Source organism: Lagopus leucura, unplaced genomic scaffold (assembly GCF_019238085.1).
Source record: "Lagopus leucura isolate 7727_CA_CO unplaced genomic scaffold, USGS_WTPT01 Super-Scaffold_100002, whole genome shotgun sequence".
Lineage (NCBI taxonomy): Eukaryota > Metazoa > Chordata > Aves > Galliformes > Phasianidae > Lagopus > Lagopus leucura.
Genome location: NW_024962263.1, coordinates 1,569,397 through 1,713,575, shown reverse-complemented (window position 1 = coordinate 1,713,575; position 144,179 = coordinate 1,569,397). Strand labels below are relative to the sequence as shown.

The following is a 144,179-nucleotide window of genomic DNA, read 5'->3' as shown; positions in this document are numbered from 1 at the left end:
ACAGCGCAGCTTATCTGCTGGTATGGCAAATGCTGAATGGTGTGAGTCACTCGGTCCCGGACTGCAAAAACACACATTAGAGGGAAACCTTTATTCACTCTCTTGGATTTGTGTAGCTTTCCTTTATTCCATCCTGAATAGGAACACAGCCAGGGCTGACTAGTGTTTCCGTGCAGAGTCTCCTTAAGTCATGGTCTAGACTCAGTAGTTTTGGAACGGAATGTAAAATATTTTTTACTATCCATCCCAAAGAAGGCACCACAAAAAGGAACTGGAAGTTTTAATTCCAGTTGAAATTTTGGTATTTCAAAAGGACTAAAATTCTCCCAGAGCAGATGTCTTGCATAGTTCTGTACATCCTCAGAATCTTTTCAGAGCATATATATTCAATGGAAATAACCCATTACAAGCCATGGAAGCTCTCTCTTGGTTTACACACCTCTCATGACCAGTCTAAAACACTTCTTGCAACTAACGAATGCTTCCCCCCTTCCATTCTAACCAGTGTGTGCTTTTCATTCCCTTCTTGCAGTAGAAGCATCACTTGAAGGACGATTAATGCTCAACAGCTTTCTCTCAGCCCTGCTGTGGGCTCGTGCAGCTTTTTTACTTGTGACCTGTTGCACTCCATGCACTCCAGCAGACCTCTGTCTGCTGCAAAAACAGGAAAATAACATCTCTATTGTACTGAAAAAGTCTGGTTTTTTAATAATTATTATTTGCTTGGAGAGGAGAATACGTTAAGTGCTGCCTTGAAATCAGAAAGGTGTAGAGCAAAAGACTGCACATGCCAGATGTGGTCCAGAAGTAGCTCCACTATTATTATTGGTTGTCCTCTCAGTAACCTCTCCCTCCTGTGCACAGAGTGCACACAGCACCTGCCTCTCTGAGAACAGCAGGTAATTCAGCCTCCATGGTAGGGGACAGCCACTGTGAGGGGACTTCCCGTCCTAGGAGTCAGTGGCATCTGGAGTGCAAGTCTCCTTAAAATAAGTGTAACACACTGTGTATTAGACAGAAGAGAAGAAAAAAGCTTTTTCCCACATCAGATGTTTTCCAACTGACCGCAGGAGCAAATGCAAGCAACAGGTCCCAGTGAGATTATGAAGTGCTACCAAATTGTTCCAATGAAGTGTTTTCCAGATGGGCTGAATGAGACTTTCATTACCATGGGCTGATTATGCAAAGTTCAGCAGGTTGGTAAGGTTCTGATGCTGCAAATACAAAAGTTATTGGCAGTTTTGCTGTTGATATGCAGGAAAACAGAATAGGTCCAATTTTTTTTCAAACCACATTTTGCTTTTAATCTGCTCAGCAACATTACTGGGGTCTGGAAGTAGTGCATCACCTGAGTAATTCTCTGAGTCCAGTTAACAGGGATGGAATACCTCCAATTCACATTTAGGAAGAAAAAAGCAGAAGTTCAGAATAGGAACGACAAGGGGAGGGCTAGTGATTGCTACTGCATTGGCAGTGTTGTAAGAAGAGGCAGGCAAAGGAGAATGAGCACATGTGTAAATGTGGGTGCCTGTATCATACAACGGCTGATAGCAGGAGTGATGGCAGATACATGTGGATCTGGAGCAAGGCACTGCAAAATGAGAAAAGAGGAAGGGCTATAAAGGTGTTTGTCAGCATAACATCACACGTGTGAACACCAGTGAGGTACAGAGCCCTGGTCTCAGCAGTGCTGGAAAGGATGTTTGCTCTGGCTCTCACTGAAGTGCCACTGCTCCTCAAAAAGGCAGCCAACTCAAAGGAAATACGTGCACCGAGTACGTGTCTGGATTGCTATTGTTTGAAAATGAGATGTGCAGAAAAGGACCATGGCTTTAGTAACGTCACTAGGCATATGTGGTTTAACCCTCCTCTGTGAACAGTTGCAGTTGGACCGTTCATACACAGTTTCAGTCTGTTCTCTCCAAAACCATCCTCTCATCTCTTGCATTCTGCTAGCCTTTCCTGCAGACTGCTCTCCACTCTTGTCTTCTGCTGCTTTAATTTCCCAAATCCTGCATCAAGCCAGTGGCTTCCACTATGAGAGCTACTGGGAGGGATCAACACAGCTCTCACCTCTCATCACTGATGCCCTCCTTGCTGGCAGGTGCGGCTATAGACATTGCTAAGGCTGTGGGACCACCAAATATTTACCAGACCAGTTCACAGGCTGCAAAACAAATGCTACTCAGGTGATTCAAGTGTTTTAACATCCTGCTAGAGGAAACCCTGTACTCTGCCACTGTACTGTGACACTTTCTGTGACAGCCTGAAATCACTTTTATTTATGAGTGTGACATAGATTATTTGACAGAGAAATAAACAGTCCGGTAACTGTGGCCAGCAGGGCGAGGGATTTGATTGACCCTCTCTACTCTGCCCTCGTGAGGTCTTATCTGGAGTACTGCATCCAGGGCTGGGTTGCACAACGTAGGAAAAACGCTGAGCTTTTGGAGAGGGTCTGGAGGAGGGCCATGAAGATGATCAGAGGGCTGGAGTACCTCCCCTGTGAAGGCAGGCTTAGGGAGCTCAGCTTGTTCAGTCTGGAGAAGAGAAAGCTACAGGGAAACCTCATTACAGCCTTCCAGTATTTCAAGGAAGATTACAAGCATGAGGGAAATCAAATTTTACATGTGTAGATAGAGATAGAACAAGGTTTTAAAACAAAGGAGGGAAGATTTAGACCAGATGTCAGAGGGAAGTTTTTCACTGAGGGGGTGGTGAGGTACTGGAACTTGCTGCCCAGACTGGTTGTGGATGCCACGTCCCATGTTGGAGGCCAGGTTGGATGGGGCCCTGGACAACCTGATCAAGTGCTTGATCTAGAGGTTGGCAACCCTGTATGTGGTAAGGGGTTGGAACCTGATAACCCTCGGGGTCCCTTCCAACTCAAGCCATTCTATGACTCTGATTCTACAGTATTGCTCTACTATTTGTCCCTTCTCAACAGTTAGGCCTTTTGGGTAGTGCAGTAAGTAGTAACCAGCATGGTAGGGTCATTCAGACTGTGTCTCTCTGAAGCTGCTTTTAGAGAGAACTGAGCAAAAGGATCAGCCCTACTCACAGGATTGAGGCTGTGATCTATCCATGCCCAGGATGTTCAAGACCAGCATATGAGCTGGATGGCTGGCATAATATCCTGCAAGCAAAAAAATCATAGGTTCCATAAAATATCAGTAAATTGAGATGATGCTGGTTCTGACGATCCCTGCTAGGGAAAGGCCGTTATCTCCTTCTGTGTCTTCTCACCATCTTCCAGAAGATATTTTTCAAAAATTTTGGAAATCACTAATATTCTGTCAGTACCAAGAAATGATCTCAATGGCTAGCAAAGGTTAGAAATTCAGTATGGGATGTTGAAGGAGCTGGAATGAGGGACAGTCTGATGGTGTCCATGGTTTACATCTGCAGGAAGTCTATCCAGGGCCATTGGGACAGCTAGACTTCATAGCAGGGAAGGATTTACAGTACACATCTGTAGACCAAGAATGGGAATAGGAAAGGAAAAGACACAAATTTATGTAGGATCACTCAGTGAGAACACATGGTGTCCATGGTTAGTCAAGTGAAAACTAAGAACGTAAAACCATCAACTTTCTTATCCCAAATCAGCATTTCACATCGAGGTACTTCAAGTGGCTGTTTGGCCACAGCACAGGCATGAGGTGCATACCTCAGTTTGTGCCTTTAGTCTTATATCTCAGAGATTTTAGTAAACACAGTATCTTCTAGGTATTCTACAGAAAATACATTTTTTTTTCTTCTGTTGCAAATGAACTGCACTTCCTACTGTCTCTTCTACCATCCCAGTTAAAATACGAAGCAAGTCACAGACACTTCCTGGAAATTTTAGTTCTTATTTTTCTCTGAGTTGTGCTGTATCCTTCACTGGCTACTTCAGTGTCGTTTCCACTGTACCATGGTGGTGGTGAAACATCTCGGATAAAATGCTACAAAAATAATTCCTTTTGAATCTATTTGATTTTACTTCATGGCTGCTGCTCTCCAATTCTTCTAAAATGATGGGGAGAAAAGAAAACTTGAGTAACCATTGAGGGCTGTAAACTTCTTTCTTGGACAGAGTTCCTGTTCTTCATGTTCAGAGGAGCTTTGTTTAATCATGAGATACAGGCTCAAGCCCGCAAAGTAATGAGTCCCTATTGCAAATATGGACTCAGCTGTGTAGTTAGGGCAAAGCTCACATTGGCCTGAGATGAATTCTACATATAGAAAAGCACTACACACCAATGCACTGTATTCACATCCAGTTTGGTCTCCATAAATGTTCAGCAGGCATCAGTGAATGTCCATGGGTGCCATTTTTTCCTGCATGGAAGAATTTCATGACACACCTTTGTTTCACCTGCACTTCCATGTCAGGTGACCATTTTGTCAAACTGCCCCTCTGCTTCCACGCTGACATTTAATGGAATATTAGTGGGAAGGTTCAGTCTCTGCTGCCATATCACCACCGCCCTTCTCTGATATCATGAGCCAATGTAGTAAAATAAGAGACATTACTTCTGGAACAGCCCTCATAATATAGCCTTTTTTCCTCCCATTTAATTGAGATTGTCACAGAGGTATTAGTTCTTTTTATCTACCAATCTCCTCAGTAGACATCCAATTCCTAAACTTTTTTTCAGCTGAAATGCTTTAAACTACTCTAGATAGACCTCAAATACTTTACTGATCCTAAAAAAAAAAGTATCTAAAAGATTTTTTTGGTTATAAGAGCTAAAATTAGATAAAGCAGCACAATATAGAAACAGTTGCTAAGTAAAAAAGAATGGGTGGTGCCCTGTTTGGCTTCCATGCAGCAAGTGATGTGTGGTTTATTATTAGCAAAGTACAAGAGGAGATCATCCCAAGTAGTCTCTGGCTAAGGGCTTCGTCATGAGTTTTACTTGGTGCTGCTCCCATGCTTTGGAGGAGTGTGCAGCCCAAAGCTCTGGAGGCATTTTTCTTGCACCACGATGAGGTGACAGAAATGCCCCAGGAATGTGGAGCAGAGAGCTTCTTCCTGCCACAGCTCCGCTCTGATTGTTTTTCTCTCAAAAAACCAGTAACCAGCATTTCATGTTAGCAGGACTGCAACAAGGAACGTGGAAGTGGGCTTCCTGTGCTGTATTATTATTTCTTTCTGTGCACTGTATAGAAGAATGCAATCCATTCGCACATTAGATAAATAAATTAAAATTAAGCTAACAATCATGGTAAACTTTCTACTCATTTTATGGGATGTGGATCAAGTATGTGAGGCACAAGGATCTGGAGCTAGCAGAAACATGACCAGGCATTTTTTTTGTGTGTTCCTGTACATGCACGTAGATTTGAGGCAGCAGAGAAGCTTTTTAGTGGTAGCAGATTCAGCTCAGTCTTTACTAACCAATGAAATACAGGATTCCCATGGCAATGAGTGCCACTGAAAGCTCCAAGACAAGGCTAAACTGCATTGCTTCCTGTTTTCGCTATGAGCTTTAACCTGCTACCAAAAAAACCCAAAACATTTGGGTATATCCTTAGGTGACGGACACAGAGGAGTGGACAACTGGCAGTTTATACCAAATAAGATGGTACATTTCCAGTAAAATGATTGATCTTGTTTTCTGCTCACTGGAAAGCAAACTTCCAAATTTCAGGTAGCATCACAGAAGAATGCACTGAACCTCAAAGCTGTCAATAGCAGCTTATTTGTCTAGAGAAGTCTTGCTCTGGCTCATCCTTCAATCTTCTGCTCTGATTGGGATTTTTTTAAATTTATTTTAACAATTTCACTCATCAGCTTTATTCTGAATCCCTGATCCAGCCAGATATTTTGCAGGCCATGAGTCAGAAGTCCTGAAAAATTCTATTCTCCCTTAAAGTATTAGAGTACAGGATTGATAATGAGCATATTTAGTAATTTCTTGGGAATCGGTAAATCAGTTAAAGAAGTCTTGGCATGATTCAGCAATCATGCAGAACATTTAAGCATCTACTTGAATTACGTGGACTTCAACGATACATGTCTATACTTATGAACCTAGACATTTAGATAAGTTTACCCTTCTTTTCATAGCAGGCAGGAGTGGCACAGCCTTTTAGCAGTTCAAGATGGAAACAGCTACATGGTTATCCCCCATACGGGCAGATGTGGACATGGGAGAGATTAAACCGTAAGTGACACAGCGCTAGCGTCTCGAGAGACCTCACCTTTATTGCACTGTGCTCCAGGAGCAGGAATGTGAAGCATCCGAAGTCTTCAAGTCACCTCTTCATCACCCAAACACTCCATTTATCAGAAGGCTTCATGTGTCTCCTAAGACCTGGATATAAGCAGAATTTTATTGTCAAAGCCATTTAAAGTTGGAGAGAAGACATTTCGCACTTTTTTAATAAATAGATGTACTCTTTACCTGAATAAAAGTGAAAACTATTTTCCCTAGATACTTCTGAAGCTTCCAGAAATAGTCCTAATGCTTGGCCAAGGTTACTGTTGCTTAGCTTCCCCAGGAGAGAAACAGTGCATGATACTGCTGTGTGAAATACGCTCACTGCCAGTTAAACTGGTGAGAAATCACATTTTGGCGGTTTTGTAATAAAACAAAATATTTTGTGGCCTAGCCTCTAATTCTTCCCTTATTTCTAAGAAACAAGAGGCTGTTTCTATCGCTTCAAAAATAGGGAAGCATTTCTGTGCAAATGGCGCTGCAGTCTCAAATGGAGAGATTTCCCTATTTCCCATAGTTAAGCAGGGATTTGATCTGTAAATTGAGTTCCTTGTTCAGATTGCAGTGAAGCTTTTTGCTCTTTGAAAGACATGCCGTCTTCTTGATCAGCTGAGATGTGCAGGAAGGCAGTGTTCGTGTCAGTTGCTGCAGAAGCACACTGTGTCAGAGCCCTTCCTGCAGGCTGTGGAGTGCTGCTGGCTGCCAGCAGTGACAAGGAGAGGTCACACAGAACCCAATCTTTTTCATTTCTTCATTTTACTACTGTTCTTTTCATACTTGAACAGATAGATCTTTGAAGTTGCTTCCACACTTCTGAATAATCCCACAGTGTACTCACATACATTAAAATCTGTTAGATGGATCATTTATTTTTGACATACCAGTAACTGAGAATACAAGAGCTGCTCTGACAATAACTAAGGACCAAGGGGGACTAGCAGTAACACCTACTTATTATTTTCCGTAATGGAAAGACAAGCAGTCCTTAGTGATGAGTATTATAACGTGGAAAAAGATGAAATAGATCAGTATAGTAAAGGAGAAGGAGAGCTGTGGGCACTAGTGTCGCTACCACCCATTTCTCTGGAGTGATGGAACTTTTAATAGTAGGTAATCATTGGTTAAATTACCTGTGTGGGGCTTCATTATGAAATGTCATACTTACCCACTCCTAAAATACAACTTTATGAATACATGCTTGTGTATGAATACATAACTTTATTAAACAGGAATCTGTTAAGCAATTAACAGAGTGTTTTGAAATATGTATTTCACATAACACTACTATGAGTTTCTGTGAATGTGTAAGCAGCACATCAATTTATCAATTGTAGCACCCTCATTAAGTTTCAGAGCTCTGCAAAGAACAGCAGCGATTCCTTTATATAGAGAATTTGTGATTATTTTCTCGCAGACATGGTCACATAGGTACAGGGCAGAACAAGATCTGAGTACTTCCTGAGTCTTCTCAATATACAGTCTCAGATGATGAAAACTATCCCCTTCTAAAGATCCAAACATCTTATAGGATGACCTCACATTTCAATTCTGCTCCATTACAAATAGTATTTTGTCACAGCTGCATCCTGGTAACTAGGTGCCACTGCATGCTTTGGTGTGCAACTGCCACTGAGCTGCACTTGTCACCGAAGAAAAGCTAGTTTTAGGGAGTAGAAATCTCCATTATTTCTGTTCATTTCTACCCTGTACAGTAACTTGAGAATTGTTTTTAACTCTACTGCTACTTCATATTCATGGCTTTCTTTCAGTAATACGCATGAATGCATTTTCTATTAACACTGTGGATGGTAAAATCCAGTAATGTAGCTGGGGTCACTTACACAATTCACTTACTTCCAGCATACAGATGCTGGAGTGTTCAGCCATTTCTTGTGCCCAAGAGAAAGCTTGGCATTATTACTGGACTTTACGTTAACTAGCTTTAGTTCTTTGTTTCCATAGTCTAAGCTTGGAACAAGCACTCAGTGCTTGTCTCCTGTGTCCCCTTGATTTGATACAGACATTCTTCACGGAAGCACAGTAATTAGATTTGCTCTTCAGTACTTTGTAAGGTAAAACAAAGGTTTCACTTAGGCAGATATGTCAAGCCTGCAATTACAGTGAGCCCACAGATCAAATGCTGACTGCACTTGTTCTGATCTCCTTTGGCTATTGCAAGCTTTATAGAGCTCAGAGAAATGAGGCACACCTATACTAAATTCTGCAATTAGTTGATAAAAGAGAAAGCCAATCCATCCCTCAGATCACCTTTCACCAAAATCTCAAGAAAAAAGCCATATGGCCTTAGCAGCACACCTGGCAGCTCTGTGCACTGGCCTGCTAAGCCTAGGCGGCTCTTGCCATGTGTGCACTGTGGCAGCTTCTGCTGCCCGTTGAGCTCCCACCCAGACGCCTCTGCTGACGGCTTCCTAGCAGTGCTTTGAGGAGAAATCCCACATCCACAGTTGTAAAGCTGAGCGCTCTGAGTCCCAGAGGCAGCCAGCACAGCTTGTAGACTGCTGGCATCACATGCTGCCAGCCTAAACTCCCATTAATTTGTGACTGTTGCATTATGGGCTCGATACAGGATCTAAATGATCTCAAGAGCAAAGCATATTGCAGGAGCCTAATCTTGAGGTGACAAGACAGTAAAGAAGCATAGCAAGTTCTGTTTTGCAGGATAGACACACATGATTGTTTGTGTTCCAGTAGCATATTGCTACTAATGGTCCAGCCGCTTAGAACAGGCATTCAGAAAAGGTTCACACTTAACAAACTTGTGTGTTTCTCACAGCAGTAGATGAACTGTGTGTCAAAATGTGCATCTTTTTTTACACAAAGCTTTTTTGGAAAATAATATTCCACTAATGTTGGCTTTTCTCCTCTGTTCACCAAAGGCCACTGACTTTTACAAAATAAGTAGGGGCCTAAATTGTAGAAAGCAATTTGTTGTGTTGCATCAAAATGAATTAAAATCTTGCTCCTACAACGCTGATAGAGGGATGGAAAAATACTTAACTCTGGGACTAATTAATAAACCAAGGGACTTGAATGCATAGGGTATAACTGAGCTGCAGATTAATTTGGCCCACCTTATACAAATGAAGTATGCATACTTTACGTAATGAAGAATATTCAACTCCCTTATAATACAGTGCTGCAGGACTCCTATACATTCAGCACGTAGTTGCACCAGTTCCCAGTTGCTCACATTTGAGCCTTTTGCAGAGATCATGGCAGAGGTCTGGTGCATCAATTTATCATTGAATTTTGTCCATGGTTTTATTTTCCACTACAGTAATAAACTTCATGGCCAGAATCTGCTGTCCTTTCTAACGATGAGCAGTATCTTGCCTTGTTGCTTTCAGCAGAGCACTACATACAGATATCACCTCAAGACTGCACTGATGATAGAGTCTAGTCCTTTAAACAAAAACTGCAGTTAACCATAACACAAACGTTGTTAAAAATATCTGCAAAATGCCAAATCATTGCCAATCTCTTTGCCTTGTCAGAAGAAAGACAGCAGCATAGTAACATGCTTGTTTGCTCTAGAGGCCTGCCTGCAATGCCACCACATCCTATGTAGGTTGAAAGAGCAGGAGAGGCAGGAACAGAGGCAAAAAAGGCAAGAGGTAGTTTTCACAAAAGCAAGAGATGATGCTAAGAGCGAAGAACAGTACTGCAAGCCATGCTCTGCAGTGTAGTTGTTGCAAGCACCTACATAAGATCCTCTGATGACGTGTGTACTCATAAACTATGGGTCAAGGCACACTGTGAGGTTCCTTGTGGCACATTTTGGCCTGGGCCAAATAACATTCTCCCAAACAATTCATAGACATGTTTTGGATATAAACAAAGTCTAGGAACCGTTCCCAATAACCGATTTGAAAGTGTCCAGCCTGTTTTGTCTGAAGTCTCTCAGCACCTGTAAGGATACAAGCTAAGCTGTGCCAGTCATACTGGAGTACGAAATGGACAGTGGACAAGTTTATTATTATTTTCTCTAAGAAATTATTGCATGTTATTCAGTTAGCATAGATGTAGAATAGAAAGTGTAAAAGTAGCCTCAAACCTCCTTCTGCCTCATTTCATTCATTATGTGATGTAAGGATAATAAGGTCGCCTACCTAACAATGATGATACAAAAATTTTTACTCCAAACCAGAGAGAGGTAAGGGGAGGACACACACAGTAGGTAGGTACAACATGAAGTACAAATTATTTCTTTTCATTTAACTCTGGCATTGCTTAGAACAGCAGATTTCCATACCTAATGTCCCACTCTGTTCCCTGGTTTACGTTACGCAGCTGGAAGACAGCGACTACGGCACACTTCATTGACACAGACCAGGTGCACCAAAACAATTTATTAGATATATTCTGAGCAAGCTGTTACATGTGAGCTATGCATTCTAAGGAAACATGTATTCTATGCAAACAATGTATTAGAATATGACTAATCAGTATTCCATACAGGGGAAAATAAATTAGGGTATGTAAGGGTATACGACCTTTGTTGTCAACACAGCCATTGCATGATGGGGTATTCAGGGAAGGGGAAGCTTACAAGCTGGAGTGTCTCAGTCTGGCTGAGGGGAGTTCCAAAAGCTGTCCTGATTTACACTGCTTTTACACATGGTTTGCCATGATAAGCAAGGGTGGGAGAAAGGGGGTAGGGACGTCAAAAAGTTACAAGGTATGTAAACTAAGATACAAGAAGAGGCATGGAAAAAAACATGACTTTGCAGAAAAGCAGATAAACATCATTAGTTCCTTAAGGCCTTGTTTTCAGATCCCAAAAATGCAAAGAATTGTTTCTATGCTAATCATCACACACTTGCATGGGCTCTGAGCCTTTGCCAAAAGCTACACTTTCTCTTTTCCTTGACAACTTCCAGCCATAGCTCAAATCTTTGATGTGAGAACTAGGCTGCATATTGTTAGGAATAGATAAGGGTAGGGGAGTGACAGAGACATAGCTACGTCCTTATCTGGCCTGCATGGCTAGGAGCAGCTCTTGTTACCGACAAGAGGGCAGCTACCAGACCTACACTCCATCTCTTTCTCTGGTCACACATGACCTCTCTCCTTCAGCAGGCTATGCTTGGGCAGTGCTCAACTAGCAACCAATAAATTTTGGTTTTTGATATTGGTTGTAGCAATTAGACAGATCAATACAATGGAAAAGGCGTTAGAACAAAAGTGTGATGACAAAAGAATGGGCACAATAGAAAGGTGCTAATGAAAGAAGGAAAAAAAAAGGATACTGCTCAGCTGTATCAGAAGATTCTAAGTTTACAGGGAAAACCTTCACCAAGAAGTAATCTTCAGGAAGAAACCCTGCCCCAGTGGCAGTCAGCCCTTAAATGAAGTCTAAGAGAGGTGCAGTCAGGCTCCACCTCTTTGGGTTGCACAGGTGAGTTGCCTTCACCTGTGCTCCCAGGGCTGACCATGTCCTTTCCCCAGGTGCTCAATCAGTAGTCCAGGCCAAGACTCAACAGTTCCCATACATATGTGAAGGGGAAAAGCTTTAGTTAAAGTTATTAGGCCCTCTCAATGAGAGGCAATCCATTTAGGAATTAGCATTTTCATTCTGCTTTACAACTCCTACAGAACTGGCTGTCCTAAAGTAAGGATTGGATGTAGTGGATCTGCTTCATAAAGGGTCTACTTAAGATGTAGGCCATTGGTAGAGAGAGTGACATTTACATATTCCAATACAGAGAAGACCTGCCCATGGAAAGGTTTAGCTAAATAGAATAACAAGTTGGCTATCAGTAGTCCCTGGAGTCTGTATTCTCTAGGACCTTATGAAGTCACGTTGGCAGGATGTGAAAGGTACATTGTTGTTCCCACATGTCTCATGCAAAACTTCAGGAAATTGCATTTATGTTTTTCACACCAACACTCACAAATGAGATTCGCTTTTTCAGTGTAAGGACACTCAGAAATATATGTAAAAGGGCTGCTATCCTCATATACTCTGAAATTTCACATTATGAAGCAGAGTCATGAACAGTGAAACTAGGATATTGGAAAAACACCAGGAACAAGAGGAAGAGAGGAGAGTAACTTGTCTGCTGAAGATGAGAGAAATAGAAGAGGAGTGAGGCAACAGCTCAGGCACTCCACAGGGACTGTACAGAAGATCCTATGAGAAAAGACCTGACATGGACCTTTGCTAGAGAAGACTAGGACCTCTCCAGGAAAAGGAAGGCAGGAACTCTAATATGTGAACACGTTTTGTGTGGAAGTGGTGGGGGAGCTAAACAAGAGACAACAACATTCCAGAATAGGCATCTGAATTTCCTAGTGTCATTGGAGTGCTTGGATGTGCTGCAGGCTTAACAGTGTCTGGGATCTTTTCCTCTTTACAACATCTTGTATCTACCTTTACTTGGGCTGGAAGGAAGAGCAAGTTGAACATTTCCCTTTCCCAACCCCCACACTTAAAACAGATAGTGCAAAGAAAAGTCACTTGGGTGGATGAGGTTATGCAGAATAGAAGAGGTATGCAGCCCATTTTGTTCCCTTCGTATGGGAATTATTGCTTTCATTAACTCAGTAATTATTGCTTATCTAATCACCTAATGCTGATGCTATCTTACCTATGTTTTAATCTAACCTCTCCAGGCATTTTGATGGTCCAGCAGGTGAGTCATGTGTACTTCATCACTGGAAAATACTATCTGGAAATTATTAATGATATGATATTGTTCAGCTGTGGTGTTCTTTTGTGCTGAAGCAGATACGAAGCCCTCATGTTGTCAATATTGACACTCAGATGAGGAGCAGTAAACATGGGAAGCAAGAGGAGAGGCGAACTTAAACTGCACCACCTCAGTTGGCAGTGCACGTGCGCCACAGGAAAAGAGTTGTCTTTGCCACGTGAAGGCAAGTTACTTTATGGTTAGCATACACCCAATGGAAACCACTGTCCCAGCTCAAGGATGGCTTACCAACAGACGCTTATGTCTGGAACAGTCTTCTGAAACTGAGGTAGGGACAGCTGGCAAGGAGCACAGGTGCATGGAGATGTCTGCACACTAGAGACTGGACATAACGTCCTAACAATAAATGAATATTCAACTTCAACATAAGTTGAATAAATGCAACACAAAGTAGGAGAAATCTGAGATGAGATGATGATTGTTCCATTTACACTTCAAAGATCTATGAGCTGTAGAAATGCTCTAGGAGATTGATTTGCCATGCACATGAAGTAACGTGCATCTCCCATTGCTGCCACATTATGAGTACTCAGCTCAGTCTGTTGCTTATGCCCAGTCTCCTTGGCCAGAGCATGGCAGCTGGGACAGTCATGCTCAGAAATGCTGTTTTGTGATGGTTTATTATTTTTAGGAATGCTAATTTTAACAATATAGATAAAAACCTTACTGATTCAAAGGCGGGGTTTCCAGTGTCAGGCAGGTACCTGGGGAAAAGAAAAAAACTGACAAAACTGATTTATAACCGTCATTCACTGATGGGAAAGCTATGAAACAAAGTGGTAGTACTGGGTGTTCAGCCAACTGCTAACTACAGCCATGCTAAAGAGAGGGTGAACCACAAGAGTCAGGCCCATGGAAAGTGGCAATAGAGTATGGCCTGAGGGAAAATCAAGAAAACAAAATGCTACGACATGGGTGTCCAACCTTTTGGCTTGCCTGGGCCACTGTGAGTAGAGTCGTCTTGGGCTGCATATACAGAAGATGCTTTGAAAGTAATACCTCCTACTTATTTCCATGGAAACTACAACAAAGAGCACAATAGCACTATTTGACAGAGAAAAAGGCTCACCTACAGAACATTATTTTTCAACACAGTCACCACCATTAGCTGTGCATTTTCTCCAGCCATGAACAGGAGCCTGCACGTGGTGCTCATAAACATCCGCACCAGTGGTGATGATCTACTGTCACCACTGCTGAAACTCACCACCCACTGCCTCACTGTGCTCACGTCCTATTCTCACATTCCTTTATCAAAAGGGAAAGCATGGCTGTGTATGCTTCGCTGTTCAGAGCCCTGTGTTTAGCCAAAGTATCAAAATGCATACAGTTATTTGCTGTCACTTGAGTTAGCACTGTGCTCCTCTGCCCCACATAGCACTGTGTCTTGGGATCAGCTGTCCCATTAGGAGTCTGTGCTTTTTCTCCCGTGTTGCAAAGACACTGCGTAATCATCACGTAACACTCCATGCTCTGAGCCTTGGTGCTTCTTACTCATAACAGAAACAAAAGGGACCAATCAGGGCTAATTATCTCTGCAAGGAAATAAAAGATTCAGGAGCAAAGGCCTCCGAATGCATAGCTAAACATAATTTAAAACAAAAATTTAAAGGAAAAAAACAACCTAGTTCACTAAGCAGAACGATCACGTATTTATTCTATACTTCCAGGTAGACAAACTCTTTCCAGAGGATGCTTAAAACAACAGCTCTACACCTCTAGTTACAAATGCTCCATAGGGAAGGAGAAAGGAATCTGTCTGCTTGTATATGTATGTGTTAAAAACACAGTTAAATATCATTGGAAGTCATCTGGGTGGCTTCAGACTGTGCCTTCTCAGGGTACCAGGGCTGGATTGCCTTTCAACTGAGCAGATCTTAATCACCGCAGCAAGACATAGGTCAACAGGCAGTGCCACACATTTGCCCAGTATTATTTTCAGTTTTTCATGCTGAAGTGGTCATGAACTGCGTTGGCTAGCAACAATCAGAGTGGCAGCTAGTTAGCATAGCTTTCTGAGCTGTGCCACATTGCTGATTCACAGCCAGAGGTGCTGCACGCTGCCATCCAGCCACACTGTTGTGGTCTGCAAAGGCAGCTCAGCACACAGTGCATTACGGCAATCACGACTTCACAGCACTACTAGATTTGAATGCATGTGATATAAATCTGGAATTGAGGCATATCTTCCAAAATGCTTAAGTTGAAAAAAGTACTATCTGACTATATGTGAAATTTCTTACCGTATTTAGTCGGTAGATAGATCAAATGAGATGAAAAATGCTGTCTCAAATGCTGGAAATCTCCTTGAGTCAAACCACTTATGAGAGGAATGAAGCCATCATATAGATGACATTAGACTTTCTTGTCTTTAATCCATTTCCCAGATTTGTCTGGTTGAATTCAGCTGCTTGATCTTCCAGAAAGGTAAAGAGAGAAATGGCTGCACTCCAGCCTGGCTAACTGATGCAATCCAGTTATCAACATCTCAGAGTGGCATCACAAGGCACCTAAAACATCTGCTGTTCACTTAGTCAAAAATTGTCTGTCAGAGTTATCCCAATGATTAGCTCTTCTGTGCTACACCTTGGTCTGAAAACAAAGCCCACAAAAATGATGACAAAATGTCTAGTTCAGTTACTTTTCAAATTATATACCTTCTGGCACTTTATTGCAAATGAAAGAAATAGTACCTGCAAACCTGGCTATGATTTCTATAGTAAAAAAAAAAAAAAGGCATACTTTAAATAACCTGATACTGTGTCCTCTCTGAAGGAAGCAAGGTTTGATAGATTTTAAATTTCCAAAATATTCTCTGAACATTGCAGAGACTTTGTAAAAGTTCCTAACTGTGATCTTTAATGTGCATGTCTGCACTGTTGGGACATTTGTCTACCATGACTAACATTTCAGTAATTACGGTGGCCTTACTGCAATGTTGTGAATACATCTCCTTGAAAAAGAAAGTGTCCCTATCTTGGACAACCTTGGGGTTGGAACTAGGTGAGCTTAAAGGTCCGTTCCAACCCAAACCATTCTATGAATCGTAGAATCATCTGTGATATGCACAGATGATCTCCTTGTCTGATTAATGCAATTTCTGACCTATCTCATCTGCCTATAATAATACTTCTTTCAGAATGCACCTTCTCAAACCACTTTCAGCACTTCCATAGACTAACTCAAGACAGTCATTTCAGATACTCTTCTTAAAACTTAAACTGTCATCGTGATGATAAGAGTTGTCTATGAGTGATGAGCTCGTTAGAGCTTTCTTTCTTTAACTGAAAAAGAAACAACCCTTAATAAAATGGTGTTTAAAAAACACCAGGGACTTTCCTCGTGTGAATATTGTTGCTTCTCTCACAAAGTTGTTTCAGCAACCACATAGAAAACTATTAAAAGATAAAAAGGAAACAGCACATTTAAAGCAAGCTGAAAATAAGCGTGATTAATCTGAACTTCTCTTTTTTTTTTTCATTCAAAAGTTTATCTTTCCCATATTGTTCAGGAAAATGTGCCTGTGTGCAAAAACATACGATGCATAATTGTTTCTCAAAATGGAGTACATCTGTAAATACTTCCCTGGGAGAAGACAATGACAAATCTGTCCCGTTACTCATCAGGACAGAGTTCACGCTGATTGTTGGTGCATCACAGTTCTGTTGGCTGAAGCTGTGTTTCCAGAGTACCAGGTAGCTGACTGTTTTTGTACTTAACATAGTACAGAATATTTACAGCACATGGATGAGTAAAGTCTGAGTGTGCATTTTGTTCTGCTAGAATTTATGCTAAACAAAAAAGGTAGGGGGATGGAAGAAGAGAAGGGAAACCATGAACTTTTAATATTTAAAAGCACTATTTTAAAATCAAAATTAGGTTAATGAAAATAACCAGGGAAGCATAACATTTAAAATGAACTGAAGAGTGCAGATGAATTTTTTTTTCAAAGATTATGGAAAGTCAACTCAGTTGCAGTATGTATGTGAACATTCCTTTTTGGGATAATTTTGTTCTAATAGCTTTTATTATAGCTCAGTCTCTCTCATTTTCCCCAGTATTCAGTATGTAGAACAGAGTTTGGGTAGAGTGAGGGAGCTGGCAGAGGAGGACGGACCCAAAAAGTATTAAGTTGAACTCAAGCAAAAGTTGTTGATACCAGCTCTGGTCCACCTAAAGATAGCTCTTGCATTCAAACTCTTTCTCTCAAATCTTTAATTGGTGGCATAACTCGTGGGTGATATCAGTACCAGGGGGTTGCTTTCTTTCCATATTTGCTGTTGGAAATGTTCCATTTCATATAAATTATTAACTGCCAGTGAACCAGAAATGAAAGTAGAGGGAAGAGAACAAGGAGAGAGGAGATGCCCTAACTCTCCAGACACTAGTTAGGAAATATAGTCGAGGTCAGAGTTCAAATACCTTCTCAAATAAGTACTTAATTATTAAGTAGAACACACCTCACAAGAGAGGATAAAAGATTTATCCCATATTAGCAAGTAGCCTACTCATCCAGGCAGCCACCTAGACTACAAGACCTATTCAACACCCTACTGCAATCAAACATTTGAAACTGTGTGGTTGAGATGGTTCGCACTCAGCTGACTGCAAGTCCCAAATCCAGGAGGCTGAGTCAGGCTGTGAGGGCTCCAAGTCAGGACTAAATTAGAATTACCTAGGTTAGCAGACACCCGTGGCAAGTTTTCCTTTCAGCCTATTTTAAGGTGAGCCTTGCTGTTTTACAAGATCCTTAACAACCGAGTAAGAAGTTACTTGGTCAAATATTTTATGCAGTACTGGAAACCTGCTTTTAAAAACACGTTCCTCGTGAAACACATGCAACATCAATATGCAACTGACATCTATTAATGCAGTTCTGGGCATTCCCCTGGCATGAGGATGTTACTGTCATCTTGCTACTAAGGATGTATTTATCATTCTGGCTGACCACAAGCAATGAGTGAAAGACACCATTTGGGTACCTACATGAGAAATCTTTGTCTGGAAAAACAGCTGGATTTGTATATATATATATATTTATATATACACACACACAAACAAGTATATATACCTTTTTACATTTATTACAGAATAAACACCTGCTGAAGCACTTCTAAGACACTGTACTTAACATATGCTTACAGATTAGAGCCTGTGAATATTTATTAGGAAAGTCTGTTCACTTGCTAATCTCTGTTTTTTCCAAATGCTGTTAAAATATTTATTTTATAATGTAAAAGTGGGGGATGTAATGAACTTCAGTTGAATTCTAGTACTGAAACAAATGATAGCTACAAAAACCTCTTATCTTTTTCCTCAGTATGTTTGAAATTTAAGGTTAATGTAAAGAATCAGATTGCTATTGGAAGGAGACAAGATATACATGTTTCAGTTGATCTACACTTGCACATAAGAAGAAAGATGAGCCAATGATAGGGAAGGGAATGAAGCTATTACTGGATTGTCAACGGAAAGGAAGTGCTGGAGATGAGGCTTTGGAATCAGGAGACTGACAAACATAAGTTCTGGCCAGAAAATTTGGAAAAGGAATTTCCCACAGAAAAACTGTCATCTTTAATCAGAGGAATGGTGACTCCAAATCTGAGATCTATAAATGTGACTGCAGTATCTCATTAAAGGTCAGAATCACCACCTGCCTGAGCAAGTGTCCCTGTCAGACCACTCCTCCCATTTACTGGATGGCTGTCATGCAATGAGCAAAGCACAGTGGGGGCTGAAGCCTGGATGGGAAACTTGCTCGTGGAAGAGAACTGGGAAGCTCAACTTTCCGTTGAAAACAGGCTTGAAAAATATCAACCAACAATCAGATCTAAAAATTATATTTGGTTTCATGAAGCACTCCTCTCTTCCAAATAATGTCTGAAATGTTAGTGATATCGTTAGTAGGAGCTGAATCAGTGACACTTCTTAACTTTGTACAAAGCAGCAATCTTCATAATGACTCCTTAAGGTTAGTCAGTGAAACCAACGTTCTCTCTGATGATCTTTCTTTCTGCCTGGCAGTGAGAGAGAGAGCACAACCTGAGCGTGTCTTTTCAAATTCTTGGGACATTGTGTGCTAAACCCTCAGCATCACTAATTTCTTTAGAGCAATTTTGAAAAAAATGGCAAAGAAAATACAAACCTGCTTTTGTTTCATTAACTGAAGCACTTGTATGTATGTCCACTAGATGCTTAATATTGCCAACTTGCCATTGGATCATTTATCCTGATACTTGTTTTTCATTGGTTTGAAGCTTTGCAAGTCTCAGTAAGAAAAACTATTATCACAGAAGTAAGCCTCACCATTGAATTAGCACATGCATCATGGTATGTTTTGCAAAAATGTGGCTAATGTGGGGGTGGCAGGAAGGGGAAGCAAGGCTGATATTTGCTTCCTTAATTTCTAACACTGCTGCTCAGAAAAGCTATCTTGCTCTTAAGTTTACCCAGTGTTAATCTCCTAATAAGTTGGTTTCCTTCCTTTCACCCCACTGATTCATTGGTTCAATCTTTCTTCAGATTTGTGCTCAGAAAAAAAGAATGTTTTCTCATCTGCAATAGGAATTCCTATGTTGCTTCTCTGCCCTCTACTATCAGAGGCCTTTGGGTTAATACTTGATAAAACAGAAGAGGTAGGTATTTGTCTCTTGCCTTTAGAGAAATTCTTTGCCTCTTTGCCAGGGAAAACATCTGATTCTATGGCAACGATTTTTCTTTTAATTGGAATGCAAAGATCTTATCTTTTTATTACTCCTTTATTGTTGATAACCACTGCACTCACTCGCTCTCCACAAATGTCCAGCTTATATATACAACCGGGGAAGCAGTTCATTTTTCCTCCTTTTTAGCTTTAATCATTTGCCTAACAACTGAATTGTGTCGTAGTGGTTCATATATCCCTTCCCATGCTGCAGTCTCTTTCTCAAATGCCTGCTCTGTGTCCGTCTCTAATTTCCAGGCGCAGATCACTCTGGTGACTGCCTCTTTCTCTAATAACTGCCTGAGGTGTGGGAGACCACTTTATGGGAATTCAGTCACAGCCCCATGCAAAAATAACAGCAAACGAGAAATTTGCAGTTAAAGGGAAACATTGCATGCAAGTCATACACCCACTGCTCTCTGAATTTAGTTTCTTTGTGGCTTTGCATCACCATACATTCTGTAATGTCAGATTATTGCGTGGGGAAGCAATGGCTGTATGGATAGAGCTGAGGCACAGAAAAACTGGGTTTTATTCTTGGCCCTGCCTGGCTTCCACAGATACACAGCTCAGCCCTCCTGATTCTCCAGATTGGTGCTGCAGCGGATGGGAGCTCCAGGACAGAGGCCTCCAGAGCCCTGGTGCTAAACCATCATCTTCCCTGGATGCTGAAGAGAGGCACCAGGGTCTTCTTGTAACCAAGATGGCCACAGAAGGCTCAACCCTGCCTCTTTCTGTGTGTGATAGCCTCCCCCCTTCTTACATCCATTTTCTGTCCCTTCTGACATGTGTGAGCATGTGCCTGTGCACAAGCAATGCCACCTGATCTGTTGCTCTTTGATGATTGTCTCTTTTTGAGAACCCTCTGCACTGCTGTAGGTCTTCAGTCAGTATCTAATGTCTCCATTTGCTCAAGGTTTTCTGCCCTCCACCTTTCTCTTTCTTCCTCCCTTCCATTTTCCTTTTCCCTTCGCTCATTTTCAGTTCCACTTCCCCTCACCTCCTCAGCCCCTAGTTGCCACTGCCAAAGGAAAGCACTGGGAGAAATGCACTGTGAAATGCATCCATGTGGATGAAAAGGCAAAATCATGCCTGCTGTAGCACCCTCCCTTTCCAAGAGGGACAGCTCAGCTTCAGCTCAAGTCATTAAAGCATTAGAGCAGGCATGTCCAACCCTTCTCAGCTGAAAAGAGGACGAGGGAAGGGTACACTGCAGTGCTAACTCAACATACAACAGATAATTTCATGTATTTTGATATATCAGCTAAACAGTCATGTGAAAAACAAAAAACATACAGCTGTGCTTTCCCTTTTGATAAAGGAATTTGAGAATATGTTTCAAGACTGCTGAAAAAATTATCTTTTTTTTTTTTTTTGTATATTTGCTACTCCATTTTCAGTTGACATAAATACACTACCTGCAAATTTTCAAATGATGTGTATGCAGTTGAAGTCAGATATTCAACTCAAAATCGATAACTCTGACCACGTCTCTTTACCAGACTTGTATAAGCTCTGTCTTACCAGAGAAAAATATATTTTGCTTCAGAATCATGCCTTATTCATGTTGTCACTTTTTGGCAGCATGCACAACTGTGATCAACAGCTTTCAAGGATGAAGTACAGGAAGAGTAAAGTTTCACCAAAAATCTCTGACACACACCTTGAGAACTCACTGAGAATGGCAACCACTTCTATCAAACTAGCCTGATGCATTGGTTTCACAAAATCAAAGTCAGATATCCCTCTAGTTGCAGTGTTTGCCTTCTCTCTCACTGCCTGCACCCTTCTGACCTGGGGTTCCAGTGCTGTCATCTGTCCCGTGCTGCTGGTAGCCGTGCTGCAGCCCCAAACCTGCACCACCAATCTGCACTCTGTTTCATTGAAAACTGTGCAGAGGAAGAATAACCGCTTGCATTATGTGCTTGCAGGACACGAAGCCTGGTGGGATCTCCATCCTAATGGTGATTTACAAGGAGGCTGCCCCATCCTCTCCTGCCCTCCACTCCTCCATTCAGCACCCCACAAATCTTCACCATCCCGCAGTAGTGGATTTGTGCTGTGGGTCACACATTGCAGGAAGCAATGCTCCCTGTATCCTTTTTCATTCGCTGCCTGCAGCCAGCCCTGCTGTTTGCTACTGGAAATATAAAACATCACCATTTCCATGTGCCACAAATTTTTCACAAAATTTAGATCTTTCCAGGCTGCGTGACATTTGGGGTCTATCTGGTTGTGAGACTGCAGTGTCTCTGTTTTGAGAAACGGCAGCTTGAAACATATGAGAGTATTAACTGTCCCACCAAAGATTTCTCTCAGTTACCACTATGCCATTAGAAGAGATAGAGAGTAAGGAATGTCATGTGGGAAAAAAAAAGAAAGAAAAAGAAAGAAGAAAAAAAAAACTTTTTTTGCTTAACTACACTACCTTTATTATGTATTTTATATGCAGCCCAAGACAATTCCTCTTCACTTAATGTGGTCCAGTAGAGCCGAAAGGTTGGACACCCATGAGGTAAAGGGCAAGACTGACAGTGTTAAAAGCACATCTCTCAGATATAGGTAAACCTGCTAGGTATTACTAGATATGGAGAATGAATTTTTCCTCCATTAAGACTTCCAGTGCACACTCCCACTATGACAGGCTGGTAGCAGAAACAGCAAGATTGTATCAGTCATCCAAGAAGCTGTTTGAAACATAAAGCTGCCCATTATAGGGAAGGGGAAAAATCAGAAGTGCTACCCTGCTGCATTTATGTGGAGCTATTATTGCACCTCAAACAGCACTGCTGAACTGTGTGCTTTGTTTATCCCTCAGTGGGCTACTGGGACCACTTAACACATGTACAGAAGCTTTAAAAAAGCAGCAGCACTGACAGATAGCTGCCATCTGAAGAGTCCTTTAACATCAAAACAAAATCTCAAACTATATTCCTCCAACAACAGTCTGAGCAAATATGATAGCATTGCCCACACCACTGGTAGTCCCTTCTGGAGATATTGCTCAACAGAATCCCGAGCTGAAAATGCCTTCACCTGCCTGCCTTCAAACTGAGATCCAAACACACCTCATCTCTCAGCCACCAGGATGGTGGACCAAGGACAAAAACACAGGGCGGACAGTCTTTAGTTGGATACTCAGCATTCAAAGCTTTGCCCTAAAGATGATGGATTTAAAAATTAACTGTGTCTTCATGTTTTTTAAGCCAGTGAGCTCATATTCTCAACACTTCTGTTAAGCTATGAAATATTTTTGGTGACATACATCTCATAAAATCTGAGAAATTATGGTAGATGTCAGTGTGGCATTCAAACTCTTGGAGCTCATCTGCATAATCTTTTTGTACAGATTTATCTGTGCAGTTGGTGCGATTCACTATTTATTTATCACTAAAAAACTGAGTATGTGGGTGTGCTTTGGCAGTAGTTCAAAGCAGAATACTTTGCTTAAAACCTTCGTTGCCCTTGGCATTCATACAGTCCCAGTGATATTTTACGGCACTGCATCCTGACACAAGTGTCACAGGGAATGTTATGCCATCAACATTTTGCTGTTGCCACACCAGCAAACAGCACCTGCGCTGGCAGGTGGGTTTAATTACCAGCCCAGCAGCAAGGCTGTGCCCCAGAGTTCCTTCCAGCCCTGCTGTCACAAACCAGGTGTGGCTGAAGCAGATGGGCCTGGGCCACCGCTGCCTCCCAGTGCCCATGCCACAACTCGGGGCACCAACTCCCATTAAATGCTGTTTGTTTTTTTCAGCAGTGTTTTCAAATCAATCGAAGGCCCTGGTTTGCCTTGCAAAAGGAAAATGGAGGTGTATCGCTAGGGTCAGAGGAGGAGGGCTGGATAGATCTGGCAACCGCTTGCAGCTTTGGGACTGCACCGGCAGTGAGTGTGCACTAGCACGGCAGGCCAAAGAGACCATTTTGGAACACTAGCTCCCTGAATTCAGAGGCCATTTGGAATACATCATCTTTTCAATATGAATTTTATACTGAAAAGTAAGTGTATGTATATCTCTCCCTCTATATATATATATACACATATATACGTCAGCATAGAAACAAAGCTGCGGTGCATTTCTGAAACGTGTTTGTGGCAACACCTTAGCTCAGCAGTAGCATTGCTTTCTTATTGGCTTTGTTTTCATAATTCAGTTCTATTTCAAAGGAAGCTACTGCTTCTTTGTTTTCAAAATGGAAAATAGCACTACTGTTTTTAATTTTCAGCCTAACTGTGCTGTCACACGCACAAGGCATGCACGTACACGCCGTCAGCAGATGCTAAAAATCAAAATCTTGCACTGCCATCCTGTGGAGAAAGTCGGGAGAGAATGAGTTTGTCCCGCTGGCGGATGGCAGGTTGTTCTCTGAGAAATCTGGAGGCTGTGTGGCACAGCTGGCAGCAGCTCAGAATACCAGTTCTGCAGTGACGGCACTCAGCACCTCACTCTCTAGAAGAGGCAGGGGGAAATGCTGGCAAGATGGCATACTTCGCCTGTTGTATGCGTTGCTCACAAGCAGCGCCTCATGGGCCTTGCCACCTTTGCTGTAATTACAGCCTTCCTGAGCTAAGAGAGATTGCTGTGAGCAGCTTCTGGATACTGCAGCCCTCTAAGGGCTTCTTCTGCTTGCTGCTAAGCCAGGCAGAGTTTGGTGGTGTCCCAGCGTTCAGCTCTTTTGCGTGCAGTGTCTCCTTGAGACCTTTCAGAAGACATGCTGTCCAACCCTGAGAATATCGGTTCTTTGGCCAAAGAAAGAGAAAATCGTATAGGTGAATAATACCACCCGTGGCATGGCAGGCCAGGCAAGGTAAGTGACCTGGAGCTGAGCCCTTGGGAACCACTGGGAACTGACAGTCAGCTGAAAGGTAGTCTGGGGACTGCTCCTGAGGCTGGTCTGGGCCTACTAATAGTATGGTGAAGTTCACTTGTAAATAGGTCATAAATTCCTGCTCGCTGGCTAAATGGATTTTTTTCCAGTGAATCACCACCAGGCTTAAAAAGACAAAAAAAAGGACAAGCCAAAAGGGCATGAAGTCAGCCAACGAGGGAAACACTTCATGCAAATAGCGTGCAAAATATGCAGCTGAAAACTAAAATGTTTACCAGAAAGTCTCAATTGTAATTGAACTCTATGTGAGGATGGTTCTGGCATGTGCATTCACGTTTCAGGCTTGTTTTTCTAATAAGTCGTGATTTTGATACTATAAGAAATGCAGATTTAGTATACTGAACATCATCTTCGCTCTGCAGCAGACAGATATCCTATTCATTTGCATCTCTAAGACAGGTCTTTTTGTCAGACTGAAATGCATATAGTACACACATCTGTCCAAAAACTAAGTGACGGAATAGCCCAGGATACTGTGGCTTCTTCATTCTCAGGAGACTTTCTTCAGGACATTTCTCATTAAGAGAACAGAATATAAAAATCTTTTCCCTGTAAGATATTTATGAAATAATGAAAAAGGAAATCTCAGCACCACGTAGGTTTTCAGACAAAGTAAATCTGGAAGAAGGACTTAATCCTCATTTTGTGCAGGAACCCAAGTTGTTTCTGGATTTCTTTTTAATGTGCACGGAACTCCACTTTCACCAGCTCAGATACCTACACCTAGTATTACTGCCCTAATGTATGGTTTGTATGATCAACTTACAAAGCTACCACACTAACACAGTATGTGGCATGTCCTCTTTGATGGCTGCACCATCTTCCCCCTTCTCTTTTGGATGTGCTTCATCTCTGCTTTGAAAAGAAATGGTGTTTTCCTCACCTCATTCTCACCTGCTTGAGGCTGTTCTGTCACCGGGCACATCCTTTCTCAGCAGGATCCAAACCGAATGATTTTTGGTATCACTTCTATCAGCAGCTCTGATCTTGATCACTTTTGATTGGTTCATCTCTTTTGCAGTGCTATGATTTTTCTTTTCGATTAAAGATCACTGCACACAGCTTCTTCCTCTTTGCCCTTCGTTTTCACTTTTCCTGAACTTTGCTTGATCCACCATGAGCACAAACATATTAACTTTGCTCCTCTTTTGAACTGATTTTGATTTTACCTGTTAAATTTTACCTATTCCTTGTGATGAAACAGTATACTTCTAATTTCCCAGCTCAGTAGATCCTTCCCTGTTGCTGTAAGCAGGGTTACTTTCCCCTCCCTCTCACCCTCTGTAATAACCAAGAGACATTATTCTTAGTATGTCCAACTCTCTTAAGGAGCACCGCATCACTTGGCTCGAAGGCACCTACAGATGAGACGATGCAATAGCGACCCTAACAACAGCCCTGCCGTGCCACCTCGCGGGGACGGAGCTCAGCGCTGACCCTATCGGTCGCACTGCTGCCACCTGCCTGTCTACAAGGGTGTCCGACACAGGTTTTTCGTTCGGCTGAAGACGCGTGACAGTGGTTTGAAAGGGAACAGAAGGGTAAAAAGCCACATAAACATTTCACAGCATCACAAAATCACAGAATCACAAAATGGCCCAGCTTGGAAGGGACCTCAAGGATCATGAATCTCCAACCCCTGCCACAGGCAGGGCCACCAACCTCCACGTTCAATACCAGCCCAGGCTGCCCACGGCCCCATCCAACTGGCCCTGAACACCTCCAGGGATGGACAGGGCATCCATAACCTGTCTGGGTAGCCCATTCCAGCACCTCACCACTCTCATAGCAAAGAACTTCCCCCTGACATCCAACCTCAATCTTCTCTCCCTCAGCTTAAAGCCATTTCCCCTTGTCCTGCTGTAAGCTACCCTTTGAAAGAGTTGACTTCCCTGTGAAGAAGGGCAGAGCTTCTTTTCTTCATGGCAGATCTTTTCAATTGCTCACTGTTTAACATCTCTGAACATTGTGGAGGTGGGGGGCCTAAAACATTCACACCTATAGATTACTGGGCAGCAAAGTGCTTTTTCCAATAGCCCGTTGGGTCCTGGGAGCCTACAGGCACAGGCTGGACACAGTTGTTCTGAGGCTGTGTAGTCACACAGAGCTTCAGCTTTCTGACAAATTGTCTGGCCTTTCTGGTTGAAGAGCTTGAATTAACTTCTGTTGCAATGGCACAGGAATCCCTGCTATTAACTACTGTTCATTTTTCTCCCAAATGAATCAATGAGAAAATGCCTAGGCTTATTTTCCTTCTGCAAAGGAGGGAAGGGATGTGCAACTGTACGTATCCCCAGTCAGGACAGGGAGAAGTGCTGGTTCACACTTCGAAGTCATATATTTCAAAAATCTGTGAGCTTCAAGATGACTGACTTGCCAATGAACCATGGGAGCAGGCCCAACAAAGTAAATAGTGATTTACTTTAAGAGTATAGACAACTACCTGAAGAGATTTCAAGAATATAACCCAAAGGATGCATCTATGCTGGGGCTTCATGAGTAGCCACACTCATGTAGGTGCAGATGTGTCAATCTCTTTATATGGATGAGCTGTTTTGATCCTGTTTGTCCTGTTTGTACACTGACACATAAAAATACCCATGCAAAAATATATACACTTCTGAAAACGTAAATCTGAACATCCATCAGTGCAAAACTAACTCCTCTTGTAGAGGAGGAGCAGTGAGGGAAAAGTAACTTTCACAGACTATTTCTTTTTTATATCCTTTTCTTTCAGTTTGCCCAAGAAAAACAAAAATTGAGAAGCTAAATTAGTCTCTGCTATATTTCCATTGAAGAGCATAGAGCTTTGCCAAAGATATTTGCCAGGAATATCAGAGAGTGAAGATTGCATTTTCCAATGCAAAGAACCAGGTGATGTAAAAGTTGGTGAAAGTACACATTTAAGCTGCCTGCTAATTGATTGTTGTGATGCTAAGAATTTGAATTGTCTCCTTTTGAAGGCAATTAACAATATTTGTAATTGTTTGCTGAGAGTGAGATCAAGCACCAGATGTGTATTTTATTGTATTCTCTGTGTTAAATTCATTCCCTTAGTTGCATCTGCAAAAGCCAGCAGAAAACCTGGCAGAAGGTCCTTGGCTGAGCATTCAAGAATCTAGAAACAGGAAAGGATTGCCACAATGGAAACTACCCAAACCTCTACTAGACGGGGTGCTTACACATAGCAAAAAATGCTCTGGCTTGTGATGCTTAGTCTTACAGGCTTCTGAGGAGGTTAAAGCTTCACTTCCTACTGGAAAACCTCAAAAATAAGATAAGGTTATTTCACTTTTCCAACTGACTGGCTATCACAATGGCTGCAATGAGGTATCTGAGCGTGTACAACACAGAAGAGCTGCAAAAGCTTTTAAATGTCTCCAAATTTTTTGGAAATATCTAAAGGTAATACCATCTCACAGACTTCTCGCACCTAGAAACAACATGTACATTACTATAAAACCCCTGCTATAGGGACCGGCTGATCTGTAACAACTTCTGTGCAGCTCCTGAGTAGTCCAAATGCAGCTCTCACTATAAGATTACATCATGTAATTGGCAATGGGGTTGTCTAGCACCAGGGCAGCTTGCTGCTGCAAATCCCCAGCTGGAGGGGATTAGTGAGAGTGAGTGACTTTGCTCAGACAACCTGCATCACAGCTGCACACCCAACCTTTGGACAGGAGGGAGGTTGCTGTATCCCCAGTGAGCTGCTGCCACATCCTGCCACCAACCATCCCACAGCTTTCGTGGCAGCACTGAGATATATGCTGCCTGTTCTGTGGCTCTTTTCCACTTGCAGACTTCAGCAAGCTGCTTGAAGACTTCAGGACTTTGTCTACCTTACATTCCATAGCCCCCTAGAATTACTGTGGAACAGATACTAACATTGTTTAAATATGCTGAGACAGGCTTACAGCATTAAAATCATCAGTCTGAGTACGAAAATACTCAGCCAAGTCATCTTTAAGAAGCATTCTGAATATTCATTAAAGCCGCAACACTCACGGTGGGGTAACATATTTTAAGAGATCTTTACCTAAGCATATTTCTAACTTAAGTAAACGAACTGCAGCATTTCTCCTCTACCTTCCTAGAAGTTAGGCACATATTTTCAAAATTCTTCATCTACCACTTCTAAGAAACGCTTCCCCACAGAACTATATTTAGCACCCTGGTGCTTTCACTCAAGCAGTTATATGAAGTTGATATCCATAGCATTTACTTTACTTAACATTACTGGTTAAATTCTGATGACCTTTTTGAAGAGAAGGCTGGGAAAAACATCTGCTTCTTGATGGAAGCCATCTGGTATTACCAGACATGAAGTCAAGCATTTTAACATAGCGTATTCCTTAGCATTATACTTACTTAAGAGAACTGCAAGTTCTTCCCTTAATGTTCTCATTACCCATCATCCCAGATTTTAACTTGCACCTATCTAGGATTGATGAGTGTGCTTATTCTGTAAAGTTTTGTCTCCATGCACTGAAAGTAAGCAGGAACAATAATTATTATGTAGACTTCATTTGTTATTCTCCCAGCTGAGATTTCTTCCTGCACAATTACAGGTGCAAAGAAAATAACAAAATAGTTTCCATGAAACGAGAGACTGCAAAAGCTTTCTGAGACTGACACTAACGTATAAGGTGCAGGACACACACACACTTTGTTCAAAGGTGAGAGTTAGCAGTATCAGAGCTGGCAAGATGAGGTAAGTTCTTCTTACTTCGCTCCTTGCCTATAATGCCACCACTGTAGCCCTGTGTAGCCATGCATTGTAAGACTTAGAAGTCTCTAAATTCTTACCTGCATCAAGCCTGTCAGTGAAGGATCAAATATTTTCTATCCTTGTCCATCCAAGGAGGATGGATTGGATAAATATTATGTCAAAAATATAATAAAGCTGTGTGTGGTAGGCCAGCTTTCAAAAAATGACATGTATTCAGAAAGCTGCATGATCTTAAATATGTATTAGGTGTGGGAGATTAGCCAGCAAAAGGAAAGCAAAGTAATCAAAGGACTGAAATATTTGCAGAACAAACAAAGCCATATCATTTTTATGCTTTGGTTCTGTTCCACTGCTAAGATTCTCATATCCACATACAGTAAGAGGTCATTCAGTACCAGTAAACATAGTTTGTTTAACAGAGGTCATTGTGAAATACAGGGCAAGATTGTGCTCAGGGAGTCTGGAGATAATTTACAGTACTTTCTGGTTTCCTTACACAGGTTATTTCTTATGGCAGGAAAAAAGCATTGCATGAATATGAATCTAGTCCCTACTGCTTCGTATTATGCTATGAGGGTCCTGTCAGTAGTTACCCATTCACTGGTAATTTGCTCAGGGGCCAATACTGTGGCAAATACTACTGATCTTGGTGATGATTCAGCAGTTTTGCAGATGATAGAATGCTGGGAGGAGCAGGTGGGAGGCCAGACAGTTGAATACTGCGTGGCAGTCCATGGGATTTTGACAAACTGAAAAAATCAGCAGGCAGGAACTTCATTACATTCAAGATAAGGAAGTTCAAGAAAAGGAAATGCCAAGTCCTGACCCAAGGCCGGAACTGGGACAGGCAGCTCTTTAAAGCTCTTTAAAGCAGTTCTGCAGTAAAGGCACTGGTGACCTGGTAGACACCAAGCTGACCGTGCACCAGCAAATGTGCTTTTGCAGCAAAAGAGGCAACAGCATCTTGGGCTGCATTAGGAAGACCACGGCCAACAGATTAAGGGAGGTAAACATCCTCTTATGCCCCATCAGACACAGTGTGCTGGTACAAGAGTATGTCTGCTGACATAGACATGCTGGAGCACCTGCTGCAAAGGCCATAAACAGTATTTGTTAAAAGGTTTGGAGCATCTGTCACATCAGAAGAGGTTAAGAGAGCTGAGACTGCTCAACGTGCAGAAGATTCCAGAGGGATCATCAAGGTTGTGTTTATGGGTGAAGAGAGAGATTGGTCCAGGTGTGGAGCCCTCAGTACAAGAAAGACATTGAGATTTTGGAAAGGGTCCAGAGGAGGGCGACTAAGATGATCAGGGGGCTGGAGCACCTCCCCTATGAGGACAGGCTGAGGGAGTTGGGCTTGTTCAGCCTGGAGAAGAGAAGGCTGCGGGGTGACCTCATTGCAGCCTATCAATACCTGAAGGGAACCTACACCCAGGAGGGGAGTAAACTCTTCAAAAGGGCTGACAACAGCAGGACTAGGGGAAATGGATCCAAGTTGAAGGAGGGAAGATTTAGGTTGGATGTTAGGGGGAAGTTCTTTACTAGGAGAGTGGTTAGGCCCTGGAACGGGCTGCCCAGGGAGGTTGTGGATGCCCCGTCCTTGGACGTGTTCAAGGCCAGGTTGGACGGGGTCCTGGGCAACCTGATCTGAATGTGGATGTTTGGTGGCCCTGCTAGACAGGGGGGTTGGAACTACATGATCCTTGAGGTCCCTTCCAACCCGGGTGATTCTGTGATTCTGAGATTCTGTGATTGGTAGACAAAGGCAGATTCATGTCAGTGGTGCCCTCTGCCAAGACAACAGGCAATGAACACAGACAGATGTACAGCTTTTTTCACTGCGAGGGTGATTGAACATTGGAAAAAGTATCCCAGAGTGGCTGTGGAGTCTCCATCCTCGGAGATTCTCAAAATCCATCTGGACGTGCCCCTGAGCAACCTGCCAGTCTTCCTGCTTTGAGCTAGAGGAGCAGGATTAATGATCTCCAAAGACCATTTCCCACCTCAACTACTGTTTCAGTCTTCTCCTCACCATCATGATTAACACACTTGGCATTATAGGGATTTTCTAGACCAAGAGATCTACAAAGGTTTTAGCAAAAGGGAAGTTCCTCATCAATTCTCCTGCTCTTCGGGGATCTCTCCTTTTCTTTGCACTCCTTAATGGGAGTGCTGCCGTCAGGCTGTCCTTGGCCTGCTCACCCTGGAGCAGAACATTAATAATCCACCCCAAAAGGAAGAAGCTTGGATTCGAGCTAAAGGCCTTGGCCAGACAAGAAGTGAGAGGAAATGCTGCAAGCCAGAACTTGCTGGTGGAGCTACTGGGTGAGCTACATCAAGTCTACTGGCCTCACTGCCATCCACTGGTGATGTAAAATTCAGTTTTTATGTATGACATGTACACATATATGATGTGGATATGTTTCTTCAGTGCTGATAATTTTTGTTTTATATTAGGAAGTAACAACATTGATTATAGAGGGACGCTACCAGTCATCCTATAGTAAGAATTGCCTAGTGTTGTAAAGGAAGGAACAGTAAGGCAGAAGGAAAACAGCTCACCTCTAATGACGCAACTTTACAGCATGCACGTCAACATTAAAAATTATCTCATCTCATTTATAAAGACCTTCCAACCTCTGTAACAAATGAGTGGAGGACGATACAGTCAGCAGCCTCTTCCATCACATCACATGCGTTCAAGGAACATTTAGGTATTGAGTTGAGGGACGTGGTTTAGTGAGAACTATTGGTGATAGGCGGTCAGTTGGACTGAATGATTTTGTAGGTCGTTTCCAACCTTGGTGATTCTCTGATTCTGTTACCTCAAAGCATCCCAAAAAGCTATTCCTGTCAGCTCTCCTGCACGAGAGAAGTGTAGAAAACACGTTATCCCACAGTGTGTCGTTATGCGTGCGGGTGAGGAGCTGATAAAAGACGCACGGGAACTTTAATTCAAGAACTTCCGTCTATCTGGTCACTACTGACAGCATTATCCTCACAGCGCCGCCGTCTTGTCAGGTTCACAGCAGCGTCCCACCCGAAAGCAAAACCGCAACCCCCAGCCCGCCCCGCTCGCGCAGCCCGCCCCTCAGCGGCGGCGGTGGCGCGGATAGGCAGCCAGACCGCGAGAGGGCGCTCGCCGACCCGGAAACGTCTTTGAAGCGGGGACGGGGCGTGGCGCGGGCTCTCCCCGCCCCCTCCTCTTCCCCCGTTCTCGCTCCCGCGGAGCCGCGCGGCTGTGCCTTTAAGCCCGGCCGGGCGCGCGGTGTGTCGCGCCTGCGCAGTGGGGTCAGCACCGGCGGCGGCGGCTGTTGTGGCGCCCCGTGCCCCGCAGCGGCAGGCCGCGGCCCACTGCCAGGCCGGCGGCGGCGCGGGTGTCGCCATAGCGACCCGCCCCGGCGGGATGGAGGGACCGGCCGAGAGGGGCGGCGGGAGCGCGGCGGAGGGCTCCGCGGGGCCGATCGCGGAGATCCGGGCGCCGGGCCCGCGGCCGCTGCGGTTGCTGGAGTGGAAGGTGTCGGTGGGGGCTGCGGTGCAGATCGGGTCGGTGCTGGCGCTCTGCGCCCCGCTGCCGCCCGCCCCGCGTCCCGCCGCGGCCTCGCAGGGCTCCGGCGCCGGCCCCCGGCCCCAGCGCTCCGGCACCGAGCGCAAGCTGAAGGCGGAACGGCCCGGCGTCGTGCGGGAGCTGTGCGCGCGGCCCGGACAGGTCATCGCGCCCGGGTGAGTGCGCGGCGCCTCGGAGCGGGGCGGTGCCGGCGGGAGCCGCGGGCTGCAGGTGTTTGTCGGGAGCTGTGCCGCCTGGTCCGCGGCGTAAAGCGGGGCTTCTTCCGCCCGGTGCTGGCGGGCTCTCGGAGTCCTGTGTCGAGGCACCTGTGGGAGCTCGGGACGCGCCACGTTGTTTCGAACCCGGTGTTCCAAACGGAGCCGTTCTGTGCCGACTCCGCGCGCGAGAGCCGCATGTCTTCGCTGCGGGGTGCCGTGAAAGCGGCTCTAAGCTTCAAACCTACCCAGAAATAGCGAATAAACTCTTGACACCACCGGGACAAGTTACTGCTTGATGAGAAAGATGTGACTAGCAAAGTGCTGCAGCAAACTGTTGGAGTTGCTGGGCACGGTGCAGATACCATCAGGAGCCTAAATGCTGTTAACCTTATGTGTGTCTCAGTGTGTAAAGCTTCACAAGTATCAACCAAATGCTGTAATTCAAACTTTAAGAAGGGCAGGGGGTTAAACGAGAGAGGCTTTCTAGTTTAACTATGGCTCTGTCTTTGTAAGATTGCGTATTGGTCAACTTTCAATTTCCTAAATGCCAACAGCTAGATACGGCCTCTCAGGTTTCTAGGTTGAACTGGGCTTAAGTTGAACTAAGAGCTTGCTACCCTAAACTTCAAGCAGTTTCTTTTTTCTTGACAGGAAACCATCGAAACCCTCTACTTCCTCTGTTTTAGGACAACAAGTTATTTTCTTTTATTGCAGCTCTCTTGGTTGCTGGGTGGGTGCAGCTGGGCCTAAACTTTCTTGACTGAAGAATCACCAGCACGTAGGCAACATCTGTGTAAAGAGATGCTCTCAAAGATTCGGGAAAAAACAATAATTTTATTGGTGATAGAAGATAATGCAGAGGACATGAAGCTGTATTTTTCCTGCTACAGAAAGCATTATTCTTTCTGAGATAAGATTGTGTCGTTCTGTTATGCTACATCAGCATTCAGCTGCTACATCTGGTGTAAGGTGAACAATCTCCTGGTGTCTGATTCAGAGCAACCTGCCACAAATGCTAGGAATAAAATAGAATAAAAACGTGTGTAAAAATAGCACACTAAAATTTTAAAATAGTGTATGTGAGATGAAATTCGTCTTGATAGCACTGTGTGGACTGAGAGGTGAAGTTTTGTGTTGTTTTGTATTTTTAACTAAGAAGTTGAGGGGAAAAAATGAAACCCAATGTGAATTAAAAATATACTGGCTGTGGTATAGCAGCGTTTCAGGTTCAGCTTTATGTGGTAAGAACTTTGGACTTGAATGCACCAATTATTAGGCAGTTCTTGTGTTGATTTGTTTAATTTTGATTCACTTGATTATAATAAGCAAGCGCTTGCTTTGAAACAGAAAATGAATACTGTTTTTTATTACTGTTGTCCCTAGCTTCTGAAAATACTTGTCTTAAACTGACAACAGTTAGTTGTTAGTACTGACCTTTGCTGAACTGTTCTGGAGTTCTGAATTTTCAGCATGGTTTCTTACACACTGTAATGTTTTTGGGTAAATGTAGAAGAAAAATTCAAATGAAGAGGTAGAAAAAGCATGACGTGAAGGGAGTGGGGCTGGTCAGCATTTGCAGACATAACTGCATGTGTTCGGTAACGTATAAGATATGTTAGCAAGCATTTTATCTCTTGCCTGTAGCTTCCCATTTTGTGGAATGGAAGTAAAAACATTTCACCATCTATCAGCAATATTTGCACATGAAAGTAGTTGGCTATATGTAGTAGTTGCACGTAATAGTAGTTGACTAAAATATAGTAATAGCTGCTGTAGGTAACGTGGTAACAGCTGAAACTTTTTCATTGTCTCCAGAGGGTTCACTTGTCTCTTTTCCCGTTCCCAATCCAAGCTATCCAGGATCCTAGGTGCCATTTGCTGCTTTGAGAAAAGTGGGCTTGGTCAGTTTAACCCCTAATTCTTTGTAAACTGAAGATATGTGCAAATATTTGCCAGTCACATAAACACTGTAGGCATACTAGTTCTAGTTCAAATCTTTTTACTTAGAACATGAGAATGTAAATTACTTAAATATTTTTGGGGGATAAATAATGTGACTTGCTGTAAGTTTCTACATTGTCATTTTGGCTAACTTTATTACAATAATGTTTTCTGTTAAGATGTGTTTCTAATGCCTGCTCGTGGTTGGCTGTATTTTTTGTTTTAATCACATATGGGCTCAGATAAAAATCTTCCAGGGTATGAAAATAACATGCCACGTGCAGCACTCAGTTTTCTTGTAGCTTCATTTCCTACTTCTTGGCATAGGCCGTGGCTTTAGCAATCCTCCCCTTCATTCTGTATGGCCTTCCCTGAAGGCCTTGGTGTGTATTGCACTGGCAGAAGCTGCTGAAATGACTCACCTGGATGCTACAGGAGGAAGCTGCTTCTTGATTCTTCAGCAGTACCCATCCCTTGCTCCAGCCTGCTGGATTGGTGTGCAGAGGGCTGCAGGGAGGGGGTGGCTGGGGTGAAGATTGCAGCCTGGGGCAAGCAGGAGGTGGATGTTGCTTGTGCTGGCATACGTGGGCAATCAAATACCGAGCCAGGGCTGACTGAGTATGACCTGCTAGGACTGTAAATAGCAGGGATGACAGCAAGCAGGTGATGGAAGGTCTTTGATGTTAACAAAGCAAAATTTTCATGGGTGGCAGAGGCAACAAGTAAAATTTCATGAACTGCCGCGCTGCTCTGTGTATAATTAATGCTAGTTAGTCATCAGAGTTAATTGTTTCGAAGCTGTGACTGGTGTGTTAGGATTCTGGACTGGGACAATATTTTGTTTTATGTGAATATTTACATGAAGTGTTTCTAGGATTAAGTTGTCCTCTTTGGGGTTCTAATGATGGGATCAACTGCTGAAATTCTCTTGCATTGTTCACGCAGAATCTTCCAAAAGATTTATTCTCTGTACGTTTAGATTAAATACCTTTCTGTCTTAAATAGCTGTAGTAGCTAAAACTTGAATTCTTTTACAGAGCATAAAATAGCTGAGAGTTGTAATCAAAGTCTTAATGTGTCTGGATTCCAGTCAGAGCTTATTTTCTAAGAGATGGGTGTGTGTTCTCTAACACTGTAGATTGTGTTGTTGGTTGGTTTTTATCTGCAATATCACCGTTTGTTTATCTATTGTCACAAAGCCTCAGGGTTCATTTACCACCCAAGATGAGGCAGATGTTTAAGCTGGACCTCAGTACCTTTCATCTTGGAGTCTTGGAGAGGAATGAAGCACTGATCAGTTACAGGTTCTGAAGTGGTGACTGTTGTAGTAAAATACTGAAAAAACAACTTGCTGTTTCACTTAAACACAGATGTTTTCACAGTGTCCTGTCGAATATTTAATGAGCTTCTTAGAGTCTGCAGAAGTTGCCAAATACTGAGGAATGTTAAATAATACCTAGAAATCCCTATTTACTGTATCTCTTACCTACTTCCTTTTTATATTTGGATGCATTCTGTTTTTATAAGTGATGGTATCCATCTTTCCAGCCTGTTTCCTGTGCTTGTTTTTTCCCCTTCATATTCTGAGTGCTGATGCTAAGAAAGCTGCTTTTAGTGTATCTGTCGGATGAATTTGATATTGAAAAGGGTTCAAGCTCCAACTGATTTTCATTCCTTCATTGCTTTCTTCTTCTCTTCCTAGTTCTCTGGCACCTAAAAGCACCTGTTACAGGTAGCCGTGTGGAAGGGTTGAGTACCCTGTGAGAGGATTGAGTTCTCTATTCTTTATGTGACCATTTGTTTTCCCCGAACTTCCAGGATTTTTGTTATCGGGGGAATGAATCAGCCTGCTTAGCAGGGTTTGGTTGGAATCAGACGTCAAGTTCAGAAGTCACTGATAGAGAGGCGAGGCAGTGTAGTGTGGCTGTAGAAGCCTTGTGTGTGTCTTTCTCTTCAGTGAGGCTTCCCTGCATCTGGGTTTCGTGATTGCTTCCAACTTACAGGAGAGCTGGCTGGAAGGAATATGCCTCCAGCTTTCACCTATCTGGGTGCTGGAAGCCGTGTAGCTGAAGCTGGCCTGATCTCCTGCTTTTCATCCTTCCCACCCAACCTTCTGCTAAATAATCCGGACTGACCAATACCTTCATCTGGCCTGGTTGCCTCAATAGGAAGGCGGTGTGGGAAAGGGAGCACATAATTTCAGCAGTAGCTGGCATTTTGTTCAGATCAAAGTGGTTGTAGGTGTTGTAGGGTTTAAATTATAAGGTGAAATCAAGAAATAACAGTAATGAGGTTGCATATCTCCCTTACTACATATTGTGTAATTGTCTTTAGTGATGAATTGCTTTTATGCTTACAGAATTTCTCCCAAACTGGTGTATTTCCCATTGTCAGAGCTTTTGCTGTAAGCTGGTTATCTTACTTGAGCTCAAGGATTTTGTCAGCACATGTGGAATCCCGTGGGCCAGCAGTGAGATAGCTCATGGGGCTGTTTTGTGCTGTCATTGTGGATACGTTCCAGCACAATGGGAAGAGACTTTTACTTTAGTCATCTGATGGTGCTGAAAGAACAGATTTAGGGTGTCTGGGCTGATGCTGGTTGATTTGTACAAGATGTCATTCACTGGAGTTGCCTACATCCAGAAGGAATTTTTCCACTTCATACGATACAGCATAAAACTCTGCAGTATGCTGTGTAGGTTACTTCTAGTGGATGGAGGGAACATAGCTTAAATGTGATCTCTGAATGGAGAAAGTGGCCAGAAGTTGGAAGATAACGTAACAGTCTTTATTAACAAACGCAGAGTTGGAGGGATTGTAAGAAATCTGCTGTGTTGGTGCGATATCATAGAGTCACAGAATGGCCTGAGTTGAAAAGAACCACTATGATCATCTAGTTTCAACCCCCTGCTATGTGCAGGGTCACCAACCACCTGACCAGGCTGCCCAGTGTGCCTTTACCTAGAGGAGTGGAGAGCTTGAGAAGGAATGTGCCTCAAAAGAATCTGAAGGGATCAGAGATGGGTAAGCCAGAGATGGGTAAGCCAGAGATGGGTAAGCCTGCTGCTGCTTGGCTTTGCAGCAGTTCATCTGTGACTTGATGTTGCTGGGTAACTGACGTGAAAGTGTGTCAGTCTGTGGTTCAAGAAAAATGTACTTCTCATCCATGGTATTTTTCATGAGTTATTCAAGGACTCTGCCTGCTTCCTGGCAGATATTTTTGAGAGTTTTGGTTTGGTTTTTTTTTTTTTTAATTTCATGGTTAAATATCTAAGGAATTAATCCTTCATGGCGATCCTTCACCTTCAAGGTGATTAGGGCTTTGAAAAATTGGTGCTATGAAACTAGAGTCCCGTATAACAGAAGCTGTGGTTGGTTGTTACAGTAAGTTGGGCTTTAGGGCCCTTTGAGGTGGTTCTAAGTGCTGCAGCCGCACACCACAAAGTGGTGCTCTGGTGTAAGTTAAAAACATCACTTTTGCAAAAATTGTGGGTAAATTAACCTGCAGAAGCAGGCTTCAAGTTGAATGAGATTTTGCTTGTTTGCCAATCTTGTCAAATGACAGCTAAAATACTGTGCACAACCATGTGGTGGAGATTGGTTGGATGATTCAATTGTGCTGGGTGTTAATAATCACGAACCTAGCATGTTTTCGTTTTTACCTATTGACAATTACTTGATGATAATCTCTTGAGCATGCTGCAAAACTGGTAGGGGCAGAGGCTTTTAGTTTGTAGGAACCTTATTTTGCTGTAGTAGTGCAACTTTGCATCTTGTGCTGTTCATTGTTAAGTCATACGGTGTCAAATTGAGGTCAGCAGCTTTAAGTGACAACTGTGGCAACTTGGGGGTTGTTTATGACTGTTGTGGTATTTCTTTATCCCAAACTGATCTGAGGAATGCACAATTTTTTGGGCTCTTCATTTATGTAAGTGACATGCAAGCAGGAGGCAGTAGCTTTATGGCATATGAGCAGTCAGTTTTTCCATTTGTACATCTGACAAATCACACTGTAAGTACTGTGGTATTGCTTGGTTCCTTTGAAAAGACTTAAGACAATTAAAAGGACTATCAAGACAGAGCCATGACTTGATTTCCCTGGCATGGAGGTGTTCAGCTAGCGCTGAACAAAAAGGCAAGGTAAATGCTAATGGCAGTGACCTCTCTACTGTAAGGAGGCTGTTCTGTGGGGTGAGTTGCTGATGCTGCCTCCATCCTCCATGGCTACTAGCCATTTTCTATAAATGCTCGCAACACTGTCATCTTTTCCCCTCAGTGGCCTTGCTGCCTTTGTTTTTCGTTGCTGGAAATGTGTGATTATGCTGGAAAGGCTGATACAAAAAAAAAAAACAAAAAAAACTTTAGGAGGGTGTTTTTTGTTTGTAGTCGCCTTGCTTCAGTGAACTGTTGCAACTGAGACGTGGCAAATTGGATCACAGATGAGACAACCTTCTATTCTGACTTTCCCGTTGAAATTAACCTACCTAGAAGTATAGCCATGGTTGCATTCATTACGGACTTGGCATGTTTTTGAGTTAACACTAATGACCAGGCCTTAGGATTAGTACTGGCATTGACTTCCTCTGTTAATGAGAGCAAAATGCTGATATCAAATTTCATGAAAGCTTTCCTTCCACCACGCTTTTTCAATCAGCAGCGTGAGAAAACAGGTACTTTTAAAAGGCTTATTTTAGAAATAGACAAGATGGATAAGTTTGGGAGTGCTGTGAGAGCAGTGATGGCCTCAGGGCTGTCCTTTGCATCCTGATGCCATTAGTAAATGTTTGTCCCTGACCATGATTATTGCAACACAAATAACATGTTGTTGCTGTTGCACATTCAGTGTCTGTTTCTGATTTACAGACACACCTGGGAAGAATGTGAATAAGATCCTAGAGTGAGTTTCCTTATTTCACAGAATCACTTCAGTCATTGTATAGATGTGTCTATATATATGTGTGTGTGTGTCTATATATGCAATAGTGTGCACAGTCCATATTGGTGCCTTGTTGCAATCCTTCAGTTATCTGGGTGCTATTGGAGTGACCTAGCCCCTCTCACCCTATCACACATAAAGCATGTGCCATTCCCAGCCCAGTTGCTCTCCCCAGTGCCTGGTTTGCTAACTGTCAGCTCTGCAGATCTGGAAAAAGGCTTTTTGGAAGGGGACTGTATTTTTCTCTGACAGTTTTCCTTCGAGTATTATTGCTTAATGAGCTCGTGGATTCTGCTTATCACCAAGTGGTTCCTGAAGAAGTTCTCTGAGGAAAAAGTAAGGTGCTGTTAATACTGCCAGCAATAGAATGTATTTGAATGTAGAGGGGATTAATTTCTCCTGCAGAAGTGGAGTAGGGAGCAGCTCTTTTCTTTTAGCAGGTTTCTGACATGAGCTGGACGATAAAAGAAGCAGAAACCCAAAGCTCTTTGGTGTGTGCAGCCATTTAAGACAGATATGCAGACTTCTGTTCAGAGTGCTTATGTCTGATAGTCGACTTGGATCTTGGCTCTTATATTTTGAGAATCAGCAGCTAAACAGTAAAGGGAATGTTTCCGGATCTGAGATTCACAAAAGCCACTTTGAGTTCCACAGTATGCTTGTAGCAAATCTACTTTTTAATGTACATTTACAATACGTGCTAAAACGTAAGTGGGTGAAGTGTTTCAATGTGCTTGAGTAGAGCTCAGGCCTTCTTTCAGCAGTTAGTATATGTTGTTGGTTTGCGTTTGTTTTCCTCTGGGAGAAGTCTGCTTCAGATCCTGGCAGCTGTGCTTGGAAGTTTGCTCAGCTCGGTTGTACAGTGCTAACAAGTTCGCTGGTGCTCCAGAGTTCTTTCTCTGTCCTTTGGCTTAGATTGCGGTCAGGTGCTTTTGAACTCTAGTGAGCATCAGAAAATTAGATGTTCTGGTCGTGTTTACATGTGCACGAACAAAACTGGTTATTAGTGGTGTCGTTGAGTATGTGACAAGTTAGGGAGGTGATGCTTAGGAAAAAGTATCTATGAGTAATTTAGAAGTCCTAATTTTTTTTTTTTTTTAATAAGAATCCCTCCTCTGAGATCATAAGTTTAACGTGAACAGAAACTTTTGCATGTCCTAATTTATATCGCACCTTAGCTCAGGATTATACCAGCCCCTTGATGATGTTACGTCAGATGCAAGGTAGAGAATGCCTGAAGATGCTTCTGCTTTTCAAGGTTGCATGAAGTGACCACCAGGCTATTGAAAACAATTAAATGGGCACTCAGTTACAATATAGTTGGTCATTGTAAACTTTCATGCACGTTTCTGAGTCTTTAGTTGATTTTGAAGGGTTTTCTTGGAGTGTTCCAGTGTCTGTGTAACCTCAGGTTCGTGCACTGAATACAGTGTAGATAAAGTTGAGCAGTTCTGGCTTGCTCCTTAGTGTGAGCCAGGAGCCTGAGTAAGGCAGATGAAGAAGGAACTTCAGAGATGAACCAAGGTAAAGGAGAGCGAGGCAAACCTGTTTGTAAAAGTGAGGAGAAGGGAGGGTGAGTTAAATGATGGAGCGTGTATTTGGGGAGATGAGAGGAGAGCTGAGTAAGCAATAAAGAAAAGTTGCCTATAGTGAAGGATCACTCTTTTGTCTTCTTGTGAAGACCCACTGACTGCTTGTGTTCTATGAAATATATACACTATTTGAAAAACAGAGGTCCTAAATGGTTGCAGAGGAAGACAAGATATAATTGCCAAGCAGATGATGGGCCCCCGTGTGGAAGGATCTGATCTGCCCTTTTGTAAATGAAAACACTAGCAGCAGGATGGCATATGAAAGCTTTTATTTAAGTACACCTGATCTGAATCTAGTTTCCACAGATGGGGGGAAAAAACCCAGCATGTGCAACAACTGCAGTTTTGTTAGCAGTTGTCAGTCCTGGTCACTAGGAGACTTGCAGCACAGTGGAAGCAAGCCATTGCATGTGTTGTTGGAAAGGAGAATTGTTGGAACTTTCAAATGCACAGTACTTAAATTTATGAGCGAGAGATGTGAACAAAGATAAAGGTTTCTTTCATGGTGCTGCTGTCTTGCTGCAATGCACATTTGAAACCGAAGAGAAGACACTTTCACTCAGAAGTTGGTTATAGAACTGGCTTTTTTTTTCCTTGTTCTGTGTTTTTGAAAACTTAGAGGGATGCAACAGCAGTGGTCATGCAGTTGGAGAAGCTTTGTGGTATCTGAACTAAATGTGACTGTTATGCTTAATCCTTAGGACTTCTTTTAAACTCTGTTGAAGGAAATGGGAGGAGTGTCTTGTAGTGACTGTTCAAGTACTTGAGAGAGTAACAGAAGCACAGCAAAACACTTCTGTGAAAAGACTGAAATAATTCATGTTCTTCCATGGCATAAGAAAATCACAAACCAGGATGAAATCAGTATAGAAACATTTATGTATTTGATTTTCAGTAGTACATAAATGGGCAGTTATATCTAGCTGAGTATAACCTGTTTCTGTACAAAGAAGGCTTCTGTCCCTTTTTTCCTGCGCTGAGGCCAAAAGCACGTATCTGGCTTTCAGTTTTCAATCAGTAATCTAGGTATCTGAAATTAACATGCAATAAATTGGATGCTTGTATCTCTTTTCCAGGGGTGTCTTGGTGAGACTGGAAGGATGTAGCCATCCGGTGGTTATGAAAGGTTTGTGTGCAGAATGTGGCCAGGACTTGACTCAGTAAGTATTACAGCTCGCTTTCTTTTGAGCTTATCCTTGCTTGTGATTAGGAATTCACATTCCTTCTGTCATTTGCTTTGCTTCTATGTTCTGATCCTTAGTAGTTGTGAACCATATCTGTAAGTACACCTGTGAAGTTGGAGTAGTAACTAGTAGGGAGAGAGGACAGTATTCACACTGCCCAGCATAGTCAGGGCAACGTAATTTTCAAATTTCAGCATAAAGCACTCTTTTTAAAAAGGAAAAAAAAAAGTTTGGACTATCTAGTGAAATTCTTGCTTTAAATTGAGTGACCTGAGCATGTTGTTTCACAGTCACATCATTAGTAGTGTCATTATATTAAGAAGTGTATTTCTGAAGTGAGAAATTGGTATTCATAGGCAAAAACTGGTGTTTCTCATGGATAAAGTCAGTGTTCAAAGAAACTGGCAAGGGCTGTGCCATTGTTGCAGGCTGCTGTAATGCACTGTTTACACAAGGCACTTGTTTTGTTAACCTGAAGCAGATTTTCAAATACGTGACCTATTTCTACGTTGCTGTGGTCACAGATGCATTGTTTGGAACTATATTGACTTGTAACTATTACAGAGATTCATAACTTGGAATGCAAGCCAATAAGAGGCCACGTGGTACTTGAGGTACAGCTGTGGTGCACATCTACAACTCTGTCAACTGCGTATTTTCTCTCTTTTGGTGAAGATGAATGTAGGGAAGCTTACTATCTTAGGGAGAAAACGTCAAGAGTGTAAATGTGAAGGTGTAAATTGTCCTTGTTGTGTGTCCTTTGCTTTTTGTATGTCTGTAACAGGGGAGCTGAGAGGCAGAAGTTGTGTTGACCATGACATAAACATGAGAATTTCATCTGTGCAGGTGTAAATAACTGTGGGAAAGGATCGGTGTAATTCATGTCACCTTTCTTCATTTGCAGTGTGTCTGAATGACAGCTAGCTTATCTTTAGTGCTTTTAACTTAAGGCTTTAGAATTGTTTTCAATTTTTTATGAAATACTCTGCTGTGGAACTAAGGGAATTTAAGCCTTAGGCCAAAAAAGCAAATACGAAATTTGATTTTCTTCTCCTTTGTTCTCTCATTGCTTGTACAGTTGGTACAGAGAATGTTTCTTATGCAAATTACTAATTCAGCATCTGTTTTCAAAAATGAACTGAATGGTAGACCGGATTTTATAAATGAACATTGAGTGCTCATTCCCTTCGGAAGGAAATACTGGGGTTTCTTTTTAATTCATTGTCATCATTAGGGATTATTTTTGAGCAGTATACCATAAACCAGAATAAACACACTGAATATTGGAAGTCTTAGAGATTATGTAGCCCAGATAGTGGTAGGATGTAACTTTAAATGAAAACTTGATGGTTGATGTTTTATAGACAAGTACTTGGCACAAAGCAAACCTAACATGAAGTTTGGAAAATAGCAAATAAGACTTTTCCTGCCCTGAAGGAATGCTTGAATTAAGGCTGAAATATAGTAATGTCTAAATGTTGCTATTATTTCATGAAAATCTGTACAAATTTGGGTTTTTTGGTGTATTCAGTTTTCTCAATATAGTCTGCATCAGAGAGCATCTTTATTTTACACAGAATTTCTTACACCTTTGGAATGAGGCATTAGATCAGTTTAGATTAGTCAGGCACTGGAATGGCTGCCCAGGGAGGTGGTGGAGTCGCCATCCCTGGCAGTGTTCAAGAGGCGTCTGGCTGAGGAGCTACGAGAGATGGTTTAGTAGCTTGTGGCACTGATAGGAATGGGAGGGTGGTTGGACTGGATGATCTTGCAGGTCGTTTCCAACCTTGTGATTCTGTGATTCTGTAATCTGAGCCTACATCACAAGGCAGTTTAAAAGCATTGTTGCTTTTTTTTGCTTGAAGAGAAACCAGTACAGACAGTTCACCAGCAGCCTGCTAGGTGTTAACCAGCAGTGCATCCTTTCCATTACACAATTTCTTTGCTTGTTTGAGTGGACCAAATGATATCTCTCTCTTCCCTGGATTCAGGTAGTGCTTCCAAATGCTGCAGTACTGTAGAAACATGTCTGTATGTGACTGTTTCTTTGTCACTGCTTAAAGGCCCCAGCACAGGTGAAGGATACTCTTTTTTTCTTGGGAACTTGTGTAAATTACTTGGTGCTGCGTTCTCATGAAATGAAAACTGGAGTTTAACTTTAAAATGAAGTTTAACTTTGGCTGTAGATACAAAACTTTGTCCTTGATTGGAGAGAGGTACATAAAAGAATCAAAAGATGTGTGTGTCACGCAGCACTGAGTTTGTACAGTGATTTTTCTAATGTTGATGAGTCAGAAATAAGTCTTAAAAAATGGTTGTTCACAACAAATTTGTTTGCTGCAAGCTAGGAATGCTGAAACAGTGTGGAGTTGGTTGGTGTGTTTTAAGGAACTTCATACTTGTACATGCTTGTGTGTAGATGTACTCATCACACATATCCTCTTACATACATGATTTTGAGTGCATGTGTATAGTATGTGCATACATAAATAGAGGCACCAACTCGGTGGTCTGTGGCTCTTCTTTTGAAGCAGCAGTCAGGTATAAGTTGCTCTGCTACACACAGAGTAACTTTGTATATGGTTTGCATGGATTGATTTCATAGTCCAGCTTGCAGGAGTAGGTAATTGTGTGCTAAGCGTTTGCAAAAAGGGAAAGTAAGTTCTAAGGGTGAATGGTTTGGTAGCTAACAACTTATAACTCATCACATTGATCAATGTGTAGACGCTTTCTTCACCTTGGTGTCTTTATATATGGCTGTACAGAACAACTAATTACATTGAATTCTTCTGCAAGGTTTACATGGAGAGCTTCTTTGATACATTTATACATTTTGTTCAGTAACTTGCATTAACAATAACCTGAAATTAGGGATGAGGCAAAACTGCTCTTAATCATTCAGTGTTCTGAACGTGACTGCTTCAGTACTGCAGGCTTTACTGCTCAACTTTTAATTCACTTCACTTTTGCTCTCTTCTGATGCCTCTTTTCTCTTTATGGTTAGGATTCGAAGCAAGAATGGAAAACAGAATGTACCATTATCCACAGCAACTGTGTCTATGGTTCATAGTGTCCCAGAACTGAAAGTGAGCTCTGAGGTAAGTATAATTCTTCTTTCCATGTTCATAACCTTCATTTTAGGTTAACAGCTGAAAAGTTGAATTATAGCTTATTAATTATATAATTATTTTCTTCAACATTCTTACATAAAGTGTAAGGGGACGTTTGATGATGAACATCAGTAGCCTAGAGGTTTTTGTGTTTATGCTTATGCAGATTGATTGTATCAGCTTTTATAGTATTTCTTTTGGGCCTGTGTGCTGAGAATAGATGCTTGTGTGATAGTACATAGGAAATACGTTACTTAAGTGTTTGTGTTTGTGTGTCAGAAAACTGACAGCTTGTCAAAAGTTCAGTTGTTACTGTTGTGTGTTTGAAGTTTGCAGTGTCTGTGAAACCTAGCTTCACCATGGTCAGTCAGGAGCCCCGAAATTGGGCCTAAGAGATGTAGTCAAGACACGTTCTTTACATCTTACCTCCATCTTAAATTTACTTCCTTACCTTTTCAGAGGTTCCACTTAGATGAATTATCAAAATGTTCTTGTTCAACATTTAGATTATTTAGAGAAAAAGGCATGATTATTTTAAAAATAAATATCCTATTAATCTTTCCTAGCAAATTCATGATTTACTTTTATTTCTTTACTTTGTTGATGCTTGCTCTCTTTGTTTTTTGTTTTTTTTTTGCAACTCCTCAAAACATGCCAGTGAGAAGAAGTGTGGAGTAGAAAGCAGCTAGAAACCATCCTCATTGCAGAGGAATGTTTCAAAGGGCAGTTTGTGTTTGACCCCTGCTTCTTCAGTATATTCTACTTTACTTCTAGGTTACTGTCTGGTGGTACTGCAGCTTACCATTACAAGTGGCTAACGTGAGCGCAATGCTTTGAATGGTTACAAATACACAGAAAAGAAGCAGACTTCAGCTCAAATTACAGGAACGAGAAGGTTTTGCATAGGGTTCATGATAGAGCTGCATAGAGCTAAATAATGCAAACGTGTCTGATGATTTGTTCTTTAATTGATACGAAATTGCTGAACATAGTAGTCAGATTTTCAGAACTACTGATGAACTTCTTATTTGTGTACCTCAGAACTCAGTTCTGGTCTTCAAATGATTAGGTGGATGTTTGTTATGTATGTACATGAACGTTGTTCTGAGTTCATTGATTACAAGTTGCTCCTGTCACATAGATCAGCATAGACATTAGGGATATATATTTCTTTTCTGTAGGAAAAGTTGCTGACATGGCTGCCATCTGGACAGTGTTACTATGTGTTAATGCCTTTGCAGCTAGTTTATAGCAGCATTTCTTCTCAGGTTCACAATATAAGGAGGCCAGTAACCCTAGTTCATTTATTGTAAACTAAGCTTACTCTATGAATGCTTTGTTACAGCAAGCTGAACAGCTGGGAAGAGAAGATCAACAACGACTACACAGAAATCGGAAACTAGTGCTTATGGTAGATTTGGATCAGACACTGATCCATACTACAGAACAGCACTGCCAGCAGATGTCTAATAAGGTATGTGTTTGGTGTTAACTTCCAAACCAGAGTCATGATAGAAATATTTCTAAAAATATTAAATGATGGCTCTTCTAAAACAAAATAAAAAATAACAAGAGCAATAATAATAAAAATACTGTGTGGTTAAATAGATAAAACTAACTGAAGAATAATAAAAAAGGTGAGGAACATGTTCTGTGAAATACTCCTTTTTCTCCCATCTCTATTTAAAGTGATAGCTTTTCCTCATTTGTGTTTCTTTTCATTTTTACGTTCCAGTTACTTTGAGCAAAAAAATGTTCAGGTAGTTATTTTTAATGTGAGCCTTTCTTCCTCTACAGCTCACAGACTGAATACGTGGTTAGGACAGGTTTGGGTTTTTTTTCCTCCGCATAATCTTTGTGGTAAAAACTTGTTTTAGCCTACTTGTATGAATTAAAATAGTGGAAGTGATGGGAGAGGGTACTTTTTGAATGCTGGCACTACTGTTTGGCAGTTTGATAACATAAAACGTGCTTTTTCTTCCAGGGCATATTTCATTTTCAGTTAGGTCGAGGTGAGCCTATGCTGCACACTCGTTTGCGTCCTCACTGTAAGGAATTCCTGGAAAAAATTGCCAAGCTGTATGAGCTGCATGTTTTCACATTTGGCAGCAGACTTTATGCACATACAATTGCAGGTGAGTAGTGTATTATGTTTAGCAATGGCTCAGTAATCTGACTTCATACTCACGTGACTTATTTTCTTTTGGTGATTGTTTTCAACTATTTGTTCTTTAGTTTCGCACAAAATAACTCATGTATGCTCCTGTAAGCAGAATTCTCATCTTAGAATTTAGGTGCTGCGTGTGTATGGCCTGTAATTTTAGCAGCAGTCCCTTTTTTCTCATATCTGATGCGTGGTGGTGATACTGTTTTTTGGTTTTTTGTTTTTTTTTTTTGCTTCCCTGAAAAGTTAAGGGATCAGATTGTGGCATGGCAACTATTGCCTTCCTATTTAATTAAGAAATCACACAGATGAGCTCTAACAGTGATCTCCAACATCTAAAAGATCTAGATAAATAGGTAGACAGATAGCTCTAGATGGAACTGCTGCTTTAGATCTTTATCTATGAAAATCCACAGTGTGGATCTCCTGTGGAGGAAATTTACTGTTTGCCTTCACCTGAGGAAGTTTGTCTGCTATATAAACTAAAAGCAATTCTGTGTTCTGTGTTGTGTACTGATATCTACTTTCTAGAGAGAAAAGCACAGATCTGACAGTATTTTAATGCATTATTCTCAAAAACTTGTAAATGTTTTCTCCTTGTAACTGTAAAATCAGCATTGAAATTCTAAAGCTTTTAGCAGTAGTAGGCTGTGGTGTGGGTCATTGTGTGAAATGTGTATTGTTCCTACATGCTTAAAAGTTAACCCACCTGATTCCATCACAAGTTAAGGTAATGAATGGTAGGGGTGTGATCATTTTAAACTATTTTTTTTAATTGGGGAAAAAAAAAGCTTTTACTCCATTCCTGAGCATTCCTTGACAGAACAGCATTCAGCGTTTTTTACCTCAGACTTCCTTCTATTAATAGCCTGTAAGTGTAATACAATGTCATTAAGGATGTTTAGGCTGTGTCTCCACGTGTCAAACTGTGTTTGCTGCTCTTCCATGTTACCTAGCTTACCCCATTCACCCTCGTTGCCTTTCACTTTTTTGTCACGTTGCTGTGATTGCCTTGATAAATGGTATCAATGAAAAGCAAGTATTTCTTATCAAGAAAGGAAGATTTCAAAGCAGAACTATTCTAGTTATCTGTCATAGTTCTCATAAGGAATTGTATAAACTGAGGGCTGTATGTGTGTTTAATATGCCATAGGAAATACTTATAATGACAAGATATTTCTGTTATTGAAAAGTGACAGCTATTTGTCATCCCCTCAAAATAAATTCCAGGAGAGACGTGTCCAAATGTCCACACTATTCAATATTGACAGCACTGTTTGAAGTTCTTCCTAAGGCTTTGTCAGTCTCACTATTGGAGTCCATGCTCTGTACTGCTGACGTGCAGTGCTTTTTTTGTTATTTTACCCCGCTCTCTTCCTTAGAGTGTGGCTATTTCCTTTAGCAAAACAGAACTTCTTGTATACTGAGTACTTACATACTGCATCTGGATACCTGACATAAGGGAAGTGGGTGGCCTACCTTCTTGAGTTGGATTTTGTGCCAAAACTTTTCCTTGGCCTAAGCTCTGAAGATGAATACCAAATAGTCAGAAGTCACACAGCAAATACCCTTCTGAGCAAGGGAGAAGGAGGAGCTGTAGAGGTAGCTAATAATGGTGATTGCTCTTATCTGAACGTGGTTCTGTTTTTGCTTATTTTCATCTCTGAGTAAAATTTGGATCACCCTGCAATCCCCATGCTGTCACAGACTGATGCTTACAGTGTGGCAAACATCTCTGTGGTTGTCATACTTGAGCTGTTCCATCTGTTCTATAGAGAAGTTAGCCACAAAATGAGCAAATTCATGTATTGCTGCTTTCAGACATTTCCAGGCTTCTGTATGTTACCTGCGTTTGTCTAATCTCATCGAATCATTCAAAACAGGGGAGGATTTTTGCAGTGATGATGGTAGTTTCTGCTGAAACACGTTGGTTTGGAGAGTAGAAGAATGTTGGTCGACCTTAAGCCCGTGCTGCCCTCCGATGCGCAAGGTGCTGTGGCGATGTGTTATTGCATACACACACCACCTGGGGGCAGTATCGGTTAAGGCATTTCTCACAGGAAGCAATAGATGGGGTGCGTGTTTGTTTTTAACTGCTATCCCACGTTACATAAGGAAAGGACTTCTAATAAAATGCCAGGAATCTTTTTGTGAGATTCCTCTATGCTTTCTCAGCTTCTCCATATACATCCTATATTATTTTCTTTGTATGAAATCCGTGGGACTTTGAGCTGCTGCTTCCACATCCTGGAGTGCTTTTCCCTCAGTTGGAAAGTAGATGACTGTTACCTGCTGGGTGGACTTAGCTGATATTTGCAGATATGGTTTCTACCTGCTCAAGTCATTTATCACTAACCTGTTCTTAATTTGGCACACTCGCACAGGGGTTTCTTGTATGCTAATGAAATAGTTTTGGGGTTTCTAATCTAAAAGAGTTTGTAGTATTTTTCTTCGTTATTATTTTGACCAGTTGGTACCTAATGAATGGAGTTATATCCAGCTGGCAGTCAGTCACGGATGGTGTTTCCCAGGGGTTGGTATTGGTGCCTGTCTTCTTTAGTATCTCTAGTGTTGATCTGTATGAGGGGGAGGTTGTGGCAAGCCAGGGAGGGGTTCAGCCTCTTCTGCCATGTAACTCATGATAGGACTAGAGGGAATGGCCTCAAGTTGCACCAGGGAAGATTGGGTTGGATATTAGGAAAAACTTTGTGAAAAAGTGATCAGGCACTGGAACGAGCTGCCCTGGGTGGTGGAGGAGTCACCATCCCTAGAGGTTTTCAAGGAACATGTTAATGTGCTGCTAAGGAATGTGGTTCAGTGGGCAGCATTGGTGATAGGTGGATGATTGGGCTAGACTTAGATTAGCTTTTCCAATCTCAAATGATGTATGAATTTGCGATTTTTCCCCGAAACCTAACAAAATTAAGATTGTGTTTATTACTTTGAATTTATTTGGTAAGCGACATCAAGCAAATAATGAATCATATGAAGAAGTTCTTTACAAGGCTGGTACTGTTTCAGCTTACTGCTATTCAGATACATTCGTTCTGAAAGGCCCAACTCTGGAGCATCACTGGTTAACAATATTTTCTGTATTGTCAGTGAATTATTAGGAGAGGAAAAAAAAAAAAAAGAAATGGTAGAATTTTCATTAAAGGTCCCTGGAATAGCTCTGGAACACCACTTCATGGGTAATCCCTAACAGTCAGGACTTACGTGTTTGGGCTGTTTCAATTTAATTTACTCTTTTCTGAACAGTTCTAGATAGACAGCAGTGCAACTAAATGGGTTTTGCCATATAAGCAGTACAGTCCAATGCACTGTAGAGTCCCTCTGTAGAGTTCGGGTCATTAGTAGAAGAGATGCTGGTTTGGAAAAAGAGCAACTTGTGTGACAGCTTATGTAGTTTGTCAAAGTATCTGTGTGTACAGCAATAAATCTCTGTAGCTAATTCTCTCAATTCATTATGCCTAGGTACTGCAAGGGTCTCACTACAGGGGATGATGCTACGATTTGCAGCAATTCTTAAGCATAGCCGGGTGAGTTAAGGTTGAACCTCTGTCCTTAACTCGGAATTTTCTTGCTTTTATGGGTTTTAAGTTATTCCAGTTACACAGTAATACATACACATCAACACTGTAGAAGTGACTACTGATGTTTTTATTATTTTTTTTATTTGTACCCTCTGTTTTAGAAGACCCAACTGAACATATGCCTGGGAGCTGGATTTTTTTTTCCCCATGGTTAAGAACGAAAAAAGAACATTCCTTGTGTAAAAATCTGAGCTCTTTGAAAGAAAATTAGTGTGGGTCTTTAGAGTCAGTAGTCATTTTGAACTCTTCTTCTGTCTAGAAGATGGCCACAACTGAAGTAGAATAAAGTCTTAACAAAAAACAAAACCACTAAGTATTTAGTGCTTTGTGTTATTCATACGAATAGTGAGAAGTTGAGCAAATTTGATGAGATTGCAGATTCAGGTTAGCATGCAATTTTGTAGCTGTGACATCTGTTCATGAAGACCAACTTCATTACTGAGGATAGGTTCAGAAGCATGTGCATGTGTGTTTGTACACCAAAGTCACTATTTTCCTAAATGATGGTATTTTGTCTTGCTTTAAAGTCAGCTAGCACAGCTTCTCCTATTTCTTTTTTCCCTTTTTTTTTGTTTTTCCCCCTATAAGAGTGCAGTCAGACTTGTAACTGCAACTGAGCATAAATATTTCAGTGAATCATAGGACCCACTCGTTGTGTGTGAAAGTACTGAAGTAGTGTTAGAGGTAAAACTTAAAACCTACAAATGCAAGAGCTCCGGCTGGAATGGTCCCATCAGCTGCCTGCTGTGCTCAAGTATTGCAGCACGTTGCCGACTCTTGTGAGACTTCTTTGCAGTCCCTAGGCATAATGAGCTGAGGAAAGCATTTAGCGTTAAAGAATCACCTGTAGAGGTATAAATGTAAGTTGCAAGAACGTGCATCTATCACCACTGTATTTTTCAGCCTGATCTGTTTGGATGTCACAAATCTAGTTGTTTTGGTATCAGATTTGTTGCTGTGTTGAAGGAAAGCGAGATGGATTTTTTTTTAAATGAATCCCACTGCATTCCTTACAAATCTGATTTGCTGTACGTAGCCTTAACTCCTGTAGTATCTCTTATCTCAAAATTGTCTCTTTGTTAAACTGCTGTTGCACAGATTAGAATAGCTGAATTATATGGAACATCTAAAAGGACCACATGTCTCAAGTGTTAATCTTCTACTCTCTTCTTTCAAAAGGATTTTTGGATCCTGAAAAGAAGCTTTTTTCCCATCGAATATTATCAAGGGATGAATGTATCGATCCATTTTCTAAAACTGGGAATCTTAGGTATGTATGTGAGTATCTGCATTAAACAAAACAGGACAAAGAGGCAATGCTGTCAGTTTGATAAAATGTACTTCCTCTGTAGTCAACACGTTCTTAATCCTTACCTGCCTCTTAAATATCAACTCTGCCTCAGTAAGACTGAGATGTTAGATATCGCAGCATTTCATCTGTTTGTGTTCTGTGGTGATGGAAAAGCAAGGATGTGAACCACTGATGTTATTTTTCTCTCACAGTTTGTATTCTCACGGTAGCTTTATCTCAGTTTTTTTTTATTGTGACCTTCTGTAATGACTTGCATTGAAGAATAGTAGAATACCTCAGTATTCTTAGTTCAGTTATGTACACTTAATATTCGGGCTCTCAGAAGTGCTGTGCATGTTGGAAGCTTCTGTTGTGCAGTGATGGAGGGTTATTTCTTCTTTTTTATTTTTTTTTTTTTGAAATTCATATTCTTTGAATTCATACTCAAGTCCAACCTCAGATTTTATCCTGATATTCTTTATTATGTGATAAGGACCCTTTTTTTCTTTTTTTTTTTTTTTTTCCAGAGAATGGATTTTTGGTTTTTCATAAAGCTGTATTAAAAATAACTGTGTGCTCCTCATCCTCATAGCAGATGAGAAGCTTTTCTCTTTTCTTGGTGTTTTCATATGCATGTGTCTTGATTACTGCACTGACTGGTTGATATAAATACTAATACTGCTTGCTTTGTCTTGCCATGAATAAGTCTACTTTCTTTAAAAGTATATTTATGTCTTTTTCTTACTTACAATCCAGGTGGATTACAAGTGGTGGTGTTATTTTAATCAGTGTAAAATGTGAAAACTAGACAAACTTTGTGATGTTTTGTTCTTGCTGCAACTTGGTAGTTCTTGCTTCTGGTCTATGGGATAAGGATTTCAGAACAGGCCTTCCCTTTTTAATTAACTTTAGTTTAAATACTGTATTCTAAATTTTGTAATTTTAATATAGCTGTCTTTTCTTTTTTTTTTTTTGTGAATTTGTCCACATCTTGTAGACATACCTATAATAAACAAAAAGTTCAGCAATAGTGTCAATTTCTAAACTGAATTCATTTTAACTATTTCAACTCTTTCGTTTCTTAGAGATCTCTTCCCATGTGGGGATTCCATGGTTTGTATCATTGATGACAGGGAGGATGTCTGGAAGTTTGCACCCAACTTGATAACCGTGAAGAAATACGTATACTTTCAGGGGATAGGTGATATTAATGCACCACCTGGATCAAGAGAAATTCAAATGAAGAAGAAAAGTAATTATTCATAATTCTTTTGTGTTTTATTTTTCAAATGCGATTGATTGTGTTTATTTCAGTACTATCACTGCGGCACTCAGGTGAGTGATCTTAGGCTATTGCAGCTGATACAGTGCTCTTGAAGCACGTGTGGAAGTAGCTCTGTAAACCTGGACTGTTTCTTAGTAGTTCCCTTTTGGTGAGACATTGAACAGGAGCAGAGCTTTAGTGGTAGCGTTTTGGTTGATACAGCTGAAGAGCTGCTGTTATTCTTTGGGGGGGGGGGGAAGTATTTGAAAGGCAATACAATAAGAAATGGTGTTGCTTTTTTCTAGTTCAGCCAAGGGGTTTTTTGTTTTGTTTTTTGTGTGTGTATTATTATTACTTAATATGATGCATTTTTCCCCCTTATTAAGCTTGAAATATCCAACATGGAAACAGTTATAATGTTATTCAAGCTGAAATAGGACATGGAGTCTTTTTTTTGACTGGTATCTCTAGGTACAGGGCAGCAGGGATGTGCACTCAAAAGTGGGACAAATTAGGATGGTTTATGATTTCGTCCTAGTCGCTCATTCCTATTCATTCCTGATCAATATCTGAGTGCACTGTTTGAACACCTACAGTTTCTTTATCTCCCTTTGTCTACAGATATCTTATGAAGACATATCCTAAAGCTTTTTCTGTTCTGAGTTCGTTACACTTGCTTGTGTTCCAGCAACATCTCAAATGAGCCTTGATCAGTATGTTTGTCTAGCTAAAACATGTATCTCTTTTGAACTCTAAACATGCAGATATTTTGCTTATGAAAATTAGGAAATCTATAAAAGTGATGGAAATTTATAGAGGGAATTCTTGTTGAGGTTCTGGGTTAGGGCCTTGTCAAGTGTAGTGGTTTTTTTTCTTCAGTAGCTTAATTTCTTCTGAGATGTAGTATGAAAGTCATGCTACAACATACGCCTTTTTTGTGCTTGCAAATTTGATGAATTACTTTTTAATTGTACTGATCATAAGTCATAATAACCTTACACAGCTTCTTTAGAAAGGTGAAGTGTGTTAATTCTAGTAGCAGTTGACTCCTGAAATATCTCAGCAGCCTTGAAAAGTTTAGTTCTCCGTACTGAGAAAACATGTATATGTTGTTTCTTTCTTTTGTGTGTCTTAGTAAACCACTCTGCTAAGGCAGAGGCACAGGATTCAGCAGTGACATTAGCAAAGGATGCTGATGAAGTGAAGAATGCTATCTGTATAGAAGAACAAAACAACGGTCTCAAGAAAGCCACAAAGGACGTGTGCCCTGCAAATGGAAACACTTCTGTAAGCAGTGAAACACCTGCATGTGATTTGAGCTCTCATGGTAAAGTTAATACTCAGGACTCTCTAAGTGACAGCACTGATGACAAAACAGACAGTGAGGTCACTAACAATTTGTCAAGTACTAAAGAATCTCAGATTTCTTCTGAACAAGTAGATAGGACGGTGTTAGAGAAACAGCAAACTCAAGAGAAAACGAGTGATTTGGACTTTGAACTGTCTAGTGACAGTGAGAGCGAAGGTGGATTGGATACCAGAAAGTCATCTACTTCTGTATCAGATAGTGAGAATGAGGAAAAGAGAAGCTGGAAGAAATCCAAACAACCTCTGCAGGACGAAAATCCACATCAAGGGAGTTGCACTGATGTGAGTGAGAAAAAAGATGGTCAGGTGAATCATTCTGAATGGACGCAATCTCTACCGAGTGAAAATATTCTTGACAAGACTGATACTGATGCTCAAGAAGAAAGTGAACAGGAGAGTGTTTGTGATTTGGGAAATGGGTGTGCAGACAAGAAAGAAGCTGAAACTGAGTCTCAGAATAGCGAACAGTCTGGAATTACAATGGGTGAGTCCTTAGACCAGAGTATGGAGGAAGAAGAGGAGGAGGATGATACAGATGATGATGACCATTTAATGCATCTCGAAGAGATCCTTGTGCGGGTTCACACTGATTATTACACCAAGTATGATAAATACTTGAAAAAGGAGATAGAGGAAATTCCAGACATCAGAAAAATTGTACCGGAACTGAAAAGTAAAGTGTTGGCAGATGTAACCATTATCTTCAGTGGACTCTACCCAACAAACTTCCCCATTGAAAAAACACGGGAACACTATCATGCTACAGCACTTGGAGCTAAAATTGTTAAGAATCTGGTACTGAGTGCTGATGATCCTGACAAAGCAACGCATCTCATTGCAGCAAGGACAGGTAGGTTTAAAAAAAAAAAAGTCAAGTTTTCTATCAGCTTTTTTCTCTGTGACAACTCATTCATTTCTTTGGGCTGTTTTTGTATAAGCTACAGACTTTAATGCAACAGGGATTAGGATTTAAATGAAAGAATTGATGTTAAATTATGAGTTAGGTGAGATATTCTTTAACATCTTTCTTTTTTTACTGCTTTTTGGTTGTGATTTGTTGAAAGGGAGACCCTCTAAATTACCTCTTATGTAGCATTTCATGTCGTCTTGGTTAAGAGCTGATGATACCAGGTTTTTGACTCTTATGTGTGTTGAGTAAAAGCTTTATGAACTTTTCTCTGTTACAAATATTAGTGATCTTGCTCTAATGCTGTAGTGATGACTTCCTTCTCTATTTCTCAGATTTAACCTGAAATGGTTATGTTTCATTTAGTATAAAATAAAAGTTATCTTAAGAGGCTGGAATCTGATGATATCTTGTCAGTCCTGTAATCTGCATGTTTTTGTCATTAACAGATATGAGAGCTTTGCATTAATATTTCTGCATTGTTAATTATTTTACGAAGCCAACTATTTTTACATTGTCCTAATAGATAAGGAAGTGCCATTGGTGAGCTTCACTGGAGGAACTAAGAGGCCATGACTTGCTTCCAGTCTAAATTCTTGTGTCCTTTCACCGGAGGACACAAAAGTATCCCTTACTGTTCACCTTAGAAGTTGCACGTGGCCCCTCACTGCAAGAAAGATATTGAGGCCCTGGAATGTGTTCAAAGGAGGGCAACAAAGCTGGTGAGGGGTCTGGAACACAGGCCATATGAGGAGAGGCTGAAGGAGCTGGGAATGTTCAGCCTGGAGAAGAGGAGCTCAGGGGAGACCTCATTGCTCTCTATAACTTCCTGAAGGGAGGTTGTAGTGAGCTGGGGGTCGGCCTCTTCTCTCGTGTCATTAGTGATAGGACCAGGGGGAATGGTTTCAAGCTACGGCAGGGGAGATTCAGGCTGGACATGAGGAAGTATTACTTTTCAGAAAGGGTGGTCAGGCACTGCAATGGATGCCCAGGGAGGTGGTGGAATCACCGAGCCTGGGGGGGTTCAAGGAAAGGCTGGATGTTGTGTTGAGGGACGTGGTTCAGTGGCAGCTATTGGGAATAGGTGAACGGTTGGACTGGATGAGCTTTTAGGTTTTTTCCAACCTTGGTGGTTCTATGATTCTATGATCTGAGTATCTAGTGATCAAAAATATGGGATCTAAAAGTAGAACTGCACAGATGATCATCAGTATAATGCGATATGCTAATAAGCTATTTTTGATACATTAGTGTAAACAACAAAGCGTCTTTGCAAGGTTAGTGTAAACCTACTTCATATTGGTTATCTCCATATGGAGCTCTTCTGACAAAATGTTTTTTATTTAGGAAGGCTTTATCAAAACTTCGTTTAGCAAAACTGCAGCAAGAAGAGACATCTGTGTGACCTGCACTAGGTGGTTCCTGAATATGGCTGTACGTTGCATGCAACTATTATGTGATGTGTCAGACTGTTAGGATAAATGTGCATGAATCCAACACCATCCCCTGTTCCCACATCTCTGGAGGAAAAGCTGTTACTTGAGATTAGGTTAAGTTGCACAGCAAGAGAAAATGAGAAGTAGTTGAAAATGGTTTTTGTCTTTGAGGCATCCAACAGGTTGGGGGCTGGGGAGCAGTATTACATATGGAGAGACATTTTGTGTTCTGTTTTGGGGAGAGGGGGCTTAAGCAAATTCTTTGCTGCCTGCACATTCTTAGTGATGGCCCACTGATGTAGATCTTAGTATAAACTATTTTATCTTTAGATTTTCAGTGTATTATTTTTAGAGTATTTGAATCAAAGCTATTATTATTTTTCACTGAGCAGTTCATGTTTTCTGACTTCATGCCAAGACCTGGACTCTCTTATAGGATGTTCTTGTGTTGTTGTTGTTGCTCTTGGTATTTAAAACAGGAAAATACATTCAAATATTGCAAGTGAATTAAAGCTAGAAATAGCAGGAGCAATGCCACTCGTGAATTGTTGGGCTGAAAAACATTTATTGTCAGTATTTGGAAGCTGACCTGCATCTTTACTAAGGAAAAGTAATTGCATCCATTCAAAGCAAGTATAACTTGGAGGTCTTTTCTGCCTGACAGGCAAGGCTATTGTCATCTCTCATCAGCACTCTAATTATTGCTGTAACAATGGCAGTGAGATAGGGATATTTAGAGTGACAGAACTATGTTCTCCAATTTCTTTTTCATGTAGGATTTTCACTGTGTGTAGCTTTGCTGTTGTGTGGGAGAAGTTCATTCCTGTTTTTCAACTGAAGACCCCCTCACATTTGTTTAGATTGGAGGGTTTTGGTTTTTTTTTTTTGCTGTATCCTAATTTCATGAGGGAATCTCTGAAATTTAATCAGATTTTAAGGATATAAATTGTGTCCTCTGAGTTGGAGTTGTGATAATTCAGCTGTCAACATAATTTTCATACTGATTCTTGTGTGGTTAGAAGGCAAATCAGGCAAGTCTTTATTTGCTGCAGGTAAGCCATGCAAATAGAAACATCTGAAACTCTGCTTCCTATCTAATTGCTTGTGAAATGGTGGAGGGGAGCACATTCCTTCTGTAGTGTTGCTTGCAAGCTTGTGTCTTCAGTGCTGAAACTAGACGAGTTGTTCTCCACCGGCACCACCCTGCACCTGGCCATGGAAGGTGATGTTGAAGCATAGCTGTCAGCATGGTGTTTCTGCATGATGCCACTAAGAATGGCAGACAGCACTCAAACCAAGAAAGTTAAGCTACGTGATGACTGCTCTTTAGTTGAGCATGTAAGATGGCATGTTCAGCACTTGTGGGGGTAAGCAGTGCTAGCTTGAGAGTGATGAACAGAGGAAGGACTTATCGAACAAAATAGGAAGGGGAAATCAGTGTGAAACGGTGCACCCCCAAGACTGGGAGGGCTGAGGGAAGGTTTCCCCACCTGTGAACATAGCACAATTAATTGCTCCATCTGCAAAGCAAATAGTTGCTATTTGGGGTTGTATTTACAGTGTCCTTGCAGCCTGCTGCAGTGAAAAGTTTAAATTTGTTTGAGTATGTGTATGATTGTTTTTCTGCAAACAGGCAGTTAGTTTCTTTCCAGTACAGATACTGCAGATTCTAAAAAATGAATAAATGCTTGTTCTTAACTAGAAAACAGAGTCTTAATTTTCTCTTTGATAGGGAGGAAAATACTATCTGCCTGGATTACCGGCCATCTAATCAGCTTTCCTAAATCTAAGTGACTGAGAAAAGGCTACCATGTAATTCTTCCCACTCTATTTATATGCCACATAAATCTTACTTCATTTTTGTGAAACATCTGTTCTTTGATCTGAGCAACAGTGAACAGCACTGCATAATTAGGTATAGCCACACACACACACTTGGCTAACCATTTGCTGCAATGTTTCATAAATCTTGTTATGAAGGCTGCTCCGAAAGTAATGCCTCCTGTTTATTGTGTTGGCCTACAACATCAGAGGCAGATGTTGGTGGGATGGCAGTAGGGGTTGAACCTTCCTGACAGTATTCCATTGCACGTCGTTGCTGCGTGACAGATGGCAGCAGAGGGGCACTCTGACAAAATGGCATCTGGCGTGGAAGTGTGCATGAAGCAAAGGTGTGTCCCCGAATTCCTCAGTGTGGGGGGGAAAAATAGCACCCACTGGCATTCATCAACACTTGTGGAATGTTTATGGGGATCAAACTGGATGTGAGCACAGCAAGGCAGTAGTTAATGTGTGTCAGCAGTGGCAACAGCAGGTCACCTGCTCTGGTGCAGAGTTTTCTGAACACAGCATGCAGGCTGTTCTTCATTGCTAGCAAAAGCAAATAGCTGTGGTGTGTGAGAATTTGCTCTAGTGTTATTCCAGTCTTTGTATCTGTTGTAGTTTCCATGGAAGAAGATAAGAGGCATTACTTTCAGAGTGACCTATGTATGTTGCTTCCTGAACAAACGGAAGATACTGTAGTTGATTTTTAAGCTAAGTTTTTGCTGTTGAAGAAGGTAAAAGCTATTCCGGTCATTTGAAAATCCCTCTGTTACGTAGAAATGGGTATAATTCAGTCTGGGCCCTTAACTTTTCTTTTTTTAAATTACATTTCATTTTCTGCCTCTTCCCATGTTTTGAAAGCTATTTGGGAATCAGTTCATTATTCTTGGTGGCTTAGTATATGTTAAGGTTGTTTAAAATGTCATTTGCCATATGACCATATCTCCTTCTATTCGTCCTCATCTATCTTCTTAATGCTTATGGCTAAGACTAGCTTGGAGATGCTGAGAGAACAGAGAAAGCTGCCAACTGATCACCTGGTTATATAAGCTGCCCTCAGGGTACACTGACTTCCTAATGTTACAATTTGAGGGGTCTTCTGAGAGTGAATTCTTAAGTGTACTTTGGCTAACCCTGGAGCAGTCTCAAGCTTGCACGCTCGATTACTTTAGGATGAAATTGAATTGGAAAGTGCAAATGAATGAACAGTCAAAGGTATTTGGTCTCTGGGACAAAGCAGAGCTAAGCCAAAGCAAAGGTCCATGAAAGCTGATGAGGTGCACATCTTTCCTCCAGCTTCTGTTCTGCTCTGCTGGGCTGTTTGGTAACGAGGACGTGGCCAAGTACGCCGTATAACATTTCTTGGGCTTCATAAACATGCAGCCAAAGTCTCATTTGTCTTCTGGGCTTAAGTGCCTTCATACTTTGGATAAGCCCAAGTAAAGTGCTATAATAAAACCGTCTTGTGAAGAATGTCTGTAGAAGTTCATTGCAGCGTTGTGGGTGTTGATCAATTAATAATAAATTTAGTAGGAGCTGGTTGATGGGGTTTTTGGTGGGGTTTTCGCGTTCTTTTATTGTTGCTTCATTGTGGCTTTTTTGTGTTTGATTTTTTTAATCTTTTGTTTGCAAGTTCAGTAGTAGCATTGGTTAGTTCCTTCTCCAGGATTGAAAATCTTTTACTAATACTAAGTGCTTCCAGCTGTATCCATAGGGGGTAGATGTGATAAATTTAAACCCTAGCTGCTGTGTGTGGAAAGTCCTTCTTGACATTTTTTTGGAACAATTTTAGATTGGAATTTGACGTAAAGAAAGAGGAATAAAGGAAAATAATGCAAAAGATTGTCCAGGAAACAAAAATTCTCTGATGATTTTTAGCCAGCTGGATGATTCAGATATTATAGATGCATCAGAATTACTATTATTTACATTAAAATCCTTTTTCTGGACTAATTGTTTCTCTTTGATAAGCTTCCAAAACAGAAAGTTACACTGGTGAGAGAGGGGAAGACAGGGCAAGGATATTAAATATTGCAGTACTATTTCTTGTATCAGTTAAATTTGGTGTTCCATCAAATCTTGCTCAAAGAGCCTTATATCTATGAAATCTTGATTTCTCAAGATGTCATCTAGAAATAGAAGACAGCCTGTGAGATGACAGTCGTATTACTTGATGCTATTTCCAGTATGCTGCAATAGGCAGCTGCCCTTCAAAAACAGGAGGAAGCAGAAGAACTGCAGGTTGCAGTGCTGAGAAAGGTAAGACTTCTGGGCATAGGGAGTTGGTGTGGTTACACAGTGCTATTTATGTCACCAAGTGCACCTTAACCCAGCACTGGAAAATGGTTTGTTTCATTACAATCCTATTGACTAGAAGAGAAATTGATGCAGAACCTCAGCAGCTATGTCCAATATGAAATGATCCGATATGCACAGATGTGAAATGTATACGTGTATGCAAAGGGCAAAAAGATGAAATGGCTGGCAATACAGAAAGTTCAGCTTTAGGGATATCTGGAGGAAGATGTCTTCTCATATACACCTTCACCTCATTTTATCTGTTAAGTGTTTCGTGGTTATATTTTGGTTCCTTCTGATGCAGTTCAAAAGCAGCAGCAGTATCTTGAGTTGGAGAAGTAGATGTGCAACAGAAGCAGAAAAGCTTTTATTCAGATGTTCCAAGCATGATCCATGTTCACCACAGCTCTGGTTAACTATTCTATATGCTTATTACAGAAATTGCACTTGTTGCTATTCTGCAAGGGTTGCTCTGAAGATAATGCCTCCTATTTATTGTGTCCAATGGAAACTGTTAGGTCATGGCCTGAACCAGTGATTGAGTACCTCATGAAGGGTATAGCTGGCCCTGGGAGCGCAGGTGGAAGCAACTCACCTCTGTGACTGGAAGGAATGGACCTTGGGCCTATGCCTCCCTAACCTCATTAAAGGGCTGGCACGCACAAGAGAAGCATCTCTATTCAGAGATTGCCTTCTTTGGTGTGTTAGGCAAGCCCTGATTCTTGGAAAGGGGTAAGAATTCCTTCTTTATTACCAGATTGTGACCTCTACCTTTCTTGGGTGATCAGAAACTGATTTGAAGCAGCTACGTCTGCTACAGCCTGTCCTTACAACATCAGAAGTGGATGTTGGTGGTAGGGCAGTGGAGGTTGGATCTTTTCACCATTGTGTTTTGTGGCCGTGTGACAGATGGCAGCTGAGGAGCAGTCTGACAAAGTGGCATCTGAGATGGAAGTGCATATGAAGCAGAGGCGTGCAATTTAATTCCTCCACACAGAAAAAAAGTCATGGATGTTTGCTGAATGTTTTGGAGACCAAACAAGTGGATGTGAGCACAGTGAGGCAGTGGGTGGTGTGTTGTGTTTCAACAATGGTGACAGTGACACGAAAGACAAGTAATGGTTCAGGACAGCCGTGTGGAGTTCTATGAGCATGGCATGCAGGTTCTTGTTCATGGCTTATGAAAATGCATAGCTATTGGTGGTCACTGTGTTGAATAATAGTGTTTTGTAGCTGAGAATTTGCTCACTCAGGCAGTGTTATTCCACTTTTCTATCTGTTGTAGTTTCTCTGGAAGTAAATAAGAAGGATTACTTTTGGAGTGACCTATGTACACCATGTTCTGTCAGCTCCAGAGTTGTTATATGAAGAACAGCATGGCTAGTCATGTCTAATATTTGATTCAGTATTGAAACCAGGCACAAACACCTAAACTTGGAATAAGTGTCTTGGTTTTGTTGTTTTTCTTGAAATTTTTATGTTTATGAACCAGATTTCAGTACAATTTCTGTAATAGCTCTTGTCTTGCATCTTTGTTCATCTTATATAGGTCTCTGAAATCCTAAGATTCTCAACTGTAATACCCTCTGTAGTGTAAAGGTGCTACAATTGAGGCACACAGCAGGTCAGAATCATGGTTGTTTTTTTCTATACAGCTTATATTTAACAACTTCTTAGCAAGTTTTATCACTTTATCTCCAGAAGTCCTACTGTACACATCTCATAAATATGAAACAAATACTGCTGTTCGTTCATTTATTTATTTGTCTGTCTTCCACCTAGTCACATGTAAGGAAGAAATGCATTCTTGATATGTTTGGACAGCCAGACTTCAGGGTCAATTTCACCTTTTATTTTATTGGCTTGTTTTTACTCACTGGTTCTGAAGCTTCTTGGCAAAGATGTGTTGCAACATTATAGAGTTTCTTTTATGGTGGCTTGTCTGGAGGATGGAATTTGTGATCGGTTGTTGCTTACATGCTGCACTGCGAATAGTTTCGTATGGACTTTCTGCTAGCCAACAAACTTCGTGTTTGTTGTTCCTCTCTGGCACTAAATAATCTACTTGTCTGCTTTGACCATGCTTCTGTAAAATAGATGGGATAGGTGGATGGCTGTTAAATGGCAGTGTGTTGTACCATACAGAGGTAGGTGTAGGGGGACTTTGCATAAGAAAGTTAGTGTGGTAAGTTATTCCTAGTCTTTAACCGTGTTGAAGAGCCGTTGCTGCTTGGATCTGACAAATACAAGTGAAGGAAATGTAATGCAAAACTTTAGGTTGTTTATTTAGTTAACTTAGAAGTGTAGAAACTTTCTGTACATATTAATTTTGGAGCACTTCCATTGTGCCAGTCTCTCATGCAGATTGAGTTGGACTGTGTCATATGTGGTGCAGAGGCTCACTTGTACTAGTTAGAACTGTTTTCTTAGAGATTTTGTTTTTTATTTACTTATTATTGGTGGCAAGAAATGTTTTTCATAAACCAGTTTGTACTTAAAACTGTCTTGTGTAAATACCCAGGAATATGGTAATGTTACATTTAACTTCATAATAGGCACAGAAAAAGTACGACAAGCTCAGGACTGCAAAGACCTCCATGTTGTAAACCCTGACTGGTTGTGGAGCTGCTTGGAGCGCTGGGACAAGGTTGAGGAACAGCTGTTTCCCTTGAAGGATGACTACATCAAAACACACAGGTAAATGCAAATTTGAGGGAGCAGAGTATGAAAACATTATGCAGACCAGTTTCTGACAAGCCCAGTATACTGTATAATGCTTACAAGTTTATGAAAACTGTTTTTGTCTATTTCTATGATGCTTAAACTGAAAATTACTAATGAGAGGCAGTCCAGTGACTAGCAGGAGAAATCAGTTGTGCTCTTAGTTTCTTCGGTAGTTTTTGTTGGCTACTTCAGCTGGAGCAGTTGACCTTGTTAGCTCGCTCATGTAACGTAGGGAATGCCACCAAGGTTTGGGAGCATTCATGCTGACAAATCAAGAAATAACATCTATTGTACACTCCCATAACATGAGAAATTGGTGAAGTATTGCATTTTTTTCCTGACGCTTAGTAAAGAAGAAAACGAGAGAGACAAGGTGAGGATGGGGGGAGAAAAACGTAAAGGGGGAATATGTGAAGATAGCTAAAACTGGAAAAAGGTAGTAGTTAGAGAACAAGAAGTTTGGAGATTATGTTGAAGGAGAAGGGGTTAAAATTTATGCGTGCACTTGAATGCCACCAAATAGAAGGAACAGTGAAAAGCTATACTAATGCAGAGGAAGCCAAAGGGCAGACCTAGTGAGGAATGTGACAGGGCTAAAATCAGTTGCAGCATGTACTGTAGAGCTAGCTTCAGCTTCTCCGTTTGGTCTGTTTAGATAAACTTGCACTAATAGCAGCTTGCAAGCCTATTGAAGGACCTTCCCTTGAAGTGTGATTGAATGACTTGAGCAAGTGAGAGATTTCCTTCATGAGGGTAAAGTGTGCTTGTGTAATCACCTCGTATATACCAAAGACAGCAAAAGCAGAAACACTGAGCTAAGGTCACTTATCAGATGGGAGATTAACTGCAAATGTGTGCTTGACTAGAACATTTGTTTTTAAAAAGTACTATTAACTTATTTAATCAAATTCAGAGATTATTTCTACTAGAAAACTAGTAGTAACTGCCAGTAATCTGGATAGCAACTTGCTTGCGTAGTTTTTTTTATGTCTAGGTAGGAGAATGTAGGACTCTCTACTCATTTTAGCCAACAGCATCCTGGGCTGCATGAAAAAAGGAAGCGGCCAGCAGGAAGAGATGACAATCCCCATTTGCCTTGTCCTTGTAAGCGCTGTCTGGAGTCATGTGGCCAAGCCTGGGGAGCTGAGTAGAGGAAAAAGAGCGGCTAGAGTGGGTCAGAAGGAGGGCCACAAAGGTATCAAAGAGCTGGAGTGCTTTTTGTATGAAGAAAGATTGAGGGAGCTGGGCTTGTTTAGGTTGGAGAAAAGACTCTGGGGAGATCTCATTGTGGCCTTTCAGTTCTTGAACAGAGCTTACAAACAGGAGGGGGGCTGACTTTTTATGCAGTTTGATACAGAAAGGACAAGGAGGAATGGCTGTAAGCTGAAAGAGGGCAGATTTAGGTTAGATGTTAGGTAACTTTCTTTTATTTATTATTTCTTTATTTTTACTCGGAAGGTAATGAGTTACAGGAACAGGTTGCCCAGAGAAGATTGTGGATGCCCCATTGCAGGAGGCATTCAAGGCAGGGTTGGATGGGATTCTGGGAAGCCTGATCTAATGGTTGTCAACCCTGCCAACCCCCCTGCCAGGGAGGTTGGAACTGGATGATCGTTAATATATCCTAACTAAGCCACTCTATGACTTTTCTGATTTTATTTTTTCATTTCATGGGCACATGATGATAATTTTCCCACTTTGTTTCAAGTAAAATATATCTTAACTTTGTATGTTTTCCCCTAAAACTTCAGTGAGTTGCACAGTTATCTAAATGAAATTGCTAAATGAAAATACTTTATTAGCCACACTTCTGCAACTTCTTTAGAAATGGTGTAGTTGTTTTGTTTTGGTTTTTTTGTAGCATTAGTTTCCTAGTGCTCTGCATGCTATTTTATCTGATGTTGTTTATTCTTAATGAGTCGATTTGCTTCCTTTTCTTGTGGTACTTAATCTTACTTGGATAGTTTGCTGTAAGTTATTCCTGCAGACTTATCTGCGTATTTCTGTCAATCCTTCTAAAATGTTATAAAATGCAGCAGAGCGATCAGATGTGGTTTAATATTTTAACAAATGAATTTGAGGAATTTGCAAATTAATGCTGCATGTTTATTTTGTCTCAGAGCCGTGTTCAAGTGCAAATGCTAAGATATGACACAGTATGCTTTTTTCTTTGTCATGTATGTGCAGATTGTTATTCTGATAGTGTAGTTGTTTCCACATGGAAGCGATTTCAGTAACTTTAAGACAACATTTCAGTTTATATTTTTAGTAACATAAGCATGAAATTGTCTTGCTTTTTTGTTTATTCAGTGAGTCTTTAACTGGGGGAGAGGTGGGGAAGGGAATGTTTCCTGAGATGTTTTCCAAAGGCATTGGTTGTTTTTTTCCCCTCCCACAGGAAAGAAGGAATGCACACTTCTTACATTTTCCTTAGGTAGTCCATTTAAATTTAAAGCAATTTTTTTTCTTTACATTTCATCCAACAGAGAAAATAGCCCTGCCACGTTTCCTGATACACACAGCACATTTCAGACAGCTCTGTTTCACCCAACGCCCATCCATCCCAAGTCTCAACCTGGTCCTGAAGTTCGACTTTATGATCCTAACACTGGAAAGCTAATCAGGAAAGGAGGCTCTCAAACATCTGGCCAGTCTATGTACATCCAGTCTCCAGCTCCTCCCATCACCTTACCTGTCCATGGTGAACACTCATCCTTCAGGTACATAAAGCATAGCTATGAGTCACTTCAACTGTATTTTCAGATGTTGTAGGAAATTTGATTATCTTTGCTTTTGATCACATGGTTATCTTTGCTTCAGTTTTCTGCTTTCTAAAAAGGGTGCAATTTAAGCAATTAGCTGAAGGAAATGAAAGAAAGAGTAGTCAACTGAAGCAAAATCAGGATCCTAGAATTGTAGGTGCTTTTTGTGCTTCATAGAGGTACGTAGAAACTGTAATAAATAAATGCAGTGTGTAGCTTGTGTGCTGTGTGTTTGGGGGAGGACGTTTTTTTTCTCTGTGAAATGTATCTCATGGGATTTGGCTTTTGTTGGTTTAAAAAAAAAAATTTCTTCCTTGTCTAATAAATCTTGTAGATGTCATAGGTGTCTGTTCTGAAGAATGTAAGTGGTAGAAGATTGTAGTTAATTGAGTATTATTTAGTATAGCCATAGACTAAGTACTAGTTAGTAATCCTAGCAGCACTAAATCAAGGCACTGGAAGCAGGAGGAGGCCTGAAGTGTAAGGCTAGCTTCTAGACTTCGTCAAAACGTGTGGGTTTGGTTAAGTAACAAAAACATTTCTTTCTTATGGATGCATAAAATATTCAAAATGTATTCCTGACTACCTGTGTAAGACGCCTTATTTTCTGGAATGCTAACAGTTCAGTATTTCTTCTTGACACCAGTGGTAAAGAAGTATCTGGCTGTAGGCCAAGCACTTATCTTTGCAAAATGTGATGAAAATTCCTTTTCACGGTGTGATCAGAGTAAAACAGTTGCTAGAAAGCAATTCAGTTAATCAACTACAAAAATACAATCATGAATGCAAAGTTCTCTACCCCATGCCTTTTGAGGTGTATCATTTCTAAAGATTTTGTGCAGTAGAATAGCTTATTTTTTTTTCTTTCAATACTTGTAGCTAAATTATTTTGGCCTATTTGGTGGGTGTTTTTTGTTTTTTTTCATGTTTTTATAGACATCTTTATATTGTTTCTGGGAATACAGGGGGCTTTTTCAGTCTGTAGTTTGTGGAGACGCATCATGTTTTCAGCTCTTTTCCAACTGTCTTTGAAGTCTATATTTTATTTCACTACGGTATGTTAAATGAACAGGAAGAAGAATTATAGAATCACTAAGATTAGAAAAGACCTCCTGTAAATGATCCAGTCTGGCCACCCAGCTATCACCAGTACTTCCCACTAAAGCATGTTCCTCAATGCAACATGTAAACATCTCTTGAATGTCACCAGGGTTGGTGACTCCACCACCTCCCCGGGCAGTCTGTTCCTGCACCTGGCCGCTCTTTTGGAGAAGTTATTCCTAACGTCCAACCTGAATCTCCCCTTGTGCAACTTAAGGCCATTCCCTCTAGGTCTATCACTAGTTATGTAGGAAGAGGCCAACTCCCTCCTCGCCACAGCCTCCCTCCAGGAGGTTGTAGAGAGCAATAATGTCTCCCCTGAGCTTCCTCTTATCCAGACTGAACAATGCCGGCTCCCTCAGCCACTCTTCATCAGACTTGTGCTCCAGACCCCTCACCAGCTTTGCTGCCTTCCCCTGGACATGCTTCAGGGTCTCAGAGCCTTTCTTGTAGCGAGGGGCCCAAAACTGAGCACAGTACACAATGTGCAGCATCACCAGAGCAGAGTACAGAGGGATGATCGTTTTCATGCTCCTGATGGCTACGCTGTTTTTGGTACAAGCCAGGATGACGTTGGGGTTCTTGACGACCTGGGCACACTGCTGGATCATGTTCAGCAAAGCACTGACCAATGCTCTCAGGTTCATTTCCTCTACAGTCTAACAGCTGCTCTGCCCCAAGCTTGTAGCATTGCATGGGGTTGTTGTGTCCGCAGCACAGGACAAAAGGCACTTGGTCTTGTTGAACTTCACCCCATTGGGCTCAGCCCAGCAGTCCAACCTGTCCAGATCCCTCTGTAGGGCCTTTCTTTTCCTGGGCAGATCAGCACTTCTTGCCAGTTTCGTGTCATCTGCAAAGGACATCGCGTATGTAGACATACTGAGTATGTATCCAGGAAACCTTCTGGCTTTTGTTTGCCAGTTCTTGTGGAAAGGAGGTTGTGTAGAAATACTGTCAATAAGGCTGTATGTGTTTATAGTTGTCATGATGCTTCTAAGATGGTTTACACTGATATTAATAATCACTTTATAAAGTAAAGGTCTTGGTGCTCATTCTATGTTTGTCAACAACTTAAAGAAAAGTTATGTCCACGCATATTCCTTTTCTCTTTAACACAGAGGTTTTTCATTTAATCCTTTTATGGGAGAAGAGAAGAACAGAATTCTGAGATATCTGGAGTTTGAAAGAACCTTAAAAATCATCTGTTATGTTAGTTCAGTTTCTCAGAACCCCGAATACTTTGAGAATGCAGTGAGATAGCATCTCCTTCCCACTCCCTTGTTTTATTTCATTTCAGCAGTTTTTAGTGTCAGATCATCTAGTTCATCGACTAGATCATCTAGTTCCAGCCCCCTGCTATAGGAGGGATGCCTCTGTCTAGATTAGGTTGCTCAAAGCCCCTTCCAGTCTGGCCTTGAAAATGAGGGGGCATCATCCACAACCTCGCTGGGCAACCTGTTCCAGTGTCTCCTCACCCTCACAGTAAAGAATTTCCTCCTAATATCTAGTCTAAATCTACCCTCTTCCAGGTTAAAGCCATTTCCCCTTGTCCTGTCACTATGTGTCCTCATAAAAAGTTCTTTCCCAGATAGGGAAGATAGGGGAGGGTCCTGTAGGACCACTTCAGGTACTGGCAAGCTGCTAGAAGGTTCCTCCTGGAGACTTCTCTTGTCCAGGCTGAAGAGCCCCAATTCTTTCAGCCTGTGCCCATATTGGAGGTGCTTTAGCCCTCTGATCATCTTCATGGCCTTCTTTTGCTGGCGAATAATCAGTATTTTCACTGTAATTTCCTGATAATTTGGTTCCGGTGGTAAAATTTCTCAGTTGCCAGCTGTGATGCCTGAATTGGGATATGTCCGTATTTGTCAGACAACTCACCTATCTATAGTTATAAGGAATGTCCTGATAAAAGTTGTGGAGATCAGATACCAAATACTATTTGAAATAATCTTAATGGATAGAATGCGTGATACAAACAGAACACCGAGGCTGTAAACAAGTAACCAAAAGCTGAGTATGAACAGTTTTGCTCTCTTCTGAGCAATAGCTAAAGCATAAATACTGCCATCATGTCCTTCCTTTCTTTAGTATTAATGATAGCTTAAATGGCTTATGGAGCTTTAAAAAAAGTAAAAGCTTAGTGTAATATTTCCCAGAGGTGATGTTAGAGCAGTTACCTTTAGATAGAGGGCAATGTATCTTGTATCATCACAGACTTTGTGCTGTTTTGTTCTAATGCTGTAGATACGACTTTCTGAATTAATGCTTTCAGCTGCTTCTGTCATAGGTGTGCAGTTAAAGCCTGCAGTAATGTTCTCTGTTAACTTCTAAAAATTTCAATGGATTCTCAATTTCAGACAACAGGCAACAACAGTCCTTCTGGCACGCAGTGAAACTATTGTAGAAATAAATAGTAGTCGCACATAACAGTAATATTTTTGTCTTTTACTCTAAGAATGGTTTTGGAAATAATTAGTTGCAAGACTGCTAACTAAGAAGTGCTCTGAATTATCTGAATAGAATTTCCTAACTGTGCCAGTTCTTGTTTTTTAATTTTGGATTCAACATTCTTGTTCAACTTGAATTCCACAAAGAAATTAATTTCAAATGGGGTATGACGGGTTGAAATATCTACAGACTTTATAGTGAAATTAACACCAGTGAACTACATGTGATTCTTGTAACTTATTTGCCATTCTGTGTGCTAGATGTAGATTTGTGCACTGCTCGGTTCTGTGAGATGTAAATACCTGCTTTTTGTCATGGCTGTTGTAGTCAAAGTAGAAGGACAGCAAAGAATTTGCGGCTGTACTGGGAATTAGTGGGACGCTTCTTGATTGTTCCTGATAGGTGGCAATTGATCTCTTTTTCCTGTTGGAGAGCAGCAAGGGTGCTTTTTTTTTTTTTTTTTTTAATAACTAGTGTAAGAGCTTTATCAACACATATGTGTCTCAATTTGCACTTTCATAATATGAAGAGTATTCTGTAAGAAGTATGGAAAGTACTGAAATGGTGACAACTGGTGAGGTGTGTAATTTAGTGTTATCCATGAGAAGAAATGCAGGTGGCTTCTTGGACTAGATTGAAGTGAAAAAATTTCAAGTCACAAAATTTCATGTCTAACTTACATGCTCAGTATTACAGTTTTTCTTAACTAATGATATCAATCTTGACAACAAAAACACGAAGTACCAAATTGAGTGAATGGGATGTCAGTTTTTTTTTAACCTTTTCACAACAATTCTTGGCCTCAGTGCTCTATCAATGGGAATATTAAGATGCTGATCATTTCCACAAGTGTTGAACTCAGCCTTCTCGTAGACTTCTCATACACATGTATGTAGCTCTACCTGTAAGATGAGCAAGTACCAACTAACCGATACAGGCTTAAATACACGCATATTTACTTCTGAAAAAGTGCTCATAAATCTAATCTGGTAAGAAATGTAAATTCCTGTATTTGTATGTTCTTTAATTACAATCTACATAACAAATGAAAAAGCAAATCTTGATAAATGTGTTTGATAAAATCTAAATGCTTGTCACAAACCTCAAAGAGGTCATTGTTTTGTATTGCCTTTTGAAGTACTTCATGTAGTATTTCTTACGTAGTAGCTGTTGGAAAATAATGGAAAAATCTGACAATGATTTAGAAGCTGCTAATAACCATTGTTTACAGCTAATCCACGTGTGTACAATGGATTCTTGACTGTTTTAACCAGTGGCGGAGTCTTCCAAGACTAATCTGGGACTTGTATTATTGCTGCATGTTACTGCTTTGCATAGATCTTGAAATCTAGTATCTCCTGAATTAAACTGTCAATACAGATTTCATTCAGTAAAGATGCTAAATAGTACCTGCTTTTACCAACATTTGAGGTGAGGGCAATGTTCTTCAAAATATTCAAGGTATATAAACAAGAATACAATGATGCAGATACTGCAGAAGGAGTTCTGTCATCAGTACGATTCTGTGTTCTTAAATAGATCAGTTTTTTTCTAATCTTAAAAAAAAAAACTACTTGGCTGCCTGCATGCAGCATATAATCCAAGTATATAATGCTTGACATAGTCAAACTTGCCATGTTAATACAGTTGGGTAAGATGCTCATATCTTCCATTTTTCCGTTCACTGCTTTACAAGCAATGTGAAGAGCATCACTACCTTTCTCTTGGCTAGGATAGCTATTAAAAAGATACAGGAAGCTTACTGTTAAAGACCCTCTTGGGAAATACAGTGGTATACTATTTTTATTTTACTTCTTTTCCTCTTAAGAATGAAAATGATTGCCCAGGCAGAGGAACCTAATACCAAAAATGTATGTAGTCTTAAATGGAAAGTTTTAGGTGAGGAGGAGAGATGCAGCTGTTAAATTGTATTTAACAGGAGAAAAAGTTTGATTCACTTATTTACATAACATCTAACTCAGTTTTTTTCCTCATAGGAAATTCTAGTATATTCAAGAAACAAAATGCAAGGACACCAATTTTTGCTGTGGTGCTGAGTAGTGTTGAGTTGTGCATCTTCTGTAGCACGCAATGCAGTTCATGGCAAAAAAGCAATTGCCTTAAGTCATCGTGTTGTCCTCCCCCCCAGTTTAAAATATGAATTCATATATCCTGTACCTGTCCGTGGGCATTGGCAGGAAGGAGGCATATTATTTAGGAAATACAAATCCTCTAAAGGAGTTCTATCAACAGCTTCAGGCTTCATGGAATACTGATGTAGAAAGAAATCTTCATGTTTATATGGCGTTCTCGTGAAGCTGTTAAATTCATGATAGGATAGATGGTTTTTCTAGAACCTCATGTATCTGAATTTACATAATTTTAAGGCATATTTGGTTGTGGGGTGGAATTTTTGTTTTTTGCATAGAGCTGTTGTTCAAGAAACAGCTCTACAGCATGGAAACACAAGCTTGATAATGAGCAGCCGTGCTGCACTGAAACCTGCCAGCAGGTACTGTGCTATATCCTTCCTGAATTGCCATCTCTGTCATGCACAGCTTGATACTTGGTGTCACACCTGGTGGCTACAGCTCAAAACAGCTTGAGATTTCAGATATACAGCTGCTTTTAAACTTTGCTAATTGCTCTCCTCACGTACGATCTTTTAGCTTGCGTAAAGAATTTGTGACACAGGAGCTCTTCCTGACTGTGAGATCTTTTAAATGTGACCCTGGGGTGTGCTGAGCTGCTGTGATGTGTTTCCGGAGGTTAGTGTGGTGATAAACTCGATATCTGCCCATAAAAGTTCTGCATAGCAGTTGTAGCTTCTGCAAGTCTTAATTAGCTAGGTAGTAATGGAGGAGAAAAGTTAGCTCAGAAAGATGGATGTCTGCTGCTGTTCTAGTTATTGTCAAGCATTTTATTACCATCATATAGCAATTCCCATGAAGTTATTCTTTTATGCATTCTGTCACTTTTCTACCTGTGTATATGGTTAAATACAGTAACTAAGGAGATTATATTATTCAAGTTGAAAGTACTGATTTGTCTAAATACACAAACCCAAACAGAACACGGTCTGTTTTGCATCTTATATAGTTTTAGCATCTGGGAAGTATATGAAGATTGAGGCCACGGAAATGAGGTTTCTACCTGCAGATTTCTTGTCTGAGAGGTTGAGAACTAGAAAAGTGTAATTTAAGACTAAAGAATACAAACACAAAGTAGGATCAGGTGAAATACAAGAAAGGAATGTAAGAATTGTTTCGTAAATGATAAACATGTCAAACAAAGGACAAATGTTGAGTACCAACCTTGAACTTTTGAGGGCAACGCATCTCCAGCTAATAAAGCTCTAAATTGCAGGAAAGGTTTGGTGTTTACAAAAACAGTGGGAAAACGAGAGTAAATTTCGTGTCAAAATAAGAACTTAAGCTATAGGGCTGAAAATAAAAGCAGCGGTATTTTGAAAGACTTGGTCTTTCTTTCTATTGAGTTGATGAACATCAAAGCCTTTTAAATGAAGTCATACATATTAGGTCATAAACTGTATATAGGATTTTATTCTAGACAAGTTGTAAATCAAGTAAGTCTTATGTGAGACCCCTGAAATTTTTCAGAGTTGTTCAACCACACCAGCAGCAGATCTTTGAAGAAGACCTACCAGTGACTGAAAATGAAGAGCAACCTGGTCCATCTAAGCGAAAACGGCAGCCAAGTATGTCTGAGACAATGCCCCTGTACACCCTATGTAAAGAGGATTTAGAGAGTATGGATAAAGAGGTGAGCTGAACTAACTGTGACGTGTTTCTGACAATGACTGTTAGTTATACTTCTTAATTTCCATTAAATTATGCATGTATGTGAACTGACCTTGTATGCCTCTACAGTAAACTGAAATAAAAGCTGTAGCAGACTGAGATACAGTTTAAAATAGGAATTAGGTTCTGCAAGGCAAAATCCAGTTCAGGGAATGACTTCTCAAGCATGAAAGCGAATCTTTGTTTTAGTGCAGCTTTGTATTTGCTGTGTGTTAAGATTTGTTAGGTGTCATTTTAAAGTACATCTTCAAATAATTTGGACCAAATTAGGGCTGGATGGAAGAATACAGGTCTGTGGCTATAAAGAGCACAGGCTGTAGAGAATGTCAGAGCGCCAAGGGAGAGGATGGGGCCTCATTCATCCATAGATGTGTAATTTCAGCACTGCTAAAAAGCTTTTGTCATTCTGGAGATGATGGGAGCTTTCTGTTAAAGAAATAACTGTACTTCTTTCAAGCCAAAATACATTGTTTGCAATTCATTGTAGACCTCTGCTAGCTGCTTATTTTGCAGTTATCTTTGCACTTATTTCAAATGAGCCACCTTCTTCTAATACTAAATGATACAGAGCAGGGGGGAACGGTATGGTAGCATGCTACGTTTTCATGAATTCATTACACTGTGCGTAGGTTCATAGTAAATCTAATCTTCAATGTTCCTCTCTGAGCCCAGCTCAGTCACAAGGTGTGGATGCAAGCGTGTGTAACTTACCAACTTCTGGCAGTAAGTCGTGTATGAGATTCCAGCCATAGTAGGCTTTGAGTGTTACTTTCAGAAAATAGAAGTATGAGAAGGAAACTGTGCATTTTGTCAAGGAAAAAAAAGGTTTATTTACTGCTTATCATAACCTTGAGATGTGCTGTTCTTAGATCCTAGATTCAAGCTGAAGTTCAAGCTCATGTCCAGTGACTTTATTCCACTCTGATCTGCTCTGAGTTTCCTATCAGTGCAAGCTTTTAACTCTATGTAGTAACTCTCGAAGTTAACAGCTTCTCATTTCTCATGGCTTTTGTTCTCAAGTATGTTGCCCTAATACTAATACTAATATGTATATTAGACATAAGGCTTTCACAAGAAACAGTATATTGTTTTGTCATGGTACCCAGTCTCTAAAACTATTGTTTTCTTCTGTGTTTTCAGTGGTACTTATAGCAATTTATTGTTTCTGGGTAGTCTTTGAATAGTGTGGTGTGGCTTTTGGAAGGTGCTTGTGAACTGCTGTTGTATGCAGTGCATTAACTGATCCAAAAGGAAATGTACATGTTTCTCATAATTAGTTCAATAAGTATTTTGCTTTAAAAGATGCTTCTCAGGGATCTTGGTAGAATATTCTGGCGCTGTTTTATGACTGATTATGCTTCTGTTGCTACAGAAAGGAATTGCCAAATAAATTAATGTTTTTTCTAAGTATTCTGCATCTTAAATTATGATGATTTATTTCTTTGAATTATGCTTTTACTTGAACTGCATATTTGGAAAACTAGACTGGATGAAATTCAGAAAAAAGAAGCCTCATTTTCAGTAGATTGTTTTCATAGCTGACTTAGCTTTGGTTCAGAAATGTGATTTGAGATTACAGATGCTGCCAAAAGATTTCTCTTCCACCAGTTTATGTTCCCACTCTGTCTTTATTGAAACATTTACAGTTCTCTGATCCTCAAGAAGCTGAATCAGAAGAAACTTTTCATTCAGCTTTGGCAGGAGTGTACGTCTTGGCTTTGTTTGGTGGGGAGGATGTGTTCCTGTTGTGTTGGCTCCTCTGTGTGTTTTGACCAGGAATCAAATATCAGCACTGACGTGGAAGGAGGGCACAGATCATGACAAGGTTAAATTGAACATGGTAGTGTCTGCAGGTTATCTCCTGAGAGCTGACTAGAGAGGTCAAGGGAGACTAATGTGGCCTTGAGATCATTACCTTCATCCTGCTGAAGATAATGTAATCATGAGGAAGAAGTGTAATTTAAGTAATAAAATGTATTTCCGTGGTGTCACAGGAGTACCCCTTATGCAAAAGAGAAGTATGTGCATAGTCTATAAAATCCAGAGATTTAATGGAACAAACCAAGAGATTCAAGAACATCATCAACTGAAGTGAAAATAAGCTTAACAGGAATTTCCTATTAGTGTTCAGTTCACTCTGATAATGCTGTAACTATTTTCCACAGATGGCTCTGTTGACTCCAATCTTTATCAAAATTTGTTAAAAAAAAATAAGATTTTTTTTGGCAATATGGTCATTGAAGTGTGGTATTTCTGCTCCCTGCCATAAAGATGCATTTGGACCATTTTTGGCTGTTGCGGTGATGTAATGGCTGTGCCATCAGCTGCTTGCCAAACCACCAAGGGGGAGTAGGGGAGTAAGTTTCTGTCACAGCATTGATAGCTTGCTTTAAAACAGCAAGGCTGGGGCTAAGAAATGGTATGTTGAGGATAATATGTGGTCTAGGAAGGATTAAAACAGATCTTTCCTGTGTGGCTTTGCTGTAGTGTAAGCCAAATCTCAGTTGCTGTGTTCCTGCCCCTGAGCCACCGCTGATTACAGGACCATACTGTAAGCCAGTTCTGGGAGCTGGTCTAGTCTGAAGAGATGACTTTCAAGGTTAATCTTTGTCATTATCAGCTTCCTGAGATAACTTGCCATTGCAGCAGCATGAGCACTAATGCCAGCAACAGGCTGTGGATAGGAAAAACTGGGAATGAGCCGTGAGGCTACAACTTCAGAGCTTGCTCTGTATTTGTAACTGCATCCTCAGGTTTTTTTTCTCCTGAATTCCCTGGCAAAATTAGATAAGGATTTTTACTAGGTCAAAAGATGTCTTTTAAATGTAGTCACTGGGATTTATTTTCAATAAAATGAGGTAGGGAATGCAGGGGTTTATGCTGTCACTGTGGATGTAGAAAGCCATGTAACGTAACTGCTTTGAGTTTGATTTCTTACAAAAAAAAAAATCTTGCTTTTTACTTTGAAAAAATCTCTGAAAAAGCCACACAGGTTCAAGCAATACAGAATTTGCACGTAGTCACACAAATATTTGTTCAGGTATTTCAAGATGGAAGCCAATAAATGGGGTTTAATTATAATTATTTCTAAATTAAATCACTTTCTATCCTTAATCTATTGAAACAGTATTCCAGAAGGAAGAATTTCCTCAGGTAGACATCTATCACAAACATTTGGCTTTATGGTTTTTTTTGTTCTTTTAGTGTTTTGTGCAGGCTGTACTCTGGATATCAAATAAATCAAAGGGAATAAGTAGCATTCCAGCTGTTGGACACCAGTTTTGGAATCACTCAGTCTTTTGCACCTTTGGTGTCAAAGATCTGGAAGACTGTATCCAGCAGTAGCTTCTTTTGTCACTGCATGGGAGGCTGCTTGAGTATTAGAGAAGTGCAAGAACAGGAGAGTTAAATGTGCTAGGATTGCTATGCAAAGGGATAATGTCCAATCATGGTGCATACTGAGAGAGTCCACGCTTGAGAAATAAAAAGCATGTTAATGCTGATACATCCATTGGAAAAAATTTCCCTCTAGCTATGCACAAATGCTTTGTCTCACTGCTGTTCCCTCTTTGCTATGGAATAATTTAGTTTATTTATTTGTAAGTTGTTCAAAAAGTAATGTCTCCTATTTATTTCCATGGAAACTACAGCAGATACAAAGAGTGAAATAACACTATTTGATAGAGTAAATTCTCACATACAAAACACTATTTTTCAGCGTAGGTATCACCATTAACTATGCATTGCTGCCAGCAATGAACAAAAGCCTGCATGCTGTACTCAAACATCTGTGCCAGTGCAGGTGACCTGCTGTCAGCACTGCTGAAGTGCACCAACTACTGCCTCACTGTGCTCCCATCCACTGTTTGGTCTCTACAAATGTTCTGCAAATGTTGAAAAATATCAGTGAGTGCAATTTTTCTCCCACACGGAGGAATTCAGCCCCTCTGTTGCCATCACAGCAACAAAATGTGATGGAATATCGGCGAGGAGATTCAGCCTCTACTGCCATCCCACCAACATCCACCTCGGGTGTCATGGAGCAACATAATAAAATAGGGGGCGTTACTTTCACAGCAGGCCTCATAATTATTTATAAGTTGGGAGAAAGTTTTATTTCTAAGTAAGTAGCTATGTGATATGTAATTTGCAGACAATTGCTTTGTAAAAAATGGTACTGATATTGGTCTGTACTTGGTATATTGATACACTGCAGTTTCACTGAAGGGCAAGAATTCAAGACTGTGTTTGAAGAGGCTTACAAATGATTAACTGCAATCTATAGCAAATAGCTAGAAGTATCTCTTGCCTGTAATACCTGTTCCTGTGTGTTGCTTTTTTCCGTAAAACCAACGTTGCCATTTCCAATGGAGATATCCACTATTCCTTTCATTGACTATTGAAAAATAAATGTTGCAGACAACTGTTCCTGTGCTCAGCTGCCCACTCAGTGAAGAAAATTGCTAGTGTTCAAATCTATACCTTCTCTGGTGCAAGTGAGACTACTTCTTGTGTCCTATGATTCAGTTTAAGTGACTTTGCAGACCTCTTTTCTGCCAAAGAACAAAGATGTATCTGTCCTGTCATGGAGGTACAGAACTGTTCCTTGTATCTATTTGGTGTGATTGTGGAGTTGTAATCTCTCTTCTAGGATAGGTGAAAGTTTCTGACTTACAGTCGCTGTCCTTGCAGTGCGCTGTCACTTGCAGTCACTCTCTGTAAGTCACTGCAATGCTCCTGCCTGCCGATGACAAATCTGTGGTAGACTGGAGATTACAGCAAAAAGCAGCCAGCCGTGAATGTTTAATCTGTCAGTGTCAGCACTTGCAGGTCAGAAGGGGAACATGTTAGGTAGATATCCAAAATGGATGTCACCGGTGGAAAGCTGAGTAAGGAAAGCTTCATGGTAGAAACACTTCTAATTGCATCTTGCAGGGACTTTTCATCCAACATGGCCTGGGATTACTGATGTCCTGGAACTTCTGCGTACGTGTAATCTACTAGTTGTATGTTCATTATGCTTTTATATTTATTACCCTCTTTTGTCAGTGTTTGAAAGCAGCATCTGTGTCTTGTCAAGTGTCACCATCTGCCTTTGTAATGTAAAATATTTTGCTGGTTTAAAACCCTCTCTGGGACTTGGGAGAAGGGAAGAGAGGAAATCAATTTGATACCAGTCAGACCTCCAGCTTTCTCATCTCTCACTTAGAGCTGTACTGATTCCTACCATCTGTCAGGATATGTATTTAGCAGCTGCAAAGTGACCACACTGCAAAGGTATGTTCTGTGAATCAGTGGATCTAAGTAGGCAGTTGATTTTTCTTAGTGGGATATACCAAACTTCTTTTGCCTCAGTATCATTCTGTTGATTTGAGGTGCATTTGAAAGGGTAGGAGTTGGTAGAATCTGCTCTACTTAATTGAGTGTTGTTCTAAGTACAGTTGTATTCCTGAATATCAGTTTTGTATTCTGAGTGACTACGTTATGCAGTGCATTAAGAGGCAGTGTTTTTCTTGCTCCGTTTAGTGATAGTTATTATCTGTGCAAGTGGTAGCCTCTTGATTAGGTTAAAAATACTAATTTGATACAATGGATGTGTTCCCTGGTGCAAAATAGAAGCTGCATGTGGCTGGCTTGGGCACTGCATTGTACATTAACACCTCCTTGAATTTCCACAGTTACGTTTCTCAAACAGAATTTCATATGATACTACTTCTTAAAAAATGGTAAATCATAGAGAAAATAAATTTGGATAGCAATCTCTTCCTAAATACTATAGCATTTTTTGGAATTAAAAGCATATGATTGTGTACACTTACTGTTGTCAGTAATTCAGCAGTCATACAGCATCTTGGCCCTTTATTTAAGGTATGCTTCAAAAGATGTGGACTACTTGCACTTCAGGGAGGAAAAAAGTAAAACTATAAAAAAGAAAAGCTATAGGTGAAAATATACATATGAAAAAGTATCAAAGATAAATATGCTATTCTTTATCAAAAATTTACAAGGCAGTAGCAGCCAGTAGGGAAGCAATTACCAAAGTATTTTGAGCAATAAGCAGAGGTAAGGTAGTAAGATAATTCTGGTATATAACCTTCACAGGCCTTGTTATTTCCTAGTCCTTTGCTTTCTTTGTTGTTTGCAGCCCTTATCACCTTTCCTTTGTGTCCTTTGCTCTCATCCATCCCAGCTGTGGTGCTCTGAACAGCTTCTCATGCAAAGTAGCATGGAAGCTGGAGAATCTCTAGTTTTCCCATCCAATCAACTTCTCATTTTCACTGTGAAGCACTTTAATTACAGTTGGCTTAGACCAGTAAGACTTAACCTGTAATGTAATTTTCTGTAGAGAAATAGTAAGGCTGTGATGCTAGGAATCTGTGACCTGCTACTATTTATGTTCACGAGCACTTGCTGTTGAGAGGTGGCTGACAGATGCACCAAGAAACCTTAATTTGTACTGTAATGAACGTAGCCTAAAGCTGTTGTAAAATATGGAGGGTATTCTTACTGCTTTCCCCTGCATAGGGTTTTGATATTCACTTGTTTCTAATGTTAAAGGTAAATAACATTTAAGCAATTTATTCAGCCGTGTTTTACCTGATTAGCAGCAAAAACTGATGAAAGTTGCCCGGTACTACTTTTAACAGCTCAGCAGCAAGAATCCTAAGTGAGGAGTTGAAAGAGTCTACTGTGCTGGAAAAGAAAGTGGAACATTTAAAGGAAGCTGTATATCAGAATTTGTTTCTACATTTTATTTTGCTTTAAGTAACTTATTTTCACTGAAAGTGGAAGCAGTTCCAATAAGATCATGGTTTTTTTTTTTTCTTCAATTGCAGAAGATGTCATATTTACTCTTAAAAAAATCAGTATTGGTCATGGTCAGGTAGGAGGTACATCATCCTGATCAGAAGCATTGAGACTGACTGTCGGGTAATTTAAATAACACTGAAAATGCAGTGTAGAAAAAACTAGTGAAATTTGAATTGAGTATCAGCATGTGAAGCATTTGTCTGCAGAGCCTTTGTTTTCCTCCTACTTGCATTAAACCAGTTGTCTGATAGCCTTTATGTTTATTAAGAGAACATAATGGCACAAATTTGCCCTAAACGTGGCGGCTTCAAGTAAGGGGATGGATTTTTTTTTTTTTTTTTTTGTCTTTTGATGTTATATTTTACTTAGTCCTCCTTCCCATTTTGATGATAAGTTATTAACTGTTTCGTTATTGCCTCAAGTAGATAACTACTTTTTTTCTTACCTCATCTGCTTCTCTACTCAGGTTGCCTAGAAAAACATTATTTAAGTTCAGTTTCGTTGTTTCTTGTGTACTTTCACATCTTATTTTCATTTTGATTTTTTATTTACCGTGGGGGGGGGAAAAACAAATACTTGAACCTGTTGTCACATTCAGATGACAATTTATGACATTTGTTTTGTAGCTAAAAAATTGTAACTACCTATATGTGAGGAAAAGCTAGATGATACTTAAGAAGTTGCCTGTTATGCACAGTCTTGCGTGAAATGAATAGGATTACTCAGATTCTTCACTGATTGAGCCATTGTTAGGAGAAAATGTAGATAAATTATGACTGAGGCTGATGCACTTCTGTTATATTCAGATAGCAGGTAACTTAGATAATTAAAATATATGCTACAGCAGCGATTACTTATGGGCTGTACTAAATGGACATCAACTAGAGAAGCATCTATGCCTACTTCAGAGTTAGCCTTCTTTCAGGAGTCAGATAAAACATAGAGTAGTAAGGGTTGTGTCTGGATTTCCCCGTTTATTCCATTGACAATCAGTCGGTGATTAATTGGATTTATAAAATCATAGAATCACAAGGTTGGAAAGGACCTACAAGATCACCTAGCTCAACCATCCTCCTATCACCATTACCACCACAAGCACTAAACCAGATCTCGTAGCTCCTCATCCAGACGCCTCTTGAGCACTGCCGGGTACAGTGACCACCCCACCTCCCTGGGCAGCCATTCCAGTGCCTGACCACTGTCTGAGAGAAAAAGTTCTTCCTCATTTCTAACCTAAACCTCCTCTGGTACAACTTGCGGCCGTGTCCTCGGGTCCTGTTTGTTGCCTGGGAGAAGAGGCCAAACCCCTCTTCATCACACAGCCTCCCTTCAGGAAGTTGCAGAGTGCAATGAGGTCTCCCCTGAGCTCCTCTTCTGCAGACTGAACAATCCCAGCTCCCTCAGCCGCTCCTCATAAGACTTGTGCTCCAGACCCCTCACCAGTTTCATTGCCCTTCTCTGCACACTCTCCAGGGTCTCAGTGTCCTTCTTGTAGAAAGGGGCCTGAAACTGAACACAGCACTCAAGGTAATTATTTCCCAATAAAGGTGTTTCAGCTGTCGTCTTCATACTTCTTATGTAATCAACAGTTTGTTCAGATTCCTTTCTTCTACAACTGTTCTCATTATTTTTGCAAGTGATGTTGCAATTTTAGAGGATTTGCTCATGATGTACTGAGAAATGTGTTTCGTTTTTCTTTTATGTGATACCATTCTAGCACTTCTGCTAAAAATTATCGTGCAAATAAGATCAAATCCAACCTCTTTGTGTTTTTTTGCATATATAACTTCTCTTGCTGACTTCCAAAATATGCCTGTTGTATAGTAAATGCTTTATTCTAATGTTAATTCAGCTGAACTAGAAACTAGATCTATAAATTCTCCACCTCTAGAATGTATTTGAATGTTGTATAAAGAAGAAAGCATTTCTATATGTTTTTTTTTTTTTTTTCTGAGCAACACTGATAGTATGTGAGATATCTGCAACTTTCTGTGTTTAGCCCTAATGAAGAAAACCATAAGCCGCCTTCAGCTCTGCTTGTTCACTGAAAATGGGGCAAAATGTTTCTAAATGCAGCTCAATAACCTCATTTTGACATATGCATCTACCTCCATGTTCTAAATCAAACACATCTAGGCTGTCAACACTAATTTGACATAGTTAAAAACGAGTTGACTGAGCCATGTAAAACAATTTTCAAGCTGTCCCTAACGTAATTCTGAGCTTTCTGTGTATACAGCCTTACAGCCCCATCACACATCTTAGCATGTTTTTACACTTGAATTCTAGCCTCTGTTCTCTGTGAATGATATTTAAACTTGCCTGCACAAGTCTTAGTCTAATCCTGAACTACTCTTTCCTACCTGTTTTTGTTTTATCACGATACTCTAATATTTGTATTTCAACAGAAAGAAAAAAAAAGATGCAGCATATATGCTAAGTGCTTTGAATAATCTTTAGAAACATGCACAGTGCTGGTCTGCTGTAATTATCTAGAGCTGTAATTAGTTTGGAATTCTAGGGTTATAAAATGCAGGTCCACTTTGGTGACATAAAGACTGGGTTATTTCTAGATACTGTTATCTGCATTAAGCAACAGTTTGTACCATTAGTGTTTAGTCCGCAGTTCTCAATAGATTGTCATAAGATGACCTACTTTTAAATTGAAAATATGCATAATTTAAGTTGCTCATTTCTAGTACATCTTTGAGGCAAAACAGCTTTCTTTCACTTTGGTAGAGTCTAAACTCTTGTCTGCTGCCATCTTCAGCAAGCAGTGAGTACAGCCACTTGGCTCTGTCTATGATGGTGTAGCACCTGCAGGTAGGGAGCTACTGGGTCAGCACTACCAGGAATATTTTTACTCTGAGTTCAACTTTAATTACAAAAAGCTGATGAACTGGAGCCCCCCAACTGATGGCAGCAAAAAAATCCTGCTGTGATACACTCACAAAAGGAATAATGACCAGAATAGCCATGCTGCTAAAACCGTCTACTACAGCAGTATTAAATTTTTATTTTGATAGAATGTAATTGTTAATCTCCGTAGTTCTGGTTTCTTTGTATGTGAGCTTACATACTATTTCTTTGCCAGGGTTTGAGCTGTAGGCAATATTATCTCTCGCTCCTCATAGAAAGCATGATGATACTGCTGTCTGTGATGAGCACAGACAGCTGCCTGTCTCAGATATTTTAGTGCTCCAGCATCAAACTTGCTTCATCACAGAAGTATTGAAGGCTGGATACAGCTGGCTTACTGCAACACAGCTATAATCTCAAACCCCACCTGATAATCATTGGCTTCATATGGAGCTGGCCTCTTGTAAAAACCAACCACATTTTAGTGGCTGGGATTATCTTTTGTTGTGCTTTGTATTGTTGTTGTTTTTAAAGTAATTTATTTTTGTTAATAATCTCCAAAATTACTCATGGAATGAGTGGTCTGGCTATGCAGGGCACTTGTACAGTGCTTGTGTTGCTTACTACTTTGTTTAAAAGCCTCACGCTTTAGTCATGCAGATTAAGATACACACTTCAATCTGTTTGCAGTCACGTTGCCTAGTACAACAGAAACCATTTCAAAACTGTCTTGGCTTTGCCATCTTCTCTGAGTTTCCAGTTAAGCCAGTTCAGAAATAGTTTTCCCAAATGTTTGTTACTACCAGCTGATGTCTGGTAACGCTTATGCTAAACTTAGGTTAAAATTATTGACCTCTGTGTCAAGCAACATGATATCCGCTGGAGAGATTGCACTTAATCCTAGTCTTTGTTATCTAGGAAACCCATTGCTTGTTAAGTTTGGGCACTGTCCTCTACAGAATGCGTGAGGGTATAAACTCTGGGAGAGAGATGTGATAATTGTCTGGATTTTTTTTGTTTGTTTTGTGTTTCTTGGTAGAATTGCACAATAATAAGTGCTGTCAAGAAGGGACTTGAACATATTTTGAGGATCAGAAAGTTGATACAAAATGAAGCTTCTGTGCAGAGAAAGCTTGCTTTGAGCAAGCAAATGGAGGAAGCAAGAGTGGGCAGAATGGTGGTTTTACACTTTTTTTTTTTTAACACTTCTTTACATTTATTCACAGATGTCCATTCTTTTTTGTAACATAATAAAACCAAGATTGGAGCTCAGAAGCAGTATAGAATCATAGAATTCTTAGAGTTGGAGGGGACTTTAAAGGTGGTCTAGTCCAACTCCCCTGCAATGACAGGACGTCTGCAGCTAGATCAGGTCGCTCAGAGCCTGATCCAGTCTGACTGTGTGTGAATGTCCCAGGGATGTGGCACCTAACATGTCCCTAGGCAACTTGTTCCAGTGCCTCACCATCCTTATTGTAAAAAACTTCTTCCTTATGTGCAATGTTAATCTTCCCTCTTTTAGCTGGAAATTGCTTCCCACTGTCCTGTTACCAAAGACCCTGTTTAAGGCTCTGTCCCCTCCTTTCTTACAGCCTCCCTTCAGATACTGAAAGGCTGCTATCAGGTTGCCATGGAGCATTCTCTTCTCTAGGCTGACCAGCCCCAGCTCTTTCAACCTGTCCTGCAGGGCGATGTTCCATCTCTTGGATCATTTTTGTGGCCCACCTCTGGATGCCCTCCAGCAGGTCCATATTCTTTTCTGCACTGAGGCCTCCACGTCTGGATGCAGTACTTCAGGTGAGGCCTCACCAGCATAGAGATAGACAGGATCACCTCCCTTGGCCTGCTGGCCACACTTCTCTTGATTTATCCCATGATACAGTTGGCTTTCTGGGTTGCGAGGGCACATTTCTGGCTCATATCTAGCTTACCATCCACCAGTACCAGGGATGATTCATTGATAATGTTACTGTGCTGCTCTCAGCATTTCATTAGCATCTTGCTGCTGGCTACCTCCTTTGGCATTGAGATGCATCAAAAGAAACAACTCAGGGTTTAGGCAGTGTGCCCTCTCAAATTGCAAGGTGTTGTTTTAATAATACGGTAAGATTTCTAACTTCATGTCATTTTTTAATCATATTTAAAATCCTTTCACAAGTATTCTTTTGTTAGTAAATTAGATCATTTTTATTAACAAAAGTCATGATCACTAGTCTAGTTTTGCATGTCTCTCGGTAAGTACTTAGGAATAAGAGAAGTATTATGACTTCTGGCAGAACTACGCCCTAGCTAATAGCTTGAGGGATGGAAGAGACTTGTGGAACTGTAAAATGAAGCTTTTTTATTGCATATTGGCAGATTATGTGCAGATGCGGTATGACTTTTTCCCCAGTTACTTATAAAGGTTTATGAGATGGGTGCTCTTCTAGTGCCTGTTTGCAGCAGGCTGAGATCCCTGAAGTATCCACTTCTGCTACTTTTAACAGTTGTAGTCAGTTCTGGATTTTACCAGTTCTTTCTGTTGCCTGGGATAAGAGTATATTGGTGTTGTTCCATTTCCTACCCTTCTGGCATCAACAGGTATTTCTCTAGATTTTCTGATCTCTTCATATTTAGATAATGCTTCTTTATACACAAAGAAAACGTGGAATTTTTGCTAAGGATTGTATTACTTCTGGGTTTACTCACCAACTCTTTCTTCCAAGGTTTTGCCTAAGCTTTAAGTCAGGAAGGTTACTAAAGCAAGGTTCTTTTATTCCACTGCAGGATTCTTGTTTTAAGACTAACAATTGTGGAAAAAATTGGAAGGTTACTCAGGGACACAAATTGAACTATGTTTAATGTAATCTACTGATAATACCAGTAAGATACAATAAAAGCAAATGGTTTGATCCATCAGTTAAATTAAATTGGTCACAAGCATATGATAATACTCCTAACCATAGGTTTCCAAGTCGTTATCTGCAGGTTTCCACTATTCAAGTTGTGGCTGTACATTTAATAGAGATGCTTATCTACATTCTATGTCTCGTCTCATATACTGTTCTGGCATGGGTGCCTCTGTAGACATAAAGTGAAAAGGGACAGGGAACTGGTGTAGCTAGGCAGTAAACCACCTTAAAAAGATACTCAAAGGTAAATAAATGAGCTGTTAATATCACTGAGGTTACCTGTTCACCAGAGCATCAGATATTCCAGTCTAGCTGCAGGATGCTGAAACCGATTGTCATGCTTGCTTCTGAAGGTCTTCTTGCAAGGCTAGGACATCTGTACTTAGATTTAAACTTTATACCTACTTGTTAAATGTGTAGTTTCAGCTTGATCCTCAGTGATGTTATCGATGGGAGCAGAAGAATCTTGGGATAAAGGAAACCTCCTTTTCAGTGTCCAGTTTTCATCCAGTAATTTGTGTTTTTATTTGGCTTTCTAAGAAAAAGCAAATACGACTTCTGAAATTGTGAAGGTGAAGTGAAACTTCAGTACCCTGCTTCCCTCTAAAACGGTGTAAATTCATGATCTTGATAACTTTATTTGAAATGACATTCAAGTGTCAGATCAGGAGAGAAAGTTTTATGAAGTCTAATGTTTGATACTGTGCTAGTAGAAGAAAGCTTGCAGTATTAAAGCAAGGCATAGAGCCAATGAAGATTCAAACTAGAGTTTTTACAGAAAAATACACGGTCTCAGTAAAAGAAAAAAATCATTTCAAATAGTTCTAGAATGACCTTTGGTGATACTTAAAAGGTAAGATAAAGGGGAGAAGAACTTTGCTTTATAGAATAATATAAAGCTGGAATTAAGATTGTAAAAAAAAAAAAATCTTAAACTGAGAACAGGTGTTTATTCTGAATAGATCAAGTGAATTGTGTGGTCTAAGTTAGTTTGGTATGTTCCTTGTGAGAATTATCAAGGGAACTTTTACTGGGACAGTGTTTTAGAAAGTTTTATGTCCCTAAGCCTTTGAGCAAACAGAACTCCTATTAGACTTCTTAAGTGTGCTTGGAGAGTCATCAGTAAAATGTTAGAGGACTTTAAATGTTTCCCTTTTGGGAAGCTAATGCAGTAGTCTTTTGCTTTGTATCTGAGAGTTTGAAAACAGCTCAAATATGGCATCAAACTGATGCTGAAAGTTGCAGCTGTGGTATAAATACTTCAAGTTCTGATCATTACTTTGAAATGCTTTTATTTTCTGTAAACCCTCTGAGAATATGTGCTAAAGCAAAAGCTACAGTATTTTCTCCAATTTAGCTGCTGCTTCTTGTGCACTGATTGCAGTGTAGTAGCAGTTCAGAAAATCCATTATGTGAGAAACTGTTTCTCCTTTTTCTTGGTGAAAACATTTGGAGGAAAGGAAATACAAAGATGGTACAAATAGGGGTAGTGTTTTAAGAAAGAAAAACATTTGGACTGAAAAAAGAGAACCGATGGTGATTTCTATTAAATCATAAGGCAATGTTATGAGAGAAGTAGTGGGAACTGGGCATACAGAATGCTACAATACCAGAAAATTCGTTTTGGCAAAGAGTTCTAGGCTGTTAAGAGCATGAACCAATTATGTTCGTTCTGTCTCTTGAGTTTTACACTTAAAGCGGGAAGAAATGTGGTCTGTGACAGGACCGCTCCTCCTTTTTCTACATAACTATTCAGCAGCTAGTTTCTGCCCACATCTTAAATAGGCCTACACACACTGGGAGGGAATGGAGAGAAAAGTGTAGACAGGTAAAAGAGAAGGCTGCATTTTGAAGTATGGTCATATGTTAGTAATTCAAGGAATAACTGCTGTAAGTTTTTCATAGCTAAGACTGCCATGGTGTCAGTTACCATTTTTACTGTTTTGTGTGTAAGTCCTAGGCTCAAGAACAGAGGTGGTTGTTATCCTTCCTTGCTGCTAAGGTACTGCTGACCCTAGTTTAGTTTGCTGTCACCCAGGGCCTTTTCAGTAGAGCTGCTACCCAGCCATTCCGCTCTGTTCAGTTGCAGTGGGATCTGTTCCAAGTGCTGCAAGAGGGTTCAGTATCTATACTTAGAAAGGGAATTCTGATCACTTTGTCTCTGTGCCTGTACTACCTCTCTTAAACAACAGCCTATCTGTCTGTTCTCAAAGCATATCTGGAGCTTAAAAAAAAAAAAAAAAAAAAACTAGAAGCAATCTATTCAAAGTTGTTTGAATAGAAGTTATATCATATTTGTAATAAGAGGAAGGATGATATTCTCAAGTTCTGTGGTAGTTTGAGGAATCTTCAGATTGTTTTAAATTGTCAGTGTAAACACTTGCTTTGGATGCAATTAGAGAAAAAAATATCTGCAAACTTAGAGAAGCAGAATAGCAACTTATTTTATATAAGTGAAATACTGTAGGAAGTAACTCTGTATGACAACTGGACGATGGAGCGTGGGCTTGAGGTCTTTCTCCTATCACAACCAGATGTACAGAGAGTTTGCATCCTTTATAAATTGTACTAAGAGAAGAAAAAACCTTTTCTTTGGGGAGCAGGGGAAAGATTTAGAGTGTGTTTCAAAGTAAAGGACTTAAGTATACTGCAGTTCAACAGAGAGCAGTATGCTTATATGGGTTCTATAGATAGTTTGTATTGCTGCCCAGTTAATCTAATTTCTGTGAGAATACTATGATGTCTACAGAAGGAAATGGTTTTTAGAGATTTAATTAGTGTCTCTTGCCACTTGTTTTTGTTCCATCTGTCAGACTGTGTTGTTCAAGGCAAAAGCTTCCTGGTGCTTGCACTTAATAGCATTTAAATGTCACTTGTACACTGTTGGTGGAGTGTCTTAACAATACTGATTTTATTAATAATGAGAATTCTGGGTGATAGTCAAAGAAAACTCAGTTTTTAGTTTTTTCACATAAACCATTTATGCTTAAAACAAAATAAAACTTTTCTGATTGTGTGGTTTTTTACTTTGCAGACCACTGGTCTGTCTTTTAAAGTATCTGTAGCTTTGCAAGACAAATATTAGAAATTTGAATTCAAGATTATTTGGTACTTTTGTGTTATACAATAGACGACAGCTGGTAAGCATTAAATAAAAAGCATATTAACCTGAAAGAATGAGGAACGTGAATTTAAGACCACCTAAACTTCTTGACAAGTGTCTCTGAAGCAAAGGTGTATAAATTACAACTGATAGAGCACAATAGCATTACTTGATAGAGCACATTTTCAGCTACAAAGCAGTTTTTCAGCAGTCACCACCATTTTCACCAGCAGTGAACAAGAGAGTGCTCATAAAAATGTGCATGGCTGTCCAGGAAGTGGCCTGTCCTTTGTGTCCCTGTCACCACTGCTGAAATGCATTGCCCACTGCCTCACTGTGGCAGCATTCACTGGTCTCAATAAATCTTCTGCAAGCATTAATGAATGTCAGTGGGTGCATTTTTCCTGCATGGATGAATTCAGTGGCACACCTTTGTTTCATACACGCTTCCAAGCTATGTGCTGTTTTGGCAGACTGCCCTTCTGCTACCATCCGTCATAAAATCAGAGTCCTTGCAGTTGGAAGGGACCTTAAAAGGTCATCTGGTGCAACTCCCCTGAAATGAACGGGGGCATCCACAGCTTGGTCAGGTTGCTCGGGCTCTGGTCCAGCCTCACCATTGAAGTCTCCAAGGAGGAGGCAACACAGAAACAAAATGTTATGGAATATTGGTGGGAAGATTCAACCTTTACTGCTATACCGCCAACATCTGCCTCTGCTGTTATAGGCCAGGATAATAAAATAGGTTACTTTTGGAGCTGCCCTTGTTGATTATAATAGAGCTGCCAGGTACGATATTCAAACATGAAGCATTCCAACATACTTTATTAAAAACAGGTTAATACTAAAATTTTCATTATGCGGGGAAGATTTAAATAGAAACATCAAATCACATATGATATCAGTAAGCAAAACTACTTTTTTGTTGCTTGTTATTTTACTGATTCACCACCTTCTCAATGAGCCCATGTTAATTGTGACAGAGGAGAAAATCTGTACACAAAGAGACCAAGGAGCATTGAAGCCGTGTGTGTGTGTAGTATGGGACTAGAAATCAAGTCAGAAATTTGAAATGAGAAAACACTGTGATGCCAATGAGAGAAGAACTTGCTGTTGTTTCTTATATTTTCTATGACTGCCCAGAAGAAATGAGACTGATGTGCAGTGCATGTTATCCCTTAAATCTTACGTACTGAGGAGTGACATAGAGATGTTTTTACAGAACAAAATATTTTCTTTCAAAGTGCAAGTCCAGATCTCCTAATACACACTTTTGTTGTGTTGTAGGAAAGTGTAATTATGCACATGCATCATGTCATAATATCTTTTCTCACAGCATCTTAGAAGTCTTACTAGATGTTCTTAAAGGTATGGAAGGTAATGTCCTGATTCTCAAGTAATTGTTCATAAATAGCAAATAAGTGTTGATAAGAATATACATAAGAAGCTATTCCATTAGGTGAGACAAAAATTACAAAACAAGAAGTTTTTTATAAACAAAAAAAAAGATAACTATTGTTAGCTCACATATTTGGAATAAAATTTGTGATGTTTAATCTTTTTTGTATTTAACATCTTGCTGCTAAAGGTGCCATAGAGTATGTCAAAGTAGCTCAGTCACGAGGTCTCCATCTCTTCTAGGAAGTTTTATATGGCCTTCCATGTAAACTTGCAGAGAAGGGAGGGATCTTAGTTGACCATATCTTACTACATTTGTATTTTGTTTAATGACAGGATAAGGTGATAATGGATGAAAAATGAATGCGTTGTTGCAAAAGTAAGCTGTACAGTGGAGAGCAACCTTATGGAACTGAAAAGCTGTTTACTAATAAGGAGGAAGTTCCTTCAGTGTTCTAAGTGAGGAATGATTCTTTTCAGGAGACTCAAATTTGATTATAGCAGCTGTTCTCAGTGAAGAGCCAAGGCTTAAAGCTTTTTTCCTCACAATTGCTTTTTTCATACTGTAACTGGTAGACTTTACTAGAGGCTGCTAATTTTTGTGTTTGCAGATCAGTAACGTTGGATAAGCAGAGTTCCACAGCACAGTGAGCAGGAAGCACTCATTACAGATATACTTCTGTTCTAGTGTAAAGGTCTGACTTTTTATGCAAGTCAGAAATCTGGTTGCTCCCTAAACCAGAAGAGCTGTCTGTGGGTAGAGAAAAAAGGGAACACCTCCCTCACAGAAATATCATGGAGTCACGCAGTGTCTGAAGCTGGAAGGGACCCATGAGGATCACTGAGTGCAACTCCTTTCCAAATGTGCCACAGGATATTTAGAAAAGATAAGATACATTTTACAGAACACAATTTGAGAAAGATGATTGCTTTTCAAGTACTTCTGCTGCGGAAGAACACAGCAGTAATGGGTGGAGTCTTGGTTATTGTTAATGCTGTTGTATTAGAAAGGCACAGTGAAATGTTTTATTCTCATTTGCTAGTGAAGAAGCTGGTTTTGTTTTATGTTGTGGACTCTATTTGTTTTGCAGACAAGCATAACGTCTGAATCTCAGCTTACAAAGGTGACCGAATGAATAATTGAAAGAAATAAAACTATTGATTTATATGTTATTCCTACTCTTGGTTCTTATAGTAATTATAATTTATGTCAAGAAAACAATATAAATAAAATACAGTTCCATTTTTAAAATAACTTTGTGTAGAAAGCCAGACTATCAACGCTGATATTTTTCTTTTATAGCTTTCAGTTTGAAAATCAACAGTTTTTGAGCTGGTGTTTTTTTAGATTCTCTTGTACTGTCCTTGTATGCTGATTGTCAAGAATTCTGCTTTATACACTTTTCCTTTCTTTTTGTTCCAGTCCTTTATGCTGTTATTTCTGGTAGGCAATTTCTGGTCGGTGCTGTTTTCTGTCTGGAACACTAATCTTAGTTTTAGCACCCAAAGCCTGTCATCACTATTTTTTTCTTCCCTCTCCTAATCCCTTCATTGATAAAGTGATTATTACATATGAGGTATTGTTTGATCCAGTGCTCAATTTATTGTGATAAAATTATAAATAAACCTTTTTTCTGGTTTTTGTGTTTACCACATTATTTTTTTTTACTTGTACTATTCATTCATCCAAACTCTAAGTAGTGAAATTCCACCTTCCCCCCAGCTCCCTGCAAAAGACATCATAAGTTATGTGCTACGTAAAATTATACAAATATTTTATGGAGGTATTTATATACAGAATATTTTTATTATCTCTGTATATGCATCTATATAATATACGTAGATGTTATATATGGGAATATTATATGTGTGGATTATAATGTATATTCATGTATTTATAAATTTGTAGAGAACTTTATACATTTTTATCTCTGCTATTGCAGTACTTTTCCAGTTCCTTCTTCAGAAGCTACAGCTTTTATGCTGTAGAAATTGTAGTGAGGGCAGTCAGTCATTTCTTCTAATCATTTTCCTCTGCATCTAGTCCTTTTACTTGCCTGCAGAAATTGTAACTTCTTTTTCTTCAAATTTCTCTCCTATTTTCTGATGAACTAGTCCTTTTTTTTCCCCAATTCTCCACTGTAATTTGATATTTACACTTTAGGCGCTGTTCTGTTTGGTCTTTCGCAACTGATCCATTTCTTGCTGTGAATCACCTTGCAGATTGGTTCTGAAACTACTGCCTTAACTCCACGACCAGTTAAACTGTGGTAGAAAGTATTATTATTATTATTATTATTATTATTTACTGAACAAACTTACATTCTTTTACTACTCATCTAATTCTAACTTCGTTGTAGAGTTCTGCTTTGATTGTCAAAAAATTGTACTGAGCAGTGAGTGAGTCACCCAGGCACATTCAGTTCTCAGGTTTTGTTTTCCTTTATTTTTGCTGAGGTTTATGGAGATGCAGTATTGCAAGGAAGTGACAGACCATTCAAAGCTTGTGATTAACTGTCCTGCTATTTGCAGCTTCCATAGTTACCTACAAAACCAGTCTTTCTGATAGGTCTGATGTGTGGATTTTTGAACTACCCGTCCTGCTGGGTTTGGATCTTCCTAGAATATGACTGTATTGAGGGCAGAGATAAAATAGCTCTGCCTCGCTTTGGTTTCCTTACTTCATAACTAATTGGTTGCTCTGAAAGCTTATCATAAATACCCTAAGGATTCTGCTTCAGATTATTTTGCTGTGTGAATACAAGTGTTTGCCTATAGCCATAAAAATAACTGCAGCCAGCTTCTGATACTATTTCTTTTTCTATAAGAGCTTTCTTTGCCTTTGGAATTTTAGTAGAATTCTGTCTTTATGCTTCCTTCTCATTTCCTTGACCCTTCAGTGTTGTTATGCTTCTGTTTTGCTACTGTCTTCACTAGAAATTAAAAAGATACATTGAAAGAGAGATTGTAGAACTCAGCCTTTTTTATCAAGTGTAAAATGCAGCAAACTGATGTGTATGTAAAAAGTGTATTTAAAAGTGTATGTAAAAATTAGATTAATACTGAATTCTAGTAGAAGGCATCTCAACATTAAAATAAGGAGTCATCATAGACAGTTTATTCTGAAAGAAGTTATTTAACCAACACCTGATTTTGCTCAAGTTTTAAGTATTAGTATTTAGAAGTTTTGTTTTCATAGCTCTGTGCTACCACAGTAAGAAGTTCAACTCCCAACTGCTAGAAGATGGAACTGTTGTTCTGTCTGGTTTGATTTACAGCCCTCTGCTATCATTTACCATTGATCTTGTAGGCGCAGAAGTACTGCTTGGAATTTGCAGTTATTTGATGTCACTTTTTCCCCATCTCATTTCTGTTGCTTCTCATTTCTACTACTGCGTTCAAGTTCCTAATAGGCTCCTGATTTCTATTGCATTTCATGTGAAATAGGTATTAAAAGTTCACTGTCCTGCTAAAAGAACATAGTTTGGGATAAAGCAGAATGGGATCTTGGAAGTAAAGGAAGGGTTGGAAAGATAATGGGATCAAATGAAGAATTATGGGGATGTATGAAAACAAGCCATCTGTCCTCTAGGGAGACTTCTCATATTCCACAGAGCAGGCCAAACTGTTCCACGTAATTCACTGTTTCTCCAGGGGAAGAACGTCTTTTGGCAGCATTGCCTCTGTGCTCTGAAGAGAAATCCAAGTGCTAACAGAAGTGCTCATTCTGGCAAAACTAGGATGATCAGCAGCATTTTGAAGATGCGTGTGTCTCAGGGCTAGCTGTGTTGCAAATGTGGCTTTAGATGCTTTAGAAATAAATGATGATAGAATTAAAAGCCACCATCTTCTGCATTTTCTGTCTGTTACACAGATTTCCTTGAAAATTTACAAACCACATACAGTATACTTAACTACACTGTACAGTTTGTGTCCTGTAGTTCAGAAATAATGCGTAAGTGCAGACAGCTAATTCTTTCCATTTTGTAACAAATAATTCATCTTCATACGGATCACTCAAATGTTAAGGAGATACCAATCCCAAAACATGTTTTGTGTTTAAAAAATAAAAAAAAAAAAAGCCAAAGCAGCCCTGAACACTGAATTGGTTTGATTCTTAGGGATACTTCTGAGTACACTGGAATTGCAGGATGCTAGCAATATAACTCAAGATATTCAAAAACTAATAATAAAAGACATCATGTATATTTTATAACTTCTTTTTAACACTTCTGTCCTATCATATCTCAATTACACATGTACAGTTTGAGATACTCTACAAGAAATCATTTCAGGTCATGTTTGAATTGTAGACACACTAGCCTGACCAGAAACATTGAGACTCTGTTATTCAGTTCATTGGAAGAGCAGTAAAATAAATGCAGTGCAGCAGAAGCTAGGTATGTGTCGCTTAAATATTAATGTTTGGGTTTTTTCACCCTATCAATTTCTTTGAATGAAGGGCTTTGATCTCTTTTCAGAATAGGAATTCTGAAAGATGATGATTGTCCTGATATTTTTCAGCACAGTTGGCTGTTTCGTTACATTACTTAAGTGTGCAGTTTGGATGCCATCCTAATTTAAGTGGCTTCTAAGGATCATCCCTTATTGATTATTTTCATAAGCAGTCATTTTTCAAAATTGGCTGTATTTATGTAGCTCACACGTGCATTTTTAAATGCTTTTCAGTGAAATACGACATGAAAGTTAGTGTAACTTACTGCTTCTACAGATTAAGTGACGTTCTTGACTTGCAAGAAATGTCATCCTTGTGAAGTGTGAAATAAAAAAGACATAGCAATAGCTGGAGTGCTAGTTTGGCTAAATCATTTGTACAGAGTATTTTAAATAAATATACAATGTCAGTTTGTGAAACATCTGTGACAAACATCTTTCTGGAAAAACACTGCTTTAGTAATGAAGCTCTGCAGTTTTAAATACTGGTCTTGCTGGAAAGTAGTTTGTTCAGAGCTGTACATCTCTGCTGTCCTCTCACTGTCAGTTGCTGGATGTTTGTACACTGGTTGCCTTCTTAGTAAAGGTCTCTGATCTCATCCCAGAAACTGTAATACCAATGGAAAACCAACTGTTGATCTGAGAATCTAACCGATTACTTTGTTTGAAACTCACTTTATCTAAGCATAGCTCAGACTTTTAAAACCAGTTTGTTGTCAACTCGAGCAGCATTACAACAGTCAGGTAGGAGCAGCTGTGACTGCGCCTTGTGGAAAGATGATAAACCCCCAAATCCATCTGTTTGTCAGGGGTCTGAAGATTATTGCTACATTTTCTATCTTTCTGAAGTCATCAGGAAGAGCTCCCTGAGAGTCACCTACGTGTTTGTTGAAGTTGCATTTGATGCTATTGAGCATCTTCACTGTTACTGGGTCCTGCATATTGCCTGGCTCTGAATGCTGGAAAAAGAAACGGCATTTTCTTTTGGCTATTAACAAAATTCTGTGTTTCCTGTTTTCTCTCCCTCCTTGCTTGCAAGATGTCTCTTGAGATTTTTCCATGAAAAATTATTTCATTTAATTCTGCAATATTTGCAGTAGAGCATTTGCAAGAGTTCGCTTTTTTTTTTTTTTTTTTGCCTTCTTATTTCTCAGCCTTCATTTGCCTTTTAGAATTATCCATTACAAACCAATGTAAACTCTTTCTGAGCATGTTCAGATATGGAGTTTTTTGTCTTGATAAAGCAGATATGGCATTAGTGAGAACCGAGAGAGATATTTCAACTTAGGCTGAGGGAGAAACTGCTTTCTGGAAAATAATAATATCCATAGATAAGTACACTCAGCTTCTTTCCATGTTTTCCTATGGGATCCTCACACATTTTCTCACGTTTTCATCTTTTTCTGAAGTCAGCGTTCACGCTGACTAAAAGAGAAGCTCAGTGTCTCATGATCAGATCATGAGCATGATTTGCTTTTAATGTTAATTTCACTAGTTCTGGACATGATGGAGCTAATGGATGTGATTTGGAGAGAGTCTGAAATCTTGTGCTGAGTTTTCAGAAAAGGAAACAACTGCTCAATGAAGTGGCTAAATGTTTTCATAGACTTGCCTTTATTAATTAGCATGAGCAGACAAATAGGTTACAGCAGGATTCTTTGCATTTAATTCCATTCATAGTGAGATATTTAGAAATGCACTTTTTTGAAGTTACTTCCAGGTATTCCTCAATAGATCAGTATGTGCATAGTCGTTAGCCAGTCTTAAAGAAGCACTTGTGTTAGGCATATAAATACATGCTTTGACAGTACAAAATACTATCCATTTTGTAGATAAAAGACAACATTTTTTCCATATTATGCTGCTTATTTACAGCTTCAGTGTTACTATAATTAAGGGTATGTGACTGAATCCTGCATGTGAATATAGATGTATCTGTCAAGTTAAACAGACTAAATATATTTGGTTTGAATAGAATGCTACTGGAGCTGTTTCAGAAGTTGCCTTTAAGGTACTTGTGTGCTTGTGTTTAATTTGAATTTTCATGGAGAAAGTCAAGGCAACTGGAAGCATACTCTTAATGTTTACTTAACTGTCTAATAATTATGTAATATTGACTATATTAAAGCCTGTTAGAGGACACACTGACTCTTTGCTCTTTGGCAGGTTGATGACATCTTAGGAGAAGGCAGTGATGAAAGTGATAGTGAAAAAAAAAAGCCAGAAGAGAAAGGTGAAAAACCTCAGATTAGTGCAACAGAGGCTACAGGAGTGAAAACGGATCCAAGACCTCGGTCATCGTCGTCATCATTATCATCATCATCAAGTGAAAAAAGCTTAACAGGCAGTGTACCCAGGTATGAGTTCGTCAGACATAAAGAGAAGTGTTAATGATGTTTCACTGTGTTCCAGCATTATTCAGTATGTTTCTTGACCTCGTAGTCTTTGTTGTCAACCTTAGTTTGTAGCTAACTTTTTTTTTTGTAAGTATGTGAAATTGTCATGCTTGTTTCTGCAGTGTTTTGGGATTGGTTAAAACAAATGGTTGTAATAACTAACTGTTGAAAACCAGAGTCTCATCTGTTTTGAAAGAACTGAAGATCGCTAAACTGTGCCAATTTTTAAGTAGTCATAATCTCGAATCAGATGTTAGACAGTGTAATCTGCAGTGTTACTTTGAGTGAGGGTTTTTTTTCCCAACAGTTTTGAGAAACTATTTTTTTAGTTCTGCATTATGGAGAGTTTTTCAATGGGAAATTGATAAAAATGAGGTTAAGATGGTTTTATGCTTTAGTCCCTTAAAAACTAAATTAAACCTACTAGTCTCTTTTGCAAGAATGATTCCAATGTCCCACTATAGATTGTTACTAATGACTGTCAGCCAATTTGCAGGTGAACTGAAACTTGATAATTGTCTATTTTAACTATATTGTTTAATGGTTCTCAGTCTGCAGTTTGTAATGGTTCTCAAGTTCTCAAGCTTTTAAGCCTAAGAACACAGAGAAAAACAATGCAGAGAGGACAGTATAAGATGGAAGGTCATGCTAGTTTTAATTTAGAACTGCAGGGTTGTCATCCTGTACCACCAAGCACTAAAAATGCAAACATGACTTAGATGTGCACTGAAGTTTTTCTGCTCACTTACAATTGTTTCTAGTTGTTTATTGAAGCTGAATAGCTGACATAAACTAATAGCTTTCCTTACTGGTGGGTAAAGTGAGTAATGTAGAGACTTTGCTCACTATTGTCTGTGGGTAGATTTCTTTGGCTTAAGAATAAATTCCATAGGTTTCAAGCAAGCAATCATTTATGGATACGAAGCGGACATTAATTTCAAGTAGGAATTCACTTTGTCCATTTTTATTAAACCTTTTAAAAACTTTTCAGGTTAGGACTTAAGTGATTTATATTATTTTGACTTTAATGATCCAGTGATAAATCAGAGGCATTGGCTTACAGATCAAAGCAATCACAAGTAAATCACAATCCAAGTAAAAGTTATTGGATTCCACACAATAAGAGCTAGTCATGAGTTTCAGTTATGTTCTACCACACAAATGATACGTGAGATAAACAGAAAAATACCACATAATTTGTTACAGCAGTACTCGTCAGGAAGTTTTGGTTGCACTGTGTCAGGGGTTCTCAGAAAATGAGCTACGTGGGGAAATTTGCACAAACCATTTAGTTCATCATTGATATTGCTAATAATGAACATTGTTTAAAAAAAAAAAAAAAGTCTGTTAGGCATAAGAAAGGTATAAAAGTTCAGTCCATTTCATATAGTTAAATTGGAGTTGTAAAAAATTGCCTCCTGAGTGGAGTTTGGAAGAAGAAAGACAACCCAACGACGAATATTGTTAGAACTCCGTTTGAAGTAGCAAGACTTGGTGGCATATCTCTGTTAACTTATCTGAAAAGAAGAAAAAAGAACATGATAAGGATTATTTTCTAATACTTTTCCTCGTGTTTGGTTTACGAAGAGCAAGTACATTTGTAATTAACTTCTGCTGTACTTAGGACAGCTTGTAAGTGAGCGTGGATACGCTTCTGCACTCAAAACAGTGCAAAGCCATGTCTGTATCTAGTAGTGTTGCTGCTAGAATAAAGTTTGCTTTGAGAGGCTTCCTATGTAGGTTTTCTATTTTTGACCTTTCTGCTTTTTAAGAAGACCACTGTCATTTTGTTGCATCCAAGTTGCATCCAAGATTGAACCTGAATGGAGTGCTAGCAAACATATGCACAAAGTGCAAGTTCAGATGCTGACTCAGTGTCTACAAGTCAGGAAATACTGCATGATTTTGTCATCCTAGTTACATTTTTAGTTTTAAGTTTTACATTGATGTCTTCATGGTCAATTAGTGTTATAGGTGCTAATGATATACTGTGCAAGAGGGATAATGTAAAAACAGTTGTTATAGAGTAGGATTAAAACCCCCAAGAGCTTAGTCCACTACACAGAAATACTACCTCCTGACTAAAAATGAAGCACTATGCAAGTTCTGGCAAGCTTAGAACTTCTGTTCTGAAAATTGGTGTCCTTGGGGTGCGAGGCTGTAATTTTCATTTTTTTCTGCTCAGTTACATAGCCTGGAGTTGCAACTTATTTGTTGCTATGAGCACCGTTGCCTCTTGCCATGTTAAGTAAACAAAGGGTTCATGTTGTAGGGGCCAGTACCAACTATTCCCAATTATTTAAAGGCCTTGAACTGGCCTTTTATTTCACATCTCCCGTGATCGCTCTTGTGTTCATATTTTAGCTATTGATGTCTCCAGAATATATAAAATAAAAATTATATTTTTAAATGAAGAAAAATATTTTCCATGATCCAGTACTTCCATATTGTAGCTCGTCTTGTTCCTACAAGAGATGCAGCCTGCAAAGACTGTAGATCTCTTGTAAGTAATGCTCCACTTATACCTTGTCAGTAGTTACTGACATGGAGACTGTAGCATTTATTATAGAAATCTAGCCCTTCTATTATTATTATTAGACTGGCATTAGCTAGGCTTTGGTCTGGAAATCTACAGAATATCATTACAGTTTCCCTGACTCATATGACACATCGAAAGTTCTCATATTGATGGCAAACGGGGTGATTTTTGTTTTCTTTTAGTCCCTGCTTCTTAGATAAGTCAATGAAATGCTTGCATTTATCTCGCAAATGTCATGTTAAAGGGATACTGCATAGACCAAGCAGTCGTGTTGTCTGATTTAAAAATAACATAGCTCATATCAATCATGTTTGATCTGCCTCTTGCAATTATGAACTGCATAGCAATAAAACACCTCTTCAAGTTACTTTTATTTAGAAAATCAAAGTGAGTTAAATGAGTTTTTATTCTTAAATCTTCCTGATCTTTATGCAGTTTGTGTTATTCTGAGCTGTTGTTTGTAGAAGGTATTCTGGAATAGAGGAACTGCTTTTAGAGCTTTGATCCACTGTTTGTTGAAGCAGACAGGTGCCTGACTTCAGCAAGCAATGTCAGAAGAATATATTTGGTAGAATGGACAGGAGTGTGAAACAGTCTTGTTAAGAAAACTTGCCAAGTGAAATGTGTATGGTGAGATTTTTGCCTGGTTTAGTTTCTAGATTCTGGAAAACTGCAATGGGAAGTGATGCCCTGAACAGCAAATACAATTGTTGCCACGTGCTTGCCTTCCTACTAATGCAGAATAGATTTTGGAAATAGCTAATGAAAAGCTTCAATGAAGCAGCTGATCTTATTTAGACTCAGCATGCATCAGACCTTTTGTAATACGCTCACTGAGGTGGTCCCAAGAGCTGTGGTTCAGTGATGAGACTCAGGAGATCAGGTTAATGCTTGGACTTGATAATCTGAAGGTCTCTTCAAACCTAGGTTGATCCTGTGATTTCTCAGTTCGTTATCAGGAGCTTTGTGCCGTGTCTTTTTAAAAACTTCTGGTTGTTGTCAAATCACGGTACCAAGTCCTGTGTTTCTGCAGTGTTTCCTTCAAGTAATTTCAGCTTCTGTAAAACATCTGTGAAGCCTAATTGTTCTGCTGACTCGGTTTTGGAATAGAAGATTCACTACTTCGTGTGTTTGGAACATGTTTTTTTTTGTTTTTTTTTTCTTAAGAGGGAAGTATGATAACTAAATAGAAGAAATCTAATAACCAGAAGTAATATCTGATTCATTAGCAACATTGTTTTCTTGCAAAAATTAAGCTTCCTTTATAGAAGCATACATCAGTGAAATGTTTCCTTTAGCAAAATTTCTTGCTGGTAATTTCTGCATCAGTCCAGAGTAGCTGATATTCCTGACTGATAGTGAAAACATGCTTCTAAGAATCAAGTATCTAAGAATCAAGTACTTTTTATGCTTTGAGAGTAGTTTATTTTCTGAAATGCTTTCTTCTATTTTGCGTATAGATTATGAGTTTCTGTGCTTATGTTACAATTCAGGAAAAAAGTGCAAGGGCTGTCTTGAAAGTAATCTCCTATGTTATTATTTTGACCCATGAGATGAGAGGTGAGCGTTAGCAGTATGGCAGCACAGGTTGAACCTTTCTATAAGTATTCTGTTACAATCTGTGGCAATGCAGCAGGCGGCAGCAGAGGGACAGTCTGACAACATGGCATCTGGCGTGTAAGAAGCAAAGGCATGTCCCTGAATTCCTCCATGCAGAAACAATGGCACCAATTGGCATTCATCAATACTTGGTGAACATTTATGGAGACCAAACGATGGATGTGAGCACAGGGAGCTGGTGGGTGGTGTGTTTCTGCAGTGCTGACAGCAACTGTGGGTCACCTCTGCTGGTGCAGAACTGTACAGTGCAGCATGCATACTGTTGTTCAAGAATGGCAAAATTGCACAGCTAATGATGGTGACCATGCTGAAAAAATGTTCTGTAGCTTAGAATTTGCTCTCTCAAATAGCATGATTGTACTCTTTTGTATCTGCTGTAGTTTCCATGACAATAAATAGGAAGCATTACTTCTGGAGTGACGTATGTATTTTAAGTTACTTGCTAGCTAGCATGGTAGTCATCTGAAGTATTTCCAAGAGAGTCTAGATTTCTAAAAGGAAAGGGTTTTTTTTGCACTTCCTTCAGAATGTCTTTGCTTCTTTTATGTGATTTCTTTTTCCAACTATAAAAGCAGTTTCTTTTAATAGCCACTGTGCTAGAAGATGGAAATGACACTTTCTTGCTTGCTTTCTTTCTTGCTGCCAAAAAAAATTTCCTGCAAACTCTTCTAAAAAGTCTTGTTTGACACATCTCATGCTAATTGAGCCAGTGTATTTGCTGCTGTTCCTATAACTTTCTTTCAGCTCCCACTCTGGAGGCATTCTACTTTTACAGTCTTTGGTCTTAAGCTTCCACATATCAGTGCTTCTCAGGCAGTAATCCTTATGTTAGTAATTCATACTTCTCTGATTTATTTTCTTTTAATGCTCTATTTCTATTCAAAATGCTTTATAGGACTAACTGCTATTAGTATGTGGTGTAAATCTTGTTGAGAATTAAGGTATTTTCAACAGCACGTCTCAAATGTAGTTGACAAATTGTGGGATTTTAAACATTTTGCCAAGGAATGTGAGTCTTGTGTTTTTATCATCTATGTAACTCACTGAATTGAGTGAAGTCTTAGTGTTACTACACTGTATAGTCTTCCAGAATCCTTCTCTGAATGATGCATATAGTGTTGGTTTAATCTTTATGATATGGAAAAGATATGAATTTTTAAACATTTGTGCCTTCAGTTCATCTTTTCTTGCCTCCTGTATCATTTGCTGCATCAGCGTAGCTCACTTAATCATCAGGCAGTTTGATAAAGAACCTGCCTGCTGAGATACACAAAAGGATAATATTAACTTTTAAGAATGATCTTTAATTGCTTCTTTGCCCTAGATTTTTATTTAAAGGGGCAGGTAACTGCAAAATGAAAATCAGTACTCCTGTCTTCTGTCAACTCTTGAACATTCAAGAAAACATTAGGATTCTCTCTCTCTAGAATTAAGCATAAAGTAAGCAATTATTCCCTATTGTAGGTAATAGGAACATATTGTTGAAAGAAAAATTCAACGTTGTTTTGCTCTCATTTATATATATTCCTTCAGACATGTAACCTGAATCTTTTTGGTGTGTGGTTGTTCTGAACAACAATTTTTTCTTGCAGAATTTAGTCATACCTAATAGGTAAGTCCTTTTGTAAGTTTTGCGTTCAGATTTCCCACTTTGAGAAGTGCAATTAAGTATTGGAGTTGGGTCAATCAGTGAATTTTTAAGACTACATTTTTTTGGCTGTTGGCCTTTCATGGCAATGGCTGTGGGATTATGGAGGAAAATGTTTCAGCTTAAAAAATGTGTTCCCACCAAGCTGTCACATCTGTCTTTGCATTGCAGAAACAACATTTCAGTTAGACGCTTGTGAATTAGTCTGAGTTTTGAAGCTTATTTCAATGCCTTGAATTCTCTGCATGGAATTAAGGGAGCTGGAAAGCTTCAGGAAGCAAATATATCCCATTTGTTGATACTGCCAGTGAGATCATGCATCAACAATCAAGCAAAATATTCATTACTACTGTTCCTTGCTATAGTTTGGTAAAGAAATGCCGTTTCCGTACTTGAATGCTACAAGGCGCACTGATCCATTTTAAGAAGGTTCCTCACCAAGCCCACCACTGAAAGCAAGGTGTAGTCACTGAGTAGGGAAAGAAGAAAACAAAACAAAAAACAAAACCAAATGCAGTCCTAAGCTGTACAGAATTGAAGATCCCTGATAAGCAACCACCTCCTCTCCTCATTATCAGGAGTGTTGATTCACTTGGAAAATTTATGCTGTTAGCGCCTGTCATTTTGGATGTATTTTCCTGGAAATTCCTATTCTTAAGGTAGGGCAAGCAGAGGAAGCATGTGCTTCTATATGCTAAGGCTCCAATTTTATAGGTAGTTGTATTTCTAAAGTTTAAAGTTGTTGGGAAAGCTTTGCATTTCACACAGAACAGCCAGGTTTGTGTATGTAGTTGCTAGCATGATCAGTCTGATTTTCTGAAGACTTCAAAAACTAGAAGAAGAAAACATGTTTCAGGTAATGAGAAAACAATTAATACTTTTTATGTAATGAAAAACATTGCTCAAAAGTTTCTCAAGCTTATCACAGGTGCTTTTCTGGCTTCAAACTTAACTGATGCTGGTAATGCAATGTGTGAACTAGTGTGTTTTGAGTCAGTGGAGTGCTTCTGTTAAGAGTAGAAATTCAAAAGGATATTTTCAGTTATCAAGAATTGAAACTTCTACCACCTTCTTCTTCGACACAGGTGTGCATTGCAGTGTGTGTGTGCCCACCTGGAAGATAATGCGTGGTTCCTTGTGGCACAAATTAATCTTAATATAACAGTAGTTCTCATCATTCAGACAAGCGAAGAGGACATTTACAGGAATGAATGCATTTTTAACAGTTATGAAGTAAACATTCTTTGTATGTAGTGGATACAGGCAATTAAAAGTTACCGCAGCTTCATGTAGTCTTTTTTCTAGAAAATGCAATGAAACATTCCAGACTGAAATCCAGGATCAGCTTCTAAAACAAGTCTCTCCCTGGCAGTGTATCTTATTCTTTTCACACAAGCAGGATGTTCTGCAGAGTTTTAAGGTCACTTCTGTTTGGAAGTGATTGTGAAGGCTGAGAAGGAAGAGGCCTCTCTGGGCATGCAAAACATGGTTTGTTTCTGTACTTAGTGTTCAGTATTGAATGAATATGCACTGTAAACATTACTTCCATTTGGGAATATTTTTACTGGAAAGCTCTTACGTTATTCAAAATTTCTACGTGACAAAATCAATGCTGTGGTAATAAGTGTTTTCTAGGGTGAGCACGGTATCACTGTCCTCACCCCAGTTATTCACACTATTTTTGACTACTGTTCTCAGAATAATAGTCTTAATTATCCTTAATTAGGCTTGTAGTAAAATACTTACAGCTATAAAACTGTCAAAATATTTCTTGGTCTGCATGCAATTATGTCTTGTTATGATGAATTCGAGTAATGTGAGGAGATAGATAGTGGAGGATTGCTGCATAATTATTTAACTTCAGCCTGTTACAGTATTTTTTTCATGTGATACAAAGACCTGAAATACCTGTCCAAACTTTTTGCAGTTTTATCAACTAGAGATCATGATACAGTCATACCTACTAGCATGTTAGCTTTCTGGTCCTTCCAGACCTACCTTAAAAGATTTAAAAGGCAAAGTGGACAGAAAGGAGACTTCGGACTTCGATTGAAGACATTTTCCTTTTCAGAAGTGGTGTTCAGGTAAATATTTTCAGTTAGAATCAGTGACACTGAATTGCCCAATGATTCTTTCTGACATAACTCCACTCCAGTGGCTTGTGTCTTTGACAGACAAACTGCTTGAGCTGAAACACTTCTAGATTTACTCCACACCTCACACTTCTTTGCTTCTGGAAGAGTTCAGTAAGAATGGTTTCCCCACTTAAGGTGAGGGGAAAATGTTCTGTTAAGAAAAAAGGAGGGGGAAGTGGATCAGATGATGGGGTACCATTATTTGAAGAGAATTATTTGGTTACTCTTGATTTTAGGGTACTAGATCTCAGGTAATGGGTGGCCATGGCCTGTGAATCAAAGATGTGTGTTTTTTAGTCCTTCTATTCTGTGGAAAGTAGAATTGATTGGAGTGAAATACTGTCCAAACCTTTAAGTGATTTTAATTAGAGATCTTTATGATAAAACTCGTGTATATATTGGTGGATTACTTCACTGGTGTGTATTTACTCATTTATTTGAAAATTATTTTCTTTTTTTTAGCAGGAGGGTTTCAACAGTTTTGGACAGTAATTAAAAATGTCTAGAAGATCACTGTCAAAATCAGTTATACTGGATTCGTTTTATGACTGTGAGTGCAGAATTCTTTTTTAAATGGAAGAAAGAATCGAGCTGGAAATTCTAGTCTTAAAATTTCCTCCTAGCAGCATACTTCTGTTCTCTACCCCACTCACTCTCTCCAAACTAAATACTTTTTTCTTTCTTTTAAGGATGCCATTTGACCACAAATATACTTAGGAAAACTTATTCTGTGTTCTTACCAGCAACTGTATAGAATTGTTCATGTTTCAATTGCAACTGTAAGCAGTGTTGCAGTTTGCTAATCCAGATCAGTTTGAAGGATTGTTCTCTGGATTTAACTCATTTAAAGCTTTTCCTTGGTTTTACATGTCAGTGGTTTCTTACATCTGATCTTTCTGTGTATGCTTAATTCTTTAGTACCACAGCAGTGTAACAAGAATGATTGAGGAGTTTTGTCTCCTCAGTAATGAGGTAAAGCACTTCTGTCTTTTCTTACAAAATGCTGTTATGCCAAAACTCGTTGTGGGGAGACCTCATGGTGGCCTTCCAGTACTTGAAGGGAGCGTAGAAACAGGAGGGAGGACGGCCGTTTACAAGGGTGGACAGTGATAGGACAAGGGGAATGGTTTAAACTGAGACAGGGGAGGTTTGGGTTGGATATTAGGAGGAAGTTTTTCACTCAGAGGGTGGTGAGGCACTGGCACAGGTTGCCCACGGAGGCTGTGGATGCCCCATCCCTGCAGGCATTCAAGGCCAGGCTGGATGTGGGTCTGGGCAGCCTGGTCTGCTGGTTGGCGACCTGCACACAGCAGGGGGTTGGAACTGGATGATCATTGAGCTCCTTTTCAACCCAGGCCATTCTGTGATTCCAGGATTCTGCGATTTAAGGTTTTTTAATCTGTCTTCTTAATCTGTCCCTTCTGATTACTGGAGAAAAATGGGAGATCTAATGTGAATTTTACCCTGAAGAGTGTCAGCCGCAGGCAGTGCGTGAATCTGGGTATTTCTCAGAGGAGAAGGCTGGGACAGAAGTGAACTCAAAACAACCCTTGGGTGTATTTTTCACCATGGTGTTAGATTATACTGTCAGAGCAAAACTACTCATTGCTTCTGTAGCAACAAGAAGAAATGTAAGGATTTTTTATTACACCTGGCTGGGAAGACAAGTTATATCTTGACCACTCACTGCTCTTGTTGTCTCATAACAGAAAATATACATTGTGTTCTAGGAAAGCCTTAGTAAGGGCAAGTAATTTAGCTAAGGAAGGCAAAGGAGTGTGTCCTCTGGGAGCAGATTACAGGAATTTCTTTGCCAGCCTAATATTCCTCCATTTTTGTACTAGGAAATATCTGTCGTCTGAAAAAGATCTTGAGCAGAGTTGTCTATAATTTTCACTCTGAATAGGTCTGTTGGGCTCAATGGCGGGAGTTGATGGCATAAAGATCCCCCTGACTCACTGCATCCCTGTGCTATCCCTGCCACCTACTCAGGCAGTAATCAGCCTCTGGCTGTTTTTAGAGCTCTGTGCACTTCTGTTTAAAGTACGGTTTTGTTCTGCACCTTTTTTCCTTATCTGGGTAGAAAAACTGTTTTGCTTTTTCTCGTTTGTTTCTAGGTTTGTTTTGGTGTGTGTTTGTTTTTTAAGGAGTATGAAGAACACAAACTTGGTGGAAGTCAGTGATGTATTCTGTCTTCAGATTGAAATTTCAGGTGGCTTAGTGAGTTAAATGCATATTTCCATGCCCAATTTATAGAATTCCCCCCCACACACACACTATGGAAATGATGAATGATCTTGCTACTTAATATTCCCTTTATTTTCTCTTTCTAAAATGTATGTGCTGAGGCAGTTTGCCCAAACTGGGTATGCTTTCAAATCTTCTGAAGTTGTCTAAAATAAATGCATACAGAAATTAGTTTGAAAATAGTCTTTGTTAAAGGCTTTGAAAAGGCTTGTTAAAGGCTTCTGTTGGAGGTTTTAATACTCTGCTATTTCAAAGCTACTGCACTGATTGTAAGTCCTATGAAAAAATAATTAAAAAATCTCTTTGTCCTTCGAGATTGAATCATGTGGCTCTTTCACACGCTCATATTTGCAATAACAATATTTGTAAAATAGTAACAATATTCTGCTTGGTAGTCATGCCTGGACTATGTCTTATACTTACCTCATTCGTTTCTCCTTTCTTTGTTAGACACACAAAAGGATTTGTAATGCTTCATAAATCTCTTTACAAAGGATTCAAAACTGATTTATGAGAAAAGATTATACCAAATTAGCTGTGCTGTGTTGTTCACAATCTTCCTACAAACTTTTGGTAACAGAAAGGCAGTATTCTCTGGAAGTCTTCTTTTGACAAATATTAGTTTTTCCTGCTTTTTTTTTCAATATTAAAGTAGATTTCCAATCTGCTATAATGAGTGCCTTGTAGAAGTAGAGGAGTTTTTCTCTTCAAGAAGTCACAGAATCACTTTGGTTGGAGAAGACTTCAAAGATGATTTAGTTTCAAGCACCCCTGCCATGGGCAGAGTTACCATCCACTAGATCAGGCTGTCCAGGACCCCATCCAGCCTGGCTTTGGACACCTCCAAGGTTGGGGCATTCACAACTTCCCTGGGCAGCCTGTTCCAGTGCCTCACCACCCTCTGAGTAAAGAACTTCTTCCTAACATCTAACCTAATTCTCCCCTCTTTTAATTGAAAACCATTTTCTCTTGTTCTATCACTATCAAAACACGTAGAAAGTCAGTCTCTGTCTTGCTTATGAGTCCTTTCATGTACTGGAAGGGCCGCATTGAGAACTCCCCAGAGCCTTGCTTTCTCCAGGCTGAACAAGCCCAGCTCCCACAACCCCTTGTAGGAGAGGTGTTCCAGCCCTCTGATCATCTTTGTGGCCATCCTCTGGTCCTGCTCCAACAGCTCTGTACCTTTCTTGTGCCAGGGGCCCCAGGTGTAGACACAGTACTTCAGATGGGGCTTCATGAAGACAGAGCAGAGGAGGACAATCACCTCTCTCACACTGCTGGCCACTCCTCTTTTGGTGCAGCCCAGGATCTGGTCTTCTAGGCTGAAGGTGTGTTCTTGGCTCATGCCAAGCTTTTCATTCACCAGAACCCTCAAATCCTTCTCCACAGGGCTGCTCGCAATGAGTTCTTCTCTCAGTTTGTACATATATGTGGGATTGCCCCAACCCAAAAGCAACATCCTGCACTTGGCCTTGTTGAATCTCATTAGGTTCTCAAGGGCCCACTTTTCAAGCCTGACCAGGTCCCTTCTTTGTGCTCTTAGACATCTTCGTGAGTGATGCTGGCACTGGGATCAAGTGCACTCTCAGCAAGTTTGTGGATAACACCAAGCTTTGTGGTATGGTTGACATACCCAAAAGACATGGGATGTTATTCAGAGAGACCTAGACAGGCTTGTGCAGAGGGATCAGGTAAACCTCATGAGGTTCAGTAAATCCATGTGCGAGGTCTTGCATTTGGGTTGTGACAACCCTACCTGTTAGTACAAGCTGGGTGATCTAAGGATGGAGTACAGTTCTGCAGAAAAGGACTTGGGGGTACTGGTGAATGGCAAGCTGGACATGAGGCAGCAGTGTGCCCTCACAGTCCAGAGAACGAATCGTATCCTGGACTGTATCAGAAAAAGTGTGGCCAGCAGGTCGAGGGAGGTGATCCTGCCCCTCTAGTCTGTACTGGTGGAGCTATTAGGACATGTCCAGAGGAGAGCCACAGAAGTGATCCAAAGAATGGAACGCACCTCCCCTGCAAGGACAGGTTGAAAGTGCTGGGGCTGTTCAGCCTGGAGAAGCTCCATGGCATCCTGATAGCGGCCTTTCAGTATCTGTAGGGGGGCTATAAGAAAGAAGACACGCTCTTTAGCAGGGTCTTTGGTAATAGGACAGTGAGAAGCAATTTCCAGCTAAAAGAGGGGAGATTAAAATTGCACATAAGGAAGAAGTGTTTTTTATAGTAGGGATGGTGAGGCACTGGAGCAGGTTGCACACAGAGGTGTTGGTTGCACACAGAGGTGTTGGGTGCCCTGTCCTTGGAGGCATTCAAGGTCAGGCTGGACCAGGCTCTGAGCAACCTGATCTAGCTGTAGATGTCCCTGTTCATTGCAGGAGAGTTGGATTCTAGATGACCTTTAAAGGCCCCTTCTAACTCAAAAAACTCTATGATTCCTTCTGTTTAATCAGCTGCACCACTCAGCATTAACAGCACGCTTTCTGAGAGTGCACTAAATCCCACTGTCTATGTCATTGGTAAACATATTGAAGAGCTCTGATCCCAAGACAGATTCCTGGCGAACACCATTCATTACTGATCTCCACCTGGACACAGATCCATTGACTGTAACCCTCTGGCTGCAACCATCCAACCAATTCCTGTGAGTTATCAACTCTTTAAATCCATACCTCTGCAATTTAGAAATAAGGTGGTATGGGACCATATCAGAGGCTTTACAGAAACTAGGGTAGACAACATCAGTTGTTTTTCCTTTGTCCACTGATGCTGCCACTCCATCATAGAAGGCTACTAGATTGGTCAGGCACAACGTGCCCTTGGTGAAGCCATGCTAGCTCTCTCACATCAACTCCTTCTGTCACGTGTGCCTTAACATAACAGCCAGGAGGGATCTGTTCCATGATCTTCCCAAGCACAGAGGTGAAGCTCACCAGCCTGGAGTTTCCTGGGTCTTCCTTCCTACCTTTCTTTAAAATGGGAGTAATGTTTCCCTTTTTCCATTCACCAAAAAAAAGCTAGGAAGTATACCTATGGTATGTCACATCTAAGGGGTTATCTAGATCTTCTGAAAATGCTGGTTTGAGAAATAGGTATGTAATACTATTTTTTGGGGGGGAGGGTAGCGGGGTTGGAGCATTGTTTTTTGCCAGTAATAAGTAAAGGTACAGAGGAGGGGTTTTCAACACCTTCATAAACCTGCAGGTGGATGACAAGATGCTGAAAGTAGAGAATTAGGCAAGGTGTAAGGTGCATAAATGTGTGGTGATATTTTTCGTGTGTTGTTTTATTTGGAATTAAAGCTTTTTGTCAATAAAAAGTCAGGCATGCCTGACTAAACTGATTGCTGAAGGAACATTAATTTGTGTTTTAAAACAAAAATAAAAAATTTGAAATAATTAATCTCAACAAACAGAAGTCGGTGTGTGACTTGCCATAAAAAAGACAGTAGTTTTGTAAAAGGATGTTGAAGCTAAGCATTTCTTTCCAGTAAGTCCGAGTGGATAACACCAGTTTAAAAAAAAAAAAACTCAAAGTTCTCAGTGAAAAATATTTTTCCTCCTTATTTGCTATTACACGCTGTCTAATTGAGCAAACTGTTCCACAGGGGGATTTCTGAGATACGAGCTATCCGAATCTGGTTGGTTTTTAGAGAGAAGTTATCTTTGTATTAATATCTTAAACCTTCAGAGCAGATCTGTGCATCCTCCAGTTTTAGCTTTTATTTTTTTCTCTGCTGCTATGATAAAGAATTTTTCTATTCTATTCCTCGTTTAAAGTAGTTAAGTTTTATGACCTCATATAGAAAAGCTCTCGTGGACAAGTCTAGAAATCAGTCATTCATAGTTTAAAATGCTCCAACTGTCATCCATCTCCAAAAAGGAAAAGTTTTGTTGCTGCTCCTTCATCTGCTTTCACTTGTACTGTGCAGAATTTGGACATTTTATATGCTACCACATCACGTGTTCAACTGCGATTTCATCAGTGTAATAATCCATATTCCAAGTGTCCTAGGATCATTGCCAACGTGCATTATAATCAATTATAATATAAAAATATTGTTTTCTTCAGAAAATTATGAGGACTGTTCTGAAAGTAATGTCTGCTGTGTGGGCAACACTTGCCCAGCAATGACACTGTCACAGCAACTGGGAAATAGTGGGTCGCCTGCACTGGTGCAGATTTTCACAAGCATTGCATGCAGGCTTTTGTTCTTCGCTGGTTGCAGTGCACAGTTAATGGTGATGACTACATGGAAAAAAACCATGTTTTGTAGCTCAGAATTTGCTCTATCAAGTAATGTTACTGTGCTCTTTGTTGTCGTTTCCATGGAAACAAATAGAAGCAACCTACGTAAAATAGCCACCTTCTTGTGAGGGACTGAATGAAATGCAGGTTCTTTTCTCTGTGGAGCACTTAGACATCTTTCATTTTATGCTTGGATGACCTCAAACCACTTGCAAAGTGGTGTAAGTCACAACAAGGGTTAACAAGGACAGTGTACACAACTGTCATGGAGTAAACCAGTAGTACTAGAGTTGTGTGGAGACATGATTTCTTTCAAATTTCTTCAGAAACATCCTGCAGAGGAAACTAGCACACGTGATGGTAAATGTTTGAAAGAAGAAGTGGAAATGGAAGCAGCCATGTCTGTGTATGTGGCACACAGCCCTTAGGAGGAGCAGGCAGCAGTGCGCTCTGGCACTTAAGGGTTCTGTCTACGTTGCTGTTAAGCTCAGATCAGAAGTAGTGTGTCTTTGGAGCTACTCTTGAGATTGTCAGTGCTTGCCATGCTTTGGTGCACATCCCAGGGAGGCCGTGTAGTACATGAATCAGTTCTTTTACGTGAATGTAGGCTGGGATTTAGCTGCAAGAACTTCCATGCTCTGTTCGAGCTGCTAATGAACGTTCAAGCCACACGATGAGATTAGAGCTAGTCCAGAATAAAATGCTATTTCTGCCTTTAATCAGTCATAAGGATCGTATGCATCAATGCTGAATGAATTTCTTCAGTACATACAGTGTCAACAGAGCAACTGTAAGTAAATCAACTCAGATATTCCACTTAAGCTTTGCTGTGTGTTCAGTGTTTTACCCTATTTTATCATTTCTGGTAGTCTCTTACATCAAAGACCGTGGCGTTGTATTTCTTTTTGGTCATTTAAATGTTGACACATTGCAGTACACCGCTCTATTTTAACATTTCACATGGGAAATTACTTAAATTGTAAGAGTGCCACTGGTGAATGGTAAGATCAGCTGCATAGTGAAATGTATGCATCAGTTAGTTTTTTACATGAGCACTCAATTAAGTAGATGAGACGTTCATATCTTCAAGCTTGTTAATGAATTTAATGACCTAAATTTTCAAGCTGTTATTAAAAATCTACCTACTACAAATTTAGTTATGTTGCACATTACATTACAGTTGTGTTTCCATCTGCTCACTAATCACGTTGGAACACAATGTGCATTTGGATGTTAAGAAAATAGTGACAGAGAGTTGAAGAAGTGAATCTGAATAGTCAGTAAGTTGAGGTTAGAAGGGGTTACAGCTGGCCTCGTAGCTTTGTTTTCTGTGATATTACAAGTGGCTTTACCCCTGCAATATATTGTTTGTAAGAATTTGTTGTATCGAAAACGTCAACATCAAATATACTCCAAATCTTTGTGCTTGAAAATTTGCCATAGCATTACCCTCTTTAACCTTGTAGCTGACTGAAGTTAAGTGCTTTGCAGTTCTGAAATGAAGCTTGCCTACTATATTTTCTTTATGGGATCCTAAAGCAATGAATAGTACAAACTGTAAAATATTTAGATGGACAGGCAGACAGTATTTTTCTAAATGAAATGTTTTTCAAGCATGTAAGCATGTTATTTCTGTTTATTTTTCTTAACTTATAGCATAGATAAAATAATACTTGCAGCATAAATAAAATATGCTCTGTATTCAGAAAATGATAGAATTATTAGCCATAAAGCATCCAGTTACATAGAGTAAATTACATTGATATTAGAAAATTTGCTGTCTATCTGAACCACGTTTGCAGTCTTCAAAAAGACTTGAAGGTGACCCAGTCCCCAACTTTCCAGAAAAGCTGCCATGTTTTACAGAGAATTCACTTTTAAATAAGTCCTTGTTTACCTGGGAAAACAAGCAGCCTAACAGAAGTTTGATGTACAAAACACAGTTTTATTTTTAATTACAATTTTAGACAAGCTATTTGTAATCTGTATAAACATTCACTTATCCTGAGATATTGTTTGAGTAAAATGTTGTCTTCATTATTTCATACATATTAGGCTTGCGTATGATGTAATGTTAAAAACCTGTCTGACTTTGTCAAAGGTGCAATCGATTTCTAACCCCAAATCATAGGATCTAGAATTTGGATCTTTACTAAAAAGTTAGGTTTGGGTTTTAGACAGACAATACTTCTTGCTTGTGACATTTACAGTGAGGTTTGTTGGTTTTTTTCTGACTGTGTGCCTCTCTGGTGACTCTCACAGTGGCTTAAGATTTCATGAAAGACAAGGGCAAGGACCAAGGGCAAGGCAATTCATATTATCTTCAGTTTTAGATCCGTGAGTAATTTTTTGAATGCTGCAGTACTGAAAAAATCATAAAGATGAAAATGTATTGATCAATTTATTCAGTTCTGTCACTGTGTTGTAGTTCTGCTTGGTGTTTTCAGTGATGTAGTACTGTGTGTTCCTGTTTGAAAATCTGTTTTGTCTACATACAGAAATGTAGGTACGAAACTAGAGAGATCCTAAAGAAGCCCAGGCGAGCAAAGGGGATGTTTCACTTGGAAAGAAAGCTGGTGGAAGTTTGTATTCCATAATTTCTGTAGGACTTTGTTCCAGAAGCTTTCGTGAGCCTCTGAAAAAACTTTCTCACTTCCAGAATTTTGCAGGTAGCCCTGCTTCTGCTTGACTTCCCAAATTCAGTTGAGGACAGACTTCTGAAACTACTCCAGAGCCCTTGTAGTCCGTTACCCCCTGCCCAAGCAGGGCTGCCTACAGCAAGCTATCCATGACCATCTCCAGGTAGCTTTGGGTTTCTCCAAGTATGGGAGACTCTGCCACCTCTGTGGGCAACCTGTGTGTCAGTACTCAGTCGCTCACACCATACAGAAGTGCTTCCTGGTGTTCAGATGAAGCCTCCTGTGTTCTAGTTTGTTTTGATTCCTTTCTGTCTTGTTATTGGTCACCACTGAGAAGGGCCTGGCTCCATCCTCACTGCACCTTCCTTTCAGAGTTGTACGTACTACATAAAATCATCCCCAAGACTCCTTGTAGATGCAGCTGTCGCCGCCTTTCAGCATACTGTAGAGAGATACTGCTGTGCTTTTGTTGGCTGTGTGGCCCATTGTTGGACTCTCCAGTATGTCTGCATCTCTGTTGAACAGGGGGCCCTAAAGCTGGACACAGTACTGCTGTGGCTTTACCATTGCTGAGCAAAGGGGAAGGATCACTTCCCTCAATCTGCTGGTAAATATTTTGCTTAACACAGCCCAGGATACCCTTGCAGCTGTCTTTGCTGCAAAGGTACAGTGGTGACTCGTGTTCAGCTTGCTGTCCGCCAAGCCCCTTTTTCATCATCTAGTTTTAATTCCTCTTAAGTATATCAGGTTTCTCCAACCAGTTTTCAAGGAAGAAATACAATGCTTTTAAAAGGAGATGGCAAGCTACAACTTATCCAGAGGTAAATGCTGCTCATACTCATATATTTCTTTTCTCCTTTGCACAAAGCATACTACTAATCGTGTGGAAAGCGGGCGAATCTTTAAATGTAGATACTTACTTAGGAAGTAAGATAGCATCAGAACAATGCAAATCATGTATATGTATGACTAGCCCTCTGAAATGTCACTGTCTGTGCTGTGATGCTTCTGTGACATGGCACTCAACTTTTTTGAATCTTAACATTCAACAAAAATGCATTTGAATGATAATTCTGTGTCACAAAAAAGTCATTGCATATGAGTAAAGCTTATATATAAGCTATAAATTAAGCTATAAATAAGAAATAACTCAGCAATTTCAGAAATTCTAGTTTTCAGTTATTGCACTTGTTACTAACCATGTCAAAATGGAGAAACATTTTACACGTGTGTGTGTATCTCCTAACTGTATTTTTTGCTAACATTCTACAAGTCTCTTTCTTTTTTCTTTTCTTAGCCTGATTTATTTGCTTCATAAAGTAGTTCCATGTAGAAATTACTGATTCTCAGATTAAAGATAATACTGAAAAGTTATTGAGAAATGTAGATACACCTAGTTACATGTTGAGAGACACAGACAGTAGAGAAACAAACGTGTACTTATTCAACTGTTTAAGCTAAAAGTCTTTGTTCCAAGACTGCAAGCACACTTTGCTGATAAGTAGCTCGAGAGATAGAAAGTCTGCCTTGGGAAATCACAGAAGGACGTGCTGCTTACAGATTCTGAAATACTCTGAGCTGCTAACTGATGAGTTATTTCAAAAGCCCAGCACAATATCTGTTAATTAAAGAGAACATGCATTTTGGAAAGCATCAGATCACTAACTGGATAAGAAGAAGTTTCAGAACAGTAAGAGTGTAAACTTTCACACATTTATACTATTACATTTAGACTATTAACTCGAGCTAAAATTAACCAAGGTGCTGCTTCACATTTAGATCAAGAGACTGAAACGGGTCTCCTGCTTCTCTATTTCCTAAATGCACAGCTTATGCATGTTTGCAAGAAGTGTCAGGCTGCTGAGTTTCCATAGAGGTTTTTTTCACCACTAAAATAGAGATGTTCATTCTCCTTAAGGCCCTTAGAAAACCAGCTGTACAGTCTAAAAGTTCTCTGGTTCTTCCAAGCAAACCTTAGTGCAGAATTAATGCACAGAACAAGTAGTTTGATTATACTGTGGAACTGCCCTACAGCTTTGGTTGTGTAAAAGCAGAGCGTTTGAAAAGTGTAGATGGGCAATTCCAGAAACTGTACAATGGTGTAGTTACATGTGTAATAAGTGACTCGTGGATGTGATTTACACATTACATGCACAGCACCTGACCTGTGACAGCTGGCTGTGCTGCTTAGCACACAGCATTAATGCTTCCTAGGCCTTCACAGGTGCTTGTAGCCTAATAATAATTGTGACTGGAGAATGTAATTACCATGGGAATGTGCTGTTAATTATTATTCTGCGGTCAGTGATGATGTTATAAAGTTCAGTATTATCACTAGTGCTTTTTTTTTTCCCCCCAGAAATCTTATATGGCTGTACCATAGCTGAAGTTTAAGGAGACTGGCTGTATGTCACTCAGTTTTGGTAGCTTCTCCCAGGGTGGTTCTTCTTGGAGAGAACATCTCAACTACTATTCGTACATAGCATTCCTAAGCAATTGAATTTACATTGTTCCTCATTAACATTATAATGTAAATAACATAATAAGTAACATAATATTAAAATAGTTGGGGTTTTTTTTGGTTGTTTTTTTTTTCCAAATCAAACCTATCCAATTTAAACAGCAGTAGGATTTTTCTTAAAGCTTTTCTTATTTTTCTGGGAATTTTTTTTTTCAAAGTAGTTCTCTCTCCATATGGATATGATGTTACTTTTGCCAAGTTTCTCTAGCATTTGGTGATATAATAAGCAAGGTTTTCCCCACTTAACGATGACCTAAATTCCAAATCTACTTAATTTTACGTTAGGACCAATGTAAGTTATTACAGTTCTCTAAACATTCTTAAACTATTCAGTAAAAAAGCTGAAGAGTAGTGATTTGAACTTGTGTGAGGTATTTTAACGTGATTCTGCGGTATCTTCACATTTCTGTCCTCAATGCAAAGAGTTCAAATCACTGTGAATTGCTAAAGGACTTGTAAACCACACAGCAGTACTTTCCATACAGGTATTTGGAATCACTGCTTTGTCTGTGTGTTGGGCTACGTCAGGTGGGAATTTCCAGAATGCTTTGAAATACAGATTAAAATGACCATGTGCCTTCGACTTCTTTTACTCTCTGTTGCAATGCCTGCACAGATGATTAGAAGTCTTCTACATATTGCTAAAATTAGGGAAGTGTTGTCACAAAAGATCTTTATTTTCTTGACTGCTTTAACGCTAAATAGGCTTCATTTATACATTCTACAAGAAGTGTGCTGGTGTTTGCAAAATGCACTGAAATCTAACATAGCCCTTTTTCTCTAGTCTGCAGCAGCAGAAGTTTGGAACTGTAATGTAGGCCATCAAGCATAAGAGCATTTACCTTGTTTTACTTGTCAAACGTCCTAATGAATACTAAAGTGTATATAGGAATCTCGTTCTTAAACATTCCTTTTTCTGACTTACCATCTGTAATGATTTGGTGTATGTCGGTATAACTTAGGAGTTGTGTGTGAAGTAATTAAATTGATTTGTCCTTAATGCTTCACTGCATTTGAAGTAGAAATCTTTCTGCAGTCATTGCCTTCCATCACTACAGGGCCATTAACTAATAGCTTTTACCCTGGGACAATGGAGTCTAGAACCTGAGGAGAAATAATTTTACATCTGCAAGAACAATAGGCTGCAACAGCTGGCATTCTTAGAAGCCAACTACAGAAATCAAGTATTTGCTACTGTCCTTTTGGAAACAGTGAGGCCTGAAAAGTGAGAGAGATTCACAGAATCAGAGAGAAAGGACAGAGTGGAAAGATGGGCCTTTTAGCAGAGGATTCTTTTCTGACTGTGCGACCAGCTGAAGAAGAAAGTGCAAAGCACTGAAAGCAGTGTTTCTGCAGTGGGAGTATTGATCCCAGGACCTCAAGATTGAGCTTAAGATGCATTCTAGACTAATGAGAGGGGGAAAAAATTAAATGAACTTTTTATCTAGCTCTGTTTTTCTTGTGCTTCCGGGGTAAAGATGAGTTTGTCTCAGAATCAGGAGCAAATGTTTGTTTGCCTCATAGCATATCACTGTTAAGTCGACTGTAAAATGAGCATTGCTGAGGTCAGAGTTGAAAGAAAGGAGTGTTGGTACCTGGGAGGCAGAAGAGCCCAGGGTAAGTCTTTAAAACCTGTAAAAGAGGTGAAAGAAAGGAGTCAGGCCTGTGCTGATGAGATCCCAGCGTAGCCCCAACCCAGGGAAATGGGAGCTGGATGTTGACACAGTCTGAGCTCCCAGATGGGGGAGTTCTTGATATGTAGTGCTGCTTCTTAAGATTCTTGTCTGTTGCTTTGTTTAGAGTATCCCATGGGATAACTGGCTCTGTAGCCCAGCTGAGAGATGTGCATCTGATATCTTATGTGGATCAAAAAAGTTCCAAAAGCACAAATTATATTTGCAGAAATTAGGGCTGCAAGTAACTAAGAAATGAGTGAAGAATTCCCAGCTTTAGCTGCTTAAGGATGTGCTTTAAGGATGTGTTCTGTTCTGCCACCTTGTATTATTTGCAGCTCCAACTCAGCTTTGCTGGAACAACTTGAAAAAAACTTGAAAAAAGGCAGCTGATGAGGCATGCTGGGGAGGAGGACAAGGGCAGTGAAGATCTGCTATATGCTTAAGAAATGTCACCTTTTCTTCTGAAGCAAAGTGCTTTTTTCTGACCAGTCCTTAAAACCCATCCTGTGTTCTTAGTGTTCCCCATGAGGGGAACAGTAGGAAAACCATTTCACTCTATCTTATAATTCAGAGCACTTGTGCTTCAAGCAGGGAGCGGTTCCAATTCCTTTCTTTGGCAGGATTTAATTCAAGTAAAAAGCTCTAGGTATCGAATTGTTTTGGAGTTGGAGTTGCTTCTGCTTCTCCACAGGAGCAATCAGCCCTAATACCCTGTTCCCATTCTCATCAGTGAAACAGCTCCCCCAGTACTGGTGAATATTTAAGCACTTCTTATTACCACCACCCTCATTTCAGCCATCTATAGATATTAGTACTCTTTCGCAACTGTGACTTGAAAGGAATGGTGAGGGATAAAGAAGTAGAAGTTCAGGGTGAGGAAAGCTGGTAACGTGCTGCTTCAGTTTACATACCAGTGAGAAAGCTGACATGAAGTCTCTGATGGATTGCCTAGTATATGCCATGCAGTAATTTAATCAGAGTCTTTCCCATCAGTGAATCTTCAGTACAGTTCATAAGCTGTTAAACAATTGAAGTTTTCCCTTAGTAAAATATACGGATATTTAAATATCTCTTAATAAGGAAACCAAGAAGTACATTAACAACTATTAGGAAAGATTTTAAATCTTTCATTGTAAACTGCTATTAAGGAGAAAAAAAAAGTGTATTTCACACAACAACTAATGCACGTAAATCTTGACTTCTGCAAGTCTGTGATGGCTGCAAAGCAGCAGTGTATATCAACAGTTAAAAGGGTTGCTTGAAGCCTGTGCTGAGAACACTGATGGAGAAAGGGCAGTGCTGCTTCTTAATGCAAGGGATAAAAAAGATGGTTAGGTCACTCCACTTGTGAGCTCTTCATCCATCATTTGAACTCCTAGTAGGTTTTTCCATTTGGAAAAGATCAAATTTTGTATAAAAAGTGAGTGTATTTGATAAGTACATTGTGTCAAGCTGACTGTGGGAAATTGCCCGTGCATTTTTATCAGCTCAGCATGCAAAAAGCACAGTATGGATGTTGTAAGTACCCATTTCACAGAAGATGTCCCAGTGGGAAAAGTATCTTTTGCCATGTGTTGTGTGCATATTGCCACCACACTGTACAGAAGGATTTCCTCTTCGCTTTCAGAGTCAGAATTTCACATCTCCCTTTCAGAGACTTATTTTGCCACTTCTCAGACTTGCTGGTGTGGCTTGAGTGTGCCTTTAGCTATCCTAGGAAATATCTGGATAGAAAGAGAATTTAATAGACGACAGTTTTAAATAACCCATCAGATAAACCAGATCTCCTGAAAACACGTTTGTGTTTGTGTTATGCACACAAGCTGTAGAGCCTGCATATGTAGTCAGCAGAAATTGAAAGATAGATGTATCTACTGCTACTGTAGTTCACATCAGGCATCTGTGTCTTTGCCTTGAAATGATAACATCTGAGAGTCTGATAAGAAGACTTTTAGGGCTCCAGGTGTTAACCAAGAGAGGAAAAACTGAGCTGAAGGAACCAGAACTGCTCGCAAAACCTTACTGCGTGCTCCTCTACCTCTGCCATTGCTGGGCAGGTAGAGTGACTAGAAGAGATGAGCAGTAGCACAGAGTACTGAGCCCTTGCTTCAGACGGTTCAGCTGTATACTGCTCACCATTTAGAGAGGGTCTGCAAAGCCACTTTATTTCTGTAGTCACATAGAGGCAAATATCCGTTCTCCCCTCCAGTCAAGCCCTGTTTGATTAGCATGTCAGACCTTTCTCTAGTCTGTTCCAGTGCTATTGTCTTGTTCTAGGGGAGCACTAGAAAGAGGATAATTTGTTGCATCCTGACTTTTGTTAACTTATTTTTGAAGTATGAGGCTCTCTCAGTAGAATTAATAGGGCTTAGAGAGTGGAGAAGTAACTGTGCATATTCCTCTTGCATGTATTTGTATATCCATGTAACTTGCTAATCGTATTCCTGTGCAGCTGTGGCACCACTTCACTCGTAAGGCAAAGCTCAGCAGAAACTTCTTGCTCTGGATTGATAATACAAGGGCTGCTCTGAAAGTAATGCCTCCTATTTTGTTATGTTGGCCCCTGATGTCAGAGGCATCTGTTAGTGGTATGGCAGTAGAGGTTGAAGCTTCCCATCAGTATTCCATTACATGCTTTTGTCTTGTGACAGATGGCAGCAGAGTGGCATTCTGACAAAATGGCTTCCAACACAGAAATGCAGATGAAACAAAAGTATGTTATTGAATTCCTCCATGTGGAAGAAATGGCATCCATTGATATTCATGTGTGCTTACTGAACATTTATGGAGACCAAACAATGCATGTGAGCATAGCGAGGCAGTGGGTGCTGCATTTCAACTGTGGCAACAGTGACAGTGGGTCGCCTCTGCTGTGCAGAATTTTTCAAGCATGGCATGCAGGCTCGTGTTTATGGCTGCAAAAATGCATAACTAATGGTAGTGATTGTTGAAAACCAGTGTTTTGTAGCTGAGAAATTGCTCTCACAAATAGTGTTATTGTGCTCTTTGTATCTGTTGTAGTTTCCATGGAAGTGATAGGAGGCATTATTTTCAGAGTGACCTACATAAGTACGAAGCATTTTCTACTGCTGACATCTTCACTAGAATCATGGGCAGGCTGCAGATGAACAGTACAGTGGATCTGAGTTTCTGGACAGCACAATAAAAAATTGCAGTTGCACAACAGAAGGTACATATTGAGTATACTTAATAATAAGTATTGTAGAAATATTGACAGAAGAAAGTTGTAGACTATATTGGGATGAAGTATTGTTAGTCTGCAGAGCTGTGATCTGCTTACTGGGTAGTTTGTCATGTGGCAGCTAGTATAAAAACAACTGATACAGTTGTGTATCTATTGTGTGATTGGATTTGGCAGATAGGCTAGCGTCTGAGTTTTGAACCAGATTGAATTTTTGATGGTCAGTGACCCCGTAGTGTAGAGATACAGATTTAATACATGTAAAGTTTCTTATTACTGCACAGTTAAAGATGGATAACAGAATGGCTAAAAGGTGTAGCATATCACAGAATCACAGAGAATCTTAGGGGCTGGAAGGGACCTCTGGAGATCATCATCCCAACCTTCCCTGCTAAAGCACATTCCTTCAGTAGGTTGCACAGGAAAGCAACCAGTAGAGATATGAATATCTCTAGAAAAAGAGACTCCATAATCTCCCTGGGCAGCTCACTTGTATGGAACTTGCTGTGTTCCAGTTTTTGCCCATCGCCCCTTGTCCTGTCACTGAAAAGAACCTGACCCTGTCCATCTGACTCTCACTTAAGATATTTATAAACACTGATGAGGTTCCCTCTCAGCTTTCCTTTCTCCAGACTGAAGAGTCCCAGGTCTCTCAGCTTCTCCTCGTACTGGAGATGCTCCGTGCCTCTTTCTGGTCCTCCACTGGACTCTCTGGAAGATCCCTGTCTTTTTTCAGGAATTGATCTCACCAGGACAGAGTAGAGGCCAGCAGATCATTCCCTGTCCTGTACTGATGCATGCAGTTCTTCCTCCACAGGTGTAGGACTCTGCATTTGTCCTTGTTGAACCTCAGAAAGTTCCTCTGTACCAATTCTGCCTGCCTCGATCTCGCTGCATGGCAGTTCAGCCTTCTGGTGTGCCAGCCGCTCATTCCAGCTTTGTACCATCAGCAAACTGACAATGGCTGTTTATCTAACTGATGGATGGCTGTGTATATCATTTACACAGGTCTTTAAAAAATGATGGAAAAGTGATGCAGCTCTTCTACAAATTTAATTCAATTTATTTATATTTGTAAAACAAGCTTTGGCACTGCTTCCCTCTTTTTTCTTTTTTTTTTATGGAAAGCCAACAATTTCTAGCCCAAGTTTTTAACAAATTTATGTTTAAATTTTTTTCCACTCTATGTTGACTTTCTGCCTGTCATCTTGTAATTTACTGGCTTTTCTAAAACATCTTGAAGGAATGTCTGAAGTAATATGTTAACTTTAAATATAACTTTTTATGGGGATAAATTATTTTCTAGGATCCATGTTTTGTAGCTTTGTATTTCACAGCTGTTTTATGTCCAAAACAAAATCTTCCCAAATGAATTTTATTACAGGAAGAAAAGATTTATTGTGTGAAACTTCTGTCAATAAATAAAGCAAAAATTATGTGGCAGCGCAGGTAAATTTGAGTGAGGAAGAGATGGGGGGAAGGAAAGTGTTGAGTAGTCTGTAGCATACCTTGCCCTTGGGGGTGATAGATTTTTTCTGATAAAGAAACAGAGCTACTAGTTGAACAAGCATTCCAGTAGGATGATAGCAAAGAACAAGTCTAGCAGCTCATTGCCAGGGACCATCACTCTCACATCCCTAACATCAACTTGTAACAGCTCTCATGGTGCAGCATCTACATAAGTAAGTGCTTAAGCTGACCTACTCATTGAAAACTAACTGCTAACTCTGACATAGCAAGAGTGGGTAACTTGTGCTCTGTTGCTGTTGGAGAAATTAACTGGTTCACCACACTGCTAGGCAGGCAGCAGACACAATAAATTCGGGGACTGTCCAGTGTCAGTCATGTGGAGGATGAAGGATTCCCTTTCTTGTCAGGAGCAAGCTAGTAGAAATGGATCTTCATTTCATGAAGCAGAACACTTACATGGTGGGAGCGTGCATGTGTTCCTCCCTTGGACCGAGTGCAACATTTTAAGTCTTTTCTGTGCACCCATTGAGATGGCTCTGTTATCCATACAGAGTGGGGAATGTGTTTTGTGTTATCTTTAGTTGATGTCCTTGAGCCATTATTTATTGAATGAACATTCTAAACTAATGCAATGTTTAGCTATTTGCAATTTAAACTCAGTAATTTGTTTAAAACAATGACAAACAAAGTGAAAGTAAAAGTTAGAGTTAAAAACCTTGACAAAATCATCTTAGCATTCTCTGTAAACTAGTTTTGCCCATAACATATGCATAGTAACATACGTGTTAAAGTAATTTGTGAATATCTAATTTAAAAAGCTGTTAAATCAGTGAGAAAAGGAATACAAACTTAGATTTAGCAATTGCAAGCAACAAAAATTCAGCTCAGCCAAGCAGGTAAGCTGCCATTTATTTTCTGTTTGTCCATCTCTATTTTTCAAATAGAACTTAACGTGTCAGATACAAAGGAAAATGTTGTGATTCTTCTTACAGGAGTAAACAGTCACTTCATGTGCATTTGAAGAGTGTTTTCTTCCTCTTTTTCACGTTTTTCTTCTGTGCAGAGATTTCTTTTACAGAGAGGCATTTCCCATGCTTCCTTCAAAATATCTTTGTGTCCCAAAGTTGTTCCTATCTCTCCACAGAGATACAGCAGTAATAATTGAACTTTTTACAAAGTACAGGAAAAAAAATCAGCTGCTTGAGATATAACTTAAGGTTTAATTAGCCTCAATTGACATTTACAATATAACCTCAATTAACAAAACTCTACACCATTATTCAGTTTTTATGAAATCCACAAAATGATTATTTAAGCCAATGGCACCAAATCCTACTTGCAGTGGCCTTGGTTAGTGCAAGTTGCTGAGTCGTAAGCTGTTAGGAGTTTAGTTATTAAGATGCCAAATGGTACCTAATTTGTTTCCTCCTCAGTGTCTGGGTGGCAGAACAAACCCAAGTGAGATCACAGGAAAGGAGAATTCTAACCATGACTTTGCATTATTTGATCTTTAAACTTAAGGTGTTCTCTATTACATTGATACAAGTATTCCACCTCATATTCAGTGTGTTGCTTTGAAAACAAAAAATGAAGGACGTTTTATTTCCCCAGAGGAATCAGGTGCTTTTTCACATAAAAATGTATATTTGTGTACACTTCTGGACATTCTCATTTGCTCAAACACCTCACACTTTTTTCCAATTGTTTGTCTTTATTCTATGCTACCTTTTTTAAAAGCAGTCGCTCACATTTAGATCTCTAATCATTAGAGATAAACATGCAGGGCTATCCTTCATCACACTGTGAGACCTCACTGCCTGCCTCCTTCAGTGTTTCCTGTGACGAAACTTGGAGTGGCACAAGACTCTGGGCTTTATATATTTGTGCATGCACATAGACTACTTCCAGTACTAGTTTAGCAGCACAAGTTGATTACATTTGTTGTCAGAACAGTAATGTTTGTAAACTAGATAAAGCTGGGGAGAGAACTCAGATCAAATAACAAAGGTCTGCTTCAGTTTTTTAAAGTACTCATATGTTGACTGATGTGCTTTTTTTTTTCCTGAATATTGGCTGATTCCCACGTTGGGAGGTTTCATTTCAAATGCAGTCAGTCTAGAAAGAGGTTGTTCAGGAAAAGTGAACAGATCATTCTGCTTCTGTTACTTTAGAATAAGATTGAGAGATTACACGCCAGAATGCATTGGAGCATTTTCCATCTCAGCAGTGTCACGTAGCAGTCTGCTTTCCACATACTTAGCAGGGTAATTAATTTTCTGTTGTCTTCTGCAAAGTAATGACGAGGGCTACTAACATGATAGAAAGCTTTCGTTTGTCTTTGGAAGAAATAATCCACATCGTGAGTTTTGTATCGTTTCCTTATAACAACTGCGTGAATCATTTTCAAGTAATTTGGAGTTAATGAAATAATGCAGAATAGGTATAGTTTACTCATCTGTGATTTCACAGTGTGAGCAAAACTGTAGATCCAGCTTTCCAGTTTCGCTTTATTCAGTGTAATTATTATTATTAGTTCGGTGTGTTAAATAACCTGAACAAACATTAAATTGTTAAGAAATAACAATTTTCAATGGAGGGGGAGTTACTAGATATTCCTAGATTGGCCCAACTATCAGGAAAATACTGCCATGCCAATGGACCATATTAGTGAAATTTACAAAGTCTTCCGACTGATGTATCATTATAATTCCTGAAATTCTTTTATACTCTCTATGATTTTCTGTCTTCAAAAACTTCATTTCAGGCATACATTAGCATGTGTATTTCACAGACCTGGAAAGCTGCTGTTAAAACAGTTTTAGAACTTTTCAGAATAGTGGTTTTTTTTTACCTCTGGGATTGCTACAACAGCAGTGAATTGGATCACAGTGCACTGTTGGTAAGTTCAAAGTCATCCAGCTGTTGGTTGGGATTGGTGGGCTTCCTCTAACATCTTTGTGAGCAGCACTGACACAGCAGTGTTGGGTGAGATCCGACTCCACGATTCCTTCTTGCATCCCGGCGCTATGCGATAAACGTCTTCTGTGCTTTTTTCTCTGTGTCAGATGGCTGGTTCATCATGTAGTGCTGCAGAGAATGCTGGAAGAGTTCATGAAATGTTTTTCCTGTGTTGCTAAGTGTTGTCTTTGCTGTGATAGCATTAGGGTGAGGTACAGACATAGGCTCCAGTCTGTGAAAATGGAGCTGACGCTGCTCGCTGTGCTCAGCCGTGTGCTTGGCAGCCTGCTGTGCCAGGACAGTTCAGTATGCTTGCACAGGTGCACGAGATAAATTGCCTCAGGTTGTACCTGAGCCTTATGTTTTATAGGTCTGCTGTAGGCAATTGCTTACTACTGTACCAACCATGCATAAAACACGATGTGTCTCATGTCAAGAAATAGCTATTTCAAGCACAACTTGGAACATCTGAATGAAAGCGTAATCATCTCGCCTGCCCTATGTAATATATTAATGCCCACAGCATTGATTTTCAATTAATATGTTCTCAGCTCTCACATCCTCTCATCTTGTTAGGCAGGCAGTGGACTGGCATCCTCAAAATTGGTTAAAGAGCAGTTTTGCTGAGATGAGTTCCAGTTCATGGTACCTCAATACATTTCTCCAAGTGGAAGTCAGAGCGGCAGTCAGACTCCCGTCTCTTCTCAGGACTTGGCATCACCTTCTTGGTGTTACAGGAATTTGCAGAACACTGGACCGTGTGTGTGCAGAAACCAGCACAGACCTTTCATGCTGGATTTCAGAAGCATGCCTGGGCAGCACAGTCAGTCTTACAGCAGTACTGCCTGGGCTGTAATTGCATGTCAGTGATTGAGAAGTTCACTGCTTAGCAAAGTAGGAGTGGAGCATGTGGGCATTTGGAGTTTAAGAGTGTAAGTGATGACTTATTTAAATACTAGCATAGATTTGTGGTTGGTCCCAAGTCATTCTGTGGTTCTATGGTATGACCTCTTCTACAGTTGTTTGAAACAAGGTACAGAAAAAAGATTCTCTTTGGTTTTATTGAAAGTAAGGGTTTCGTTACCCTTCCATTCGTGTTGCTTGTTAGATGTTTCTATTTTTATATTGCATTGTATTTCTTACAAGGATGCCACTGGGATGCAAAACAGACCTGATAAAATCTGCTTTTCGTTAATAAAGAAAAAAATCCAGCATTATTATTCTTTTTCAGCTACAAATTACAAACAACAGACATGGAGGGGAAGAAGCAACTGACCCTAGACTACTTTTCACTGCTTTGTTCTCTATGGCTCTTTCAGAGAACTAAATTTGCTAATTAAATGATGAAAGAGGAGTTTTTGTTTGACCTGTAGTTGTATTTTGCAATCATATTTTAGTGATCATTTTCCTAGATGGAGTGAACAAGTGCTTATTTTGAAGACATTTTCCTGGTTGATTTTTCACACACACGTACCATGCCCTGTTACAACTTAGTTTTGTCTTCTGTTCCTGTCTCTGCATTTGCAATATCACCAAGTAAATTTCTCACCAGCATTCTGTAGATTTTTTCTGTAGGTAACTTCTATGTATGTACAACTGCATCTGCTTCTTGTTTTAATATCATCACAAATTACAGCCAAATTTTATTTCAGTATGTTGATAATTCATTTAAATGCCTTTCTACAATGCAGTTCTTTTTTTTTTTTAAATGATTTCCCCATCCCAGACATGAAAAAGATAAAAAGTTTCAGATAAAAAAAAAAAAAGCTTCTTTTGATATGGTTTAAAAAGTGAAGAGGCTTTAGAATTATGGCTTCAAGGACTTTGAGATGAACTTGGCTGTGAGAAGGAAAGCTGTAGGCTAGGATGACATGAGCTGATGGGGTTCCTAGGACTGGTTGTTAGAACAGATAAACGTGTAATGCATTGGAAATGTAAATGGTACAAATTAGTCACAGAGCTGTCAGGTATTTACAGCTGTAAGTCTTATGGACAGTTTGTCTGTCGATGAAGTTAATGACACTCAGTTATTCTGCTTGCTGTTTAATACCAGGCAAGCAAAATTACCTTTAAAAATGCAAATGAGGCTGATGGAAGCCTGTAACGTGCTGCTGGATCGTTCTCCCTAAATATGGAGAAGGGATTCTTTATGTGCATCACTTTTCCACTCAGAATTGTTATGCAGCATGTCACAGAAACTAGAAATACCAAGGAGTGGGCATAAAATTTGAATGCGTGCTTGAAATTGTTTATTCTGTTAACAAATATGGGAAAATACTGCTTTTCTCTTAAGACAGTAATGATTAATCTGCTACCAGTCTTCTGAAGTCCCAAGTAAAAAATGCAGCATTGTTCCACTGATGTCCTCCTTCCACATTTCTATCTGAGTTAGCTCTGCATGTGTTTTCACTGTACATGCATATAAATCCTTAGGATGCACAAGGATGCAGTTTACAGTACACAAACAGCAAAAGGTTTTTGTATCTTAATAAAAGCAGCATTCAGACTGTTCCTTTTTTATAGCAGAGGATTAGCATGTACCTGTGTGTTCTTTGGTTTTTTTAACATTTTTTTTCTGTTAAGTGGAGAAGTCTAGGGCAGAATAGAGCTGCTGTTCTGTTTCAAAAGAACAAGAAGTGACAAAACAGATGGCATTTGTTTTTTTGTATTTCAGAAGGTGCTGCTTAATACAGCTGGGTGAGAGGGGGGAACGCGTCAGGACTTTCCCTTAATGTTTTCTGGAAGGACTTTTTGTAGACGGGCACCCCGTTCTTGAATTGCCAAGTCACCCTGAGCATTTCAGGCCGCTGCCTTTTGTTGATTGTCCTCCCTGAAATGTATTTGCTCTGGAGTGAATTTAAGTGGAAGGGGTGTTGCTGCATTTCCTGCTGGCTTCTGACTTGGTTATTCAGTAAACGGCTCCTCGCTTTTAGGAGCAATGAACTAGCAGTGAGTTACTGGATGTTTTCCTGCAGCTCCTTTGGTATTGGGTTGGATACCTGCAGACTTGCAGTATGTGCTGTCAGACTGAATTCTATTTTTCAGCCGGTTCAATCAGTTTCCATAGCTGAAATGTTATAAATGTGATTGTTTTCTACTGCAAACGTTGTTCTATAGATTCCTCCTGGGTTTTTATTTATCTTACTGCTCTCTCAGCACCAAGCATGTATTTCTAATTCACTACGTGTTCAACAGTAATATTTTCTGATTTTGCAGAGTAAGACTCAGCTTTCTTTATTCAGCAGTTAGCTTTTCTCCAGCTAGTAGTGTAATTAATGACTAAAACTGAACTGTGTGGTATCTCTCAAGGCTGAAATTATCATGATGTAAACAGGTAAAACACAAACCCCATACGTTTGCATAACATTTAATGGAAATACACTAAGATTTCTTCCAACTGAGCATTTTTACTCTGGCTGCTTCTTCATCTGAGCTGTGCACTAATGCAGGGCTCTAATGTAGGATCCATAGAAACAACTACAATGCCTGAGAGGCTGCTTTTCCCTGTGTATTAAGCTGCACTCCGTGCCCCATAACTCCCTTGGCACATTTTAGTTTAGATAGCAAAATACACAGAAGTGCTTTCACCTCAACCCATTTTTCCTTCAGAATTCAGACACCAGATTGAAAACCAGGGCTTCAGCCTCACCTCACAGGGTTATCACTCACAAAAGCACAGAATTACAGATTGAATGAAGTCGGAAGGGCTCTCTGGAAGTCACCTGGTCCAACTCCATGCTCCAAGCAGGACCACCTGCAGCAAGCTGCCCAGCATCATGTCCAGACAGCTTCTGAGAGTCTGTAAGGAGGGCAGTGCTCTGTGCCAGTGCCACCAGCCCCTCCAGGTGCTTTCCTGCCAAGCTGCTTTCCAGCTGCCCCTCTCCCAGCACGTGTGATGCCTGGGCTGTCCCTCCCCAGGTGTAGGGTTCTGCACCTTTTCTTGTAACTCCAGGAGCTTCCTGTCAGCCCGGTTCTTCAGCCTGAGTCCCCCTGGCTGGTATCGCGACTCTGGTATCTCAGCTGCCCCTCAAGTTTTGTGTCATCTGCAAACTTGTTCCTGTTTCCTTCCCTGTACGGAAGGAAAAGTAAATCTGACATCACTGTGAGGAAGTAAGCGGTAATCAGCAGCAGCAGCGTATCTTTTGGGCGCAGTGGAACCCAATGGAAAGGCAGAGAACACAGTGCTGTTCTCCTGCATTTTGATTCAGACCCACTGCTGACATCACACCCTGATCCGTCAGGTGAAACGAGGAAGGTCAGGTGCCACTGAGCCGGCCAACAGGTAGCAAGTAGTCTGATCTTCTGAGAGCTACTGGCTCTGGAAGAGTGACAAGAAGAACGTCTGTGTGTGCGTAGAAATTGCTTTGTATTCCAGTTTTGCTTGGAAGCTCATGAGTTTGACTTTTAATCTTTTTATCAGTCTATTTTAGGTATATGTATTTCAAGTCAGAATTATCAAAGATCTTTGTTGCTATGTGGTACTTGTCTGTACTCTTAGAAACAAAGCGGCCCTTGCTAAATCATTACTTTTTTTTGCTGAAGATACTTTGTTGATTTTTCATTCTAGCAAGTGGATGCATTCTCCTCCTAATGTTGGAAGGGACATTTAAGAGCAAATTTGTCTGAAATTTGATCAAATGATCAAGGAGTAATTTTTGGAGGTATTTCTACAGCTCATTTTGAATTCTGTACAAGATCTCGACTTTATTTTTGCCAGAAGTATATGTCTGATATAAAATTCTGTTTTGGCAAAGAGAAGAAGAGATTTTAGGGTTCCACAGATCCAAATTCTTCTCCTTATGGCTTTGTCCCAGTTGAAGTGTTAGATTTTCCTTGGAAATCCTTCACAACCAGGAATGTGATTCTTCTGGCAGAGCATGGTGCACATCAGCTTCACAGCATCACAGAATTGCAGGGGTTGGAAGGGACCTCCAGAGATCATCGAGTCCAACCCCCTGCCAAAGCAGGTTCCCTACAGCAGGTCGCACAGGTCGGCATCCAGGCAGGTCTTGAACATCTCCAGAGAAGGAGAATCCACAGCCTCCCTGTGCAGTGTGGCTCATTCTCTGGAGACATGCAGAAAGGTGTTCAGACCCCCAGTGCTGCTTCAGAGAGACGTAGCAAGGAAGAATGAAGCATGCAAGTTGAGCAGCTGTGCAGTGAGAGTGGTTGAGCAGTTAAGTTAATCTTCACAAACAGGAGGTACTTAGATGTTTCATAATCATATGGTAAAATAGAGTGAATTCTGTAGTTTCTCATTCTCATGGCAGACTTGCATTTTCTTATGTGAGAAGAAGTTAAATTAATTGTTTTTTGGTTTTTTTTTTTTCCTGTTTTAAACTTTGTTTTCATTCCTTGTTCAGCGGAATGGGAGAAATGAAATTAACAGCACTTTGCACCCACAGCTGGAACAAAACAACAACAGTTAACAACGGTGGGGGCAGTAGTTTGTCCACGCGAAAGTAAGTGCTTTTCTTTTTTGTTTGGAGCTGAAAAAACGTGAGTCCTTAGGCCTAGTTTTATTCTTTTTGACCAAGAACGGTGGTCTGTGTTACAAGCAGTCAGATGCCTTGATTCTTGATTCGTGGGCTTTGTCTCTGTGTCCTCCAGGGGCCAGAAGCGCAAACTGGATGAAGACGATGCTGCCAGTGAATCCAGTAAAGAATCCAGCAATGAAGATGAGGAAGGAAGCAGTTCTGAAGCAGACGAAATGGCAGCAGCACTTGAAGCTGAACTGAATGACTTCATGTGACATTCATGCAGAAGATGGAATTTCTAATTATATTTTACTTCTCATAAGCAGATCAGACTTCAGATGAGTCCCTTATGTCAGTGCTCAATGTTTTTCCAAAACGTGTGTGTATATTTTGCAAAGCAACACAAGAGGTGACACATTATTTTACAAAATCAGAAATAGATGTTTTTAAGGTGTTTTACTAAAGGAAAATATACTTTTTTAAGCAAAAAAAAAGTATTAAATGGGACTTGGTGTGCTATGCCAAAGACATGTTATGAGCTCTGCAGAACCTCCATATACAGGACGGTGATACAGAGATTTGTGTTTCAGCATGCAGCAACTTTTCCAAACGCTGCAGTCTGTGGTTTATTGGTAACGATCCTAAAAAGCAGGATGAGGTAAACTAAATGGAATTGCTTGAGTGGTACAGCAGGAACCTGATGAACTGATCATCCTTTTCCACAAATAAATGCTATCAAATATAAAAGGATTTTTAAAATTTAAAATTAAAAAAAAAAAACAGTCTATATTTGTATAGAAACAGAGAACATCATATGCAAGCTTTGTGAACTCTGCACTTGACTCACTTGTCATTTGCTTCTGAGATGATGATCAGAGGTCATGTTTTTAAGTTGCTTTGTGGAGTAGTTGGATTCTTTAGGGACACTGTTTAGATTTTTAACTTTTCTTCTCTGTAAGCAGAAATTTAGCACAGCAAACTGTGTGATCCTGTCCTGCCGTAAGAAGCATATTCATCCATTTGTGTTGTTCTTGGGAAGAACGAGTGCTACTTCAGTCTAGATAGGATTTAATTTCTTTGAAAAGAGATCTGATGTAAAGTTTTTGTATATTCTATTTCATATTTGACCCACAAAACAGATTTTCTTTCATTTAATAAAAATTCATTTTGTAGATTTTGGTTCCCTTTGCTGTATCATGGAAGTCTGCAACAACTGTTTGTTTGCTTCTGTCAAACGTAGGGCATCTTTCCATCTTGTTTTTCCTTTTCTCTGCATGAAAACAGTGAAAAAACTTTGAGAACAACTGCAGAGTTAGAGATTCAGGCAGTTAACTGTGCAAGGGAAGAGAAACTGTGAAGTGTGAAGTGTGTGAGCTATTTCATTCCCAAATACACATTTTCTCTTCTGTCCTTAGCTGGCCTATGAAGATACTGATTACTGCTGCAGTATTGAATTTCTGAGGCTAGAACTAAGATTTCTTCTCAGTTGCTACCAACTGCAGACTGAGATTCTTCCAAAGCACATTAACGAAAGAAGACTCATTAATTCAGATGTTGTGGTTAAAATTACTTTCTAGTGCAGGAATGTTTAGGTTTGCCACCTAACAGTAAAATCAGAGAAGATTTTAGTACTCAGGTGCTATACACAGAACTGGCTAGTTTGTAAGTAACGGCAGTAAAAGGAAGGGTGAGAAAACAGGAGAATCGTCTCCAGTTATTACTGTTATTACTGCTTTTCCATTCAGAATGCAATGCCATCATCTGTGATACAATGTTCTCAATAAGAAAATACTGACCTTACAGGACGTCTATACAGGTACCACACAACTGAATCCTGCAGTGATCTGCTTTCTAGAGCTGTCCATGAAAACAAGCAGCACTTCTCCAAGAGACTGAACTGCATAACAAAATAAATAATTGCCAACAATTATTGCCAACAAAATAAATGCTTGCCAATGTGACTCCCATTTATAAGAAAGGTCGTAAGGAGGATCCGGGGAACTACAGGCCTGTCAGCCTGACCTCGGTGCCAGGGAAGGTTATGGAGCAGATTGTCTTGAGGGAGATCATGCGGCATGTGCAGGGTGACCGGGGGATCAGGCCCAGCCAGCATGGGTTCATGAAGGGCAGGTCCTGTTTGACCAACCTGATCTCCTTCTATGATCTAGTGACCCATCTGGTGGATGAAGGAAAGGCTGTTGATGTGGTCTACCTAGACTTCAGCAAAGCCTTTGACACTGTCTCCCACAGCATTCTCCTGCAGAAGCTGGCAGCCAGAGGCTTGGATGGATACACTCTTGGCTGGGTAAGGAGCTGGCTGGAGGGCCGGGCACAGAGAGTGGTGGTGAATGGAGTTAAATCCAGCTGGCGACCGGTCGTGAGTGGTGTTCCGCAGGGGTCGGTGCTGGGGCCTGTCCTCTTCAATATCTTTATTGATGACCTCGATGAGGGCATCGAGTGCACCCTCAGTAAATTCGCAGATGACACCAAATTGGCTGGAAGTGTGGATCTGCCTGGGGGTAGCGAGGCCCTACAGAGGGATCTGGACAGGCTGCAGAGCTGGGCTGGAGCCAATGGGATGAGTTTCAACAAGGCCAAATGCCGGGTCCTGCACTTCGGCCACAACAACCCCAGGCGACGCTACAGGCTTGGGGCGGTGTGGCTGGAGGACTGCGTAGAGGAAATGGACCTGGGGGTATTGACTGATGCTCGGCTGAACATGAGCCGACAGTGTGCCCAGGTGGCCAAGAAGGCCAATGGCATCCTGGCTTGCATCAGAAACAGTGTTGCAAGCAGGAGCAGAGAAGTGATTGTTCCCCTGTATTCAGCACTAGTGAGGCCGCACCTCGAGTACTGTGTCCAGTTTTGGGCCCCTCACTGCAAGAAAGATATTGAGGCCCTGGAACGTGTTCAAAGGAGGGCAACAAAGCTGGTGAGGGGTCTGGAACACAGGCCATATGAGGAGAGGCTGAAGGAGCTGGGAATGTTCAGCCTGGAGAAGAGGAGGCTCAGGGGAGACCTTATTGCTCTCTATAACTTCCTGAAGGGAGGTTGTAGTGAGCTGGGGGTCGGCCTCTTCTCTCGTGTCATTAGTGATAGGACCAGGGGGAATGGTTTCAAGCTACGGCAGAGGAGATTCAGGCTGGACATGAGGAAGTATTACTTTTCAGAAAGGGTGGTCAGGCACTGCAATGGATGCCCAGGGAGGTGGTGGAGTCACCGAGCCTGGGGGGGTTCAAGGAAAGGCTGGATGTCGTGTTGAGGGACATGGTTTAGTAGGAGCTATTGGGAATAGGTGAACGGTTGGACTGGGTGATCTTTTAGGTCTTTTCCAACCTTAGTGATTCTATGATTCTATGATTCTATAATATACAATAATTTATAAATAATAAATAAATAGCCTTTAGAAAAGGCTAAAGAAAAGTGCAACAAAGGAAGTCAAAATACAGTGCAGCCTCCTCGTGTAGAAGAGGATGAGCATCCTTGCAATGAAGCAGTGAAATGTCAGTGTTTGTGGGTCCTTTCAGTGTTTTCTCAAGTTAAGTACAGTTGAAATAATATGAAATAATGGCAGTTTTTCAGGTCGGTGTGATGCTGCAAATGATTTCACAGTATGAATTGCAGCAGGGAATTATTCTGGCTGATGATCTCTGTCAGTCAGACAGCTCTGACTGTAAATAGCCAGCAAACAAAAATGGGTAGATTGCTATGGCTTGAGCAATGTTCTATATTGGCTTAAGCTGCTTGCTGGATGCCACATTCCTTGCAGACAGCTGTCTCTTAGTACTGAGTGGAGTGATTCCATACACGCAAAGTTTGAAAAGCTTTTTGGTGTGAAAGGCTATATCCTGTTCCTGGTTTTATTTAGTGCCTTCCACTTTTGATTTAACTCATATCAGATGTGTCTGGGCAAGAGTCCTGAAAGCAGTCAGCCCTCTGCTAAACCCAGTACCGTGTGGCCTTGTGTGTAAACACCACGTGAGGGCTCTCCTCCCAACTTGGAGCAGTGCATCCATCCAGGGGGCTGCTACCCACAGAGACCACTCTGCTGCGAGGGCTTAGCCAAAGCCTGCAGTGAGCACTGCATGCACTGGCCTCAGGGAGCACTATCACACTGCTGGGATTGCAGCCGGGCAGTTCCTGCCCCGTCACAGACGATTCTTAATTAGACACTAATTATTCACGTAGCTCTAAAAACCCCTGTTTTGTGATCCTCACGGTGTTGGGGGACCTTGTATGGGGGCTTGTGGGAGGCGCTGCAGGAGGCGTTCAGCCTGCTTTTTGTTTGAAAGTAGAACTCTGCTCATTTGGATTTCTGGTACGCTAATCACTAGACCCTATCTCTGCACAGGCAGAGGAGAGAAATGGAACCTGAAAATTGAGTAGATTGAGTGGAATGCTGTGGCTAACCTCGCAGCAGGAAGTCTTGGTTTATGAAATTGTTGCTCACCTCCACTTCTTTGGGATGCAGGAGCATCCCAGGAAACACCAGAAATGTGCTTTGTGAAACACCTTTGAACTCTTCACTAAATGAGCCACATCTCCTGACTTCTTACTACCATACGTATCGATGCACCAGCAAGGACCCGCTGTCAGGAAGGGCTTCGGAGCAGACCCAAAACTCAGACCCACAGGAACAGCTCTCAGGGCAGACTCCAAACCTGGACTCCTAGTCAGGCTGTGGCACTTACTGCTGTGCTGCTTTCTGAAGGGGCACCAGGGACAGGAGGGAGCACTGAAGAGGTACGCAGTGCACCTCACTTCACTAAGTTCTCTCAGTGCATGCTATTCCTGCTGACTACAACGCATAGCCCCTGAGGTCTCACAGTTGTTTAAGAACAGGGAAGAGCAGTCACTTCAGCTTAAAGACCAAGGGTTTTTCTTTCTCTATTTGCCCTAAGCACTTCTTAAGAGATTGGAAAGACAGCACGGCTCCGTGTGGGGGTAGGTGGTGGACCTGTCATAAAAGCAAAAAGCACTGGGTAGTGGCCAAGCTTTTCTCTGTGCATGTGCGCATGAAGGGGAAGGTGAGGGAGCGGTGTCACTTAGCCCTGAGACGTGAGGAACACTAAGCACGCAAATACCTCCAGCCTTGGGTTTTGTGCATGTGTGGAGTGGGCCCTGGAGTCTTCATGGTGCAAAATAGTAACATCCTCTGCAGAGGGTGGGAGTCTCATGTTTCCTTCTTGGCACTAATGCTTGTAAAAGAGCGGACTGTCTACGAGCGTGAAAATCCATACACACAAACTTGGAGCTGCACCTAAACATTTCTCAGCTCTGCCTAATTTTACTACATGAACGCTGCAGTAGACGACAGGTCAGAGAGTGATTTTATAGTGGTCTTGTTAAGAAAGTGCATCTTTTCATGCAGCTGAAAATTCAGCCCAAGAATTCTCCTACGAATTACTAAATCAGATTTAACCAGAATAAAAATATCTGTGAACCGTTTCTAACTAAAAAGCAAAAGTGCAGATAGAAGTTCTTAAAAACGGTTTTTCTTAGTAGAAAGTAAAAATTTTCTTAGTAGAAATTTTCCCTGGCAGCTAAGCCTGTCAACCAAATCATTAGCATACATACAAAGGCATGTTTACATGATGTGGAAGCTAAAAAAGACAAGGAGAGCCATGCATTATTTATTGTGCTTCTCTCCTCAGCTACTCCCAAGTCCTCCTTCCTCTCCTTGTCTAATTCCAGTTTATCTGTGCCCTCTAGGCTACTCCATGTCTAGTCTTGGCTTATCTCTTCCATTTGTTGCCTTCATTGAGTGCTCGCCATGGTGTGCCCAGCTCTGTCACTGAAGTAACATTCTCCCATCACTGTCTATATCCATTAAATCCCAGCCCCCACTACCTGCATGAAAGCTTTCAATATTTGTTTTTCCTATCCAATACCATCTTCTGCTGTTGTTTTGTGCTTGTACTGAGCCTGAGTTGGCTATTTGTTTTCATTCTGCACACTCTAATGTGATCTTTCTTCTTGCTCATATATTATTAATTTACCCTGTTGTTTTGATTATACCAGCCTTTCATCTCCTCATCTAAAGCACTCTAAAAGGACACGTAGCATACACAGCACCATATACAGCACCTCTTCTTGTCACATCACCTCACTATTCTCCTCATTGAAACATCAGAAACAGACCTACATGTCAAAACAAGCACAGCTCCAGGAACGTATCCTCCTCATCATGGTGTACTGCTGCTCTCCCAGCTCCTGGCCCAGCCTTGTGTTCCCCAAGAATGAGCCCAGTAGGTACCAACACATTTCTCAGGCATGGCCATGCAGGTATGGTGCTCCTGCTCAGGAGCAACAGAAGGATGGAGACCTCATTGCTCCACCTGTTGCACACACATTCACTTCTGAAATGCTTGGCACTTCACAAACCCAATCTAGGTAAGTCTCTGTTTCTTCCAGGTGGGCAGATAGCTCCTACAGTTGTTTTAATTGACTTACACTGTCTTTATTTCGTATGTATGAACAATAGCAACAACAGTGCAAACAAGGGAAACTACTGCTCCTACAGATTCCTGAGGAGGGGAAGCAAAGAGAAATGCCAGCCTCTGCTCCTGGGCACCAATGGCAAGATGGGAGTAGCACATAGCTACACCAGGGGAGGATCATGCTGGGCCCTGGGAAACATTTCTGTACCATGAGTGTGATCAGACACTGGAATAGGCTTCCTAGAGAGCTGGTTGATTTCCCATGTGTACAGTGTTCAAGAGACATTTGGACAGTGAACTCGTGAATGTGCTTCAACTTCTGGTTATCTCTGGTCAGCAGTTGGGCTCCAGCAGTTGATCTTTGTAGCCTCCTTCTAATAGAACTATTATTCTGCTCCCGTCCCCTCTCCTCTCCTCTCCTCTCCTCTCCTCTCCTCTCCTCTCCTCTCCTCTCCTCTCCTCTCCTCTTTCATTCCATTATGTCCTATCCTATCCTATCCTATAATATTCTTTAGGCTAGGTGTGAATGCTCTCGTGGAGAGGGGAATATCTTTATTCTTCATTGTCATACAGCTCTTAATCATAAATGGAGAAACTCACTTCTGCTCTGGGCTTCCATCCTCCAGCAGGCTTATTCCCAGTAGCTGTGTGGTCATTCTTTCCAAGAGCTAGGCCAGCTGCCTTCCTGGATCTCCAATGGGATCACACGTCCCCCAGTAATCTTTCTCCTCAAAGGACAAAGTCTGAATCTGTTGTCATCAATACATGCACATAACAGAGAAATGAACAGAATCACAGAATGGCTGAGTTGGGAAGGGACCTTTGAGCTTTGCCTGCTCCAACCTGGAGCATGTCGCCTAGGCTCATATCCAGGCAGATTTTGGGTCTCTAGTGACAAAGACTCCACAGCCTGTGTGCAGCCTGTTCCACTGCTCAGGCCCCCTTCACAGTAAGTTTTTTTTCATGATCCACAAGAAGGTGTGCAAGGGAAAAAGAATGAGCGCAAAGAGCAGGATTTCTGCTGCAAACATCACACAGTGCCCTTAACTGTTCCATGCCGACCAAGACAGAGGAGGTACAAGGCAGGTGTAACCCTCACCCTGGGGTTTCTCTCAGCTGAAGGTTTGCATAAATGCTTGCCAGAAGCCCACTGTCTTCCCAGCTCAGAACTAAGCACTGTACTGGAGAAGTCTCCACCCCCCCTAAGCATTAAGGTAAGTGCTTTATGGTATGTAACACAGAACCTGTTTCATATTAAGAAACTTTTTTTACTTCTCAGTAAGAGCCACTGCAGTACTCTGTCTTCTTTTAGGACTTCATCCTAACATCCTAATGTCTCAGTTGTTTATATCTCCTCTCTACCCAGTGAGATTGCCATTTCTGAGACCATGGTGTCTAGTTGGGAAGACGAGTTTTCTCTGCATTTTGGATCTAACATTTATTCCTTCCATTTTGCCTTCCAGTTTTTCTTTACGAGATGAATGTTTGCCTTGTGTTAGCTCTGTTCAGGCTCTTATAGTGATCCCCTTTACTATGTTGAGTTACAGATGAGTTACATGATGTGACTGGTGACTGATCCTCCCCAGCAAATTTCTACTAAAGAGAAAATATTATGTGGATTTTAACACATATGTGGTGAGTTTTTTGGGCCAGTTGAGATCTCCGTATGAGAACAAGGTTTGAGAAGTTTGCCAAGCACTTGGAGTTCAGAACTGCTACAGCTGTGAAGGAGCAGAAATGAGCTAAAAGCCATGGCCCTACTTTGCATAAATGCTGCTTCCAGTACAGCCAATTATCCCTTCTGCAGTCTGTGGTACTTTCTGTCCTTACTGGAGGAGCAGAGACGACCTGTGACCTGATCCCAGGCCCAGTGATGGGGTTGCTCACATACCCTGAGCATTAAAACCATTTACTTGTCAAGGTGGAGGCTGATTTTGACATAGATTCTGTACAGTGCTTGTGCAACAGAGGACAGTTCTGATGTGACTGCATTACCCTACATTGCTGAAATGCCCCAGCACTTTTTAAACCCACCCACTTTTTAAACTCACTTTGTAGTTTTCAGGCTCGAAGAGCCTATGCTGCCCCACTGACGGGTGGTGACTGATTTCCACGAGAAAGAGCTTTCTTGGCAGAAGATGATTTCCCTGTAATGAATTCTTTATTCTTTCCACTCTCTTTCCTAATTCCGTTCCCTAAAAAGATAAGGAACCTCATTCTGTAGACAGAGGCACATTCTGAGTATCTCCATCCCCAGAAGAAGATGGAACAATTTAGCCATTGGACAGGTTTGGAGGCGCTTTAAAGGTGAAGCTGATGTTAGTTAACCTGTGTTCATGTGACTGCATTTTGCTGCCACCTCTGTGGGATGGACATCTGCATCCACAGCTTGTTATGAGCTGCCCTCTCCCATTGGGCTGTCCTCTGTGAGCCAGTGTGTCTCATCAGGAGTCTGAAAAAAAGAAATGGAAGGAATTTTCTTCCCGATGCACCCTGCTGCAGGTCGGCCTAATTACCCACCTTCCCACTGCTCTCCTCCAGAGCCAAACTCTCACCATAGCCGATAGAAAGCAAGTGCACTGCGAAGTTATGTTGTGACAAAACATCTGTCCTGCACTCAGTTTGCTGCGGGACTTGAGCAATGTAACATCTCTCCTGTGCTCCTTCTGTGCCAGCCACAGAAAGTCCTGACAAACGTGAATCACTGCAACAGGTCTGTGCTCTCAAGAGCAAGAAGTCCTGCCTACGGCTATGTTCCCTGCCCCTTTGTCAAAGAAGACCAGCATCTCTAAGCCCACAGGAGTATCTGCCTGCCTCGTCTGCCAGATCTGGATGTTGTTGCTCTTTCACAACAGGCAAGCTGTTCTCACCAAAGCACAGCCTACTGCCGCTATTATCAACTGTCAGCAGCACAGCCTGGAGGCAGCCTCCTCCTCCTCATGCTGCCTGCAGACCAGGTGCCAATACTTCTTGGCAGGGAGTGCAGCAAAAAGCCATAAAAGCTTTTTATATTTTCAGATCTACCGCTATGGAGATGTATGACCTTTTCAGGACAAAAGTATTATGTGTGTCAGTTAGTGCCAATATAAATGGCCCTTGGGAAGGTCTCTGTTTTAATAAAGTGGATATGTTTCATCCTCAGAGAGCTCCACGTGTACATGAGTGAAATAAATGCTTTAAAAATTTGGCATTGCCTCTTGATCTTACACTTACAGTCCAAAGTAAAAGCTTTATTTTTCTCAACATCAAACGCTTCATTTTATTTCTCTGTTTCTTCCTTTCTGTCCTTGAATGCAGGTTCTATTGGACCCCACCCAGGGATCACTGTGGGACCCGGCAGGCAGCAGTGCCCTGGTTCCCCCAGAGGCTTTCCAGTCAACAAGCAGCAGGACAGGAGTTACGCCAGGGAGGCTTAAGGCTGGATTTATATTCACACAAAGGAGGTGGCTGCTGTTCATTGAGCTTGTGTTGACCCAGCATCTGCTACTGCCTAAATTACTTGAGCCATTACAGGCCATCCAGCAGAGGCCGCTAATTTGCTCTATTACAGGAGACCAACTCAGCTCATACGTGTTCTCCCTGCAGTGAATGGGTGCAAACCGGTGCACAGCAGCAGTTAATTGCAGATGTGACCTTACATGACTTTTATCTTAACTGTCTGCGTTTGACAACTTTGAGGCTAAGGCAGAAATGGCTGCAGTGGAAGTGCTGAGGAATAAGTCACTAATTCTCATTTTCTCTCCATCTTACATATTTTTCCTCATTACAGTATTGCCTGCTGCCTTCAGCTGCTCTTTGCTTACTCAGAGTTAATAGGTTTCACATGCCTCAGTGCCACATCCTTCTTTTAGCCAAGCTAGGTCTCTGATGAGGCACGCCAAGTCACTTGTACTTGTGTCCAGGCTGCAGTGATACTGGAGGACAACCCAAACGCCCTGTAACTGCGGTTCAGCAGGTGAATACTGAAGATTAAAGATGCTCAAAGAGCCACCCCTGGCCATGCTGTTTTTCTGTAACACAGCACGTGCTGACACCAGAAACCATGAGGGAGAGGTGTGGGTTGTGACTGGGCGGCAGCTCTTTTACCTCCAGCACCTGACCTGGAGCAGCCTCTGAGTGCTGCCAGAGCAGGGACCTACTGACAGCCCCTGTGCTCAGATCCCTGTGGGGGTTTGAGTGAAACGAGTCCGCACTATCAGTATGAGCTGCAGGCTGCTCTCTGAATGCCCGCCTCTGAAATCCAGCTCTCACTATCAGGTCTATAAAATGGGTTGGTTTTGAAGGTTCCCCCCACTGCTTGCTGTATTTTGCATATCCCTGGTGCTGTACGATGCTGTGGGTTTGTAAGCACAGCTCTGGTCCAGGCCACTTGCCATGAGCCCTGGGCCTGCAGCAGGCAAGGCTGGCTGATACACTGGGAGCTGCTGTGTGCAGCTTTCTGGAGAAGCAACGAGAGCTGGAGCTCATTCCTGAATCTCCACGGTGTCACTGTGGAAGTGTGCAGTTTTTTGAGACCATGGGAACGCAAAGGAGAAAATGCCTTCATTGCTCAAACTTCTGATATGAAATTAATGATTTAATGCTTTTAGCTCCTGTGTTTTGATGTTTGCTAGGTTCTGTTTGAAGGTATTTAGTTAATCAACA

The 144,179-nt window shown here is 40.4% G+C and overlaps 1 protein-coding gene across 2 annotated transcripts; it reads left to right on the top strand.

The window, feature by feature from the left end:
* The first annotated feature begins 32,901 nt into the window (after positions 1-32,901).
* On the top strand, positions 32,902-134,267 carry CTDP1 (CTD phosphatase subunit 1). 2 transcript variants are annotated; one of them, XM_042869432.1, is made up of 13 exons: positions 32,902-32,994; positions 42,582-42,665; positions 45,694-45,787; positions 47,145-47,273; positions 47,784-47,934; positions 52,736-52,826; positions 53,933-54,099; positions 55,247-56,329; positions 64,500-64,641; positions 67,155-67,388; positions 74,600-74,762; positions 98,483-98,673; positions 133,229-134,267. In XM_042869432.1, exons 2-13 carry the CDS (start codon positions 42,625-42,627, stop codon positions 133,368-133,370), a joined length of 2,628 nt encoding a protein of 875 aa, XP_042725366.1. In that variant the 5' UTR covers positions 32,902-32,994; positions 42,582-42,624; the 3' UTR covers positions 133,371-134,267. The 2 variants fall into 2 exon arrangements, with proteins under 2 accessions (XP_042725366.1, XP_042725367.1); XM_042869433.1 differs by having other exon boundaries at positions 132,982-133,320.
* The last annotated feature ends 9,912 nt before the right edge of the window (positions 134,268-144,179 follow it).

Coding starts and splice junctions, on each gene's coding strand:
- CTDP1 (XM_042869432.1), top strand. CDS start 42,625: ATGAAAGGTTTGTGTGCAGAATGTGGCCAGGACTTGACTCA. Junction 52,827..53,932: donor TCTAAAACTGGGAATCTTAG/GTATGTATGTGA, acceptor TTCGTTTCTTAG/AGATCTCTTCCCATGTGGGG. Junction 67,389..74,599: donor GGTGAACACTCATCCTTCAG/GTACATAAAGCA, acceptor GAAATTTTTCAG/AGTTGTTCAACCACACCAGC.